General features: G+C 45.3%; 1 protein-coding gene and 1 pseudogene across 1 annotated transcript; both read left to right on the top strand.

The window, feature by feature from the left end:
- Window positions 1–48910: 48910 nt before the first annotated feature.
- LOC144823938 (coagulation factor XI-like) lies at window positions 48911–119599 on the top strand. Its single transcript, XM_078682881.1, has 10 exons — window positions 48911–48969; window positions 81205–81352; window positions 87651–87760; window positions 94419–94581; window positions 96745–96854; window positions 99243–99411; window positions 101641–101744; window positions 107089–107248; window positions 115768–115880; window positions 119038–119599. The coding sequence occupies exons 1-9, from the start codon at window positions 48915–48917 to the stop codon at window positions 115862–115864; spliced, it is 1116 nt and encodes a 371-aa protein (XP_078539007.1). The 5' UTR covers window positions 48911–48914; the 3' UTR covers window positions 115865–115880; window positions 119038–119599.
- LOC144798713 (large ribosomal subunit protein eL19 pseudogene) lies at window positions 100012–100726 on the top strand (annotated as a pseudogene).
- Window positions 119600–144179: the final 24580 nt, after the last annotated feature.

Here is a 144179-nt window from a genome sequence, read left to right as displayed (position 1 = left end):
TTCCCTTCTCTGCGCACTTCCACCCAAGCCCTCAAACTGGTCTAGAGTTCCCCCTTCTTGGCACCACGCTTAAAGAACACTCCCATTTGTTGACAGAAGTCTTTTAGCTGGGCCACAGAGTAAGTGTCCAGTTCTTCCAGTGCAAATTCCATTTTTGCTAAAGGTAATTCAAGGTCAAGCGCACAAAAAGAATAGAGTTACAAGGGCAACCTGAAGCTACCTCCACCCCACCACCAGGAATAAATTTGGAAAAAGCAAAAGTAAAAAATTAGGAAACTCCTGCTGTAGGTCAGTGGATTACACTTAGTTACTGCAGAGTAGTCGCAACCACAGTCAACATCCCACCGCTAGACACCAATATGTTGGACCTAGATTTGCTAAGCCACCTAGGGTAGCCTGGCCTAGGGTAAGACAGTCACTAAGTAGAGGCACATGTGTAAAGGTTGCACACCACCCAGCAGTAACTCGCTGCAACTCCACTCAAAAAGAAACACTACACCAAATTTTGTATGAAAATACGTGCTGCTTTATAAAAATAATACTTTCCTCTCTTTTACTAAATAGCCATTGACAGTTCAGAAATACACATTTAAATTTTGTTTCTGTAAATTACCAGGTGTTGAAGTTAATATCTCAAATCTCCATTTCACACAAAAGAATGCAATACAAAGACACGTAGTGAGTAACAATGGTACACTTCTGTGGGAGTTCAGGTAACCTCAGTTTAACATAAGCAAAGACTACTGTCTAGTCTCTGGCAACACCAAAGTACCATAACTGTTACCTCCGCTTTACTGTCCCACGAACGCTATTCTCTAAACCTGAACACTGAGAAGTATTCAATAATAGGTCAATTACCAGCCTCCCATCCCTGCATGGGGTTGAACAGGTCAATGGTGGAAGTCTTGAAGGCTTCTAGCCTTAATCACCCTCTTTTACTTAGGCCCCTGGAAGAAGGCTCCTCTTTAGCCCCCTGATCGGTAGTATACCGAGCTTTATCTCCCCCAACACTCTCCTTACTTCTCAGGGTTGGGCCCTCAGGCCATTGTCTCGGATCACCAGGGGTGAGTAGGTCCTCACCATTAATCCCTGTCAGCGTAGGCTGCCTCACTCGCCTCACTCGCCGATCCAGCTAGTTGGAGACCGAGCTGGCGCGAGGTGAAGAGAGCCACACAGGTAGAGGAGGGCCGAGACTCGCCACTCCCGTCTTTCCCGCCTAACCAGCTGCCTGGAGACAGAGCTGGCGCGGGTTAACTGAAGACACACGGGCTGAAGAGGGTTGAGGCTCGACTCGCACCCGCTTCCTTGTTGTCGAAGACTCCGCCTCTCTCGGGGACACGGCCTGACTGGGCAGGCGCAAAGGAATAGCGGCTCCCAGGCTGAGGCTGCTCCGTGGCGGCGATTCCTCTTCCTTCGCTCCGCCCCCCCCACTTTGAGGGAAATGATCCAAATGGGCAGGCGCAAGGGATAAGCGTCTCCACGACTGGAGCTCACACTACCAAACCTGCGCAGATGAGAGACAAGGCTTCCCCTCACAAGTCTCCGACCCCCCCGTTGAACCAGGGAAGATTGAGGTTTCCTGTCCCATACGCTCGCTCCACCAGTGAGCCCTGCCCCAGTCACTCGATCCCTTCCTTCCCTTCAGGTGTACCGCTACTTTCACGAAGGCAGTCCACGACCCCAGGTACCGGGGGGGGGGGGAAATCCGGTGGAAGGATTAGCAGGTTGGCCACCAGTCACCCAGCTCACATGGAGGGCTGAACAGGGGGTAGGTCAGAGGAATTTCCCCTCAGTCTCAAACTTCAAGTCTTCCTGGGAACACACCTCCAGAAGCTCAGCGAGGGCTTCCTTACTGGGCAAAGGACTGAACTCCTTGGTAGATCAGTCACCCTTAACCACTCATAACCCTTACTTCTAGGCTAGGGGTTGGTCAGGTGCCCAGGGTCTCCAGGAATCCCACGAAGCGGGGTCAAGTCAGTAACAACAAGGGAGGAAGGGTGGTGAATCAATAAGGAAGCGGCCCTAATCTGGGAGGTCAACCCTTTGGTTATCCTACCCCCACCTTATGCTACAGCCTGTCCTCCAGCTGACTCTCTCTGACAAGACAAAATGGCTGCCCTGCAGCTGACCTTATATAGTCTGGCCTCAGAAGGTCCAGAAGGGACCAGAAGGTTCTGGAAGGCCTCTATTCTAGTCTATGGGTCCTTCCCAGGAATGACCGTTATGGCAGTTAATGGCGACCATTTTGTGGGCCCCCTACTTTCCAGTCAGAAAAGGCACCTAGGCCTGAGGTGAAAAACTATGAGGGCAAAAGAGCATCTATCCCCCAGGCCAACTCCAAAAAAATAGTCCAGTGGACACAAAAGGATATAAAGGGTATGAGGGGCAAAAAGGGGACAAAATAAATAATGAATAGGAGGGACTACCCAAAGGCAGACAGGTCTAACAGTATCCCTATAGTAAATGATGTTGGAAAGCATAAGGAAGGGTGCTATTAGGTATAGAAATATTGTGCTCCTCCAGCCAACATAAGTCAATGGCAAATTGAATCATGGTAACTTCTAACCAGAGAAATGCTGGGGATACCAAATATTATAGGCCCCACAGGATATTATATTTGGTATCCCTTAAGGGTATCAGATGCAAAATATTGTGGAATGATGTACAAAATGTGAAAAGATACTATAGTCTGCTATCAAATAAAAGGCTAATTCAATTGTTCAATGGCTTAAGGGTAACCCATGGCACATAGGGGGTCCAAAATATTATGGCAATATGTGACCCATAATATTTGGTATCCCCTTAGTAAATGATGTTGGAAAGCAAAAGGAAGGGTGCTATTTGGTATAGGAATACTGTACTTTCCATCCGACATACGGCAAAGTCAAATTGAATCCTGGTAATTTCTAACCCGAGAAACACTGGGGATACCAAATATTATAGGCCGTATAGGCTATTATAGTTGGTTTTCCCCAAGGGTACGGATGCAAAATCTTGTGGAATGAGGTACAAATTGTGAAAACATACTGTAGTCTGCTATCAAACAAAAGGCACTTATAACTATTCAATGGCGCAAGGGTAACCCATGAAACAAATGGTATACTAGATATTACAGCAATGCGTGAGCCGTAATATTTGGTATCCCCATAGTAAATGGTGTTGGAAAGCAAAAGAAAGGGTGCTCCTTGGTATCAGTACACTGTGCTCCCCCATCCAACAAAAGGCGAGGTCAAATTAATCCTGGTAACTGCCAAGCCGAGAAACATTGGGGATACCAAATATTATAGGCTGTATATGCTAATAGATTTGGTATCACCTAAAGGTACGGATGTAAAATCTTGTGGAATGATGTACAAATACGAAAAGATACTATAGTCTGCTATCAAATAAAAGGCTAATTCAATTGGTCAATGGCTAAAGGGTAACCCATGAAACATTTGGAATACAATATATTACACAATGGGTGAGCCATAATATTTGGTATCCCCATAGAAAATGATTTTGGAAAGCAAAAGGAAGGGTGCTATTTGGTATGAAAACACTGTGCTCCTCCATCAAACAGAAGGCGAGATCAAATTGAATCCTGGTAACTTCTAACCCGAGAAACGCTGGGGTTACCAAATATTATAGGTCGTACAGGCTATTATAGTTGGTATCCCCTAAGGGTACGGTTGCAAAATCTTGTGGAATGATGTACAAAATTTGAAAAGATACTGTAGACTGCTATCAAATAAAAGGCAAATTCAATTGGTCAATGGCTTACGGGTAACCCATGACACATAGGGGATACAAGATATTATGGCAATGTGTGACCCATAATATTTGGTATCCCCATAGTAAATGAAGTTGGAAAGCAAAAGGATGGGTGCTATTTGGTATAGGAATACTGTGCTTCCCCATCCTACATACGGCGAAGTCAAATTGAATCCTGGTAAGTTCTAAACCGAGAAACACTGGGGATACCAAATAATCTATGCCGTATAAGCTATTATAGTTGGTTTCCCCTATGGGTACGGATGCAAAATCTTTTGGAATGATGTACAAAATGTGAAAACCTACTGTAGTCTGCTATCAAACAAAAGGCACTTTTAACTACTCAATGGCTCAAGGGTAACCCATGAAACAAATGGGATACTAGATATTACAGCAATGCGTGAGCCATAATATTTGGTATCCCTATAGTAAATGGTGTTGGAAAGCAAAAGGAAGGGTGCTCCTTGGTATCAGTACACTGTAATCCCCCATCCAACAAAAGGCGAAGACAAATTGAATCCTGGTAACTTCCAACCCGAGAAACACTGGGGATACCAAATATTATAGGCAGTATTGTCTATTACATTTGGTATCACCTAAAGGTACAGATGCAAAATCTTGTGGAATGATGTACAAATATAAAAAGATACTGTAGTCTGCTATCAAATAAAAGGCTAATTCAATTGGTCAATGGCTAAAGAGTAACCCATGAAACATATGGGATACAATATATTACACAATGGGTGAGCCATAATATTTGGTATCCCCATAGAAAATGATTTTGGAAAGCAAAAGGAAGGGTGCTATTTAGTGTGAAAACACTGTGCTCCTCCATCCAACATAAGGCGAGATCAAATTGAATCCTGGTAACTTCTAACCCGAGAAACGCTGGGGATACCAAATATTATAGGTCGTATAGGCTATTATAGTTGGTATCCCCTAAGGGTACGGTTGCAAAATCTTGTGGAATGATGTACAAAATTTGAAAAGACACTGTAGTCTGCAATCAAACAAAAGGCAAATTCAATTGGTCCATGGCTTAAGGGTAACCCATGACACACAGGGGATACAAGATATTATGGCAATATGTGACCCATAATATTTAGTATCCCCTTAGTAAATGATGTTGGAAAGCAAAAGGAAGGGTGCTATTTGGTATAGGAATACTGTGCTTCCCCATCCCACATACGGCGGAGTCAAATTGAATCCTGGTAAGTTCGAACCCGAGAAACACTGGGGATACCAATTATTATAGGCCGTATAGGCTATTATAGTTGGTTTCCCCTATGGGTACGGATGCAAAATCTTGTGGAATGATGTACAAAATGTGAAAACCTACTGTAGTCTGCTATCAAACAAAAGGCACTTTCAACTATTCAATGGCTCAAGGGTAGCCCGTGAAACAAATGGGATACTAGATATTACAGCAATGCGTGAACCATAATATTTGGTATCCCTATAGTAAATGGTGTTGGAAAGCAAAAGGAAGGGTGCTCCTTGGTATCAGTACACTGTGATCCCCCATCCAACAAAAGGCGAAGTCAAATTGAATCCTGGTAACTTCCAACCAGAGAAACACTGGGGATACCAAATATTATAGGCTGTATATGCTATTAAATTTGGTATCACCTAAAGGTACGGATGTAAAATCTTGTGGAATGATGTACAAATATGAAAAGATACTATAATCTGCTATCAAATAAAAGGCTAATTCAATTGGTCAATGGCTAAAGGGTAACCCATGAAACATTTGGAATACAATATATTACACAATGGGTGAGCCATAATATTTGGTATCCCCATAGAAAATGATTTTGGAAAGCAAAAGGAAGGGTGCTATTTGGTATGAAAACACTGTGCTCCTCCATCAAACAGAAGGCGAGATCAAATTGAATCCTGGTAACTTCTAACCCGAGAAACGCTGGGGTTACCAAATATTATAGGTCGTACAGGCTATTATAGTTGGTATCCCCTAAGGGTACAGTTGCAAAATCTTGTGGAATGATGTACAAAATTTGAAAAGATACTGTAGTCTGCTATCAAATAAAAGGCAAATTCAATTGGTCAATGGCTTAAGGGTAACCCATGACACATAGGGGATACAAGATATTATGGCAATGTGTGACCCATAATATTTGGTTTCCCCTAAGTAAATGAAGTTGGAAAGCAAAAGGATGGGTGCTATTTGGTATAGGAATACTGTGCTTCCCCATCCTACATACGGCGAAGTCAAATTGAATCCTGGTAAGTTCTAAACCAAGAAACACTGGGGATACCAAATAATCTATGCCGTATAAGCTATTATAGTTGGTTTCCCCTATGGGTACGGATGCAAAATCTTTTGGAATGATGTACAAAATGTGAAAACCTACTGTAGTCTGCTATCAAACAAAAGGCACTTTCAACTACTCAATGGCTCAAGGGTAACCCATGAAACAAATGGGATACTAGATATTACAGCAATGCGTGAGCCATAATATTTGGTATCCCTATAGTAAATGGTGTTGGAAAGCAAAAGGAAGGGTGCTCCTTGGTATCAGTACACTGTAATCCCCCATCCAACAAAAGGCGAAGACAAATTGAATCCTGGTAACTTCCAACCCGAGAAACACTGGGGATACCAAATATTATAGGCAGTATTGTCTATTACATTTGGTATCACCTAAAGGTACAGATGCAAAATCTTGTGGAATGATGTACAAATATAAAAAGATACTGTAGTCTGCTATCAAATAAAAGGCTAATTCGATTGGTCAATGGCTAAAGGGTAACCCATGAAACATATGGGATACAATATATTACACAGTGGGTGAGCCATAATATTTGGTATCCCGATAGAAAATGATTTTGGAAAGCAAAAGGAAGGGTGCTATTTGGTATGAAAACACTGTGCTCCTCCATCCAACATAAGGCAAGATCAAATTGAATCCTGGTAACTTCTAACCCGAGAAACGCTGGGGATACCAAATATTATAGGTAGTATAGGCTATTATAGTTGGTATCCCCTAAGGGTACGGATGCAAAATCTTGTAGAATGATGTACAAAATTTGAAAAGATACTGTAGTCTGCTATCAAATAGAAGGCAAATTCAATCGGTCAATGGCTTAAGGGTAACCCATGACACATAGGGGATACAAGATATTATGGCAATGTGTGACCCATAATATTTAGTATCTCCCTAGTAAATTATGTTGGAAAGCAAAAGGAAGAGTGCTATTTGGTATTGGAATACTGTGCTTCCCCATCCCACATACGTCGGAGTCAAATTGAATCCTGGTAAGTTCTAACCCGAGAAACACTGGGGATACCAAATATTATAGGCTGTATAGGCTATTATAGTTGGTTTCCCCTATGGGTACGGATGCAAAATCTTGTGGAATGATGTACAAAATGTGAAAACCTACTGTAGTCTGCTATCAAACAAAAGGCACTTTCAACTATTCAATGGCTCAAGGGTAGCCCATGAAACAAATGGGATACTAGATATTACAGCAATGCGTGAACCATAATATTTGGTATCCCTATAGTAAATGGTGTTGGAAAGCAAAAGGAAAGGTGCTCCTTGGTATCAGTACACTGTGATCCCCCATCCAACAAAAGGCGAAGTCAAATTGAATCCTGGTAACTTCCAACCAGAGAAACACTGGGGATACCAAATATTATAGGCTGTATATGCTATTAAATTTGGTATCACCTAAAGGTATGGATGCAAAATCTTGTGGAATGATGTACAAATATGAAAAGATACTGTAGTCTGCTATCAAATAAAAGGCTAATTAAATTGGTCAATGGCTAAAGGGTAACCCATGAAACATTTGGAATACAATATATTACACAATGGGTGAGCCATAATATTTGGTATCCCCATAGAAAATGATTTTGGAAAGCAAAAGGAAGGGTGCTATTTGGTATGAAAACACTGTGCTCCTCCATCAAACAGAAGGCGAGATCAAATTGAATCCTGGTAACTTCTAACCCGAGAAACGCTGGGGTTACCATATATTATAGGTCGTACAGGCTATTATAGTTGGTATCCCCTAAGGGTACGGTTGCAAAATCTTGTGGAATGATGTACAAAATTTGAAAAGATACTGTAGTCTGCTATCAAATAAAAGGCAAATTCAATTGGTCAATGGCTTAAGGGTAACCCATGACACATAGGGGATACAAGATATTATGGCAATGTGTGACCCATAATATTTGGTTTCCCCTAAGTAAATGAAGTTGGAAAGCAAAAGGATGGGTGCTATTTGGTATAGGAATACTGTGCTTCCCCATCCTACATACGGCGAAGTCAAATTGAATCCTGGTAAGTTCTAAACCGAGAAACACTGGGGATACCAAATAATCTATGCCGTATAAGCTATTATAGTTGGTTTCCCCTATGGGTACGGATGCAAAATCTTTTGGAATGATGTACAAAATGTGAAAACCTACTGTAGTCTGCTATCAAACAAAAGGCACTTTCAACTACTCAATGGCTCAAGGGTAACCCATGAAACAAATGGGATACTAGATATTACAGCAATGCGTGAGCCATAATATTTGGCATCCCTATAGTAAATGGTGTTGGAAAGCAAAAGGAAGGGTGCTCCTTGGTATCAGTACACTGTAATCCCCCATCCAACAAAAGGCGAAGACAAATTGAATCCTGGTAACTTCCAACCCGAGAAACACTGGGGATACCAAATATTATAGGCAGTATTGTCTATTACATTTGGTATCACCTAAAGGTACAGATGCAAAATCTTGTGGAATGATGTACAAATATAAAAAGATACTGTAGTCTGCTATAAAATAAAAGGCTAATTCAATTGGTCAATGGCTAAAGGGTAACCCATGAAACATATGGGATACAATATATTACACAATGGGTGAGCCATAATATTTGGTATCCCCATAGAAAATGATTTTGGAAAGCAAAAGGAAGGGTGCTATTTAGTGTGAAAACACTGTGCTCCTCCATCCAACATAAGGCGAGATCAAATTGAATCCTGGTAACTTCTAACCCGAGAAACGCTTGGGAAACCAAATATTATAGGTCGTATAGGCTATTATAGTTGGTATCCCCTAAGGGTACGGTTGCAAAATCTTGTGGAATGATGTACAAAATTTGAAAAGACACTGTAGTCTGCTATAAAACAAAAGGCAAATTCAATTGGTCCATGTCTTAAGGGTAACCCATGACACATAGGGGATACAAGATATTATGGCAATGTGTGACCCATTATATTTAGTATCCCCTTAGTAAATGATGTTGGAAAGCAAAAGGAAGGGTGCTATTTGGTATAGGAATACTGTGCTTCCCCATCCCACATACGGCGGAGTCAAATTGAATCCTGGTAAGTTCGAACCCGAGAAACACTGGGGATACCAATTATTATAGGCCGTATAGGCTATTATAGTTGGTTTCCCCTATGGGTACGGATGCAAAATCTTGTGGAATGATGTACAAAATGTGAAAACCTACTGTAGTCTGCTATCAAACAAAAGGCACTTTCAACTATTCAATGGCTCAAGGGTAGCCCATGAAACAAATGGGATACTAGATATTACAGCAATGCGTGAACCATAATATTTGGTATCCCTATAGTAAATGGTGTTGGAAAGCAAAAGGAAGGGTGCTCCTTGGTATCAGTACACTGTGATCCCCCATCCAACAAAAGGCGAAGTCAAATTGAATCCTGGTAACTTCCAACCAGAGAAACACTGGGGATACCAAATATTATAGGCTGTATATGCTATTAAATTTGGTATCACCTAAAGGTACGGATGCAAAATCTTGTGGAATGATGTACAAATATGAAAAGATACTGTAGTCTGCTATCAAATAAAAGGCTAATTAAATTGGTCAATGGCTAAAGGGTAACCCATGAAACATATGGGATACAATATATTACACAATGGGTGAGCCATAATATTTGGTATCTCCATAGAAAATGATTTTGGAAAGCAAAAGGAAGGGTGCTATTTAGTATGAAAACACTGTGCTCCTCCATCCAACATAAGGCGAGATCAAATTGAATCCTGGTAACTTCTAACCCGAGAAACGCTGGGGATACCAAATATTATAGGTCGTATAGGCTATTATAGTTGGTATCCCCTAAGGGTACGGTTGCAAAATCTTGTGGAATGATGTACAAAATTTGAAAAGATACTGTAGTCTGCTATCAAATAAAAGGCAAATTCAATTGGTCAATGGCTTAAGGGTAACCTATGACACATAGGGGATACAAGATATTATGGCAATGTGTGACCCATAATATTTAATATCCCCTTAGTAAATGATGTAGGAAAGCAAAAGGATGGGTGCTATTTGGTATAGGAATACTGTGCTTCCCCATCCCACATACGGCAGAATCAAATTGAATCCTGGTAAGTTCTAACCCGAGAAACACTGGGGATACCAAATATTATAGGACGTATAGGCTATTATAGTTGGTTTCCCCTATGGGTACGGATGCAAAATCTTGTGGAATGATGTAAAAAATGTGAAAACCTACTGTAGTCTGCTATCAAACAAAAGGCACTTTCAACTATTCAATGGCTCAAGGGTAGCCCATGAAACAAATGGGATACTAGATATTACAGCAATGTGTGAGCCATAATATTTGGTATCCCTATAGTAAATGGTGTTGGAAAGCAAAAGGAAGGGTGCTCCTTGGTATCAGTACACTGTGATCCCCCATGCAACAAAAGGCGAAGTCAAATTGAATCCTGGTAACTTCCAACTCGAGAAACACTGGGGATACCAAATATTATAGGCTGTATTTGCTATTACATTTGGTATCACCTAAAGATACGGATGCCAAATCTTGTGGAATGATGTACAAATATGAAAAGATACTGTAGTCTGCTATCAAATAAAAGGCTAATTCAATTGGTCAATGGCTAAAGGGTAACCCATGAAACATATGGGATACAATATATTACACAGTGGGTGAGCCATAATATTTGGTATCCCGATAGAAAATGATTTTGGAAAGCAAAAGGAAGGGTGCTATTTGGTATGAAAACACTGTGCTCCTCCATCCAACATAAGGCAAGATCAAATTGAATCCTGGTAACTTCTAACCCGAGAAACGCTGGGGATACCAAATATTATAGGTAGTATAGGCTATTATAGTTGGTATCCCCTAAGGGTACGGATGCAAAATCTTGTAGAATGATGTACAAAATTTGAAAAGATACTGTAGTCTGCTATCAAATAGAAGGCAAATTCAATCGGTCAATGGCTTAAGGGTAACCCATGACACATAGGGGATACAAGATATTATGACAATGTGTGACCCATAATATTTAGTATCTCCATAGTAAATGATGTTGGAAAGCAAAAGGAAGAGTGCTATTTGGTATTGGAATACTGTGCTTCCCCATCCCACATACGTCGGAGTCAAATTGAATCCTGGTAAGTTCTAACCCGAGAAACACTGGGGATACCAAATATTATAGGCCGTATAGGCTATTATAGTTGGTTTCCCCTATGGGTACGGATGCAAAATCTTGTGGAATGATGTACAAAATTTGAAAACCTACTGTAGTCTGCTATCAAACAAAAGGCACTTTCAACTATTCAATGGCTCAAGGGTAGCCCATGAAACAAATGGGATACTAGATATTACAGCAATGCGTGAACCATAATATTTGGTATCCCTATAGTAAATGGTGTTGGAAAGCAAAAGGAAGGGTGCTCCTTGGTATCAGTACACTGTGATCCCCCATCCAACAAAAGGCGAAGTCAAATTGAATCCTGGTAACTTCCAACCAGAGAAACACTGGGGATACCAAATATTATAGGCTGTATATGCTATTAAATTTGGTATCACCTAAAGGTACGGATGCAAAATCTTGTGGAATGATGTACAAATATGAAAAGATACTGTAGTCTGCTATCAAATAAAAGGCTAATTAAATTGGTCAATGGCTAAAGGGTAACCCATGAAACATATGGGATACAATATATTACACAATGGGTGAGCCATAATATTTGGTATCCCCATAGAAAATGATTTTGGAAAGCAAAAGGAAGGGTGCTATTTAGTATGAAAACACTGTGCTCCTCCATCCAACATAAGGCGAGATCAAATTGAATCCTGGTAACTTCTAACCCTAGAAACGCTGGGGATACCAAATATTATAGGTCGTATAGGCTATTATAGTTGGTATCCCCTAAGGGTACGGTTGCAAAATCTTGTGGAATGATGTACAAAATTTGAAAAGATACTGTAGTCTGCTATCAAATAAAAGGCAAATTCAATTGGTCAATGGCTTAAGGGTGACGTATGACACATAGGGGATACAAGATATTATGGCAATGTGTGACCCATAATATTTAATATCCCCTTAGTAAATGATGTAGGAAAGCAAAAGGATAGGTGCTATTTGGTATAGGAATACTGTGCTTCCCCATCCCACATACGGCAGAATCAAATTGAATCCTGGTAAGTTCTAACCCGAGAAACACTGGGGATACCAAATATTATAGGACGTATAGGCTATTATAGTTGGTTTCCCCTATGGGTACGGATGCAAAATCTTGTGGAATGATGTACAAAATGTGAAAACCTACTGTAGTCTGCTATCAAACAAAAGGCACTTTCAACTATTCAATGGCTCAAGGGTAGCCCATGAAACAAATGGGATACTAGATATTACAGCAATGTGTGAGCCATAATATTTGGTATCCCTATAGTAAATGGTGTTGGAAAGCAAAAGGAAGGGTGCTCCTTGGTATCAGTACTCTGTGATCCCCCATCCAACAAAAGGCGAAGTCAAATTGAATCCTGGTAACTTCCAACTCGAGAAACACTGGGGATACCAAATATTATAGGCTGTATTTGCTATTACATTTGGTATCACCTAAAGATACAGATGCCAAATCTTGTGGAATGATGTACAAATATGAAAAGATACTGTAGTCTGCTATCAAATAAAAGGCTAATTCAATTGGTCAATGGCTAAAGGGTAACCCATGACACATATGGGATACAATATATTACACAGTGGGTGAGCCATAATATTTGGTATCCCGATAGAAAATGATTTTGGAAAGCAAAAGGAAGGGTGCTATTTGGTATGAAAACACTGTGCTCCTCCATCCAACATAAGGCGAGATCAAATTGAATCCTGGTAACTTCTAACCCGAGAAACGCTGGGGATACCAAATATTATAGGTAGTATAGGCTATTATAGTTGGTATCCCCTAAGGGTACGGATGCAAAATCTTGTAGAATGATGTACAAAATTAGAAAAGATACTGTAGTCTGCTATCAAATAGAAGGCAAATTCAATCGGTCAATGGCTTAAGGGTAACCCATGACACATAGGGGATACAAGATATTATGGCAATGTGTGACCCATAATATTTAGTATCTCCCTAGTAAATGATGTTGGAAAGCAAAAGGAAGAGTGCTATTTGGTATTGGAATACTGTGCTTCCCCATCCCACATACGTCGGAGTCAAATTGAATCCTGGTAAGTTCTAACCCGAGAAACACTGGGGATACCAAATATTATAGGCCGTATAGGCTATTATAGTTGGTTTCCCCTATGGGTACGGATGCAAAATCTTGTGGAATGATGTAAAAAATGTGAAAACCTGCTGTAATCTGCTATCAAACAAAAGGCACTTTCAACTATTCAATGGCTCAAGGGTAACCCATTAAACAAATGGGATACTAGATTTTACAGCAATGCGTGAACCATAATATTTGGTATCCCTATAGTAAATGGTGTTGGAAAGCAAAAGGAAGGGTGCTCCTTGGTATCAGTACACTGTGATCCCCCATCCAACAAAAGGCGAAGTCAAATTGAATCCTGGTAACTACCAACCTGAGAAACACTGGATATACCAAATATTATAGACTGTATATGCTATTAAATTTGGTATCACCTAAAGGTACGGATGCAAAATCTTGTGGAATGATGTACAAATATGAAAAGATACTGTAGTCTGCCATCAAATAAAAGGCTAGTTCAATTGGTCAATGGCTAAAGGGTAACCCATGAAACATATGGGATACAATATATTACACAATGGGTGAGCCATAATATTTGGTATCCCCATAGAAAATGATTTTGGAAAGCAAAAGGAAGGGTGCTATTTGGTATGAAAACAGTGTGCTCCTCCATCCAACATAAGGCAAGATCAAATTGAATCCTGGTAACTTCTAACCCGAGAAACTCTGGGGATACCAAATATTATAGGTCCTATAGGCTAATATAGTTGGTATCCCCTAAGGGTATGGATGCAAAATCTTGTGGAATGATGTACAAATTTTTAAAAGATACTGTAGTCTGCTATCAAATAAAAGGCAAATTCAATTGGTCAATGGCTTAAGGGTAACCCATGACACATAGGGGATACAAGATATTATGGCAATGTGTGACCCATAATATTTGGTATCCCCTTAGTAAATGATGTTGGAAAGCAAAAGGAAGGGTGCTATTTGATATAGGAATACTGTGCTTCCCCATCCAACATACGGCAAAGTCAAATTGAATCCTGGTAAGTTCTAACCAGAGAAACGCTGGGGATACCAAATATTATAGGTCGTATAGGCTATTATAGTAGGTATCCCCTAAGGGTACGGATGCAAAACCTTGTGAATGATGTACAAAATATGAAAACATACTGTAGTCTGCTATCAAACAAAAGGTAATTTCAAATATTCAATGGCTCAAAAGGTAACACATGAAACAGGGGATACGAGATATTAAAGCAATGAGTAAGCCATAATATTTGGTATCCTCATAGTAAACGATGTTGGAAAGCAAAAGGAAGGGTGCCATTTGGTATAGAAATACTGTGCTCCTCCACCCAACATAAGGGGATGTGAAATTGAATCCTGGTAACTTCTAACCCAAGAAACGCTGGGGATACCTAATATTATAGGCTGTATAGGCCAGTCAGTCAAATTTGCTTTATTCGAGATAAAAACTCATAAAAGCACAACAGATTTGTTCTATGTACAATACATTTGCAAGCTACAATAGATATGGCTCAATTTAAAAGTTAAAAAAAAGTATTTTTTCTAAAAATAAATGTACAAAGCATTTTGATAGACTATTAAAAAACAGCACTAAAACAAGCAAGACACATAAAATCGCAAAATGACTCTCATAAGAACAGAAATAAAATTGGTCCCAGCTCAGGATACAAATTTCCTTCTAATTGCCCATGCCCACCCCAAGAATTTGGCGGCTGCCACTGAAATGACCGGCAAAGTGCTAGTGCAAAATAATCTTTGGGCCACCTTGCTGTCCCTAGTGCCTAGCAGTTTGCACATTGCTCTTAACCAAACTCTTCGTGGCATTGAGTAGGCCCTACAGACAAAAAGTAGATGGGCAATGGTCTCAGGACCATTTTTACACGTCGGACAAACATTGGAATTGGCTTCAGCCCATCTGCCTGTTAATGATCTAATTGGGAGTGACCCCACTCTGAGCTGGAAATAAAGTTTCCGATCCCCAGGCTTTGTAATGTCATCCCAGTAGGACTCCAAACTGGGAGAGACTTTCACTTCCAGGTAACGACCTTCCATAGAGGAAGGGTCAGCATCATTCCATTTCTGATAGGCTACCATTTCCCAGTACTTGGCTTTTAGAACCTCTTTGGATGGGAACTGGGATGTCTCGGGGTTCTCCCACAGCCCCTTCATGCCCATTATAACCAGTGTTTTGGACAATTCCTTCAACCAGCTGATCTTATGAAATGTGCCGGTTTTAATTACATCCACGAAACCTTGGGCATAGTGCGCAAGTTCGGGGGTGACCCAGATACGACGCCAGTATAATATAGGTCGTAATCTGGCCATGTCCGAAAGTGCTTTCCTACCTAATTCATAGCGCAAAGGCTTCATGGGTGTACTTTTGGGGAGACCGACAAGATTTCGCAGAAATTTATTTTCAACAAGTGTTAATGAGACTAAGTTGTCATAGCCCCAGATTTCAGCTCCGTAAAGAGCTGAGCTGAGGGCTTTTGCCTCGTACACTTGGAGTGCTGGCTGTATTGGCTTTGTCAAAGATTTCCTATGCCCAACAGTTATAGCACCTGCATTTTGGCGGAATTTAAGAGCTGCCATTTCTATGTGCTTCCCCCAATTAACCACCTTTGCTATATGCATGCCCAAGTAGACAAAGTCCGACACCATTTCCACCTTTTGGCCATCCATAAAAAAGTTCCCTTTAAAGCTGGGATGGGGATTAAAGACCATGAGCTTTGTCTTTGTTACATTAACTTCAAGCCCGCGGTCATTACAAAAACCCTCGAAGATCTTTAGAGCACTCTGTAGGCCACTAGGGGTTTTGGAAACTATAAGCGTATCGTCTGCAAATAATAGGATCGGGATCTTCACTCCAGCCAGAGTGGGGGTATCTACAGATCCTAACAGCATACGCTCCACAACCCCATTGATATACAGAGAGAAGAGCGTGGGGGCCATGGCGCATCCCTGTCGGACTCCACGCTCAACTGGGAATTCGGTAGTGACCTGCCCGTGCCCCCCCACTGGATTTTTGCGTGGTTTGACTCATGCAACCTCATCACTAATGATAAAATTTCCAGCTGCATCCCCATCTGGCTTAAGACTTCCCACAGCTGGGACCGAGGAACTAAGTCAAATGCTGCTCGTAAATCGATAAAAGCAGCATAGAGGCTACCTTTCCCTAGCAGGACCGTCTTCCAATGAAGTAAAGTGAAGCGAAATATCTGATCTGTGTTGCTAGTTAGCTTACGAAAGCCTGCTTGAAAAGGAGACAGGATTTTTTCTTCTTCTACCCAGATCATTATTTTGTCTAGGGTCATTTTCCCTATCATCTTTTGTACCGTGTCTATTAGGCTAATAGGCCTATAGTTCCCAGGCAATGTTTTATCGCCTTTCTCGTGCACAGGAATTATAACAGCCCCTTGCCACGACGTTGGTACAGGGGCCCCTCGTGCCACAGCATTAGGCTGTATAGGCTATTATAAGTGGTATCCCCTAAGGGCACGATTGCAAAATCTTATGGAATGATGTACAAAATTTGAAAAGATACTGTAGTCTGCTATCAAATAGAAGGCAAATTCAATTGGTCAATGGCTTAAGGGTAACCCTTGACACATAGGGGATACAAGATATTATGGCAATGTGTGACCCATAATATTTAGAATCCCCTTAGTAAATGATGTTGGAAAGCAAAAGGAAGGATGTTATTTGGTATAGAAATGCTGTGCTCTCCCAGCCAACATAAGGCAATGTCAAATGGAATCCTGGTAAATTCTAACACGAGAAACACTGGGGATACCATATATTATAGGCTGCATAGGCTATTATATTTGGTATCCCCTAAGCGTACTGGATGTCAATTCCTACGGAATGATGTACAAAATGGGAAAAGATACTGTAATCTGCTATCTAATAAAAGGCAACTTCAAGTGGTAAATGGCTAAAGGGTACCCCATGGAACGTAGGGGATGCGAGACATTAAAGCATGGCTTGAGCCCAAATATTTGGTACCCCCTTAGTAAATGATGTTTTGAAGAAAAAGGAAGGGTGCTTATTGGCAAACGAATACTGTGCTAAGCCATTCAACATTAGACCACATCAAATTGAATCTTTGTAAGTTCTTACCCGAGAAACACAAGGAATACCAAATGTTATAGGCGGTAGAGACCATTATATATGGTACCAGATATTACAGCAATGCCGAAGCTGTAATATGTGGCATCCCCATAGTACAATTATATGGAAAACTGAGGGAAGGATGATATTTGGCAGGAGAAAACTTTGTTCACCCAGACAACAGAATGTGATGTCCAATTGAATTCTGGTAAGGTCTATCCCGAGAAACATAGGGGATACCAAATATTATATAGCCCTTATGAGACATTATATTTGGTATCCTCCAAAGGAACCAGATGTGAAAGCTTGTACAATGAAATCAAAAATGTGAAAAGATGTAGCAGTCTGCTAGCAAATAAAGAGCAACTTAAGTTAATATGTGGCTAACAGGTAATGGTTGAAAAGTTGGGGATTCTAGATATTACAGCACTGCAGAAGATGTAATATGCGGTATCCCCACAGTAAAATATTATGGAAAACACAGGGAACGGTGCTATTTGGCAGGAAAATACTTTGTCCACAGAATGCCATGTCAAATGCAATCCTGGTAAGCTCTACCCCAAGAAATATAAGGGATACCAAATATTATAGCCCAAACAAGGCATTATATTTGGTATTCCCGAAAGGAACCAGATGTGAAAGCTTGTGGAATCAAATGAAAAATGCAAAGAATTAGCGTAATCTACTATCATATAAAAGGTAACTTGAATTGGTCAGTGGCTAAAAGCTAACCTGTTGAAAAGTAGGGAATATCAGAAATTACAGCAATGCAGGAGCAGTAATATGTGATATCCACAGAGTAAAAGATGTTGGAAAACACAGTAAAGGGTGCTATTTGGCAGGAATATACTGTGTTCTTCTAGCCCAAAGTATGCCATGTCAAATTGAGTCCTGGTAAGCTCTAACCCGAGAAACAGAGGGAACACCAAATATTACAGCCCGTGTAAAGCATTATATTTAATATCCCCAGAAGAACCCTGATGTGAAAGCTTACGGTATGAAAAGACAAATTATGAAAAGGTACTTCAGTCTGCTATCAAATAAAAGGCAACTTGAGTTGAAAAGTAGGGGAAATACATTTTACAGAAATGCATGAGCTGTATGTAATATGTGGTATCACTTCCGGAAAAGATATTGGAAAACTCAAGCAAAGATTCTATCTGGTAGAAAAAGTAATGTGTTCGTGGAACCTACATAAGGCTATGTCAAATTGTATCCTGGCAAGTTCAATCTACATAAAAATAGGGGCTACCAAATATTTTAGGCTGTACAGGCCATTATATTTGGTATACTCCAAATGAACCAGATGTGAAAGCTGTGAAATTATATCAAGACTGTAGGCATCTAACAAATACAAGGTCACTGGTCAGTGTCTAAAAAGAAACCTTTGAAAAGTGGGGACAAAGATATACTAATGCATGAGCACTTTTGTTTGCTACCACAATACAAAACGATATTGGAAAACAGAAAGATTGGTACGCATTGTTAGAAAAAAATATTGTGTTCACTTAACCAATATGGAACTGTCTAGTTACTTACCCATTTCAAATGTTTTCTAAATGTGAAATACAAAATGCTATAGAGCAAAGGGAGAGTGTGCTGTAACCAGTAGCACCCAAGATTGGCTGCTAGTCACTAACCAGACTAAGTATAGGGAGTATCCACCACCTAAAACCAAATAACATATTAAGGCCAAGGATATTTTATAGCTTTCAGTTTTTTTTTTATTTGCAATATTTCCCCTTGAAATTGGCCTGCCCTTCTCTTTGCACCTGAAGCAACACACCTATGAACTCTGACTGTAACTTTTATGTGTTCAACTGAAGCTTGCACTGCAGGTATTTGAACGTCTGGATTCTCTTTGGGTTGTTGACCATAACACTATTCATTGCCACACAGCACTTTTAGTGTTCCCAAGCCAGTCAGTCTTCTCTTTTAAACTACAAAAGCACTTTGTATGCTGCAATTTTTCAGCCATACTGTCAATCTTAAAAGAGAAACTAAAAGTCCCAGAATGTCTATGTAGATTAAAAAGAGAAAATTGACATCTCTCATAATAAAGAGAGACTTGACACTGGGGCTGCACCTGAAACAAATATCATTTGGTTATGTTTACTATTCCGAAACAGTGTTTACACATTAATAGGTATTTGTGTAAAATGCCCTATATTCATTTGTAACAATTACGCTTCCTTTTAATAATCATTGTAGAAAATGACCATATTTTGTGTGGCGTCCCTCCAGATTTTTCCTATATCTGCTTTGCTGGCTTTACAACTCTGTGGAATTTACCCCTTCTAGTAGAGTGCCTGTGTCCCCTCTCAGATATGGTTAATTTGGCTTATTCCTTATTGGCTGCCCCTACTATATGATGTAGAAAGTGAACACAGGATCCAGAAATGTGATGGCATTAGAGGACTGCAGTGCTTATGGTGCCATCAACTACAGCTGTAGGGCAAATATGGCTTCAGGCCTACCCTGTGTATTCCTGACTGCTTCACTGTAAAAATCTACTGTGCATTCATTCAACAAAACGTTTTTTGTTAGGTAAAATCATTTTGTTTAAATATCAAAAAGTCACTCCTGTGTAGGCCGTATAGCCCACAAGGCAGTGTGCATGGTCTATGAAAGTAGAACAGTAGAAATATACCTCCTAAATACAGTTTCTTTCTGCTTGCATTCTTCATCTGTTGTTGGGGAGAACTATTCTTTCTTATTCTTGCAGCGCGGCACGCCATGCTTTATCACTGTGCAACAAATGTAAAGCCCAGCTCATATGTACAGACGCCCACCCCTGCATTTCTCTCATTCCTAGCCCACAACCCCCCATTTCTCTCAACAGTCAGTGGTGAGAATAAAATAGTGGAGGCTCACCTGGATGCTTTGAACTTAAATGCATGAAGTCTGCCCTCTGTGTGAAAGTGCCTCTGCTAAGAGCTGTCTCGCTTCTTTCGCTAGTACTTGTTTTGTGTTGCTGCCGCTGCATTAGATTTGCAACCCCTCAACCATGATTACGCAGTTTGCGATCCCTTAATAAAGATACTGCATCCTAACCTGATTGTCTTCAGCTTTGATAGTATCTTAACTAATATGGCGCCCTTAGGGGGACAATGTTCGGGTGCTGCTCTGGTCAAAATAAGCCAGTTTTTACCTTCCTTCTGTCTCCGGTGCATGCTGAGCTGCTGAAGGCCCCTGAAGGCAGCAATGAGCCCATGGGGCAATGCGCATGGCCTTGGAGCTCCATTTGTTCAGTTAGGGCAGGGGTGGTGGGCTGTCCGGGCAGGTACAGTATCACAAGTTTGGCAGGAGTGTTTTTTAATACAATACATGCTGAACACCTGAAACTGTTATCTGCATCTTTGCAAGGCATACAAAATGTTTCTGGAGCGTGCTTTGGGTATAGTTATACTTCTGATTTAAGAGGCTAGACTATTGTTTTTTCAGAGCGCAGTGCAGCCTTATTTCTTCTTCGTAGTGCTTCAGTGAATGTATGGGTCAGGCTTTTGATGAGAGAATAAGGGCTTTCACCTAGCCCATCAACAATAGCAGTACATTAAACATTCTGGGACTGTACTACAGATGAGTGCGCCAGCGCTAATTGTCGTTGTGCGCCAGAGTATGTCTGTGTATTTGCGTCTGTGTGCTAATACAATATGCGCACAGACGCAAACACTTATAAACACAGAGTTCAAAGTCTTCAACAACATCACGGTGCATTATACACTGATCCTCTGTTTTTTTGTTTTTTTAAACACACTTCATTGCCATTTATTATCAGTCTGGTTATCCACATATCCTGATACAAAAATATTATGGCCATAGTTGTTGGCAATATATCCCCCAACCCATCCTGCATTCCACTGCAGTTTGTAATGGATGTGTCCTTGTCTACTCTCATTTTCTGTGGGAATAATGTTGCGGTGGCCCCGTGTTCCCCCCCACACCCAACCAATCAAAAACAGTGAACTAGATGCCCCGCACTGCTGTCTCCCCATTGTATCCCTAGAGCTCTGAAGGTTACCTCTCTCGTGTCTGACCGTCTGTGGAAGCCCTTCGCGGGTGCCCCCTGTTCTGTATGTACCCTCCCCTGTGATGGTAATTTATATATCCCTCAATGTCCGGGATCCCCCTGTGCCCTCTCATCCTGCCTTGGTCACTAGGGATGCTCCTATTGTGGTGGTCTCTCAGGGGTAGAAGCGTCGGACTCCCGTCTGTCTCACTGCATGTCGCCCATCATCGTCTCCCAAGCCCTGGCTCTCTCCTCCTTGCCTATCCCTTGCCTCGCATTTCTCAAGAGGACCCTGCTCTCGCATCATGCCCACGTTACTAGCTCCCATTTCCACCCTTGCACACTGGGGCCTCTTGGGTCTTTCCAGTTACAAGTGATTTCCCCCTGCACCAGGACAAAGGCGAGGTCTAGGAACCCGTCTTTGGTCCTACTTTTGGCTGTGTGTGAAAACAAACTCAACAGTACATGTGTAGGTGTGCATGGGATTACCCTCTCCGTGATCCTAGCCGTATCCTGTGTCACTTCCTGCCAGTAATGTGTTAAAGAAGTACAGCTCCACATCATGTGGATGTAGGTCGCTCCCACTGTAGTACATCTCGGGCATCGGGTGTCCTCCCTTGCAAAATATCTGTTAATACGTTCTGGGGTTAGATATTTATTTCGTTATTTATTCATGAGACTTATAAAGCGCGCAAATACCCGTGAGTGTCTTGGTGCTGAGGACAGCAGCATCTACCAGAGCGGAGGGGATTATTGATTAAACAGCCAGGTTTTTGTCATTTTCCTGAATGCTAGTAAAGACTGTCATGATCTGATATTTAATGGAAGGAAGTTCCAGAGTTTTGCAGTGGCGACGATGAAACGTTTGTCGCCCGATGAGGCAGTTTTGGTACGTGGCACCCTAAGCAGAAATGCATTAGAGGAGCGAAGGGCCCTATTAGGAATATAAGTAGCTAGCTTCTCAATTAAAAACTGAGGTCCAATGTTACGTATAGCCTTGTACGCAATGCACAAGGCCTTGAACTTTATGCGATTTTTCACAGGGAGCCAATGATACTTCTGAATGACTTGGGAGATGGGCTTATATTTGTGGGTTCCTGAGAGCATTCTGGCCACTGCGTTCTGGACTGATTGTAGTTTGTGAATGACCTTGTTTTGGGCATTCACAAGCAGCCCATTACAGTAATTGATGGTGGACATAACAAGTGTACTGACCAAAGTTTAACCCTCGGTAAAGGGTGAAAATTGAAGAATCTTTTTGATCATTCACAGTTTATGGAATGAGGCTTAGACCACCGAATTAGCATGGGGAGCAAATGTCAGCCTGTCATCAAATATGATGCCCAGATTCCTGACCTTGGTGACTGGAAGAGGAGGGGATCCTGTGAGGACGGCCACCAGGCAGAGGACCAGATGGGGAACAACTTGCCGAAAGTCATAACCTCTGTTTTATCAGAGTTCAACTTAAGGCAATTGCTGGACATCCAACTGCTAATGGCCAGCATGCCCTGTTGAAAGTTGGCTGCTACCTTACCTTACCACCATCATTGTATATAGACAGCACCAGTTGCGCATCATCAGCATACGATGTTAGGCCCATCCCGTGTGCCTTGATGACTCTGACTAAGTCAGACACATGTATGTTGAAAAATGTCAGGCTTAGGGATGATCCTTGCGGCACCCCACACAGGAGGGACAATTGGGCAGAGTAAAAAGTGCCAAGGTTTACCGACTGGGTGCGGTTGATGAGGAAAGAAGTCAGTCGGGCTCTTGCATTATGTTGGAGGCTCATTTTGGTGACACGGTCGATCAGGATGGTGTGATAGACCGTGTCAAATGCTGCTGAGAGGTCCAGTAGCATGAGAAGGGCCGCACCTCCCTCATCAAGAGTGATTCTGATATCTTCAGACGCTTTGATAAGTGCAGTCTCGGTTCCGTGGTCCCTACGGAAACCGAATTGAGTGTCGTCTAGCAGATGATGATCTTCAATGTACTTAGAGAGTTGAGTATTCATCACCTTTTCAAAGATTTTGGCTGGGAAAGGCAGGCTGGCTATTGGCCTGTAATTCTTAGTGTCAGATGGATCTAGGTTTGTTTTTTTTTAGCAACAGATTTATAATGATTTTCTTCCAGGTTGCGGGGTATATACCTGAAATAAACATAGCATTACAGATGCTAGATAGAACAGGTGCAACCTGTTCAATGTCTGGTAAAAGTACAGCTGGAGGACAAGGGTCGGTGATGGAGCCCAATTTAACGGAGATAAGCATGGTGGAATGTATAAAAGCTAATCAGGTCATAGCGGGCATTTCTGGAGACTTTGGCTGCATGTTCGAGTAATTTCTCCCAATCCTTATCCAGTGGACTGGCGATGCACGACTCCCAATTGTCTTCGCCCACCGATTCTCGCTGCTCCACCTCACGTACGTCTTTTGTTGACTCTCCCCATACCTGGAACAGTGTGGAGCAGGCCGATCAGTAAAGGCACCAGGCGGTACCCACTTCGGGTTTATATAGTCCTCTCCTGCGGCAAGGGCAGTCGAGTCCAAGCACGTGGGGTGTGGAGCCCAAATGCGATGCACGGGGGCAGCGCAGAAGCGATGCCGCAAGGAGTTCCCGAAAAGGGAACAATCTAACTCAGCACCTGTTCCCCACTCTCCACACAAGTGGCATTCGATCAATGTGGCCGGAGGTCATGTGGCTGCTCAGTATGTCGGTATGCGCAAAGCCCCCAACCCCGGTCCCTGTCTCTCTTGGGCCTACTCCCCTCACTCAGCCCGCATCGGTGTGGGTGTTAGCTCGTCACCTGCTGCAGTCGGAGAGCACCTCCACCAGAAGTTCAAAGTCACAGTGTCCCGGCCCTCCTCGCCACTCCAATATCCTCTAGACCTCCCGCTGCCACCTCTCCTCACAGCTCCATGCGCAGCAGCCCCCTGCTCTCCATCTGTCAAGTCGCCTGAATGGTGGGGGTTGTGATCTCAGCTGAGGCGGTCTGACCCGCCTCTCAGTCCCAGGCTTAGGAGGTGTGCTCCCTCCACTAGCGACACTGCCGGCTCCCAGATATGCAGCCAGTTCCACCGGCTCCACTGAGTATCCCGGGCACCTAGACCCTGGTAGGTGGGCCCCCGCTCTCAGTCGGCTGCCCCGCAGTACTCCACACACGGACCCTCAATGGCTCAGGGCACCTCTGCCTCCCCTCCTCGCTTCTTCACTGTCCGGAGCCCCCAGCATGTGCATTAGTCCCAGCGGCCCCCGCTCCAAACTGGCGCCGGTTATCCGTTCGGTACCTGGCTTCGCAACGGAGGTCACCCCCAGGTCCTCGGTGTCATTTTCTCTGGCCGCTTCTCCCTCTCCACCTAAGCCCAGCTCCCGCCTCTTCATTCTGGAGACCGCGAAGTCCTGCTCATCCAGCGCTCCACCAGCTCAGATCGCCCCTCGAATCTCCATTGTGCGGGAGACGGTCACCTGTTGCTCCCTCAGAGTTGTAGCTCAAAGAGCGAGCGCCAACTGGGCTATCCCGCGTCACCTCCTTTCAGCTCATTTCACAGTGAAGGTGAGCTGTTGCGCCCCGATTTTCGATTCCTGCCTGCTCCCCCGATCTTCACCTGTCCGGGGATGACTTTGTTAGGTGAAGGGCCCCTCTATATCGGGCAGGAAGAGCTGTGATGGGGGATCACCCGCAGGACCTCCGGTTCAGGCTCCCCGCTCCATCGGCGTCCAGCCACACCCCCCACAGGCTGATCCTCTTTAAGGCCGTTGGGAGCATAATCTGGCGCACAGTGACAATTAGTGCTGGCGCAGTCATCTGTAATGCGGCCCCGGAATATGATATCTTTTGTTTGGTCTTACAATCGAGTAAGCAACTGGGAAGCTGCTGCTGTGAAGGCTCACTCGGAAATGTTGCAGTCCTCAGAACAAAAAGACTGTAATGCTGCTACTGCTGTGCCAGTCATGCCATCCCTTTCTTTGTCCTCACACGGGTACAAGTTGCAAGGCTCCGGAAACATGTAGCATGCCTTTTGTGTGTATGACATGCACCTGAGAGTTTACATATAGGCCTATATTTAGCAGTCTCAATGCCACAGAGTGGCATAATTGTGTTCATCAACAGGGCATTGTCAACGTGTCCTTGCAACTTGCAGAACACCACATGCAAGTTCTATCAATGGGACCAGTCATCAGACTTTTCCTTCATCAGTCATAATTAGTAACTGTCTCTTGTAAGGTTTGATGGAACACAGCATTTAAGATTTGAATGGGTTAAACCAGCATCCAAATGTAATACTGTGTTGGAAGACTGCAGATTAAGCAGGCATCCAAGAAGCTGACAATGAAGCATAGTTTCGGCGTCACAGCACCAAACCACCACCAACTTCTGAATTGTAAATGGGATTTTATGTTTAATGAGATCTTGGCCACAATGTAGCCTGATATATCATACAGTCTTGACCAAAGGTCCAATAATGTACAAAACTTTCCTATTTATAAATATTTTCTATTTGTATCCATCTTTTTCTTTCCATACCAACCATCTGTAACTTTCCTACCCATGCATCACCTACCATCTTTTCATTCAACTGATCACCCAGACATCCATGCATGTACTCATACAGCTGTCCATCCATCCAAGCATTCATACAAATAGCCATCATTCCACCAACCCATCTATCCAAACTGCACCTCTGCTTCGTAAATGCTCACATTACCTGGATGGTAGCCACATAATTCCACTACAAACCACATACACCGACTTTACTCTATAACACATAAATATTTACATTTACAATGCCAATAGCTCTAACTCTCTTTTTCTAAGTGATCACTCCACTGCAAACAAAAACAAGCATTTGCAATGCCATAGGTCTCGCATTTGCGAGAGTTTAAGCTATTGGCATTGTAAATGAAAATGCCTTTTCTTTATCTGTTTTGTAATTAACACATAAATAAAAAATATTGTAATTTACAATGCTAATAGCTCAAACTCTTGTAAATACGAGACCTATTCCCTTGCAAAGAATCAGCCGCCATTGTCCTGGGCTGCTTGGAAAGTGAAAGCACCCATGGCGCGCTGAATGTTGCAGGAAAGCCTGTTCTGTCTGCGGTAGGGGAAACTCATTTGAAAACCAGCATTAGATTGTGCTGTGCAGCATGAGGCATAAGCGCGCACCAGGTTCCGTGCGTGAAAAAAAGCCATGTGGGAAACCAGCATTAAGGTGTGCACAAGGACCTGTGCCTTAAAAACAGCATTATGGAAAACCAACATTAGAGTGTGCTGTGCCGCATGAGACATGAGCGTGCACCAGGGTCCATGTATGAAAACTTTCATTAGTGTGTGCTTTGTAGCGTGAGGCATGAGAGTGCACAAGGATCCATGTGCGAAAACCAGCCATGTGGGAAACTAGCATTAGAGTGTGCTGTGCAGCGTGAGGCATGAGCGTGCACCAGGATCTGTGCACGAAAACCAGCTGTGTGGGAAACCAGCATTAGAGTGTGCTATGCAGCGTGGGGCATGAGCATGCGCCAGTCTTCGTATGCAAAACCCAGCCATGTGGGAAACTATTATTAGAGTTTGCTGTGCAGCACGAGACATGAGCGTCCACCAGGACCCTTGCATTAAAACTAGCCCTGTGAAAAACCAGCATTAGTGTGTGCTGTGCAACGTGAGATACGAGCGTGCACCAGGATCCGTGCGCGAAAGCCAGCCATGTGAGAAACCTGCATTAGAATGTGCTGTGATGCGTGAGACACAAGCGTGCACCAGGATCCGTGTATGAAAGCCAGCATCAAAATATGTGCAGTGCTACATGAGACACGAGCATGCATTATGATAAGTGCATGCAAAAATACCCCTGTGGAAAACCAGCATTAGTGTGCACCAGAATCTGTGCATAAAAACCAGACATGAGGAAAAGTAGCATTAGAGTGTGCTGTGCAGCATGCAACACAAGCGCGCACATGGATTTGTGTAGGAAAACCTGCCGTGCTATGCGGAAAACCAGCATTAGAATGTGCTGTGCAGTGAGTGACATGAGCGTGAACCAGAATTCCTGTACAAAAACCTGCCACGTAGGTAGCTGGCACCAGAATTGATGCTGTGAGCCCCCAGCATGCACCAGGATCCGTGTACAAACAAAGACAGTAGGGGAACTAGTCTCAGAATATGTGCTGTGTAGCCTGAGACACGAGCGTACGCCAGTATCTGGGTTAGAAAACCAGCAAGGTGAGAAACAAACATCAGAATGTGTGCCACCAGTGTGCACCAGGAACCATGTATGACAAGCATTTGCAATGCAGTAGGTGTCGCATTTGCCAGAGTTTAAGCTGATGGCATTGTAAATGAAAATAAGTTTTATCTGTCTGTTTTGCTAATTAACACATAAATAAAAGGCATCGTCATTTACAATGCCAATAGTTCAAACTCTTGTAAATGCGAGACCTATTCAAAGAAGCGGTCCCCATTATCCCTGGCTGCTCGGAAAGTGAAAACATGCATGGCGCACTGAATGTAGCAGGAAAGCGTGTTGTGCCTGACGTAGGGGAAACTCATTAAAGAAAATAGAGCTTCAAGACTAAAAAAGACGTAGCGTGTAACAACTGAAGTAAAAGGGCAAGTCCTCATGGGAGTTTACAAATGAAGACAAGGCGGTGCTAAGGAGGGACTTACAAGCCTAATAACGAATCAGAAGCCACCATTTACGAAGGACAATGACACAAGCCAATATGAAAGACAATGACAAAAGCTAATGGCAAATACGAGAGGAGAGTGGGCGGGGCTTCTATTCCATGCTCCAATACATCATGCCACAGAGTAGCGCATGCGCTGCTGCTCAGGCTCATCCTAAAAAATAAGTAAAACACATTGCCATTTACAATGCCATTAGCTCTAACTTTCACAAAAGTATGAGACCGATTGTGTTGCCAATGCTTGTTTAATTAGCATGGACACAAAAAGATAGAGCAGCTGGTAAAATGCCTACTATGTTGTATGAGTCAAACTAAACATGCACTGTTATTTAACTTATTGTGCACGTTATGTTTGTCATTAACACCTTCTGACATATTCATTATATGAAAATCAAAACACTTTTTTCAGAGCGCTTTACACAGCACAAGTTACGTTTTTTTTTTTCATGAGGACACACACTTTCATTTTTAGGCACGGGAAATTAAGGGATTTGCCCAGAATCACAGGAGGTTTTGGCGTCGTTTACCGAGACTCGAACCCAGATCCCTAGGTCCGAGGTCGAGCGCCTTAGCCGTTAGGCTAAACCGTTTTCTTTTCCGTATTTTAATACTTTGCTTTTTTCATTGCCTTTTTTTTACCTTTACCCTTAAATCTTTCGCTCGTTTTGATATTATTTTTCCCCTTATTTGAACCTCTGCCAGTTTTTATTCTCTTCCTCTAATGTTATTTCGTTACAATTCGATGTGCTTCAGCAATAGTTTCTTTGCTTTCACGTTTATTAACTAAATTGCCATTTCCATTACGGTTCATTCTATTTATTTCTGTCTGTCTCTCTTCATGTAAAAGTTTCTGATTATTTATTGCCAGAGCCGAGTTTGGCTTCCTGTTGAATTGCTTGTGGGCTGAAAGTTAAAACTGTGGGGGCGGTAAAATGCTGTACAATGGGCCTCCCGCGGTGTCTCTGAATGGTTTCCTTGCAAGGGGTCATTTAAGTAAATTAGAGGGGCCTGCGGCCCAGGGCCTCGCTAAACATAGAACCCGGTCGGGATTTACATTTTTGCCCTCAGCATCGGGATGCAAAAAAAAAATCTTAACTCTGCAGCAGTTCCACCCTTCGCTGCCTTTGATGTGACTCCAAAGAGACTCGGTATAGTCCTTTCACAGTCTCATCGTTGTAGAATTCAGCATTTTCAATTAGCTATACTACGAAGCCGTAGTTATGACTTTTTTTTTTATGCAACTAACAACCATTGACAAAGCCATTAGTACTGGTTGTTGTAAATGCAATGTTACTTGTTGCATCATATATCTGGATGGAATGACAGAAGTTGCAAAATACCAGTTAGCGGCACACTATGCTAAGAACAGATTTTCAGTTTCTGGGCTTTTAAGCCACATCCTTAATTACATCAATCGCGCCCCTTTGAGAGACACACAGTTTTTTCATCCCACTTAAAGCCCTGTTCCACCCTGATTTAACACAATCACCTGCTCCCATCACTACCCCCTCTGCATCTGATGTCATTCACCTCCTGTCAGTCACTCCTCCACCTCAGCTGGCCCCGCCCCTCTCCAGCACCTTAAATAACGCGCTCTTGGTCCACGAGAGCGACTCTTCAACCACCCGAACAGAGACAGCAGCGCCCGGCAGAGGCGGCACAAGGTGAGACGAAAAAACATCTTAGAGCGGCATCTCTATAGGAGGGGCGGGTTCAGGGGAGAGTTTCACGGTAACGTGAGGTCTAATTGAGCAAGAAATTGAAGGTTTCATTGTAACTTGTGTTAATTGGTGAAGCTGTTATAGCGTTACCTACGCACAGCGTTGGGCTGAGAAGGCGGGCAATGGGGCGATGCCCAAGGGTCACCTGCGGTCCGTGTCTTTTTAGGACATCGGTCAACCGGCCACAGAGCCTTACTGCCACCCGTGGCCCCCGCCAGGCCACTGTAACCCGCAGGCAGAGCGGCCTTTGCTAAGATAGCGACATGGGCGGAAAGAAATGTGGCCCCCTTGCTAATGGTGGTGAGTTAAACCAGGCACTGGGGGGTCCCGTTGGTGCTCACGGGTCAGAACCTGGCGGAGCAGGGACCGGGCCCATGAGCACATACCTTCATGCCCACAGCTCCGAGCGCCCATCCCATGGCGGCCCCGCTCGCCCGTGCTGAAGGCCGCCCGACAATTCCCCCTTTATTGTCCGCTGCTCCGTGGTCGGGTCCACTCCACACCCCCGCTTCACCCCTTCCTTTGGAGGACAGGCTGCTCCTGTCGTGAGAGCCTGCGGTGAATGATTACCGCGGATGAGGTGATGGGGCAGGGCCTCCCCTGAAAGGGATTAGGAGGATGGGGCCGAGGTGTGGGGTCTTGCCTGATTCTGTTTCTAGGAATGTTTGCACCAGATTCAGTTAAATGTATTTATTTGTTAGGAGTTTTGCAAACTTGCAATTTCAGAGCACGAACAATCTTATCTAGTGTCCCAACGTGTTAATTGAAAGCGCGGGATTGCAGGATGAGTTGTGGTGTCTTGACACTTTCCCCTCCCACGTGTCTCTCACTAAGGCTGTAAATAAAAAAAAGGCTGACCTATTTTAAAGCTCTGCATCTATGGAGAGGTTTAAAGTGTCATGGAGAGGGCCAGTGTTATTATGCAGCAAATCAACTTATTTCTGTATTGTTGACAGACCCAACGAACCAGCTATTTGTCTCTACTACTTAAATGTTTCGAACATGTGTTCAATCCTTTCACCAGGTAGTTTCTCCTTACCTAAAGGCATTCCCAGTAATGTGCTCTTCTCATCGGGTAAAAACAACACACATTTACCACGCCTTTCTTTTTATAGGCTAGTGTCTTGCAATAGGCAGAACGGTATCATTTCCTGGGGGCTTAATAAGCTTTACTCACTCAGTCTGCCAGGAGCATCATGGCTCATTGCCCTCTTCACCCGTTGCCACAGCGAGCCCTGGGGCCATGCCAGTTTACTTGCAGTATTCTCAGAAAGGGGCGAGAAAGACCCGGATTAAAACACCTCTTGACCTCATCAGTTCCATCTTACAATGAGTTTGGCTTGATGTCAGCTTGGCTTTTGATATGTATTGTGACCTCCTCTACCAGGAAACCCCTTTCATGCTTTACGTCACTAAGTTCAAGTTTAGCATTTGTATAGCGCACTACTCACCCAGAGGGTCTCAAGGCGCTTGATGTAGGGGGGTGCTTTACTTATCGAATATCCAAGTTTTTAGTTTTTTTCTGAAGAAGAGGTGGTTCTGTGTAAGGCGGAGATGGGTGGGGAGAGAATTCCAGGTTTTGGCCGCTAAGTAGAAGGATCTTCCCCCCCCCCATGGTGGATCTATGGATGCGTGGAATTGCGGCGAGGGCTTGATTGGACGATCGTAGTTGGCGGGTGGGGTGTAAAAGGACAGGCGCGTGTTGAGGCATTCGGGTCCTAGGTCGTAGAGGGCTTGTGTGCGTGGGTGAGGAGACGGAACGTTATTCTCTTGTTGACGGGGAGCCAGTGGAGGTCTTTCAGGTGACTGGAAATGTGGGCTTGGCGGGGGATGTCTAGTATGAGTCTGGCTGAGGCGTTTTGGTTGCGTTGAAGTTTTTTCTGTAGTTTGGCTGTGGTTCCGGCATAAAGGGTGTTTCCGTAGTCCAGTCGGCTTGTGACCAGTGCGTGGGTGACTGTCTTTCTTCTTTCGGTGGGGATCCAACGGAAGATTTTTTTGAGCATACGTAGGATGTTGAAGCATGATGATGAGACGGCGTTGACTTGTCTGGTCATCGAGAGGGAGGAGTCCAGGATAAAGCCCAGGTTACGTGCGTGGTCCGTAGGTATGGGTGCGTTTCCCAGGGCCGTTGGCCACCAAGAGTCGTCCCAGGTGGAGGGGGATGAACCTAAGATGAGGACTTCCGTTTTGTCCGATTTCAGTTTTAAGCGACTGTTCTTAATCCACTCGGCTACTTCTTTCATCCCTTCGTGTAGGTTGGTTTTGGCGGTGTTTGGGTCGTTGGTGAGGGAGAGGATCAGCTGGGTGTCGTCTGCGTAGGAGATGATGTTGAGGTTGTGTTGGCGTGCGATGGATGCGAGGTGACTCATGTATACGTTGAAGAGTGGGGCTGAGTGATGATCCTTGTGGAACGCCGCAGATGACTTGTTTTGTATTTAAAACCTAAATAAAAGGCTTTGTCATTTACAATGCCAATAGCTTAAACTCTCATAAGTGCGAGACCTATTGCATTGCAAATGCTTGTTAAATCTGAGCTGCAGAATCAAAGTACAATGGAAAGTATTTCATGACTGTATTAACTTCTGAAATGTAGAGCATGATACCATTTCTGAAGAAAACGGAAAAAGCCATAATAAAAGCGAAGCGTTCCACAAACACCGGTAAAACACTGTTTCAGTTGATTTTTTGGGCGCGAAAATGAGTAACCACTGAAAATCACTGTTTTTTTTTTTAAAGTATGGAAATCACTGGAAGACACTGAAAAAACACCACCAGAATTTACCAAAAATAGAAACTGAAAACAGGAAAGCCTAATCATACGACAAGCAGGGTGCATGAAAGGGGCTTCAGAGGCAGTAGAAGTAGAGGAATGCAGATTGCTAGGGGGTACTACGGGAGCATAAAGGCTATATTTTGTAAAGTAGTCAATATTTTAAACTTTTTTAAAACTGAGTGCGTTTGTCTGTGCTACTCCGCCCCAAACCTCCAGTGCTCTCATGTTGCTCCCTTATCCCCACCAAGCTCTCTTTTGCTTTCACCATCTTGCATTTGTTTTCTTTGTCTTCCAGAAGCCAAGCCAAAAGAGCATGTGTATCTTTTTTTAATTTGTGCTTTTTTTGTTAAAGTTTTATTTTTCGAGGGCCTGAGCGTTGCCTTTTGCTGTCAATCTGTCTCGTATTGTAAAAGGTGTTTGCACAACTAAAGTTCCAATTTTTTATCTTTAACTACTCTTAATGGCATCTGTCATCTTGAGGTAAGGTACGCAGCCCTCCCACCTGTGATGCAACACCAAATCGGCAGAAACCACTGGCAAAGCCAGTGTGCACAGAAGTCGAGACCTATTGTCTTTGACAATGCTTCTTTGAATAAAGCGACCTTAGCTGAGCCAACTAAAACATACCTGCTGTCATAGAGCATAGTGCTGTCTGCACATTCTCCTAGGCACTTGAAATAGAAATGTTGAATTTTCGTGTATCCCACTTAAATTGGAGCGGTTGTCTGTTTCCAATCAACCCCAGTATAGGCATTTTTGAAGACTGAGCCTGATTTTTCGTCAGAGACGGAGGTAGAAAAGGGTGAAGGAAAGAGGGAGAGCAACAATGTAGACAAAATGAAGCTTGCCAGAATGAAAAAAAACCCCGCAAGAGCAATAATGCTGGAGCAGTTTTCAGACTGGGTGTCCTGAACATTAACATCCCAAAACCCTCAAACGGTGATGGGAGGCTGCTTGCAGTTAGTCTAACCATTGCCAATCGCTTCAGTCTGATTCCAACCTATCATTCGTTTGCTCAGCATGCTACCTCAGTTTAGACCCAGTGATATGCATATCAGTCTTGACCCTGCTCCAATGGGTACAGTCCAGCCCCAACTGCCAGGTCCGTTCCAAACAGAAGTGTAGATATCACTATTGCAGCAGGTGCATTTGAGCATGGAGTGCACTGCAGCCCAGTGATGGCTGCTTTTACTACCAAACCAGGTGGTGGGGGCTCTATTTTGCTAGCGTACATTAGGGCCCATCGCCCATGGTATCCTTTCCACAGCACTGTTGTTTTAGAGTGCACTATACTACTCATGGAGTTCTGGCCACTACTACCCCCTCAAAGGCACAAGATTCCTCACTATGAGTGGGACAATTCCAACCCCCCATGGGTTCCCACCATGGCTGCACTGGCACAGACCATTGTAGATATGTGCATGGATGGAGCACGTGCAGCATGCAGATTTCCTTTCTTTTCAAAGCAACGACAAATTACTGCTGGGCTTAAATTTAAGGGGCCTAATACGATGTTGGGCTGACTTGCGGCTGCCAGACATCGTCTCAGAAACCGGACCGACCGGCCTCCGGTGGGCGGTAAAGACTGCCTCATTATTATGCGACCACATATGGTGCGGTCGCATTCCCACATTTCCCTAAGGGAGAATGTGTTTGGGCCATAGTACATGCTCCCATAGGGAAAGTGAGGTAGTGTTAATCCCTGCACCTGTAGGGATTAACAGAGGGCACCATAGGTGCGACCAACATCATAATTGGCCCTTAAATGCCTAGTTTCTTGTCATATGGTGTACCAATAGGGGTGTGCTTGGTACTTTTTCCCTCTAGAAGTTTTGCAAAGTTCCCAATTTTCGCCCCCTACATAGGGTGTGAGGTTTCCTAGTTTCTCTTTGCCATTGTCCAGCTAGTAAGTCACTTTCTATGTTGACATATCGGAGGCAAGCGACACATACCTCAAAGTACAGGTCATGAAGTGCTAATAAAAGGCACAACATGATTACTATACTTAATAACCTGCAAAGTATAGATAGCAGCTCCCCCTTCTTTCTTGGGAACAAATTCTCTAAAGGAGTTTATCTCCTGCCCTTTCTGGTAAGAATAGAAATTAGCATGCCAATGCCTAGAGTATGCTGTAAGTATGTAAGCTGGTGGTTTCTGTTAAGGACAAGCCTGGCGGGTATCGGGAAGGGTAGAGGATGAGATCCCAGAAGTAGGAATTGCTCACTTTGTTCTTCTGCATCAGCTGTACTAGACACGTGTCTTGGAGGGATGCAGCAGAGCGCGAGTTTGACTTCATTGGCGCAACTTGATGAGCCACCATTGAAAAGCGCCAATAACACGATTAGCTCTTTTTTTTTTTTTTTTTTGTTGCTCCGACCATGAGCCAGATCTGCTCAGATCTACGAGTTACTCAACAGACTACAGGTGGTGAGTGTGGCCACCTAGTCAGGATTTGTGTGAGAATCTTTATAGAGAAAAGAACATTGATATCAAGGGCTATTAAGTCCCACCATGAGTAAGACTTTCTAGGTAAGTGAGACCCACTAAGGTATACTTGGCAAAGATTTGGCCATCATTGGGACTGTGTGTGGGTGAGGGAAACCCATTAGTCTATGGGGTGACTGGGTCAGACCTTGAGGGAGAATTTCTAAATTGAATAACACTCATTAATGTCTAGTCCTTCCGCTCACGTGAATGTGATTGTTTCTACAGTAAGACTATTCAAGTACAGAGGGTCATAGGGCCAACCAGAAAATGTCCTCTGTTTCACTGCCTTTGATCCTTCATTAGCACCCTTCCCTTTAATATGTTAACCAAATGTAAAGCCTCTTCTGTTTTCTTCAAAAAGTCTGACAACTTGTGATGCCACTTCTCCAGGATGGACCTCTCAGCCAATGTATCACAGCTGAATGTATCCTCCTCTTTCTATGGGCTGTGTCCACTGCTTTATTTATTTATTATTTATTTTATTGAACTTGTATTGCGCACAGCTACCCGCAATGGGTTTCCCGGCGCCAGGGACAGACTAAAGAAGAAAAAACAAGCAGTGGCTGAGAGAGAGAACAAAACTGAAGAATTTAAAACAGTCTTTAATTTTTTTTTTTTCTTTCAAAACCTTTATTGCACTTAGCATACTACACAGCGGATCGCCTACAACCCCACGGCCGCTATATCGTGTAAGTTAGACATGATTTAAGTTTGCAATGTAATAAAGAAAGCAAGTGTTTTCAAGTGTCCAGTAGAGCATATTACACAGTAAAAGTGCATTCGAGACAGCATTATCAACGTTAGAAGTGGTTTTGATGGTATTTTGTCTTTTTTGAAAAACAACAAACTCTAAACCTAAAACAGTAGGAATGATAGTACGATCAGACATAGGTCAACGCATTTCCTCTCGGGAGAGGCTTATTCCCTCCCCTTGCTCCAGTGTGCTAGTGCCCCAGTCCACCCCCCCATTCCCATCCACCCTCCTCCCCATTCAGCATGTCGAAAGAGGGGACGCATGCAATAGCCCCGATCGCTCTCCTGCCCATCCACTTCAACCCGGGTCACCCCTCTCCCTCTTCGTCAGAGTCCTCTTGTTCGTCATCTTCTAAAGGATCACAAATGTCCCCCCTGTACCCATTCCATTGCAGCCACACTTTGTTCCATTTCCTCGGGCAGGCTCGACCGGAGTACACCGCCCTCTCGGTCACCATCACCGCATCCATGTGTAGACACCATTGGGATTTGGACGGGAGGTCTGCCACCCCCCATCGCTGTGCTATGTCTCGCTTTGCCATCATTAACCCCACCGTGACCCAGAGTTGTTCATACCTAGACAGGTCAGTGGGTTCCCAAATGTTAAGTAAGCACCTCCGCGGGTCGGGCAGCAGGGACCGATTCAGTGTTTGGGAAATCGTACGTAGTATTTGTTTCCAATATTCCTGTATCTTGGGACACTCCCATATAGTGTGGAAAAAAGTGCCCTCCTCCCCACACCCACGGAGGCAATATGGATGTGGCGCCCTATGTATGCGGTGTAGCATGTACCTTGTGTAATAAACCCTGTGTAGTACCTTGAACTGCACTAGGCGCATACGCGCTGAGATGCCCACCTCTTTGGGGGATCCAAGAGCTGCATTCCATTCATGTTCATCCATGTCCCCTACGTCCTCTCCCCATTTCCCTTTGAGTTGGAGTGTTGGATCCGGGGAGTTATTAAGCAATTTACGGTACGTGAGTGACGTCGCCCTTTCTAGCATGTAGTCAGTGAGAAGGCGATCCTCCAGAGGCGAGGATTCGGGCAAAGATGTGTCGGGGGGGGTAGGGCCGCGAGCAATGCATGTCGTATTTGAATGTATCTATAAAGCTCCCTGTCACCCAAACCATACAATTCTTTTAAGCGGTCGAAGGGTATCACAGCATTCCTCTCCCATAAGTCACCCACCGTGGAAATGCCTATCGTGTCCCAGTGCTCAAACCCCTTAGTGTTCCTCATATTACCTAGTGCCCGCGAGTCCCATAGCGGAGTCAACCTGGTGAGCCTCCCCTTCCACCCAAGTGCCGCTGTCGCCGTGTGCCATAATTGAACAGTTAATTTAGTGGGGCCCACTAAGGCCCGTACCTTACGGCGGTCGTACAACGGACCCAGCAAGTTATCCATGCCCAACTGAGCCCTATCCAACTGGAAGGCTGGTTCGGTATGTGGGGCGTGAATCCATTGGTTTATTGGCTTCAGGTGTGCAGCCCAGTAGTACAACTTAAGATTTGGCAGTGCAATACCTCCATCGTACCAATCCCTATGCAGCTTCGATTGCGCCACGCGCGCAGGGAGGTTACCCCATAGAAGGTTCGAGACTAGAGCAGCTACTTTCTGGAAGAATCGTGGTGTCACGGGATAGGGTGTATTTTCGAGGACATACAAGAAACGCGGCAATGCCATCATCTTGTAGAGCGCTGCCCTGCCCAAGAGTGTCAGCGGCAGGTCAGACCAGAATTTGACATCTCGTTTCAGCCTGTCCAGGTGGGGTGTCAAGTTTTTATCTACAAATTCAACCGGATCTCTGGTGACGTGGATCCCTAGGTATTTAAAGGAAGAACCCGCCTGCTTCAGCGGGCACGTGTCGGCCAGAATCGGGGCCGGGCCCCGCAAGACGTACAACTCAGATTTGGTCCAATTCAACGCATAGCCAGAAACGCTGCCATACGTATCACAGATATTTAGCAACGCCGGCACCCCATCCACAGGGTCTGTCAGGTAAAGCAGCATATCATCTGCGTATAATGACAGACGGTCTTCCCATCCCCCCCTCCACCTTATGCCCTTGAGAAGCGGTGAGGTTCTCAGAAGGGTCGCAAGAGGTTCCAAAGAGATTGCAAACAGCAGGGGCGATAGAGGGCACCCCTGTCGTGTGCCCCTCCCCAACGGAAATGTACGTGATATATGGCCGTTAGCCACCACCTGCGCCACCGGGTCGGTGTACAGTAGTTTGACCCATGCAATGAAGCGAGGGCCGAATCCCAAACGGCTCAATGTCTCAAACAGGTATTCCCACTCCACCAGATCAAAAGCCATTTTGGCGTCCAGGGCCAAAATCACTGCTGGCGTGTCGATAGTGTCCGCCCTAGCCAATATCCCGTGTAACCGCCGTAGATTTAGTGATGTGTTTCTATGTGGCATAAAACCGTACTGGTCCGGATGTATAATTGACGACAGATGGGGCAGGAGCCTTTGCCAGGAGTTTAGCCAATATCTTCGCTTCGGCGTTAAGTAAGGAGATAGGCCGATAGGAGGAGCACTCATCCGGCGGTTTGCCGGGCTTGGGGATGGTCACGATGGTCGCTGCCCGCTGGTCTGGCGGGAGGAGACCCCCCTCCAGACAATCCGCATACATCCCTAACAGATGTACACTGAGGGTCTCAGGCATTGCTTGGTACCATTCAATGGGTATGCCGTTTGGGCCCATTGCTTTTCCCGGATGTAGAGCCTTAATTGCCATCTGGATTTCATCGACAGTAATGTCTGCCTCCAGCTCATCTGAGGCCTCTTGCGACAACGTCTGGACCTCTATCGGAGCTAAGAGGGCCCTGGCCCTTTCAGCAGTGACCACACACTCCGGGGTGTATACTCGCTCAAAATGGGTCGCCAGCAACTCTGTGATTTGCCGCAGATCCGTATGTATCACCCCTCTCGTCTTTCAGACTTTGGATCCCCCTAAAGCTGCCCTCCCGCCTATCAAGCCACGCCAGCATTTTTCCAGCTTTTTCTCCCACCTCATAAATTCTATTACGAGTGTCGGCTAAGTGTCCCTTCACCAGCTGACGCAAGTGATCAGCATATAATTGTTGCTGGAGGGTGAGGGCGTGAAGGCCGGCGGGAGAGGGGTTATTCTCATGAGTTTCGGTTTGTTCCAGCAGTGCCACCTCCAGATCGTCCAGCTCCCGCGACAGCTGCCTTCTATGCCCCGTGATGGAGTTAATCGCTTGCCCTCTTAGAACCGTTTTGTAGGCTTCCCAGAGTACCGCCGGGGAGCGCACCGAATGTATGTTTTCAAGGAAGTACTGCTTTGTTGTGTTTTTAAGAGCCGTACGGACCTGTGGGACCTTGAGGTATGTAGCACTAATGGGGTAGATGCGTTTTCGTGCACTAGTCTGTGAGGAGAGTGACAATGTGAGTGGTGAGTGGTCGGAAATACCCCTCGGGTGAATCACCATTGCATCAACATAGCGGAGGCCCTTCCCCAGCGATAGGAAGTAGTCAATGCGCGACAGGCTGCCATGCACCGTAGAGTGGAAAGTGTATTGTTGCGCGCTGGGGTGTAAGTGTCTCCAGATGTCAGTCAAACCCATGGATGCCGCGAAGCGCTGGAAGTAGGAGTCCCCCCCCCTGTGGAGCAGGCGCGGGGTGTTTGTCCAATTGCGCGTCCATGACAGCATTAAAATCTCCCCCTAGAATGATCTCACCCTCGGGGAGAGTCAAAAGGAATTCTCCCAGGTTCGGGAGGTGGACCGACTGCAAAGCTGGTGGAATATATACAGACACCACATTGAAGAGCCTCCCCTCCCATTGCCCATGCAAGGCTGCGAAGCATCCTTGATCATCAGTCTTAGTCGACAAGGGAAGGAATCGGGAGTTTTTTTGTACCAGTATACCAGACCCCCTGGATCCTGACGTAAACTCAGAGTGGACCCACATTTTATAGCCGCGTCTGTCCAGGGCTTTCACTGCCCCCCCTACCAAATGGGTCTCTTGCAGCAGGGCCAAGGCAGGTCGCTGGCGCTTAATTGCAGTCAGTACCAACCCCCGTTTAACCTTGTCACCCAAGCCTCTCACATTCCAGGACATTAAACATAAGGGAGGGCAATGTGAGTCAGTGGACTCCACGTCTACTACCGGGCCATTGTTATCAGCCATCAGTGTTTAGAGTGTTCGGGGTGTATCGGTTGAAAGGCTGAATTGCATTCATGGCCGTGCCCTTGCACAGCAAAGAAGTAGGGAACATTACGGGGGCATAGTATCGCTGTCTTTCCCCAGCAACATGCACTGGCGCACACAAGGGTTAAAGCAGTGACCCCGACCGCTTGCACACATTCCTAACAGTAACAAAAACAGTTCAGAACAAACCCCCCTCCCTGCCCCCCTGCCAAACGGACTTCGAACTGCCCGCCACCCCAACCAAGCAGAGTGCTTTACCCTTCCCATAACCAGAGTACTTGCGTGTAGGGGGGAGAGTGTCTCCCCGGGCTGGCGGCCTCCCTGTAGGCTGTCGGGGCGGCCATGCCAGAGTCTACGTGCAGCAGTTCAAACAGCAATTCACATCGGGAGTCAGTAATCTTTAGTGATGCAGAGTTCGGGGTAGGAGTCATTCGGCCCCACCTCCTCCTTCAAATCCATGGGACGGAGACCGCTCCAGTCTTTCTCCTCGACCAGACGTCTGGGAGTCCGCTCTGCTGCCACCCCTACGATCGTGGTCCGGCCTATGCGTCTTGCGTTGTCTCCCAACAGTGTGCCAGCCCTCCAGCCAGTCCCGGGCCGTTTCAGGGTTATCGAAAAACCACACCTTTTTGTCCGCGACCACTCTAAGTTTAGCCGGGAATAACATGGAGTACGGCAGTTCCTTCTCTCTCAGGGTCTTTTTCACTTCTAGGAACGTTCTCCTCCTTTTGGCCACTTCCGCCGTGTAGTCCGGAAAGAAAGCAATCTTTGAGTTTTGGATTTGTATGGCCGGCGCCACCCTTGCGGCCTGCAGAATGGCGTCGCGGAAATTGAACAACCTGGCCAGTATCTGACACGGCGTGCCTCCCGTCTTGGGCTTTCCTCCCGGAACTCGATGGGCCCTTTCAACCGAAAAGAAGTTCGAGAGCCCCTTAGGTTGTAGCCGAGTCTTGACTAAGTCCTCCACATAGAGGTCTAGTGCCCCCGTGTCTTCCGATTCCGGCACACCTAAAATACGGACATTGTTACGTCTGGAACGGCCTTCCTGGTCATCCAACTTGTCTTTAAGCAGCTTGTTATCCGCCTGCAGTCGTTCCATCGCCGTCTGTAATTTGGACACATCCTCGACCAGCGACTTGGTGACCACTTCAACCTGTTTGACCCTTTCGTTCATCTTTTGGAGATCCGCCCGTATCAGGGTGACTTCAGTCACCGTGGCACCCACCGTCGCCTGCACCTGGGCCAGCGCCGCCAGGAAGTCATCAAGCGTGGCTTTCTTTGCCCCATCAGTCTCCGCCACCTTACCAGCCGATATTCGTTGCTCCTGGGGCGGTGACTGTCTGTTGTACGCAAACTTGTCCAGTTTGGCTTGGGCGGAGGCGTTTTTAGGGCCCCTGTGTGTCATGGCGCAGGCTGTTCCCGCCAAAAAAAAAAAAGGGGGGAGGGGGGGGGTGCCTTCGGTCGCGCCGGTCCGCGCAGGTGGACATACAATGAAGTCGAGGACGTCCCCTCGCAAGTGCACACCGGGGGGGGGGGGTTGTCGCCCCTGCCGACGCCACTCCTCGGCTATTTGCCGGTTTTGCTCCGAATCTGCACCCCAGCTGCGAGCCCGACGGGGAACTCCGGATTATGGCTTCATGGTGTGCCTCGTGGATCGCCCCGCCTCAGTGCCTCTGCTGTGCAATGGCGTCCGATCCCCCGCCCTGTCAATGGATCTGTTAGCAGGCGTCCTCCGGCGCCCTCGATGAAGTGCCTGCACCCGTTACACTTGGTCCCCTCTCTGCTGGCACCGCGATGATTAACCGGCCGGCACCCGGCCCTGTCTCATCTAGTTGGGGCAGCGGGAAAGTGATGTCTCCGAGGCGCTGTCTGCACCTCCGGGTGAATAGCGCGGGCCCGGAAAGGACAAAGGCTGCAGTCGAGCGTCCCTAGGGCCCGACGGCACTGGAAGGGGCTCCGTGGGCACTCGGATCGACTCACCCGGCGCACCGGCACTTCCGGCCTCCCCTCCTCCGGCTCCAGGCCACTTCCGGTCGGTCGCTGGCGTTCTGTGGCTCCGCGGCTGTAGTGCTGAAGGCAGGCCCAGCTCCTCCTCTACTTGCAATCGGCGATTCCGCTCCCAGCGAAGCCTCTGCCGCTTCCAAAATTTCGGCAATAGTAGCCGCACGGTCTCTGGGTCTGGTCCGCCCCACCCAGCTGGTGAGGGAAGGATATGTGATGCGGATCGATGCGGGAAGCCGCTTCTTCCCGGGAGCCTCCCTAAGCAGCGGCCGCCATCATCTGCTGCTAGCCACGCCCCCAGAGTCTTTAATTTTTTACGGAAAACAAGAAGACTAGTTTCTGTTTTTAGCGCCAACGGGAGAGCATTCCACATCTTGGGTCCCAGATATGCAAATGAACGGCCTCCCATTTTTGTCAAACGGATCCTAGGAATCACAAGATTATTGGATGACCTAAGAGCGGCCGGGCTGATATGGCTGGGCAAGATTAAACAGGTAACTGGGAGCAGAACCCTGACGAATCTTAAATAAGAAGCACAGAGTTTTAAAGACCACACGATCAGAAATCTTTAACCAATGAAGGTCACGCAAAGCTTGCATTGCGGATGTTCTCCGAGGAACATTGCGCAGCAAACGCGCAGCTGAGTTCTGTACAACCTGTAGTTTATTGATTGCTCGAACAGCCAGGTCTTGAGCTTCTTCCTGAAGGAGAGGTGGTCTTGGGTCAGGCGAAGGTCGGTCGGGAGGGTGTTCCAGGTCTTGGCGGCCAGGTAGGAGAAGGATCTTCCTCCTGTTGTCGCTCTTCGGATGCGGGGGACGGCGGCGAGGGTGTGGTTGGTCGATCGGAGGTGGCGTTTGGGAGCGTAGAAGTTGAGGCGGTTGTTGAGGTAGCTCGGGCCATGGTCGTGTAGGGCTTTGTGTGCGTGGGTGAGGAGACGGAAGGTGATTCTGTTGTTGACGGGGAGCCAGTGCAGGTCTCTCAGATGTCCGGAGATGTGGCTGCGTCGGGGGATGTCGAGGATGAGTCTGGCTGAGGCGTTCTGGATCCGCTGGAGTCTCTTCTGGAGCTTGGCGGTGGTTCCGGCGTAGAGGGCGTTGCCGTAGTCCAGTCGGCTGGTGACGAGGGCCTGGGTGACCGTCTCCCTGGTCTCGGTGGGGATCCACCGGAAGATCTTCCGTAGCATGCGCAGGATGTTGAAACAGGACGCGGAGACGGCGTTGACTTGTCTGGTCATGGAGAGGGAGGAGTCCAGGATGAAGCCCAGGTTGCGTGCGTGGTCTGTCGGTTTGGGTGCGGTGCCAAGGGCGGGGGGCCACCAGGAGTCGTCCCAGGTGGAGGGCGAGGAGCCTAGGATGAGGACTTCCGTCTTGTCTGAGTTCAGTTTCAGGCGGCTGGTCGTCATCCACTCGGCTACGTCTTTCATCCCTTCGTGGAGGCTGGTTCTGGCGGCGGCGGGGTCGTTGGTCAGGGAGAGGATCAGCTGGGTGTCGGCGTAGGAGATGATGTTGAGGTTGTGTTGGCGTGCGATGGCCGCAAGGGGGCTCATGTAGACGTTGAAGAGGGTGGGGCTGAGCGAGGAGCCCTGAGGAACGCCGCAGATGACTTCCGTGGCTGCAGATCTGAACAGTGGCAGGCGTACTCTTCGATTTTAGGAGTGTTGCTGATAGGCAATCAATGAGTGAGGTGATCCATGACGCAGCATTTCTGGGCGGCCGATAAATTAGCAGACCGGAAAGCGTCATTCGAGGATTGATCATAAGTTTGAACAATGCTGCCTCACTACCTGGAAGATGTAATGGTTCCAGTTTACATTGGTAGATAGATTTAAAGACGATTGCAATTCCACCCCCTTTAGCTGAGGGTCTATCCAGATGCAACACCACATAGTTGGGCGGAATGGCTGCGGCTATATCCGGACCAGAGCTGGCATGTATCCAAGTCTCGGTCAGGAACAGAGCATCAGGGGATTCCTCAGTAATAAAATCGAAGATGTTTGATTTATTCTTGGGAAGCGATCTACAATTTAAGCTCCCGAAATGGAGCGGGGGAGGAGAAGAAATATGACCCTTGGTAGGCTTCCTTTTTCCCCTATAATGTTTAACACTCTGTCTTAGAGAGCTGCATTTTGCCAGTAGAGAAGCCACAACCAGCACATAAAAAGTAATGACTGGGTAAGATACATAAGGTACAGGAAGTAAGGATAAAGGGTCGCAGTGAAAGTAATGCCGAACAAGAGTAGTATACATGACCAGCCAGAACTTGCTTACCAGAGGGCATGATGGAAAAAGGCAGCCCGTCCTGCAGCCCGTCCTCAGCGCGGACGGGCGCAGACGGGCAGAACTCTGGCGTAACTCCGGCGGAAGACCGGCGATCCCGCTGCGCGAATGCATGACTGAGATTTATACAGGTCGAGCCTCCTAATTGAGGACTAGACCGCCGAGTGGATCGCTCCTCACTCAAGATGGCCGCCACCGTGACAAGGGACCCGCAAAAAACGCGGTGAGAATTTCAAATTAATGTGCAGGTTGGAGGGACAGCAGTGCAAGTAAGCGAGGCCAAAGTTTAAAAGCAGGGAAGAATGTCAAACTAAAAATTTACAGTGGATTCCTTGGGACTGATGTGTTTTTCTACAATGGCTTCTCCTCTACCACTCGGGGTGGACTCCATATAGCATTCGCTTGTTGGTTACTCATTCCTCGATGTAATGGGCTTGTGTCCCACTTGCATAAACTACATACAACATTTTATGGAAATAAATGACAAATATACTGTGCCTTCTGCTTGACCTCAATTTATTACCACAGCTTTGGTGTTTTGACAATACCAATAGGCGGTATCTAAGCAAACAAACAGGGTAGCCGAGCACTGCATGTACCAGTGTTGTCTAAACAAACATTGCCGTGCAGAACACTTATTTCTCCTGTCCAGATTATCAGTAATTCTCAATCAAAGTTTATTTATACAATTACATAACAATTCTGGGTAAGAAGTGGGCATTGTTGGCACTTCAGTTCTCATCACATCAAAGCTTGGCGCTGCTCAGTTTCAACGCAGACTGAGAAGAAACATGTGAAAATTGTTCTCGCCTCCACCCTTTTAAACCAGTTTTTCAAGACTGTTGGGACAGAAATGCACCACTCATTTTGACAGACCTGCACCCTGCCCTGAGTGCTCCAGCTGCAATGATGTATGGATCCCTGGTGGTCATTTTAAATCATGGGTGAACTCGGATCACTCACGTACGGCATGACCTTGGCTTGTCTCATGGATTGTGGTCTTGCTTAGACTGGGAGGAGTGCCCAAAGCACTACTCTCATAAGTGGTAAAGAGCTACTGGTCTTACCAAAAAGGTAAGTAGTGCGGGCAAAATGGTGGCATCAATAATGATGATCCGTAGTGTAAGCAGACCTTTTTACCGGCCCACTCATGTAAAAATCTGCTGCTGTGTACTGAACTCACCCATGGCCTAGATGGTGCTGACATGTAGCGCTGTGCAGTGCAAGTATGTGCATGATGTATGTGTGCTTGGGAGTGCTACAATACATGGTGGCCTATGGGTTCCATATTGGAAGCCCAGGGTCTTGAGGAGGGCATGTACAGAAGGAGAACTCTCAGACAGATTTGTGGATTTCTAAGAGCTGGCTGGGACATACTAGAGGGAGAAAGGCTCTCCTGTGCACTTCACAAGGGACTCGTAGTTTCCAAAGTCCAGTGGGTCTGGGTAAAACTGAGGCAGGAGATGGGGCTGATAAGGGAATCATGCAGAGTGGAGCAGGGACCTTTGGTAAGCATATGTCTGTGAGGCTTACATTCGGGTGTCATCAACCAGGAACTCCTATGGCTTGTATTCTGGGGCTATCTGAGTTGGAGTAGCTTGTGCTGTGACAAGCTGCTTCCTGGTAAAAGGACAGAGGAGTGGGCACTTAAAAGAAGGCACCGGCCACATGAACTCCACAGCATGAAACACTAAATCGCATCTGTGACTGAAAATTAATTTTAAAAAGGGGAGCTGAAAGCCCCCAAATTGTCAACCACCGAGCAGCCAGTGGCTGTACCACAACGTGGAGAAGCTCAGTAAGAGTTCTGCCTTGTGTGACCAGAATTGGGATTTAAGGTCTGTCAGCCTCCCAGCTGGGTGAAGGGACAACTCCCTGGGAAATCAAGACCAACGGCCCTAGAACAAGGAGCATCAGTGCCTACCTGCAGAGACCAGAGGACCCTATGAGAAGGAGAGCCTGGTGGAGCAAGGTCCACTGGGGGATCCTGGTGAGTTGATCCCATTAGTGAGGTGTGAGATAGCATCTGTGGCACTGATCGGGCTATTGTCTGTGTGCAGACTGAAGGCAGCAACCCAATTCCAGAGCGGACCCCATAAACATTACCATTACCCCATATGCCAGAGGGGGCCACTGTAAAAGATGTTGCTTTGTTGACTGGGCCATTGCCCGTGTGCAGACTAATGTCAATGACCCCATATGCCAGAGCGGACCACATGAATAAAGCTGCAGTTGCTCATATGCAGACTAAAGTCTGTGACTCCGTACGCCAGAGCTGGCCGCCATGAAGAGCAAGGGCCTTTGCCCTGAGGGCTAAGATGGATGGCTCACCGGGTGCAACATGTAACCATGATGAAGCAGTGGCCTCTGGCCCATGTGCCCAGTGTCCCCACTGAGTCACTGAAAGGTGGGTAACTGTGCCAGACCTGCCAGAAGGATCAGAGGAACTTTATGCATCATCTGAAGCAACGCCCTGGATGACACCCGACAATCCACCTGAGTACTGAGCACTCCCCGGGTCTTCTGCATCACAATACCAGTGGCAGTGGGTAAGATTGAGCGCCACACTAGGGAGCCCATGGGGAACTTGCTCTGCCTCATAGTGCCATAGCCTGGAACACTTTGACTTCTAAGGCTCAGACGGCTAGCCCCAGCACTATCAACATCAGAGACCGGACGTATCTGCTTTGTTTTCCTTTAATAGTCATACATGTATGTGCCTGAGGACTGACTCAGTCCCATTCCAGGCTGATCCTTTGAGTAAATGTCGTCAAACCTTTATGGATGTGTTTTTGACTACTCGGGTGCTACAAAACGTTTGGAGTGTTCCTACCTGAGCGCCTGTAAGGGACGCAGCGATACATGTGTCCGGTCAGTGATGTGCTCATGTCAACAGGTGTGATATTCAGCAGTACAGAATCTTTGAGTTGGTCTACAATTCTGCCCTTGATGACACATGATGCATGGTAACGAGGGAGAAAACTTCTTGCTGTGACATAGCCAGCAGAGACTCACCAGATACTGGGTAGAAGCAGGACTGGCTTTAGTGCAGTGTGACTGGTGCAGCCACACTGGGCGCTGACCTGTGGAGGGGGGTGCTGACCTTAGGAAGTGTGCTGTGTTTAGCACTGATTTATGACTGGTGACATGAGGGGCACTTTTGCCCGGTGGTAGTGAAAGAATCTGAGGAGGAGGTTGTAGGGGCGCCAAAAATAAATGTTGGACCAGCGCTAAAGCTGGCCCTGGGCAGAAGCAATCCTTTTACATTTGGTGCTGCCATTACCCATCCCCTAAGAGCCCATAAACTAGTAAAACAAATGTATCTTCTGTCCACCGTCTCACATCGACCATTGGATCTTTGCCCTATTGTTACAGCAAACAAATGATGGACGGATTGCTGACAATGAAAACCTTCTCCCCCAGTCAAAAGATCTAGGTTAGATCCATCTTTATTTTGCCGACTAAAACACCCCAGTTTGGACCCAACCATATGCAAATCAGTCTTGACCCTGTGTCCCATGGGGAACAGTCCAGACCGAACTGCCAGTACAGGTCCTCCCTGGACCGGCAATAAGCATCCTGGAACCATTTTTATGGTATGTCACCTTTCTTCAGCCAGGCTAGCTTGAATCCAGTGGCACAGTGAGCAAGGGAACCACGTCTGGGCATATCCATCTAAATATTGATCATGTTTGTACGTTCCTCAGTATGACCGATCTCTTGTTCCCCCTTAGCATGAGTATCTTCAAATGGTGTTCACCTTTCTTAGATGAGTAGCTTAGTGGATATCTTCTCTGTTGTGCAGTCCTGCACCGGGAGTAAATCTGCATAATAGAAGAGACATGCGCTTTGGATACTGCTTGTCCTTTAACTGGCATGGCGCATTTATCCTGGGACTAATTAGAACTGACTTGACTACAGGATGATGGTATCACTCTAATCCATGACCTATGTAATATTTGTATCTTCTGAATAATACCACTTCTCAAATGGGGCTCGCTTGTTGTCGAGGATTGACCTGCTTGAGAGTGCATTTGCACTCCTGGTTCCAAGCAAACAACTGACAGAAATAGCTGATAGGTTTATTATTCCCTTCTGCCCAGAATAATGGAAAATACCAAAACCAGATCTTAAGCCTCAAAGACAGTCAGTGAAAAGTTGGATGGGTGGTGGAGCATCCATGTGTTGTCTGCCTCTTATCATTGAATCCAAGGGCCTGAGCGCTGGGCCTTCAGATGTCTATGCCAGGAGGTATCTTGGGGCCATTACTTGGTGGTTGCTCAACATGGAAACATTAATTAGAATTTCATTTATACACACACACACAGTGAGTGCAGCACATTCCAACATTTTTGTATTTTCAATGATCAGTGAGTTTTCTGTAGGGTTTTGGAAAACGCAAGTGTAAAACCATGATATGGTCATTTCAGGCCCAAAAGTGACACCAAAGACATTTTAGCTAATGTGTGGCTTCAGACTCTAATTTGAACTCACACCCCTTATTACTTCATTTCCTTTGCCTGATAGAAGTGTCAATTGGGTGATTGAAACAAATAATAAACTGTGTGGAGTGATGAACCAGTGGACAGATGTAAACATCATTAACATGATGTTTTTCCTTCCATCCTCTTCATTTTGTTACTAATCAAGTCTATAATTATTTTTTACAGATAAAATCATGAAATATTTCATCCTCCTTCAAGCCTTTCTTGTGTGTGCAACATCAGGTCAAGGTAAGACACTTAAAGACCGGGGAAAGTCCTAAAAATGAAGTGGCTGGACGAACCAGGTTAGGCAGATTGCAAGTGACATCACTGTGCATGACATCACAGCAAGTGGCATCTTGACCTCACAGGAAGTGTGTTTAGCAGATTCATCAGGATTACATGTGAGCACATTATGAGATTTAACAAATTAAATTTGATTAGAACTTTGACTTGAGTTCCCTGTCTAAAGTAATTAACAGCCCAAATGGGGATGAAGTTTAATGTCTGACTATCACCAGTAGACAAGCCACTAAGTGCTACAAGACAGGCATACTAAATGGTGCACCAGGAACGAAGCACAGTTCATGCATTCCATACAAATTGTAAAAAATGCAATTGTGAATATCAAAACTATAACATTTATTAACCTACCAAATGCACCACCATTAAATACAACAATACTTTTATCACACTTTGACCATTATCAAACCATTGCAAGTCTCACACTGTATTTGGTATTCTGAGCATGGCACTATGAAAGTTAGTTAGACTTGAATATTCTGTATGTTAGAAATTGGGTTTCTGTTTGGCATAGGTATGCACCCTGACCAAGCAGGAGCCATAAGTCCGATACACACTATAAATTAGCCTGCGCTCAGCCTCTGGTAGCTTGGCACAGAGCATTCATGCTTGCATTAAAAGTATTTGTAAAAAAGCTTAAGACAGTGTGTTATGAATTTTTAAAGAATAAACTGAAAAGTAGTGCCTAAAGGCATAACGTGAAGGCCGAAGCTGTCTGGTCGTACCACACCAGATCATTTACAAACATTCTAGCCGACCACGATGGAGCATGGGTCAGATACAGGGATCAGCTTTGGACCACTACAAAGAACCTTCGTTCCGTTGTTGAAGACGGCAAGAAGCAAAGAGGCAATATATTGGTGCTGTGCAGAGCAAAGTCCAAGATGCATCAGAACAGGAAGTGATGCCCGAGCAGTCAGCGATGCAATGTCCTCGAAGTGTCACTGAATCGATGGAGATGTACCGGGTCCAAGCAGCACATCAGTCTATGCTTGTTTTTTTGTTGCAGCACTTTACATCCACGTCCAAGGGTCAAGGACTAGATTAATACAGGACAAGACTCTCAGATGACAGAGTCAAAGTGCTGTAGCAGGTGAGTTGGAAGTCTTTCATGCCCATGAGACTGCAAAACAGGAGGCAAGCCCTTGGAGTTACTATGGGTCTGAGTTGGAGAGATGCAGGTCCAGTATTTCTCACTCCCAGGCAAGGTGGGCAGCATGCAGCCGGTCCGTACATCGGAGCAAGGGTCCAGCAGAGTGGCAGTCGGGTTCAGCAGAGTGGCAGTCCTTTGAACAGCACAGCAATCCTTCCTGGTAAAGTATCCAGAGGTCCTGAAGTGGTGGTGTCAGAGGTCAAGTACTTCTACTTAGTTGTGCCTTTTGAAGTGGGAGAGATGTCAAAAAGATGCCCTTAAAGAGCACAGAGTGCCTGCCCTGGCTCCAGAGCCACCACAAAGGGGTATTCAGCCCTTTGTGTTGGGACAGAACACAGCCTAGTCAGGTTAAAGTGTCCACTCCTACCCAGGATGGCCCATAGTCACACCTAAGCTCCCTTTGAGTGTGGCTGGCTTGAGGGAATGCACAATGCCCAGCGGTCACCGACCCCAGACATCTAGTCAGAGACAGACAGAAGGCGACTTGCTAGGTCAACATGGCAGTTTAAAGCTGCACACACAGGCTCTGCAAAGGCAGGCCTGAGACATGTTTAAGGGGCGACTTAAGTGGGTGGCACAATCAGGGCTGCAGGCCCAATGGCAGCATTTGAGTTACAGGCCCTGGGCACACTTATTATAGTTTACCAGGAACTTTTAAGTAAACGAAATATGCAAATTGTGGATAAGCCAATGACACCATGTTTGAAGCAGAAAGCACATTAGCTTTATCAATGGTTAGTAGTGGTATAGAGCTGAAAGTCGGCAAAAAACAGGAGGTCTGAAGACAAAGTCAGGGAAACCACTGCAATGATGCCAGGTTTAACAATGTACATATATTAACTGAGTCCCTGTTCCTGAGATGGGAATTAGAACGGCTCAGTCATTTTTGAAAGGTGGAGAAGAGTCTGCTAGACTCTTAATTGATGCCCTCACACACCCCAAAGGATGTTATGCTTCATCTGGCGTCACACCAAACAATTCCCAAGCTGGCGAGAGGTCGGGTAGGTGCAAGATTCTTTGTTCTCCGACAACTGTATGTATGTATAAAATATTTTATTACGCGCTCTGCTACTACAGAGTATCCTGGCGCGATATGTAAGCTTAAACAGAGCCAAACCAGAGGGAGAAAAAAGAGCAACTAGATACTGAGCTTAAAAAGATGGGTTTTTAACCCCTTCTTAAATTCTGCCAGTGTGGCTGAGGCTCGCAGAGAGAGTGGCAGGGCATTCCAAGACCGGGCTGCTTGGACAGAAATAGACTGACCACCCAATCGCACATATCTGACTTTAGGCGTGAACATCAGAAGGAGATTAGCTGATCGAAGTGCACGGCGAGGAGTATAAAAAGTGAACCTCTTGTGCAAATATTGTGGTCCTTGTTGGTGCAAGGCGCGAAAGGCCAGGACCAGTGATTTGAACACAATACGATGGGCCACTGGAAGCCAGTGGAGCTTTCGGAGATGGGCAGATGCGCTAGTTCTTCTCGGGAGATGAAATAGAAGTCGAACCGCCGCATTCTGAATGATCTGCATTCGGTTGATGAGGTATTTAGGGAGACCGCTAAAGAGGGCATTGGCATAATCCAGCCTTGATAGAATCAGAGCACGCAGAACCGTCTCTTTTGCTTCCCTAAAAAGCAGTGGAAGGAACCTTTTTAGTGACTTGAGGGTCGAAAAACAGGTCGCCGTATTTTTTTTTTTTTTTTTTTTTTTTTTTTTTTTTTTTTTTTTTACTTCAAACTTAAGATCCTGTCCAAACCAAACCCCCAAGTTTTTGGCCGGGCCTCCCAGAGAGCTGGGACAAGCAAAATCAGGCGGCCAAATAAGATCCTTAAAATTGGCCGAAAAGTTGCCATAAAACAGCAGCTCTGTCTTGTCCTCGTTGCATTTGAGTTGGGCTGAAAGGAGCCACCGAAAAACATTTGATAGACAAGAGCGGACGACACTGGCATCCAAGCAATTCTTAGGCCAGGTAAACAACAGCTGTGTGTCGTCAGCATACGCCATTATTTTGGCTCCCCACTGATCAGCCAGATGGATCAGCGGGGTCATATAAACGTTAAACAACAAAGGGCTTAACGTCGACCCCTGGGGGACCCCTGTGCTGAGCTTCTTGGGAGACGAGGAGTAAGGAGGCATCCATACTTGCTGCGTCCGCTCCGACAGACGAGGACAGCCAGGCCAGAACCGCGCCTGACAGTCCCACCTCTGCCAGCCGATTCAGCAGCAGAGCATGGGGTACCGTATCAAAGGCGGCAGATAAGTCCAGCAAAACCAGGACCGCTCTGCCGCCTCCATCCAGACACTCCCTAATGGCCTCTGAGACTTCCACCAGGGCCGTCTCAGTGCTAAAGGCCGCCCTGAAACCCGATTGAGCCGGGTGCAGGGCCTGAGAGGACTCAATAAAATTATTCAGTTGCCTAAAGACAACCTTTTCACAGACCTTCGCCAGTGCCGGGAGCAGCGATATCGGACGATAACTGGACGTGGCTAGAGGGTCCAAGCCAGGCTTCTTTAGCAGGGGAAGCAATTTCGCCTGTTTCCAACAAAGGGGAACAGAAGCAGAGGCCAGAGACAGATTAACGACCTGAGTGGCCTCCTGATATACCAAGCTCGCCGCTCCCCCCCAGAACCCTGGCGGGGCACAGGTCCGAGGGTGAACCCGACTTTAGTGACTCCAGGATAGCCAGCACGTCCGCTTGCAAAGCTGGCTCAAAGGTGGAAAATTGGCTAATGGATTGCTTCCCACCAGAACTGGCGAAGGGTGATAAAGGCTGAAGAAGACCACAGGAATTTTGGAGCTCTTCTTGGATGTTAGCGATTTTATTGTCAAAAAAACAGGACAGTTCCTCGCACCAGAGATCAGAAGCCGGAAGAACTGGGGAGGCAGCACTGGGAGAAAGGAAACTCTGAACAATGGCAAAGACTTATTTGCCATTGTTATCCGCCTTCTCTATCCTTTCTGAGAAGTACCTACTTTTAGCAGCCTTAATTTCGGCATAGTAAACCTTCTGCGCCCTCCGCAGATCGCTCTTCAGATCAGGGCGGAACTCGAGGCGCCAGGCTCGCTCCAGTTTTTTACAACCGGATTTGAGTTCCCTGAGAGCGTGGGAGAACCAGGGTTTAGAGGGCGATGACCTGACCCGTTTACTACCACCTTTATTGGTGGGCACGACAGCGCTTTGTTTAACCCAAGCAATGAATAAATCCACTGCAGACTCTAGGTTAGACGGCCAAGTTGGCCGGTTAGCCAAAAGAGAATCTGAAAAAGTGGTTAGATTTATTCGCTGGGCGTGAGTTTGAGGGGCAGGCAGATCCCACGGCCCTTTAGAACTTAAGGGCCATGTGAACAAAATTAAGGCATGGTGTGGTGTTGGGTTCAAATCAGGCCTACATACTCTGCTAAGCTCTCGAACACCTTAGTATAGAAGTTGGCACGGACACTGGAAAAGGTAAAAGACAAGTTTATTAAGACCCCATGGGGTGGTGATACATTCCTACAGCACCCTTCGGCAGTGTAAGAAGTAGCACACCGAACATTGGTGCGCAACCTCTTTCATACAGTTTAATAGCAATAAAAAGATAGGCGGTCACAAGTTACACATTTTAGGTACATATAAGGTCATTTTTGGAACACAGCCAGCATGTGGGAGGAGTTAAATAGCACTGGTCAGTTAGTACCAACATTCCTAAAGAGTGACCAGTAAATGCATGATGCGCATGTGCGCTTGACCAGTACTAAAAATAGCCTGTTGCTGAGCAGAATAAGGGACCATGGATATCGAGAAAGGACGAAAGGGCACACTGACCACGAGGCAGCGTGTTCATAAGAAACGGAAGTCAGAGGGATTCAAAATGGCCCCCGTTCGTTTTGGTCAAGTTAACAGAAAAGACAGTGTAGCTGTGCTAAACGCTAACTCAGGAGCTGCCAAAACACGACAGACGGCCCTTTTAGCGTTTAGCAAAAGCTACCTCATACTGAACATAATCAGAATGTTCATCAATGTTAATAGCCATTAGTTTCAATACTTCGTCGTTGATCAGTTTCTCTTGCATAACAATAGCTCGTTTGGACGGAATACAGGCTGTGATACATACAGAACATAACGTAGGGCCGCATTGAATACATAGACAAAGGGTAAATAGTACTCCAAGAAAGACACAGAGAATCGTTAATAATTTCCAACCCCAAGTAGTAAGCAGAGTCCAGAACCACCCAGAAAAAGTCCATGCTCCATTTTTTGGATGGATCTCAGCAGCTATCTTGTGTAATTTCGTAATTGAATCATACACAGAAGGTGAGTTATCTGGCACGTACACACAACTACTCCCGATGACGCGGCATGCTCCACCCCTATCAGCTAGTATCACATCTAAAACCATTCTATTCTGGAGCGCTACAATTCTGGTAATTTGCAATTCCTCAGTAATATTCCCTAAAGCAGAGGCAGTTTCATTGGCGACAGCTTCCACCACACGTGTAAGCCGCCTTATCTTCCTGCTATTCAGTGCAGCTCCTACAAATGAAAATAACCCCAAGTTGAAATCTACATATTGTTGTAAAGTGGCATCAGTCTGATCAATTTCATCAAGATCTAACGTTCGTTTAACTCTGTTCAGCACGAAAGCATGGTACAGAACATAATCATTGTGATACATGGGAGGAGCAATAAACACAGGTGGTAATACAAAAGCTATATAACATGTTCCTAACCATCCCAATGGTAGACGATGGTATCCCTTATTTCCACAAATGAAATATGTGTTACGTGAAGCTACAAATGCAATTCTAATCGGTGTATCGAAGGTAAGTGTAATATTACATTCACTGCGACCTACAGGGATTGTACCTTTATTTCTAATACACAAATCTGCTTTTGTATCAATGACTGTTATCATATGCAAATTCGTCACATTTATAAATCTTTGATTCGTATATACACGAGGTGTAGAAACATTGTCCGGACGATACTCTTCCCATTCAAATTTAGTTCCTTCAGCGTGTGGATAGCCATCTTTATCGTTATAGCATATTTTATTCAGCCGAAAAAGTAGTCCACCTTTCGTTGGCCATCTCAAGGTGAAGAGAAGAGTGTACCAAGCATGACAAGAACCATTATGAGAAAACGGCAGAGGAATAAGTGGTGTTCCTCCCTTCTGATGTCCGGGCAACATTCCACATACCCAACAATTGGACATGTTGGTCATGTTATGAGTATGATGCAAAATCTGAATAAAGCTGTTATTCAAATAAGTCTGCCTATGTCTTTCTTCGTGAAAAGGCAAAGTAAAATGAAAATGTTCAGATGGACTCGGAGTGGTGGGCAGCAAATGTTCTCGTACAGGAAACAATAGTTCTATAGTCCAAGCTAATACTGCGATCACCACTACGGTCAAGACAAAAAAAACAGCACCAAGAATTCTCCCTTTTCGTGTCGAAGGAGATGCCATAGTACACAAAACAATATTCTTCAAAAGCAACACTAAGCGGAAAAATAAAAACCGATGGTTCTGGACCGAGGCTGCCGTTGATTTGTTCTCCGGGATTCAAGACGGGTGTCGCTACACTGGGTAGAACTGATCCCCCCCCCCCCCCCCCTTGATATTCCTGGCTTCCGTTTCACAAACCTCAGAGCGGTTACCAACCAGTTTCAAAAACACAAAAGGGAATCTTATTTCCTGGGACGTAGATTGTACTTCACTTTATCAGAAACAACGTGGTCCGGGAAGGCTCCCTCCAATTCATCAGGCGTGACAGCTGGGCTCTTTTCTGTATCCAAAATCTTTCTGTAGTCGGATAGCACCACAGGGCTCACCAGATCCGGAGAGACACGTCGGCAGTGCGTTGAATGTATCCACCGCTTCTTGTTGGTGACTCTCACAGCAGTCCGCGTAGCCAGCAGCACTTGTTCAGGGCCATGCCATCTCGGTTCCAAACTGCTGGATCGCTCAAATACTTTGACCATCACGTGGTCCCCAGGGTGGAGATCGTGAGCCTCACCAGTGGAGTTATCAGGGAGCGCCTCTCGAACCTGTTGATGAATAGAAAGCAAATCATTTGTTAATCGTGCCAAATAATCGTTCATCATTATACAAGGCACATCATGTATTAAACGAGGTTTTGGAATTCCCCAAATATTCATCGGCCTTCCAAACACCACTTCATAGGGTGTGAGGCCAGATCGGGAATGTGGGACTGATCGAATGGACAGCAATGCCAAAGGCAAAGCATCCGGCCATTTCAGAGATGTGGATGCCACTATCTTTGCTAGCTTCAGTTTCAGAGTTGCATTATATCTCTCGACCAAACCTGCTGATTGTGGGTGAAAGACTGCGTGGAATCGTTGTTTGATTCCCAATCCTTTCAGGATGTACTCAATTACTTTCCCAATGAAATGAGGACCATTATCACTCCACATAAGTTTACAAACACCATAACGTGGGAAGTACTCTTTGAGTAACACCTTAGCTGTTGTCAATGCTGTATTGTCTTTCGTAGGGTAAGCCTCAATCCATTTGCTGAAGGCACACACCACCACTAGGACATACCTGAGATTATTACAGCGCTCCAGCTGGATGTAATCCATTTGCAGTACTTCGAATGGTGCAGTAGGTGGAACAAACCCTCCTTTGGGAGTATGAGTCCCTTGTCCAGGATTGTGCTGTAAACATATCAGACAAGTCTGTACTACTCTCTTAGCCGTGCTTGCAATATCAGCATTTTCCCACACTCGTGTAAGCAATTTAGTAATTGCGAGAGCTCCAATGTGTGCCAGCCCGTGTGTCATTTGCACCATTGTTTGTAAATAGGCCATGGGTAGTTTCCATCTCTCCATATCTTTACTACGCCAGCAACCCTCATCATCCAATACTCCTTCAGTGGCCCATTTCGTAAGTTCTGCCTCAGATGCAGACTTCTGTATATCTAATATTTCTTCTCTAGCATCATGCCACCGCTCAGCTTGTGACTTCACCACATACATGGGGAAACTATTTTGCAGCATAGCGGTCTCTCTCGCAATGCGATCTGCGAAAGCATTGCCTTGCCCTATTTTGTCCGTCACCTTTTTGTGTGCACTGCACTTGACTATTGCAACTTTCTTTGGGCATAACAGTGCATTCAGGAGATCGCGTACCAATTCTCCATGCATGATGTGTACTCCGTGTGAAGTCAAAAATCCTCGTTCCTTCCAGAGTAAGCCAAAATCATGCACTACTCCAAAAGCATAACGACTATCCGTGTAAATGTTCACACATAGTCCAGCACTTAACTCGCATGCTTTCGTTAAGGCTATCAGTTCAGCTGCTTGAGCCGATTTCTGGGGTATTCGTGCTGCCTCTACAACTGTCTTAAGTGTCGTGATCGCGTAGGCTGCAGAAGTCGTACCATCTGGTAACCTCACGCACGATCCATCAACCCACAGTTCCCCATCTACATCTATAAACGGTGTATCCTGTAAATCGATACGACCCTTTGTCTGTTCCTCAGTCAGAAAAACACAATCATGTTGTTCTTCCTTCTGAGTCTCAGCAACAGGATCCGGCAGTAAAGTAGCAGGATTCAGTGTCGTACATCGTTTTAGTGTGATGTGCGGCGCCAACAATGTTAGCTCATATCCTGTCAAACGGGCGCTGGTTAGATGCTGTGTTTTCGTTTGATTCAGTAACGCATCTACCGCATGGGGAACTAACACCAACAATTTGTGTGACAAAACTATTCCCTCACTTTGTCGTATCGCAACTGCTGTTGCTGCAACTGCTCAAACATCCAGGCAATCCTCGAGCCACAGGGTCGAGTACCGCCGAGAAGTATGCACAAGGCCTCTGTTTGTCTCCGTGTGTCTGCACTAGCACTGACAATGCGCACCCATCCTTCTCGTGTACATACAATGTGAAAATCTTCGTGTAATCAGGTGTACCTAACACTGGTGCAGAACAAAGAACTTGTCTTAATTGTTCAAAAGCATTCTGACATTCATCCGTCCATTCAATGGGGATCGGTGTATCTTTAGACAACAATGCCAACAATGGTTTAACGATGTGTGAAAAACCTAATATCCATTGCCTACAAAAAGACGTCAAACCTATAAAGGCACGAACATCCTTCTGGGTGCGAGGAACTGGAGTGTCTAGGATTGCCTGAATTCGATTTGGTGTCAATGCACGGCCCTCCTTAGACAAAAGATGACCGAGGTAGGTCACCTTTGGTCTACAATATTGCAGCTTTTTCTTCGAAACTTTATGATTATGTTTGGCCAGGAAGGAAAGCAAGGAAAAGGTACTCTTCTCACATTGTTCTGGCGTGTCTGCAGCAAGTAAGATATCATCTACATATTGAATAAGAGCCACTCCATCTTGTAATTCAAAGGAATCAAGCTGTCTTTTTAATGCCTGACTATAAATGCTAGGACTTTCAGTATAGCCTTGAGGAACTCGACAAAATCTGTACGATTTGTTAATTAATGTAAAGCCGAATAGATATCGACTGTCAGGATGTACAGGGATCGAAAAGAAGGCATTCTTCAAATCGATGACAAGGGCCAGCAAATTTATCAACATGAAATGCAACTGGTTGAGACAGTGGGCTAGAAGTAGGTGTTCCATCGAACCCTATAGCTGTAATTACCTCGCCAGACAGGGGAGCCCTTGGAACCAAGTATTTGGACAAGGCGCTACGAGTAGCTCCTGTATCGACCAGAAATTGATCAGTAGAACCCAGAACATGTGCTTCTATATATGGACCCCTTTGATCAACCGGTACCTCAACCGATTCCACACCCCATCCTACGCAATCCTATGCATAGTGCTCATCCCGTGGTTCAGCAGAACCACCCTCATTTATCTGATATTGATTACGATTATCAAACGTATTATAGTCTGTCTGACCACGACCCCTTGCTCCATATCCTCCGCGATCATTCGTGCCATAACTTCCTCGATCAGTCGTTCCATAGCCTCCTCTTGACCCCCCATAATTACTTCTAGACCTCCCACTTCCTCGTCCCCTCAAATTACGCTGCTCTCGAAACACCGGACAGTCTGCAATCCAATGCCCAAACTGTTTGCAGTATGCACATTGATTCACAGAAATGTCAGAACGAGGGGGAGGAGCATTACTGTACGATCCTCGCCCTCCTCTATTGTTTCCTCTCGTAGCCTGAACCTGAGCTAACATTACCTTCGTCTTCAAATCCTTCGCCGCCTTTTCACTACTTTCTTTTGCCTCCAATTCCTGTTGTTCATAATATTGAGCCATAGTCAATAAAGAAGCAGGGGTTGCTGTGGTCCATGAACTTTCACTCGCTTTTAATCGTTTCGCAATCTCCGGTAGGAGATTAGCCACATACTTATCAACGAATAAATGCCTGCCTGTATCTTCTGTCAATGATTGACCACTGTAATCATGGAACGCTTCCTCGAAGCGAGAGAAAAAATCAGAAACCGATTCATCCATTTTTTGTGTACAAGAAGCTAACATAGTCCAATCAATCTTTTTAGCGGGAGCAAGAGTCTTTAATTTTGTTAGTATGGCCTGTGGAAGGTCTAATATTAATTGACACGGCTTACATGCTGGTTCTCTATCTGAATCAGCCTGAACAAGATCTTTCCAAGTGGCCCCGAGAGTCGTGAGGTCATCAAACTTACGAATCGCTCTCCACATATCAGGAGGCAATATCAACCCGAAAAACAGGTAAATATCAACTAACGTCATAATACACGAAGAAATCGCGCTTTCAACATTTTCATAAAAAGCCGCAGGATTTTTTACGGGGATCAGGTAAAGCATTCTTAAGCGCCATAACATCTGCTCTATTCCAAGGCGTATAAACCCAGTTATATACAAAATACCCTTTCGCATCTTTGGATCTTTTATCATCATCTGTGCCATCCCCTTTATGAGGGACATATAAAGGCGCAGCTTCTCGCATAGGTCTAACATTAGTCGCAGCAATCTTATCTGTTTCAAAGATAGGGCATTCTTTGGATATCCCCGTCTCTCCGGACGCAGACGAATTCTTCGACTTTGCCAACTCCCGTAGTCGTGTCGCCTCATTTCGCAGTTGAATCAAACGCTTGAAGTCGTCCGCATCTGAAAGAACAAAAAGACCTTTACGAAAATTCTCACGACCCTCGGATATCTCCTTTGGCTCTAACTCGAGAGAATATTTTCTGTACCGCTCAACAACTTCATCTCCAAAATGATCTAAAAAATACAGTCGCTCCTGATCAGACCACTGTTCCATTTTCGCAGTAATGTCAGAAACAGTAACAGTATTAATATTTAGCTTTCGTGCAAACGAACGTAATTCCGCAGTTCGTTCCGCATGTAACCTGGTACGCTGTGTTCGATCACTATCCTCGTCTGATTCCTCGTTCGGAGCCGTAGGTGCGACGTACGGAGGCGGACAACGATCTAGTAATGAAAAATCATCTGTTTCATTAGTAAGGACTGGATAAAGAGGACGCCTGATAGGGAATTGACCATTAACCTGTAAATTGCGTTCTCGTCTCTCCCTCTCTTTCTTTTCCTGTAATTCCTTCTCCTGTAGCTGTAAAGCTTTGTCATGTGCAGCCTTCCGCTGCACTTTCTCCGCCAAGGCTTCCTCACGCTTCGCTCGCTCACGCACCTCTTTCTCCCACATACGCACACAATCAAACATATCTTGTCTAGACCTTCGCTGAAACAAACACTGCTCTACATATTGTACCTTTCGAATGTCAAACGATCCATATAGTGGCCACTGTAATTCGCGATCAGTCTTAGTATACTTATGCCATAATGTACTATACATTATTGGTGGAATACCGAATTTGACATACATTTCACGATTTGGAGTCACCTCTGGGGGAGCCGGCTGTTTTTTACTTAATCGATAATTGGTACCATTTTCCGGACAGCACATCCTGCGGAGTGTGCTAAAAACAGGCATGTTTCAAAAAGTACCACGAGAACGCGATACTACAAAAATGACACCTAACGCGGTGTACCATTCAAATCAAATAATATCAGAGAAATATCCCTACATGCCTGCCTATGTGAGGTGCACTTCACATATTCAAATTCAAACGTTAGCTAACTTCAAACAAATTCAAATTCAAAAAGCCACAGTAAGTGTCAGTAGACTACCTCACCAATCAAAAGCTTACCAAATATTTTCAAACGTCCAAAGTCCAACTGCCAAGTTCTGTGGTCAAATCAGCCAAAACGGCACATCACGACAATCCAAGATCAGAATCTCAGTCGGAGACCGGCGCCACCTGGAAGGTCAGATCGGAAGGAAGGAAAAACACACCGTGGGTGCCAAGACTCGGGTCACTCAGTGGCAGCGTATGCGTCCATGGCGAGTTTCCTAACCTTCGTCACGACCTCTCCTTCGGGCATCCGAGTCGCCGATGAGTCCCTTCGTGGTCGCCAATTGTGGTGTTGGGTTCAAATCAGGCCTACATACTCTGCTAAGCTCTCGAACACCTTAGTATAGAAGTTGGCACGGACACTGGGAAAGGTAAAAGACAAGTTTATTAAGACCCCATGGGGTGGTGATACATTCCTACAGCACCCTTCGGCAGTGTAAGAAGTAGCACACCGAACATTGGTGCGCGACCTCTTTTATACAGTTTAATAGCAATAAAAAGATAGGCGGTCACAAGTTACACATTTTAGGTACATATAAGGCCATTTTTGGAACACAGCCAGCATGTGGGAGGAGTTAAATAGCACTGGTCAGTTAGTACCAACATTCCTAAAGAGTGACCAGTAAATGCATGATGCGCATGTGCGCTTGACCAGTACTAAAAATAGCCTGTTGCTGAGCAGAATAAGGGACCATGGATATCGAGAGGACGAAAGGGCACACTGACCACGAGGCAGCGTGTTCATAAGAAACGGAAGTCAGAGGGATTCAAAATGGCCCCCGTTCGTTTTGGTCAAGTTAACAGAAAAGACAGTGTAGCTGTGCTAAACGCTAACTCAGGAGCTGCCAAAACACGACAATGGTCCGACCAGGTAACCCTCATAGGGGGTGACATAGTGATCTCGAAGTTAGAGCAAACCAAATCTAACCAGTGACCAGCCTTGTGGGTGGGGAAGGTCACCCATTGTGTCAGGTTCGCCAGCGCGAGGACATCAGCCAAACCCATTGATTCGGGCAGATCCCCCGTGTCCATATGGATGTTAAAATCACCCAGCAGGAGATAGCGAGAAAAATTAAGGGCACGGGGAACAATAACCTCCTCGATATTGCCCGCGAAACTACCGGCATAGCCGGGGGGGGGCGGTAGAGTAAGGTGCCTCCCAAAGTAAAGTGGGGGGAGAGGACCACAGCAAAGTGTAGCATTTCTGAGCCGCCAAGTAAATCTGGCGGTTTGCTCACCACTGCCCAGTAGTCACGATAGATTAGTTACACCGCCACCCCTGCCGGTCGATCCATCCTAGCGATCCTAAATCCGCGTGGAATAGCAAGTTCAATCACCGGCATACAAGACTCGGTGAGCCAGGTTTCGGTAATGAAAAGGAGATCGAACTCCTGCTCATCAAGCAGCTCAAAAATGTCGGCCGCATGACTGACCATAGATCTTGAATTAATCAGGCCAGCTTTAATAATATCTAAATTAGTCCTGGGTATAATAGCAGGGGAATGTTGGCGTGTAAAACAGAACCCACATGCCGGACAGCGATGCTGCATAGTCTCTAGCACCTCCCAGTGATTGGCGGCATCGCAGCTGAAGGTATTGAGGGCAACCAGCTCCTCAAACGTATACTTCAGAGAGCCAGCGCGTAAACAGCAGGGTGTATAAGGAGGTGGCAGGGCCCTGGGCCCGTCCGGGCACAGACGGGCCCTCCTTTGGCGCGCAGACGGCGCGCCCGCAGCGCGCGACCTCTGCGCGCTCGACGCGTTAAATATGGGCGGGCGAGTCAGGAAGCTAAAGCGCCAACCCCGGTGCAATGCGGTCCCGCCTCACTTCCGGGAACCGCTGGGGCCGAGCGCTAAGGGCGGCAGTGACCGAAAATGTCAGATACGCCGAATGGAAAGTGCAAAGACCTCGGTACCCCAAAGGTAGGCAAAATTAGTGAATATTCGCGCTAAGCGCTGTGGCGGCAATTACATACAAAATCAGAATAAATTAAAAGAAGCGCGAATAGAGGGACTTTAAAAATTATTATGCAGGTTAAAAACTCAGTAGAAGTCAGCACACTTCCTACTTGTGCATACATATGCTATGAGTCCACTGGTAAATGCGGCAATAATACCTTTCTGTTATGTAGATGGTGATACAAACTCCCTCTCGCAATGACTAATGGTGCATCCTGCCCCACTTTGAATATGTAAGCTGCCCTCAGCCATTTTCCCTCCACTTCCTATCCCTGCTACCTCTACTATCAGAGTGTGTATTAAAAGGCTTGCCATCAATGGAAACTGGCTGATCACTACTACCATGATGGTCTTGATGGTCACAACATGATCATCCTCTACCATACACTGCCTCTCCCCCTCTGATATCGTCTATCAACTTGTACGCCATGAGTATTGCCCGTGACTGGATGATTCATAGCTCATGTCTTGTTATAATTTATTTTTTTTGCTCGACGAAACTCATTAATATATTTTAACTATTCACCCAACCAATCCACATGTGACCAACTTAACTTGTAGCTCACTCTCCTATTATGAAACTTTGGTCCACCAATTAGGGACCTCTAGTTTGCACTGCAATGGCTCTACTTCGTTGAATTTTGAATTATCGTTTTTTCTTTCTTTCCCTTTTTCCCTTTTACATAAGGACCACTGTTTGGGTCAATTGCAGTGGATCTTTCCTTTCAATAAGGCCATCGCACAATGCCTCTTACTTGTCACTTCCCTACAGTCCTGAAGAAGCACGTAGGATCTCCTCCTGAGATCATTCTATAGCGGCGTAACATGTTGACCGTACACCCTTTTTAATAAAACACTGCACTTGTCTAGCTAATGAGGGTCAGAACTACTCTCACAACACAACTTTTTAACTATGACAGAGGGATAACCCTGATTAAATTAGTCTACCAAAGATACTCTAGTCATTTTTAAGTTTTACGCTTCACTGCACACAGACTTGCACACCTCACGGCTAGCGTGGGGCATTGCAGCGCAGGCCCAACGAGGAGCATCGCCTGATGATGAAGCATGAAATCCTTTGGGGTGTGAGGACATCAAGTAAGAGTCCCTCTGACTCTTCTCTACCTTTCAAAAACGACTGACCCATTCTTCTAATTCCTATCTCACGAACAGTGACTGTTTAGTAACGGATCTACGATTCTGGAGCATGAGCCACTGGACCTACATCCAGCTCTTCGTTCCCCCCCCCCCCCCCCCCTCCGCCTTCCCAAGCATATATTAACTGAGGCATTAAGGTCCATGCTATATTACCACAGGATGTTTACCCATAAGAACTGGGTAATTGGGGATTCCTTGATGTAAAATATCTCACTATCAAGTAGGTAACAAATCACTTAATCTCATGTTTCAGGTATCTTTTGTTGTGACAGGCAGTAGGATTTACCTTCCTAGACTATCATCCTCATGACAATGAGCAGTCAGCCACCTGTTAACATATGTCTATGGGTTCCAAAGAGGCCGAGAAGGGCCCATGAGATCTAACGATATTAGTGAAGAAAGACCTGCAATGCTGAGTTCATTGCGCTGAAACCCCTTTTGCAGTCGCTTAAAGTCACAGGTTTTGTGTTTATTGCCCTCAAAATAGATTGCAGTTGTTCTGCAGTCTTGTTCCCACCGTTGTCCGCTCTGATATGAGAAAATAATTGAGAGATAATCTCCCATGAGGGAGGCAAGATGGCCGCTGTAGAAGGAAGTCTCACAATACCCCCTCTCTGACCTAAAGTCTAAATGAGGAGACAGATGACCCAGGAATTGTAGGATGCAGTCTTTCCTTCAACCTGTAAAGTTATCAAGGCGAGAGTGGTAGAGCGATCTGGCAGAGGAAGAACGACGTACTTGTCAGAGCTGTATGCCTGTGGAAGAAGACCAAGGCTCTGTCTATTACCCTGGTCGAGGCGCTACACTTTTTTCTATTAGAGAAGGCGATGGCGCAGCGCGGCAAGGAGAAACAACAGCCGCTGCCTGGCAGCATATGTAAGGAGACAAACCAGAGGGACGTAACAAAACTGGGCGCTATCCCCAAAAATAAGACGCTGATGATGCCCCCCGCTAAGAAACTTACACGGCTGCTTCAGTACCCTCTGCAGCATTGAAAGCACAGCAACGCAAATTGGAGAAAGCACAAGAGAAGAAAATTAAGCTGACACGAAGCGCTGCTGCCCGTGGTAACGGGGGTCATGAAGGGCCGGCCCGGGGCTTGACAGAGAAGAAAAAAACTGACAGATTCTACCTTAAGACAGCCTTCGGTAACGGAGGCATTTAGATTAATGGCGACCGCGGGGGAAGCAGGAACAACCGCGGCAAGCAAACTGCCTGGAGTTGCAAGCAGGAACGTCCTCGAGGACGCCAGCGGCTGTGTTGCTAGGCAACAGGAACGCGAGGACCTCACGCTTCCCACGGAAGTCTCGGCAATTTCGGCCGTGATGGCAGACTGTTTGCAGAAGGAACCGGAGAGCAAGGAGAACTGGGAAATGCTGATTTGAGGGTAAGAGAGGACACCGATGGGGCAGAGAGCCATAACACATCCCAAATGTTAAATGCTTTAAAGGAGGTGGAAGCGGAGATGCTGGGGGAGCAGAATCGGCTGCGGGGGCCCAAGGAAGCAGAATGGGGGAGCCTGGTGAGCCTTGACTCACAGAACTGACGGAGCCAGAAATCGTTGAGGGGGCCGAGGGAGATCGGTTCTTTTCAGTCCCAGAGGAGTCTGAATCCACCATTGCCAGTAGTGATGAGCAGAAGGAAACTTCAGATCCAAGTCTGGGCACCGAGGATAGTGGAAGTTCTAGAGGTTCCAGGGGGAGACGCACCCAGAAAAAACGCAAGGTGGTAGCAAGACGGGCTGGGTCCCCTCTGAGTACTCACAAGAAATTACTATGGGGCTATTCGGCTACATCTAGCATGTATAGAGAGGACAGGCAAGATGGACAAGGTGAGGGGGAAAAATTGGACATTATGTTTGCCACGTTAAAACCAATTCAAGCAGAGGCCAGAGCGGAAAGCAGAAGAGCTAGGCATGACACCAAAAAAATTCAAGCCGCAATCAGGAAAGTAAATAAAAAATATGAAGAGGTCGAAGAGAGAGTCATAGGCGTTGAAGAGAGAACTGGCAGATTGGAGGATGAAGTTACGGAATGGAATGTACACAAAGTGGAACAGGCAAAGGCTGTGGAGGACTTGCAATGGAAAGTGGAGGAGTTGGAGAATCGCCAGAGGCGGAACAATGTTAGACTCCTTGGGATTGAGGAAGGGGTGGAAAGGCAAGACACAAGAGGGTTCGTCCTCAAGCTGTTAAAAGGGGCCTTTCCTGATGTGCCATGGCAGTGGGAGCTGGAAGTCCAGAGGGCCCATAGGTTTCCACTCACTAGGAAGAAAAGACAGGATGGGGGCACAGATACACTCCCAAAGGCTATGTTGGTGTTCTTTGGGAACTTTCTAGCAAGACAAGAACCGATGGAGAAAGCCAGGCCAGATTCCAAGAAATCTTTTGAAGGTGTAACATTTTTTGCCAGACCTGACTCTTGTCATGTGACAGTGGAGAGGAGATGGCGCCTCAGACAATTAATTGCAGCAGTTCAGAGACATGGGGCAGAGGCTTACTTAATGTTTCCGGCAAAGCTAAAAGTTATATCTGCAGGACGTACAAGAATGTTTTTTTTCTGAAATAAAGGCGGGAGAATTTTTGGCAGAATTAACAGAACAAGGTAGAGATAGGAGCAAGGAATTGACAAAAGCGAAGGAATAGGGGGAAAGAAGAAGATGGATAGGGAGGGCTGCGACGAGTTCTCTATAACCTGAGTCATTGTGGGTTTCAGTATTGAGGGAAGGAGAGGGGGGGCGACTCTGCAACGCACAGTGGTAACGCATAGGTCAGCTCTGACCTATTTGCTTGTGCTAGGGGGGGGAGGGCATCTGGAGGGTGGAGGGGCGGAGGGGGGTTAAGGGGGAGGGAGGTGATGGGTGTGGTGTTGGTGTAGGAGGAGGGAGACATACAGTACAGACTTACAATTTATACAAAGGAGACAACTAGTGATTAATTTCACAGGAGTAATGGGAGAACTGGTAAAGCTAAACCTGCTTAATGGCAGTTAGGATAATCACGCTCAATATCTGCGGGCTGAATAACGCAGAGAAGGCAAAAATTAGCCGCGGCATTACGAATCTGGAGATCTGATATAGTTTATTTACAGGAGACGCATGTGGCTAGGAAAGACAATTATATGTTGGAGCAAATGGGGTTTGAGGTGCTTGCCTATACAGGACAGGAAGATAGGAAAAAGGGGGTGGCGATATTAGCTAGGAAAGGTGCTGCAAAAGTTAAAAGGAAGAAAGAGGATCAAGACGGGAGATGGGTCTTGTTGGATGTGGAAACCTTGGCTGGGAGATTCACAATTATCTCATTATATGGGTCAACTGAAGATTAACCTGAACTGCTGGAATTTCTGGATGGGGAAATAGCACTGTGGCCGGAGCCCGTAGTATGCTGCGGGGACTTCAATATCAATGGCTTGGATGGCTTAATCGAGAGGGATGGGGGTAAATACCGGGGTAGGAAGGACATACAAAGCAGTACAGAATCTAATACGACACAATGCCTTGGTGGATATGTGGGCAGAGCATAACCCTGTAGGCACAGGCAGCACCTACTACTCAGCACCTCATAGAATGGTTACTAGACTGGACTATTTTTTTTCATTTCGAGCTCACTGGTGGGTAGAGCTGGTATAGAACGACTCCCTAGGTTAGTGTCGGATCATAACACGTTGGTTTTAAGTTTGGCATTTGATAGAGAAAGGGACAGGACGCATAATCAATGGACGTTTGAACGGGGGCTGCTGAAGGAGGAGGAGTACGTGAAAAGGATGCAGGAATGGATTACACAATATTGGGACACGAATAGATACTAGGCCTCAGCGGATATGGTGTGGGATGCTTTTAAAGCTGGAGTCAGGGGAGAGACACTAAGCTATACTATGTTAAGAAATAAGAAAGGGAGAGGATGGAGGAAAGGGTTAGAAGCCTGGCGAGCTTAGAGGAGGGTCTAGTGGGTGCAGTAAGTAGACAAGAACCTATTGAACAGATCTTACTGGATATAGAGGTACAGAAAGCGGAGATAGGAGTAACGTTGGCGCAAAAGGCAGCAGGGAATTTTCTAGCAAAAAAAGAAAAATGCTATGAATTCAATGAGAGAGTGGGCCATTTATTGGCAATTAGGACTAGGCAAACATTAGCTGCAGGGGAAATAAAAGAAATCAAGGATAATACAGGGGCCATAGTTAATAAGGTGGAGGAAGTGCAGGTAGTCTTCAGGAGGTTCTACGAAACATTATACGAGCAAGACGCAAGTAATGATGCGCTAAGGATTTCAGAATACCTGTTACAGATACCACATAGAGGGTTAAGTACGGAAGACAGGGGGAAGCTGGACCTTCAGTTAACGCTACAGGAGGTAAGAGGCGACATTTAGTCTCCCCTCCGGCAAAGCAACAGGCCAAGATCAAATACCTGTAGAATTTTATAGGACTTTTTGGGATGTGCTAGGAACAGACATCTGGGCAATATGCTGTATGGCGCAGGGGGGAAGGGTTGTTCCGCAGTCCTGGGCCGGGGCGGATATAATCAAGATATTAAAGGGACAAGCCTCCAACAGAGCCAGGCTCATATAGGCCAATTACGTTATTGAATGCAGACGCAAAAATATTTTCCAAAACATTAGCGAAAAGGCTTAGTAGGGTTATCGAGGGACTGGTGTCCCCGGTACAGCATGGCTTTATCCCAGGCAAAGTGACTACCCAACACACAAGACAGATCACCGTCTTGGATGCAGCCGAGGTGGCAGGAGACCCTGTCGCGGCTATTTTTTTGGATGCTGAAAAGGCTTTTGACAGGGTCTCCTGGGCCTATCTGTGGAAAGCCCTGGAATGGGCTGGGATAGGTGAAGGCTACATAAAGGCAGTTCAGGCACTTTATAAACAACCATCGGCTAGGATAAGAATCAACAAATCATATACAAAGGCAGTACAGATCCGGCGAGGGACTAGGCAGGGGTATCCAGCTTCACATTTACTGTTTGCTATATACCTAGATCCGTTGTTAAGAAGGCTTGCGCGTAACTACAGGATCCCTCCAGTCAGATTACACGAACAGGAATATAAGTTATTCGCCTATGCGGACGACGTAGCAATCATAACATCAGCACCGGGGGGGGCCCTGATCGAAATAGAGCAAGAGGCAAGGGACTTCGGGGCGTTCTCGGGGTATCTTATAAATAGAGGAAAGACTCAGTGCAGAACAGGTTTACTATATTCCAGGATACGAGAGTAGTTCCAGAAGCAACGTATTTGGGGATTAGGGTGTCGGCGGAATTGGATAGAGTAGTAGAGATTAATATAGAGCCACTCTTAGGGAAAGTTAAAAGAAACTTAGAGAGTCAACAATTTACATCTGACGTTAATGGGGCGAATTAATGATTAAAATGGTAACGTTTCCAAAACTTTTATACATTCTCAGAGAAATTCCCTTATACTTTGATTGCACATGGTTTAATAAAACAGAAGCAATTTTGAATAGGTTTATATGGGCACAGGGAAGACACGGAGGGCGTATCGTTTTTTGACACTACCGAGGGAGAAGGGGGGTTGGGGTGCACCTGATTTTAGGTTATACTATTGGGCTGTAGCTCTCCAATACTCGCAAGGGTTATTAGGTGGTAGTAGCCAGTGTGGAGAGAGTTGGGGTTGTGCGACTGTTTATGGGGCGGTCGTGGGTAAGGAGGCAGGGAACGCCTTGGTGAACACAGTGGATTATGCATATTTCAAACACACTAGGTTCAAGACACTGAGTGCAATTTATAAAATTTGGAAGGCTGCTGGGAAAAAGTTAGGAATTGGGAGGTATAACAGATATCTTAGGCTGTATACAAATAATGCCCTTCCCGCAGAAATCTTCAGGGACACAGTCATGAAGGAATGGGATGGCAAGGGGATAAAAAAATTAGGTGACTTGTTGGATGCAGAAGGGGTGTTCTTATTATTTCAAGATATTCAAACTAAGTTTAATATTCCAGGATGCAATTTCTTTAAATACTTACAAGTCAGGAGTTACTTTTATAAGAAACAGGGCGGACCAGTAGGGATGTCTCATTGCAGGATAATGGACTACTTGGAGCGTAGTACACGGGCAACGATTAGGCAACTTTATGCAGAATTTTATGCATTAAAAACAGATGGAGAGAAATACACCAAGAAATGGGTGGAACAAGTAGGGGCACACCCTGATGGATTACAAACCTCATTAGATTTAGGACGGTCGGTCTTGTGCTCGGCTATGCTACAAACCCAGCACTATAAGACACTCTACTCTCTCTACCATACCCCTGCTAGAATTGCCCAGTGGGGGGGTAGTACGGGAATAACTTGTCCACAATGTAATTCAAGTAGTACCAATATTATACATATGTTTGCACAATGCCCACAACTTTATACATTAAAACTGGCAATTGAAGAATTCCTGGAAGTCTCTCTAGGGATGAAGATCAAATTGTCGGATGAATTGATAATGTTGGGGGTGAACATAAGAGACAACAATGAACACCCAGAATTTTTGTTTTTGGCTACGGCAGTGTTGAGGATTATTATTGCAAGGGCCTGGCTTGACAAGACGGCACCTACATTTCAGACATGGATAGCAAGGCTTCTCTCCATATACAACCTAGAGAAGGCCATTTATGATAGGAAAGGTAGAAGGGCAAGGTCATGGGGGGGTAGGATATGGTTACCAATAGAGAAATGGAAGAATAGGAGTAAGTAGAGGTTATAAATATATGAATTTTGATTTTGATTGTATTTGAATTTTGTGAAATGTCTTTCTCTATTTTCTTCTATCTGTTTATATTTTTATCTGTACTATTTAAAATGTATTGGATTTACTGGAAAAATGTGGGGGGGGGGAACAATAAATATATAAAAAAAAAAGAGAGATAATCTCTCGCACAGGTCTATACACCAACACACACAAAAGGACTCCCTTGTACATTTGTTTGAGTAGTGTGTTTCTGCAGCCTGTAGTTTAGCTCGGTTCTGTAAATACCTGGTCAGCCATGCACGGGCAACTTATGTCCTTGGAAAGAGTAGCAAAAGAATACAGGAAGAACACTTCTGCACCTAAGATGTAAGTGGTCAACATCAGAAGAGAAAAATGTAAAGCATGTGGGGGATGTTTAAATTCCTAAAAGGCTGAAATATACAAGGTGAAATACTGAACAGAGTGGTGAACTGATCATTTAGCTCTTAATTCAATGCATGCATTTGTAGAGGGCACTTATCTCCGAGGTTTCCTTGCACTAATGGAGAGCTCTGAAGAGAAGCTGCCAGTCTAAACACCCATTAGGCAGGTGTACAAAGTAGGGTTTAGAGGCTATGTCTGAAAACAGATTCCGAGGGACTGCATTATTGGGCTGATTAGGAGTATGACGGTCCGCAGACCCGCCAAACTTGGGGCAGGGGGTTTGCCCGCTGGCAGTCTCCCCATCTCCCTTTTACGAGATGGGCAGTGGGACTGCCACAACTCCACTGCAGCAGCCAGAGAACCACCATTCCCTGGCTGTGTGGAGTTATCCATATGCTTGGCAAGACCACTGTGGTCCTGCCAAGCATATTAGGATTGTTCTCTCTGCCAGGTTTACATGGTGGTTCCTCTTCCATGTAAACCCTGGCAGACGAAACAAAGGGGGGCCTACAGGGCCCCCTGGTGCCTGTGCGCACTCTGGATGCACACATGGGGGTGCAACATGTGCCCCCCCCATCTGCCTGCACAACAGTTACCTGCATGGCATGGACTTTTCAGTCCATGCCGTGCTGGAACTCTTTTTGGCATTCCCATTGCCAGTCCTCTTTAGTTATGAGTACACCAGCTTACAAGACGAGTGGGCAGGTCTGATCAAGACAAAGTCTGACCGCAGTGGGTACGACACACCGAAAGACCCAGCCTGCTGCCACTGAATACGTTGCGAAAGAGCCAATTCTGGTGAGAAGCTTGCTCCCTAGGTGACATCCCCGGATAATGTATCCCTCCCCTCCCACCTTTCCCAGTCTCCCCTGGTATCCTCCCTTCCTCGCCTTCTACCTCCTTCTGTTCTCCTACTTTTCTACCTCATTGGCCTTTGCATTTCGGTAAGAGTATTTGTTCCTGGATATATAAAGATCTGAACCATAAAAGATCAATAGTTCTACAAAATAGTTACATTTTAACATTGAATTTTACTTGTGCTGATGGAATATTATATTAACAAGTGGTGTACTTCAATAAGCACTATTTACAAGGAGAATGATGCAAATTAATGTTTTTAAGGAAAAAGACAAGACCTCCTTATCAAGCTGAATAGAATTTGCCTCCAAATACTTGGATATTTTATAATCAAAGATAATCTAATTGCATCATGATCGGAGAACAGTACATTCACGTTGATTAGTGTGGTGGTAAATGTGAGCCTTTAATGTAAAATCGTCAATGTATTAAGAGTTATCAGCTTGGGAAATGTAATTCCTGACAGAGTTGGATTTTAATTATGGAAAATGCAGTAGTGGTCAATGAGCCTTAATGAAGCTCGATCCTGATGAGCAGTCCGAGAAGGTAGCACTGTTGGGGGATACGGCAGTGGCTGATCAGACCAGTGTGAGCTATTTACACTTATCTAGATCTTCAAATCTGTGCTCACAATCCAGCACATCACACATGCACTGAACACTGACCAACAACTCATGTAAAGGGAATACAGTTCTCCTCTGCCTCTGTTTCCTTTATCTAATTTTCTAGCTGTGTCTCCTTTACCCCATTTTAGTGGATTTCTCCTGCATTATTTCTCTTTTGCAAAGTCTTAATACTTTTCAGAAGCCTTCTACCTTTGTCTTTCACTTGCTCTCTTTTACTTTTTCAATCTTTGTGGATTCCCGGTCACTTCCACCTTATTTTCCTATTTTGGATCTTTTTACCCTACATTTATAGATCTTTCTTTCTCTTTCAACATTTTTGATCACCTCTCTGGGCTGGTTTCCTTCACCATTTCTGCCTTCCAGGGTCCTATACTATTGCTCCCAGCTTCGCCTCATCTCTCGATCAGGGGTTTTATAAAGCGCGCTACTCACCCATGAGCGTCTCAAGACGCGTGGGGGGGGGGGATAGAGGGGGGGAGATGGAGGGGGGGGGGGGGGGTCTGTGCAGCTCCGGTTCAGTCGAAGAGCCAGGTCTTGAGGTTTTTCCTGAAGATGGACAGTCCGTGAGCGTCTGATGTTCACTGGAAGCTCGTTCCAAGCCCGGTACATAGGGGAAGGCTCTTATGCCTGCTCTGTCAGGGTGAGGTCGGTGGAGCGGAGGTTCCTTTTGAGTACGTGGAAGGTGACTCTCTCATTGTAGTACTTGGGTCTGAAGTTGTGGAGGGATTTGTAGGCGTTGGTGCGCAGTTTGAAGTTTACTCTCTTCTTGACTGTGAGCCAGTGGAGGTCTCGTAGGTGTTGGATCATGTGTTCGTGCCGTGGGATCCCGAGGAAAAGTCTGGCTGTGGTTTTCTGGAAGGTTTGGAGCTTGTGTAGGAGGGCTCTGTTGAGTCCGGCATAGAGGGCGTTTCCATAGTCCAGTCTGCTGGTTACGAGTGCATGGGTGCTAGTCTTTCTGCATTCGGGGGGGGGATCCATTTGGAGTTCTTGCGGAGGCAATTGAAACAGGTGGAGGCTACAGAGTTGATCTGGTGGATCATGGTGAGGGAGTCAAGGATGATGCTGAGTTTCTGTGCATGGTCTGTTGGTGTGGGAGGACTCCAGAGGACGGAGGGCCACCAGATGTTGTCCCAGGCGGAGGTAGAGGGTCCAAGGACGAGGACCTCAATCATCTCCGAGTTAAGCTTCAGGCAGCTATTTTTTTTTATCCAGGCTGCGACGTCCTTCATTCCTTCCTGGAAGCAGTCTGGAGTCTTTGAGGATCTTCGTGAGGGAGAGGATGAGCTGGTTGTTGTCGTCCTATGAAACTATGCTGAGCCCATGCTGTCTGACGATGGTGGCCCCATGTAAATGTTGAAGAGCATGGGGCTGAGCGAATGATCCTTTGGGTACTCTGCAGTCGATATCTGTGGGTTTGGAAAGGAAGGGAGGGACTCTTTTTGCTCATCCTCTTTATTTATCCCCTGACACGGTCCACGCAACACGATCTACCATACCTGGCTTCTTTAATTTTCTCTGCACAACATATTTTGATCATCAGAAAGAATGTATTGTTTTTCAGTGATCCTTACGATACCCAATTCATATTCTCTCTCTCTCTCTCTCTCTGTTCTCTCTCTCTGTTCTCTCTCTCTCTCTGTTCTCTCTCTCTCTCTCTCTCTCTGTTCTCTCTCTCTCTCTCTGTTCTCTCTCTCTCTCTGTTCTCTCTCTGTTCTCTCTCTCTCTCTGTTCTCTCTCTGTTCTCTCTCTCTCTGTTCTCTCTCTCTCTGTTCTCTCTCTCTCTGTTCTCTCTCTCTGTTCTCTCTCTGTTCTCTCTCTCTCTCTCTCTCTCTGTTCTCTCTCTCTCTCTCTGTTCTCTCTCTCTCTCTGTTCTCTCTCTCTCTCTGTTCTCTCTCTCTCTCTGTTCTCTCTCTCTGTGTCTCTGTTCTCTCTCTCTCTGTCTCTGTTCTCTCTCTCTCTGTCTCTGTTCTCTCTCTCTCTCTCTCTCTGTTCTCTCTCTCTCTCTGTTCTCTCTCTGTTCTCTCTCTGTTCTCGTTCTCTGTGTTTGTATGACTCCTTTCATACTCTCTTTGGGGATTTATTTCACCTTTTGATCTTGGATTCTTTCATAAGCCAGAGTTTTTTCCTAAGTGCAAACTAATGCATTTCCCATAGCTCTAATCCTGTTTTCTTTCTCACATGTACACATTTGTGCTCTTTAAAGATTACTTTTTTCCTCTCTGTTTATATATTCACATCTCCGGTAGCTTTAAGGTTTCTCATATTTGTGGTCTTTATTTTGCTGTTACACTCAAACACTGTAAACTTATTTTACTCTCCATTGATCTGCGGAATTCTCTAATAACAGTCTTCACCTCAAGGCAACTCCTATAACAAAGTTTTTTTGATCTGTATATCTATAGTCTCAAAGGCATTACTGTACACATTTGCCAACCTCAAAATGATAGAACTGTGACTTGGCCTATTTCAGATTCAAATTCATGAACAACAGATCACAATAAATGTCTTCTCTTTTGATCTCACTGTATCTTCTCTCACTTTATACATCTCAAGTCTTTTTTCTTCTTAGTTCTCTCACCCTTTGTCTTTCTTTCTGCTTCACTTACACTCATTATTTCCATTTAGCTCCTTCTCATTATCTTGCTCCTTTGTTTTATGTTCTGTTTTTCCTCCCTCTCTCGTTCTTCACCCCTTATGCTCTACTTATTCTGTTATTTAATCTTTTTTTTTTCCTCTGGCTTTTCACATGTTTCCCTCATATTGTTACATTTCTCAATCATGTTTCCCTTCTGTCATTTTCTTGCTCGGACGGACGAGCTCTCAGCTCTAATTTCATCTTCCACTATGTCCCTTATATTTCTCTCTGAGAATTCAAACTTTATGTGTAGACATCTCGCTTTGCACTTGAGAATGAAACTATAAAATGGTTACAATCCCATACTGGAGTAATACATTAAATAACTCCAAGGACTGCATATAGGTTTTAACAAAATAATGCCATCTGAAAAATACAAATTGTAGCATTATTGCCCCTAGGTTGAAATATCCACGGGCCTTTGTGTTTTTGGGTCCACTGCAGTGTTTTCCATGGAGTTGAGGTCAAGGAACTTTTCTCCAGCACAAGTGCTGTCCCAAATGGACTGCTGTGAATCTAAGCACATTTATTACATTGTGTTAATGAGCTCTGGCATCCCCAAAAAATGGAAAAGACTTTCCACCCCAGGAGGGACTGTATGTACAGACAACAAACATCAGTTTAATGCCATTAAGTGTCTAAGTTTCGAGAACAAAAGCACTCCTTGTTCACCCTGGAAAATCACTTGTTATTTCAACTTTCCACCACTGGTTCCTTTTTGGGTTTCGCCTGCCGAAGGCTGCGCTCTGCGCAGCTCTTCAGCGCAGGTGAAATCCTATGTCGACACTAAGCACTTCGGGAACGTCCCCCGGCTCTCATTGGCTAGCTCCATAAATGGAGGCTAGCCATTGAGTGCCGGATCTGTCCGTCAAGGCCGGACCAGATTCGGGGGCGTTCCCGAGATTTTTTCCCAGGGTGGAGTTACGTTTTTTCCCGTTCCCTCCCCTTTCACTGAAAGTGAATTCAGATGCGCTGTCCATTCCCGCCCCCTCCGTGTGCCTCCCCGCCCCTCCCTCGCTGTCCTGTGCACGTTTCCCGCCGTTCGTGTCCTCTCCCGCCCCCCTCCCGCCGTTCGTGTCCTCTCCCGCCCCCCTCCCGCCATTCGTGTCCTCTCCCGCCCCCCTCCCGCCGTTCGTGTCCTCTCCTGCCCCACTCCCGCCGTTCGTGTCTTCTCCCGCCGTCCGTGTCCTCCCCCGCCCCCTGTGTCTTCGTAGGTGCTTGTTCAGAAAGCGAGTGAGGGCGTGATTACTCACAGCTGCTTCTGTTCCTGGCCAAGGTGCGCCCAGAGACCGATCCTCCTCCTCGAGGCATAGCCCGGGCTCCTCCAGCTAAACAAAACAGCAGCTGCTGGCTCTCAAGAGCCGGGAGAATCGCTGTTTTAGCAAACACGCGTGCGCACTGCCCGGCCCGGCCTGGGACTTGTTGACCAGCCCCGAGTTGTTGAATACCTCGAATAGCTATCATATTTGCAGTTGCTGCTGCTCCAATTCAGCGGGGCTCCGCTTTTTTCCCTGCTGTGCTGTAAACGAAGAGGCTAGCTTTTGTCACCCCTAGTTGTCTCTCAGAGCTACCCAAATTGCCAAGACCACGCTGCCCCCACCCCTCCCCGCCCTAGGAGCTCACGAATCTGGTACGGCCGGGCCGTGCTTGCTGCTGTCCTGCCTTCCTCCCGCCGTCCCCCCCTGTCCTCTCCCGCCCCCCTCCCGCCGTTCGTGTACTCTCCCACCCCCTCGTCTTCTCCCGCCCCCTTCCCGCCGTTCGTGTACTCTCCCGCCCCCCTCGTCTTCTCCCGCCCCCTTCCCGCCGTTCGTGTACTCTCCCGCCCCCCTCGTCCTCTCCCGTCCCCCTCCCGTCTTTGTTGTCAGGGGCGCTAGAGTCCAAAGAATGCTGTCAAGGTTCAAGCACATAAGGTGAGTGCCGTTTTATTTTTCTTGCGCCGTTCCCGCTCCCGCTGTCCGTTTGCGCCCCCCCGTCCGTGTACCGCCAGCGCTATGCTGCAACTTCCCACGCCACTGCCCTCTGGCCACCGCAAACATGTTTCCGACGGTATGTCTGAGAACCACGGAGTCATGGGGGGGCACTGAATGTGAATGAGTTAGCTGGCTCATAAATGGTGTCCGGGGTGTTGGTCATGAGGTGAATCGATATGTATGGGTCATTTGTATAGAATGAGGTTGTGGTTGCAACCAGTGGCATTCCTAACTTTATCAACGTTTTTCAGCTCCTTAGAGCTCACGTGCTGTGGAGTAGCAACTAATGAAGAGGTCCAATTGGACAATCCGAATTCTCCAGAACCGCTCCTACAGCGAGCAGTGCTCCAAGCCAACCTTCAGCACTACTTTGTATTATTAAGTCAAGTTCGGGTGTTCAATGTGTTGTGTGACTAGCTGTGTGTCGGTGTGCTGTTTCCCGCGGTGGAGCTGGTCACATCCGCTTACACCGCAGGACTGCACTTGGGGTGTTCGCCTCATGACTCATAGTAAACCTGTTGAACAAAGCCCGCACGAGCCAACACGAGGCTGGTCCGGTGCTTGGCCTTCCGCTGGTTGTCTCTCCTCCGTCTTTGGTGGGAGATCTCGCCTGCAAAGTGGGACTGGTTACTCAGTAGGAAGAAGGTATTTTGGTTTGTCGCTTTGAGAAACATCAGGCTTATTTTTACAAGCATCCAGGCAGAGGACTTTTTTTTTTTCCACAGATGAGGCCACCTGGGACTCTCCCAGGCAGGCAGCCCTCCCACCAGTTGCTATTATCTTTAGGTTTGTCATGACAGCAGCTATCTGAAGACCGATGTTTACCAATTCTTTAATACATACATACACACATAGTGCCGGTGTTTGCTCTGCCCTGAACAGTATTTCTCTCACCCCATGTTATTTTCTTATTTGTATAGTATTCAGCCTGCTATGGAATGATTGCATTGCAGCGCATGAAGGAATATTTTATATCTCAAAAGAACTCTGAAATCATGGGACATTAAAGTACATATTCCGTAGATGCATCGTATATAAAAATCAGTTAGTTCGTTTTTTCCTGTGCATCAGGCGCTCTTAATGTTTTAGCCGGCACTCAAAATGCAAACCAAACATTCTGGCTTTGCCAAGGCTTCTTTTGTCTTTGTCAACATGTGCGCCGCCCTCTTGCCCGATAGTTTGTGACCGCTCGGGGGTCCTCTCCCTGTGAATCCGTCACTGCTGTGTCAGCGCCCAGGCGTGGGGTGATGCTGTTGCCAGGATACCTTTAAATCCAGGGCTGGTAAATCTGTGCAGCCTTCTCGACAGTGGTATTGATTAGAGGGTTTGAACTGTGACCTTTCTCCTCATTGACTGCACCATGACCACCTCTGCACAAGTCATTCAGCAGGAACTTGAGGCGCAAGAATGAGCATGGTTAAACCTGAATATGGGATAAATGTCATTATGGGTGCATGGTGTACAATTAAAAATATGGAATATGGTCTCTTTTTTAAAACCGCTCATTTGTGGTATGATAACTGAGGTGAAATAGTCTTGCAAAACAGGGTTCCCTTGATGCTTTGTTGAGATGCTTGATAAACGTACGTTGTCGTCTTAGACACACCGGGGCTCCAGGGTGTGTGTGTATGTGACTGCTCCAGAGTGTGTGTATGACTGCTCCAGTGTGTGTGTGTGTGTGTGTGACTGCTCCAGTATGTGTATGTCACTGCTCCAGTGTGTGTGTGACTGCTCCAGGGTGTGTGCGTGCGTGTGTGACTGCTCCAGGGTGTGTGCGTGCGTGTGACTGCTCCAGGGTGTGTGCGTGCGCGTGTGTGACTGCTCCAGGGTGTGTGTGTGTGTGTGTGACTGCTCTATTAACAAATGTGAGACCTATTGCAATGTAAACAACAATGCCATTTATTTAGAAGTAAAAAAAAAAAAAGAAATGTCATGAGCAATGCCAATAGCTCTAACTTTTCCAAAGGCGAAACCATTGCATTGTAAATGCTTGTTATAACTTCTTCTAGCTTTTAGGGGAAAACATGCATCTGGCTTGGGAGTGGAGAGCCGGACTGGCTTTAGGGCCGTGCAAGTGGTGCAGCCGCGCTAGGTGCTGACCTGTAGAGGGCACTGTACTCAGGAGGGGGCTGCGCTTAACAGCTTCTTACGATTTTGAAATGCCTGCTGCAGAGTTCCTTGTGCATCTATCTTTCAGGTAGCATTAAAAATGTCAAAATAACTTGTAATGTTCCTGCTAGAGGAATAGATCAGGGTTGTGTGTAGTAGCAGTTTCGACTCGTCATAAAGTAGCACAGAGTGTTAATATGCCTGCTGCAAAGAACAGATCTGTATTTCATTAGGCTAGGTGAGTGGATTAGTAAAACTACCCTTTAACAGTGCTTTAAAATAAAGGAAATGTGATAGGGGCTATGGAGAGATGAGGGGCACTTTTGCCAGATGGTAGTGAGGTAATACCAGGAGGAGGTCATTGGATGAGGGGTGCCAAAAAAGACTGTAGCACCGGGCACCACCAGAGCTAAAGTTGGCCATGATGGTGAGTGACGTATTGAAAGCATTGCATGTGATGAAAGTGTTTACCCTGCCTTCTCAGCACCTCTAAAATGTCTTGAGCATGAACTGCTTTGTCATTGGATGGTTGATGCTGCGCCACTATCTTATAAAGAATCACAACTCCTGACAAGCAGCCAGAGCACGATCGCAATACAGCCTCTCAGAAATAATCTAGAAATGAAACCACTGACCATCTGATGCCAATCTGTGGCTGGTCTTTTTTTTTTTCTTCTTTTATTTTCTTTTTCTACCTGTCCTTCCAGTTTCTTTCCAGCAAGTGGAAACCGAGGTTGGTGCAGGGCCGATATGAGGAAAAACACACCTGAGGAGCCTACAAGTTAAAATAAATGCAGTCTACACAGACATGATGCCCCACGATGCTCCTAAACCCCAGTATCACTGCACTGGCAGCACCACTGATAGCTCTGCCCCTGAGTTTGTACCTTCCAAAGCGTCCCAGCAGAGTCCGGCTCCTGGAGCTGCAAATCTTCTCCTGCCTCTTCCCTTCTCAGAGGAGGGGTGCTGTGTAGAGAATGATCTCTCTGAGGCCCCCCACTCTTGTCAGGGCCCTAGAGGGCTCTGACTGAAGAGTTGTTACTTTGTTTCTCTTCAGCCCTGGGTCCCTGCGGGGAGCTCAGAGCAGGCTGCATACTGCAGCGCTAGACACACATCTGTCTGCAGATGAGCTGAGGGCCCCCCTTCACGTACTGAAGACTGTCCCCCCCCCCCCCCCCCACCACGGGGGCTGCAGGGGTGTTTGTTACCCCCCTTGTACCTAGATTGGACCCTTCTGCACTGCTTTGTCATACTTTCTTTCAGTATGTTCCATATTGTCTGCTTTTAAGCCTTCTGTGCTTTCAGAGGGTGAGTTAATATGTTGCCTGAGGTTTTTTTAAACTACAGGGGCATATGTGCTATTGTCTGTTTATCCTCTTATTTGTCCTAAACGTCTAAACACATTTTCATATAGGGTCCTGTGTTCTTTCATAACGTAAATTTCATTCTCTGTTTTAGTTCGCACACTCTTTGAGAATGTGGAGTTTCCTGGAAATGACATTGAGGAGATCTTGGCTCCAGACGCGGAATGCTGCCAGATTTACTGCACTGCCCATTTTCGATGCACATTTTTCTCCTTTATTTCAGAGCATGCCCACCTTCCAAGGTATCTGATGTTTTATAATGTGTATTTATGGGTATATTGGCTGTTGAGCAAGAGACATATTACTGGCCTCTAACATGAGGAACTGCAAACTTGTATAAGCAGGCCCCTAAGTTCAGGTGAGTATGGAAGTCCCAAAATCAAACTAACTCCAGGGTGCGGCTATTTGCACCCAATTTTCAGCAAGGTGGGGAATTACGGGTACAAAGTATATTTGCACCTCCTCTGTGTTCATCCCATTTATTCTGTACAGGGAGACGTTAGTTGATGTCATCAACAAGTTGGATGTCTGTGTGTACCAGTACACTGAATAGTACTCAATGATACCTGCAGTTGTACACCACAGACCGTTAGTAGTTAATGGGTGGTTTTAAGTGGGATTTGTAAGAGGCAGGTAGCTAACGAGGGAATGGAGAAGGTGTATTTCTGAGTTCCATTTCTTCCCAGGTGAAACTAAAGGCCACTGCAGCTCCCTCCTACCCCCCCCCCCCCCCCTTCCTCAGAGAAGAGTTGACCCCTATCGATCACTGATACCCTTGGCTAACTTTAGACACCGAAAGATAATATGGCAAAAGCAGGCTGGAGTAGTGAAGTGAATGCATGACTCCTCGCAGCTGCCATTTTGGTTTCAAGAAGCAGCAGGGAAATTTGGGATCCGAAGTGCTGAAGACCTAGGTAGAGACAGCATCACACACAGCCAGTCTGATCAGGATTCTGGTGCCCATGGCACTGCGGAAGGGGTGAGCGTTCTGGCAATGGGCAGTCTGACACACAGAGGAGGCACATGGCTACTTAGGGTGTGCCTCTTTCTCCATGCATAGCGGCCGGTTCTGACCAGAGGGACCTGTAAATAGTGTGGAATCAACAGCACAAAATTAAGGTAAAGGTGCGCAGAGACAAGCCACCGTGCTGTAACTTGCCTACGAGCCCAGTGGCCTTGTCGCTGTGACTTTGCCATCCGGGTCTGTGGCCTCACAGTGCATAGCTTGTAGGGGATGTGACCTTGCTTCCTGTGCATTAACTAGGTGAGCCCTGAAAGTTTTGCTCATGTAGGGGTTGTATGAGGACCATTCTCCAACCACCCATAGAGATTAGAGTAATAGACTGCAACGGTCTCGTTGATTTCTAACCTGATTATAAAGAAGTTTGCCCTCTGCTGCACATTTGCAGTACTTGAGAACCCTGTTATCTAAGTTAGTGAGCCACGTCATCATTCTACCAGTCTTGTCACGTTCCACATTCGCTCTTGTTGTGTATGCTCTGTACTCGTATGCCTGTTGTCAATCCTATAACATAAATTTCTCCCTTTCTGCTCAGTCCTTCTTCAGATGCCTGTGTTCCCTCATTTAGTGGCTCTAATTATGTTAAAAGGTGCTCCTGGTGTGCAATCTCACCATGAAGTTGGGTCCAAGTCCCCACCACTGCTGATGTGCAGTGATCGCATTATATTAATTTAAATGCCTCCAATTCGGTTAGTAAAGAAGCCGCCCCCATGTTCTCCCTTTACAGATCATGTCCCTCAGTGCAAACCTGAAAACTAGGTCTTCAAATGTTGTAGCGTTGAGTTTCGAGTTCGGAATGCTAGGTTGGACATCTTCCAGTCAAGAGTCCACAATAGCGGATTATGTTTGGAGTGAGCATTTGCCAGATATTCTGGTCTTTTGGTTCTCGTCTGTCAGTAAAACGTAAAATCATCTAAGCGTACCAATAGTTCATGCATATAAAAGTAAAAAGCATAAACTCCGCCCTCCGGCTAGAAGATTCACCAGGTTGTTGATCCAGTCTCAAAACAATTGGTAGTCTTGTGCATCGGGGAGGGAACGTAGGTAGTGTGGGATGTGGTTTAAAATTACATCAGCCACACAGTTGAGATCTCCTCTGAGTAATATATGGTAGTGGTGTATACGGGTGAGGAGGGGCATTGGAGAAAGATGGCTGGCCCACATTAGGAGCATAAATGTTCACTAGGGCTATATCTTTGCCATTTAACTTGACTGCAAATATCACACCTACCTTCTGGCAGTGCTTAATTTGTAAAAAAAAGTGCTGGTGCTGAAAATGTTGCCAAGGAGGCCACAGCCCACATCTACCTCCGGTGTACCCAACTTTCAACTCCTGCACTGCCTCAGTCTTTATTCTGTAACCATGCTCTGCTGTCTGTTCCCTAAGTCATGTGATTTACTTCTTTACCTACACCGACAGATGAGTGCAAGAACAAAACGCAAGTAATATTGAGCCCACCACCTGCAGGGTCAGGAATCGTAGGCCTGTGAAAAGTGGCGGTGCTGAAAGCACTGCCTCATTAAGCACTGCCTTCTGGGTCCATTATCTCGATCTGTGAGAAGAACAGGGTCCCGGAAAGCATCAAAGCCGGCACCCCTCTAGTGAGTAATGAATACATAGAAGCAAAGATTTCCCCCTCCAACACTTCTGCAGCACCAGGCTGTCCTCTTTTGTTAAGCAAGTTTCCTGGAGGAAGGCAATTTGAACCCTCCGTCCTTTAAGACATGTCTGGCCCATGTCTCTTGGAAGAGGAACTCCTGGGAAGCACCCCTACAGTGGTAGTACTAGCCATCGGGGCTAGAGTCAGAGTCTAAGCGAGTTGTATCCAAACATGCGGCCTACTCCATACCTCCCAGTAGGACATGCGTGTGTAGGAATAAAGCAAACACCAATTATATGTTGAATGGAAACTTCAACAGTCCCCCCCCCCCCCCCCCCCTTCCACTCCCTGCCCCCCCCCCCCCACTACACCTACCCGTGCAGTTGTGCCATGACACTCCATCCAAACAATAATAAACCATCGCATTAACGCTTCTCTAGTGAAATCTGATGGGACTGTCATTTGAGATTAGGGAGGGGGAGTAAGCCCTCTTAATCCTGGGATCTAGAGTTTGAGTCCCTCCCCACCTGTCCCCAGGGCCCACACCTAAACAAGCCATGCAGAATGCAATTCAGTTGGTGTGTCTGAGATATCAAGAGGGGTCTTTCCAGCAGATCTCCTGAGCACAGCTTACTCGTCCCCAGCAGACTGTACTGTCAAATGTCATCCACCGATTTAGGTGTGATCTCAGGCAGCTGGGCGCAGTAGCTAGTGATACTGTCCACATCCGACCCAGAGTCCTCGGCCGAAGGGACTGCACTTCCCTGGTCTCTCTCGCTGTGTCCCATCAGTGCAGACACGGCAAGAGCCAGGCCTCTTCCTGAAAAGTCTGTTACACTGGGCCCTCGGCTTTCTTTCTCCTGGAGAGACCATTTGAATCTCCACAGTATGGGGATACCTTTCCTATGGTCTGGACTGCATAGGGGCACCTGGATGTGAAGCCATTCCTGTGCTGCAGTCTGGGTTAAAAAAAGACCTTTCATTCTGTTGTACGCTGAGCTTTGCAAGAACAAATCATATGGAATATCTAGATCTCGCAGCCTCTTTGATTGGTATAAAGTAAATCATAGGAAGCCCTGACAGCTACTGTGATGTTCAAAAAAAAATTAGACTTTTGTATTTTCATCAATGCAAGCCTGTTGCATGAGATGGTCTGTCACAATGATGAAGCCAGGCCACCATGGACCACGGTAGCATGCCTGGCACTGGGGAAATCTGTACGCTACTCTGTATTTTCACTACATGGCATACGTTTTGAACAGGCCTTCTTGGGCTACCACCTCTTGTAGCGAATACTCATGGGAAATCATTGCTTCTTCCTCAATACGTTTAGGAAGACCTTGTGTTATATTACACTGGGCCCTGCCCTGTTGGTCTTCAATTCTGTCCTCCAGTGTTCAGATCTGATCAGACACATTGTGCAATGTAGAAGAATGATTTTTTTTGTAACGGCAACAGGAGTAAACCGAGATCTATCGCCACTGACTCTATATTGGCCTCCAGCGCCTCTCTGATAGTGGCTGTGAGTAGCATCCAGTTTTTCCCCCGTTGTCCAGGCAGCCCGTGATATGTTCAGGATTGGGAATGCGACATCCCACCACAGGATACAAGACACTCTGACACCAGCTGCCATCACCACACACTGGATGGCAATTGATCCTGTGGGTGGGCGGGGCACCCTCTGCTCCTTGGGACAATCGGCAAGTCATAGGAAGGGAAGAGAGCAAGCGGCCCCTGCAGCTCCATGCCAAGAGGTTCAGACCCCATTCAAGGCTGCAGTCTAGTGATTCCCATTGGGTAACAGCAGTGGGCCTGCTTTGCAGCACAGCGGTAGCTTCCTTATGGCGCTATCTTGAAAGGACAAGGTCAGTTGCATGCCATGGTCTCAGGTCGGCAATCTCAGGCAGTGCTTCCACTCCCGAGCGGTCTACCACCTCCCACTTGGTCTTGGAGACCCCGAGTCGACTCAGGAGGGGTTCGAAAGTGGTGGTTACAGGATGGTGGGTAGCTCTGCCTCCCCATCCCCAGGATCAGAACTTATCGCTGTAAACATGGCTGTAGATGGGGTCACTTTAACAAACTAAGACTCCTGACGGGCACCAGGGTTTAATAGATATTAGCATTACATAGTTTCACAGCTCTAATATGTAGCTAGATGAGCAGTAGGAGATAAATCACTGGTGACTGTGTACCTCGTCTGAATTGTGGTCCAAGTCTCTGTTGGAGCCTGCGGGGGCCTGAAGCTTCATTTCCGCAGGCTACAAAAAACGGCACATGAATGTTGTGCTAGGTATCTGAAAAGGATGGGCGTGTTCCTGATATCCTCTTCGGTGGTAGCCCAGATTTTTGGAGGCGTGAAAGATATCAATGTGGCTTGGAGCTGGGACCACCACTGTGGGTGTATGAATCATGCGGGCTCCACACATTTGATGATATTGCGTCCAAATGTATATCTATTGCACAGTTCGTGGCATAAATACTGCTCATCCAGGAGTCTCCTTTGAGGCGCTGCAGAACATGGGAAGCTGAAATACACAGGAACTTACACCTTACCTGACACAGGGATCAGAAGGAAGGCTCTTACTTTGCTACATAGGGAAAGCCTACACCCAGGCAAGGTGTCACTGGGAGGGATAAGAATCCGTGGTCCAGGGACATTGAGAGAGTTACGACTGGAGTAGGTTGGCGGGCTGTTGGAGGGATCTCCTAATGCCAGGGTCAAACTGCTGCAATTTTATTTTCTTCATCACACTTACATGGCAACTCCCATATTTTGTATGATTTATAGCTGTGTCTTTGGCCCAAATATCACACAGAAGAGGGAAACCTCATCCATATAGTGTGGGAATGCCCAGTGGTGTGGAGCTATTGAAAAATTAATCTCGTCTTGATTGGCTAGAACATTGTAGGTACGTCCAGAACTATGTATGTTAAGAGTGATTGCCCCCTGTAAAGCTGTGGCTCTTTTACTGGCTTACCAAGAGATTGCCATGGCCTGGAAGTCTGCTTTTGCTGCCATTATTACTGAATGAATTTCTAGATTGATACGAGAGATCATTTTCTTGAGGTTGTTAGATATTCTCTTTGCAGACCCCTGTGACTGGGAAGTCTGGGTGCTGTTTTCCTACATCAATTAAATGTTTGTGGATGTGAATACTCTTTGGAGCTCCCAGTGTGGCATTCATTTGTGTGATTTTTAATTGCTAAATAGTGTTTTTATCTTTTTTAATTGTCCTTTGGAATTTAATGCTTTATGCACGATCATATGTTTAATTAGATTTTAATAAAATGTTTGTAATTTTCCTACACTTGGCCTTTGGTGGTGTTATGTTCTGGTGATATGGTTTTGTGTATGAATGTATATGTTGAAGTGAATTAAGTTGCCTAAGGATGATTTCTTTCTGACTGAGGTGTTCTAAACATAAAACAATTACACAGAGACCCACTTTGTCACATGAAAACCCTAACACACCATTTAAACAACTGTCACATGTATGCCTTAACACCTCATCCAGACACATGAATGACCACTTGTGCACCGAGTACTCCGTGACGAAATACAAACACCCAAATTCACTTCCTGCACTCGTTCATGGAGATACTTACGCAGCTCACATAGGCAAACATGCGCAAACCTACCAATGTTCTTTGAAACAAGCAACCAAACAGACCATCCATAAACAGGCCAACACCGGTGGATAGAATGTATCTTCACACTATAGTTAGCCAGTTGAAAACTATATATGATGCCATTTTAATTGTTTTTTAATGTTTGTACTGCCAATATGATTGAGTTTAAGAATGTCAGGGGTTGTAGCATAGTAAACATAAATTGACTGTTGTGCACCTATTAACAAAGTGCTTGATTTTAGGGCTACAATTCCATCAATATTTCATTTTTCATTTCTTTCTTTGCAGCTTTTTCTGTTTACTGAAATACACGGACAATGGTTTTCCATCAAGGAGCGTCACTTGGCCAAATGTTGTGTCTGGGTTTCGTTTATCCACAGTTGACCCAAACAAACATAGTACGTATTGTATAAATGAACGCTTCCCCTTGGAGTCATCCGTCCAATCTGTTTTTATTTGAATATTAGATGAACAATGCACATTTGAGAAGCGTGTGCATAGTAACCAATTCAGTGCGATCACTGCTCATCCTTATGAGGTGTTAGTCTGAAAACTGTTTGTACAATTATTATGTATTTGATAACTTTGTTGTTTTTTGTGCATAGCAAACCTATTTTCTAAACACATGATCTTAAATAGATGTTTAACAATAGTTTATATTCATTTGTTGAATTCTTTTTCTTTTTTGTTCATGAATTTTGTTTCAGTATACATATTACTATTTGCATCAATATGTTAAACTGAAACTTCTAGACTGAGTTTATATTCCTTAATTATTGGTTCTTTATTTTATTCTTCATTCTTGATGATTTGAACATGCCTTTTTAAAACAAGTTTTTCGATCAGTCTTAAGCACAATAATTGGCCTTAATTTTCAGAGTACGTGGTGTCAGTAATTTTTTACATTTTGTTAACTTCCAAAATATAAGTTTCACCATACGTCACAGATCCCGCCCAACTTCCAACCCCAGCTGTTGTCCAACCTTCTCAACACAGAAGCTTGGATTTCACTCTTGTCTGCCTTAGACCACCCTTTGTGAAAAATGTGGTGGTTGATTGGCTAGGTTGGGAATCCTGGTCATGCAACAGCCACAATCCCTTGCATGGTGAAGCACAAATAGTCGCTAAATTGATGTGTTCCTATCCTGGCTAGCTTTGCACAAAAAGCAGTCAGGCTTATCTTAGAGGAAATGTGTAAAGTAATTTACGCAGCACAAACAGTAATAAAGTGAAAACCTAACACAAGAAAAATCCCAAAACAATTTTAATTAAGTATTTGACACCAAAATGACAAATCCTATCAGTAGGACCAATGTTATCAAGGTTTGATGTTTTAGGCGTTAGATTGCACTTAACACATAAAGAGCCAACCACAGATATCTAGTCATGCAAGACCTGGTCAAAATCTAAAGGTCAGGCCAACTACAATGGAGTGCGGTTTGAATACAAGAAGTAGGTTGTGCCCAGTCAGCTCTCACCTTCGGACCTTGGAAAGAAAAGTGTCTGAGAAGTACAGCAAGGCTGCAGAAGTGTCCAAAAAGGGAGGGTCTTTGTCAGATGGCCATAGTGAAGTTGCAGAGAATTTTACCTTCAGATTTAGCTGTTGGAATGGAAGTTGATAATCGCCAGCAGGAAGCTGTATCTGAAGACAGTTTGTTCCATGAGGTCGATACCCCTTTGGCGAAGGACACACTGGAAAGGATTTGCTGCTGCAGAGAAGAAAGTAGCTGGAGAAGCAGCAAAGTCTATCTGACCGGCAATGCATGTAGGGCAATAGGCAACTAGGTTGGTCCTGGTCTCCTCATGTTTCCATAGAACATTTTGTCTGTCCTCATTTTTGGAAAATGCCCTTTTGGCACATTAAGCACCACATCCAAGGGTTCAGTACTCATTCGGGCAGGTCCAGGTGCAGGTGCGGGCAAGATGGTGGGAGCCAGTTATGTCCCTGTGGCTCTGAACAGGAGGTCGGCAAACTAGACCTTGGAGGCACTTTTTGCAAACCTGGGTGAAGATGCAGGGCTGGCCTCTGAGGGTTCAACGCAGGCTCCAAGCAACGGCAGTCTGGCAGAGCACAGCAGGCCACAGAAGCAGGCAGTCCTCTGAGCCCCTTCGCAAGTCCGGTAGTTTATGCCATGCTTCTAGAAGGTGGGAGAATCTTCTAGAAAGGTTCTTTGAAGGGCATGGAATTTCCTGGTTCCACTACCCTGGCTCCAAGCTAGTTGCCGTGACAGTACAGGGCCATTCAGCTTATTATGAGGAGACAGGACACAGTTTATTCAAGTGCAAGTGGGCTGTGCTCTGCTCTGTACCCCCCTTCAATCCTGTCAGTGATGACCCATTGATTCACAGTTAATGCCACTATTGTGAGTGGATGGGAGGAATTCACAAAGTCTGTCATCTACACTCCATCATGTGACTCAATGTGACTCAAGACCGGCTGTAGGCACAAAGGTCTAAGTGCAGGAAAAGGTCAACTTTCTAAAAGTGGCATTTTTTATAAATTGTAATGAGATCCGACTTTATCATTTCAATTCCAAATGTACCAAACGTTACATACCTACCTCTCAATTAAGAATTACAGGTTACTAAATGTAATAAGTAATCCCCTATATTATCTTATGGGAGGGGCAAGACTCACATTAGAGAAACACTAATTTGGGATTTTTCACTAACTGGACATGTAAAATGTAAAGGAACATGTCTAACCTTTTAACTACACAGCACCCTACCATACGTGCTATGCAGGGCTTACCTTGGGGGTGACACATGTAATAAAAGGGGACTTTAAGACTTGGCAAGGGGATTAAAAATGTTAAGTCATCATGGCAGTGTGGCACTGTTCAGGCTGAAATGGCGGCAGCTGAGAACTGTTAAAAGGGCTATTTAAGTGGGTGGCACAACAAGTTCTGCATGCTCAATGGTAATTAATATAGCCTTATAGCCTGCCATAGTGGGCTATTCAGGCTATTAAAGGCCCGCTCAAGTGTTAAAGGCACAAGCCAAAGGCGAGGGACTTTAACAAGTGAGCAGGACTTTAATAGCCGGTATAGCCCAACTACGAAGGGCTATAAGGCTATTAGAACATTCTGCCACTAGAGGGCAGAATGTGCCAAAAAATAAAGCAAAGGCCTCTCGGAGTTCGAGGGGTTTAAATTCCTTCAAGCGATCGGGATACCGGATTAATCTCTCCAAGTCCCATGCCCTTAACCTTACCCTTTCGACTGAGGAGCTCCAGGGCCTGAGGGACCTGATTCCAATACAATGGACCGACGAATCCATTAGGTACCAGGGGCTAGATCTTATTCCTATGCTTTCGACATGGACTTTGACCAACTTGCCCAGATATAGACTTGCTACCTGGGAGGAATTACATGGATGGAAGGGTCTTCCACTTACATGGCTTGGTCGTATTAATACCAACAGAATGCTTTGCTTCCCAAAATCCTATATCTTCCTACTGCTATACCACAGTCTGATATCCTGGCTCTGCAACAAGATTTCACTAAATTCATATGGGGGAAATCCCTGCAACGTTGTCTAACAGGATTTCGATGCTGCCGCGGGACCTGGGAGGACTGGCGTGCCCTAATCTTTTAGAAAACTATTGGGCTTGCCATTTCCGGTATATATCGGAATGGGTGGTTTGCGAAAGCGAAAAACACTAGCTCCATTTAGACTGTGCAGTATCCTGTAGGCCACCCTATGACTTGGCCTGGTTTCCATGAGGGGCTACCCCTCGCAGTGTATACATAGCTACCCCACAAAGACAGTCCTAGAGATCTGGGACAAGCTATCAATACCCCAAGGTATGACTACCTTCCCCTCTCCCAACGCACCTATACACTAAACATGTGTTTCCTCCTGCCATGCAGCCACAGGCATTCCTTGCATTGACTGATGGTGAATGCCGAGATATTCAGGCATTTTTTTCAGGGAGGCAATTTCCTTAAATTTGATCAATGTAAACAGGCTTTTCATCTAACGGACAGGGCATGGCTTCAATACTATCAGCTGCATCATTGGCTTTTCTCTCAGACTCTCATCCAAGGGGCCACTAACTAGCTCACTGATTTTGGTCCCTGGTACGCAAATGTGAGGGCTCAAAGGGTTTGATCTCTCATACATATTCTGTCTTGTAGCGTTCACGGAACCCCATACTTCATGGCTATCATACACCGTGGGCTTTTGCTCTGGCAGCGGATATACGGCCTGAGGGTTGGGATCAACTATGGTGGGATAGCCCAAAGATATATCAGAGTACGCTGCAGCGGGAGTCAGCATATACGCTGATGACAAGATGGTATTACACCGACCCTCTTACATCAAATGTTTCAAAGTTTTCCCCGACCTGTTGTAGGTGTCAGGGTGACAGAGGAGACTTTATCCACATATGGTGGTCATGTCCGAACCTCACAATGTGCTGGAAGGAGGTCCTCCGTCACATCAAGGAGGTAGTGAAGGTTTTCTATCCCCTCTATGCCATTCGTTACCCTACTGGGCATTAAGCCTTTAACACTGATTGCTATAACCCACATGGACTGGTGCTTGATTTTACATTTGCTGGGGGAGACTAGGTAGTCCATCGCTTTATATTCGAAGAAGCCACACCCCCCCCCCCTCCCCCCCCCCCCATTGCCACGTGGTTCCTCCATTTGTGGAACTTTCAAGCCCTTGCATTACTTACTGCCCACATTAACCACACAAATTCAACATTTCCTCTGATTTGGCAGTATGGGTAGGATGTATATATGTGTTATATATATATAATCGATATATATATCATTGCTGATAGTTCCCTGCTGCCTTTATAGTTTAAAAGACCCCCTGTTTAGAGACCTATATGTTTATATTGAACTGTCCCACATGGCCAGATACTAACGTTTCACTGATCTCTCAAGTGGAATCTTGTAGATAGAGTACGATACCCTGGGCCTCTTTAAAATGTTTTTAAACCCTGTCCGACGTGCATTCTCCTAGAATAACTGGGGATAGGGAGGGAATCATACAATTTCTCCCTTTCTACACTACTGAAGCTCTATGGGACTTATTCAGTAAAATATGTGAAGGGATTGATCTCATTGTATAGGCTTCTTGTCACAATGTCCTATTATGTAAAGTGGATAATAGCCTTGCTTGGTGATTATCTTTCTAGGGGACATGGGTCCTCAGTTTATTTGATCTTTGCTGTCTGTTATATAATTAATAAACAGAATTTGAAAATGTATTCCTTCGGGCTCCGAGAGGCCTTCGAAACAACATTGGAATGTTGATTTGCGGGCCTTTATCGGCCCGTAAAAGCCTGGAGCTCTCCATTGTCTTCAATGGAGCACCCAACATTCCAATGTTCTAATTTGGAGGATATCACTCTAAAAGGCCTTACAAGTAAATTAAACATGCCAAACTGATATGTCAATCAAACCATGTTTAGGGGAGTGAGCACAAGCAATTATATAGTAGTGGCAAAGTGCACAGAGCCCTAAGGCCAACACATGCAAAATTGGAGGCAAGCAAGCAAAAAGTTTGGGAGAAGACCACATTAAATCTGACTGGTCTAACACCCTCACAGAGGGACTTTCGGGCAGTACCAATATGTGTGCTTTAGGAACCCATAAAAATAAATTTATATATAAATGTCTGCAGAAACTATATGTAAATGTAAACATTATTCATTGTTGGTTAGATCCCCATTTTTCTTCCGACAGACTTGCAACTGGAAAGGTCATTAATAGCAAACACATACTTTATGCAGTATATTGTAGCAATGAAACATGGTGAATGCTTATACGTACGTTTAATAACTACTTTATAGTGTACACGCTCATTCTTACTCGACATACACTTAGTTCTGAACTTCGATTACGTTTAGAGGAGTGAATGAAGAAAACAATTTAGACAGAATATCAAACACATATATCATGGACCAAAAGATCATGTCAAGAATATGGAGTACGCCAATATTGTGAAGGTAAGTCTCTACAGCTCAACAAAGTTTTACTATATACAACTACACATATATGTCCCTGGGCGATAAATTTATCTTCAAGGTACGTGGATTTGGGGTTAAGAACAGTAAATCTATACTTAACTATTTGCCCTTCCCTTCTCTATATGGTGGTACTCGATATTTTTGACACGTTAAGTCCACATGATATTTCTGTTTCTGATATTCTTTCAGTGATCCCAAAGAGATGCATTCAGAATGTAGTCACACATCCACAAAACCATACGTTTGTGGTTGTTTACAAACAAGTGTAATATATTTCCTTCGCGTATCTTGAAATCCAATATCGTATTCCATAGATATGGCAGAAAGGAGTTCCTAATAGCGTTTGAAAATTAATTTGTGTATAGATCTGAAACTCTTTATTGAATGAAGTGAAATTTCACAAATGTCCTAATCTATGGCATGCATGATATTCGCACTGCATACAATGTGCCTGCATAGAATAAATAAAGTCATTATTTTTCATGAATACCAAGCACTTACGCAGCTTTGTTTGCATTTTTGAGTTGTAAATGGGACATTTTGTTACCAGGTTGAATGACCTATTGACGATTACTGAGTTGTAAATGGTTCTGTAAATCTTAACTCTTTCTGTATTGTAGAGAAAGCATAATTTTTCTTAAATGGTAAAGTGGTCCTGTTTCCTCAAACCAATGATGAGCTGGGTGTGGAGTGTAATACTTCAGGATAGCCATATTGCATCACAAACCTGCAGAAGGATGCAGGACCAGGGCTGCTTCAGTTTTTTATGAAGTCTGCTTCATACAAGTCAAGTTTTATGTTCCAGAGATAGGAGTACCAGACATCATGGTACCATCAATTCCATCATTGTCTATGGGTCAAAGGATGCATTTGGTCACTTGCGTTACCCTAGCATGCTTTAAGAAAGTCAGGCTATTTTATTGGGCATACCTTGGTTAAGGAACTGACTAAGAATTCATAATAAATAGAAAATATTCTATGTGCCAGTTCCATTGTAATCTACTTTTTAAGTAATATTAAACATTAGGTGACTTCTTTTGTATAATCTACTTTGTTCTGCTTACTTTAAGGTTGTTTCACGAAAACCTACAAAGACATTGATTTCTTGGGCAGTGACATTATGTCTCTCCTCCGAGAAACCCTCACTGAGTGCCAGGATTCATGCACCGACTCCCCTGACTGTCAGTTCTTCACATATTATACAGAGCAGTATAATGTAGTTCCCAAAGCGCGGTAAGTACACAGTAGCATGGTATTTTTGTGGAACAATGTTTTGTAGAACAATTTGACAGGCTATAGTTCAGTCTCACACCTGTTCACATATGAACTTCAGAAGATTTGCCACAGGCACAGTGGCTCCAAATAGAGAAAGGGGCTCCACAATACCAAACCATATATGCAATCGCAAATGTATACTCATCAACATTTGGAGAGCTTAAGTTACCCATCACGAATCATCAACCTATATAGGGAAACCGCTCTTAATTGACAGGATATTCTAATGCATGTTGTCTGTAGATCACTGGTGTTGTAGATTGTGGTTTTCTTTTCAAACAAATATACCTGATTTTATTCTTTCCAGCAAATGGAAGTCTCTGGTTGTAGAATTCTGCACTCTAAATTCTAATATGCTGACAAGCCAGAGCTAGGGTCTCGTACATATCCAAGCCACCTAACATTACAGTGGACGTGTGCTGGGGAGAGCACCAACTTTTTGGGCTACAGGTTTTTCCTGGTTGTGACACAGAAAAAAGAGATTACATCACCCACCCGAAATAGGATTTGCGATGTAATGCCTTCCACTGACAGCCCCATGGATGCTTTGTTGACAGAAAACCACAGATCTGGCTGCTGCAAAGTGAGGCAGGTGAACCAAGGGTTTGAAGGACCAGGTATTTTGTTATGTTTACCATGGTGTGCCCTGTATAAAACTCTAAATTAGGCCCTTAATCAACAAAGATATATAATCAATTGGTTATGAGAATTTTATAATCTTACAGATGAAGGCTATTTCATAATGTTTTTCATCATAAACGTCTTGTATAATAAAATGAGCCAGAAAAACAAAGATAGGATTAAAACGTGGAATGATGCTTAACCCCTTGGCTGCTTGAGAGGATCCTCTTCTGTGCTGGGCCATAATAGAAATGAGTGTGGTCATGACGATCTGAGCTCGTCATGTGCACCAACGGGGTTAACCATCATTACGTAATACATAAATTTAGATAGCATGTGAGTATATGCTAAGAGACTGCATATGCAAGTCATACACTGAGCTCTTCCAGTCACTTAGTGTGAACTAACTCTTAATCTATGATGGGAAATCTTTGCATTTATTGTATCATAATACATTTACGTACCGATGTTTCTGTGTAGTAGGCGGCAATAGCATTTTGGCTCATGTACATAGATCAATAGAAAGCCTTCATCAGGATAAAAGGCAAAGTACTGGTATTTATAATTTTGTTCTTATTATTACAAGTTGCAACAAAACATATAAAATTGTATGATAATGGGCACACATTCTTGATAGAATTAAAATCAAATGATCCCTGAGCAAAATCAACATCTATTTGTTCAGTAATGACAATGGCCAGTGGGAGTCTTGTGCAGTTAGTTTGTTTGGTGAGTGTTTCTTCATGGGAGGCTGGATTGATAAAAAAATGTCTCACCAAGTGACATTTTATGCTCACACCAATGTCCTGAAATTGTCTTTCATGTCTTCTTTAATCAGGTTATGTACTCATTTGAAAATTTCATGCATGTAACCAGCCAAATGAAATGTTGCTCCATTTGTGTAATTTCCACAAAATGTAGCAATTTTATTAAGTTGTATGATTTTGCACACACCTCCGACCCTAAATCACATAAGCAGTGGATTTTGTTTGAGTCTTTTCTATGGATGTACCAAATCAGAATCGCAAAGCCAAGGCAGTTGCCCATGGTCATGCCACCTACTCCAGGATCCTACCACTCCTCTATGCCCTTATGAGCTGCTTCACTGTTGATGAAGGACCCTCAGTGAAACACTGCTACTCTGATACCTTCCCTGTGTCCCTCCCTCTGTATGAGTTTCAGTTGCAAAAGGATGAAGACTGGGCATGGATTGAATGACTGCGATGGAGGCTTGGGTTTGAGCTTAGCTAAGATAGCTTTACCTGGGGAAAACTCATTTGATTTTATTGAAGCGAGAGCAGTGTTTCATGCTTACGATATGCACTGCAGTATAGTACAGCTTACTAAGGACACATATTTAATTAAAAACCACTGTGGTATCAGCAAGGCTGTGTATTTAATGAGAGTTCTCGGATCAATATCATTATGTATATTTATGAAAAAGCTCTGATATCCATAAAGCAGTAACTTTAATGAGGATGCTCTGCCTTTCAATTCCAGTAAGATGTGCTTCCATAAATTCGCTACGAAGCTGCCATCTCCACCAGTCATTAATATCCTTGACAATGTTGTGTCTGGTTTCAGCCCAAGGAACTGCGATGACAGCACTTGTAAGTATTGGACAATAGTCTGGTTGCTTCTGTGAAATGAGTGTGTAGAAATCAATGCAAGAAATATTCCTGGGTTAGCCAGTGTGATGTTTATAGTCTCACAGTACTTTTGCTTCATGGTATGAACTGAATTTCTTTTCCTCATCCTCTGCCACATCATGTTTGAAACTACAACATACACTAAACAGTAAATTCAGACATTTAAAGCTCTATCTGATATCCCATCTCCTCCTAAAGACAAATCAGTCCTCTCTTGATGGCTCCATTGCATACTTCGCCCAACCCCCACAGTCGCAAGACACAATTTAAAGCGTTCTCTTTCCGGACCAGACTGTCCCCAATCACGCCTTGTGCTCTTGTTGTCTGGCCAACATATCCCAAAGACCCCCTGCCTGCCCATGCACAATGTTGACTTCATCTCCAGCTAAAGGGTCATTAAAAACTTGACAGCAATGCAAAATTCCACTGCCAGACCCATTCGGAAGTGAGGTGAGCACTGGCCACAGATGTAGTTCGATTTATGGCCATCCTACATGATCCCCCTAGCAAGGGCAGTTGCACAACCACAGCACTTGTGACTCATTTTATGTGCACACAACCACTTTTCTTCAATTACTTAATTGCCCTCACTTTGGAACCACATCCGTACTATTTTCCATCCTCTCTGGTTCCTGGCTGCAAAATCTACCTTTTTAGCATTAGCAGTGGATGTCTCGCAGTACAGGACAACAGGGTGTGGTGACCATAGAAGAAAAGAGGGGTTTCTTTAGCGGATGTTGCAGGAACAAGAGGTTGAGTGAGGAAGATGGATGGCCATTTGGTTGGTTTTTAAGGTTTGTCTGAGAAGGGCAAATAGAGTGACCAAAAAGCAGCTACAGCGAGGCAGAAGGAAAGAGTACTCTAAGAAATAAGGTAAGTGTATGTACAGTGGGTATCAGGTAACAGACATGATATGTGCCTCTAGGAGTAGGCCACCTACAGATTGATGGGGGTGGACAAAAACTCAAATAGGATGACCTGGATGAGATCTGTCTTTGAGGCATCTCCCGTAGAAGATTTAAGAATTACATAAATTACTTCAAACATAGACTAATAGTACCATATTCATCTACCTTCTCTCTCTGCTTTCAACCACCAGTTGCTTTTTAAACACCTTCCCCTGTTTGACCCCACTGTCTTACCCCTGTATCTACCATTACTGTTTCTACTCTAACCAGCTGATCCTTTTCTAAAACTCCTCTGTTTCTGTGCCTGCTTTCACAGTGTTTGTTTGCCATCAGTTGTGCTGTTGCCCCAAGTCTTTCCCTCTGCTTGCTCCTACGTCCACTCTCCTCACTCTACAGCTCCTGCTGTTTCTGCCATCACTCCGTTCCTCTGCTTGTTAGCACTACTCCTGCTGATTTGATCTCCTGGTCTTCCTCTACCATCTCTTCATCATGTCTTGCACTGCTTGCCCTCTTGTCTCCATCCTATGCCGCCATCCGCCGTCTCTCATTCCTGCCTCTGCTGTGCTTCTTGCCTCATTCTGCCTTCATTCATATATCCTTCCCTAATGTCTTCCTGTGCCTGCCCTCACCTCTCCTCATACCTTCAGTCACATCTCCCCCTGCCTACCCTCATGTTTCCTCTACCATAGTTGTGCTTTCCTCTGCCTCCTCATGTTTCATTCCTTTCTCTGACTTCCTCTGTCTTCTCTCATGTCTCATTCCACCTCCCCACATGTCGTTTTCCTCCCCCCCCCCCCCCCAAATCGTCTCAATCTACCTTCCCTCCTGTCACCCTCTGCTAGCTTTCATGTCTTCTACTTGCCTTAAGTCACCTGATGCTGAGGTGGGGGCAGACCATATAGTAGATGTTCTACTAAACCCACTTTAATTAGAAAAAGAAACCCACTTTAATTAGAAAAAGAAACCCACTGTAATTACAGGCCACAACTCACAAACCTTTCTACCACCCTGCCAATTCACCTCATGTTTCAGTTCAATCAAACTGCCAAACTAGTTAAAATAAATACTGTTTTAAATTAATTGTATTAGTGGGAGTGGATGTTCATCTCACGGCTTTAGTTGGTTTGTATAATGTCCAAGTATATCCGGATTTAAGGTTAGATATTTTTGGGGCTGGCTGCAGCATGGGCAGATATGTTTCTGATTGTGGTTTTCTGCCTCCTCAACCAGCGCTCACTGGGGTCAGTCAAGGGTCCTTTTTAGTGAGTCAAAACCTAAAGCCTGACACTACAGGCCTGTGGCTTAAGGGCATGTCATGCTCTCCACTTCCAACAAATTGTCCCTTACAGAAGCAGCAGAGTGGGGGATTGACAGTTTTATATTGGTGAAATGGAAGGTAGTGGTTGATTAAAATCCATTCTTCTCTTCTCTCCCTACTCAGGTGATTCCACATGTCCTGAATATCTCATTCCCTATTTTGATTTTAATGGCGAGGACTTTGACCAGGTTCTGGCTCCTGATGCTGAGAACTGCCAGCTCCTCTGCAGCAACCATCCCCACTGCCAGTACTTCACATTTTTCACAGAAGAATGGACTGCTGACGACAGAAAGTAAAACATTATTTCTGTCTGTCTGTCTATATATATAATATACAGTGGTAATCACCACTATGTAGTAATACTTTTAACTTTTGACCTTGTGGATAGATTTAGATGAAACCTGCAAATCTTCTAACCATGTAAGCTACGTTTCAGCACCGCACGTTTCTAAGATTTTCATCCTTCATTACCCCCATGCATTATTCTTGCTCATCTTTTCATAGTAATGGTGGTCCTGTCCCTTAGAAACCAATTATTTTGAGATTTCGCTGAGCTTGATGTTTCCCCCTTATTTGTGGGATATTTTTTGCGTGATAGAAAGCAATGCAAAGCAATGCAAACTATGTTACTCTTTTAAGAACATGTTCTAATTTGGTCATAGTCAATCAAAACTCCTCACTGGAGTCAAGGCTGATTCATTTCATCTCAGAGCTGGAGAAAGTCACTTAAGTGCATGCAATGGCTGTGGTCTTCAAAAGCCGGCCTCCGAAGCCTCCAGCTCCCAGTGGGATGTTCAATGGGATACATGGTCGATCTTCCTGTCTCTAATCCAAGCTGAGCTCTGTTGCAGGTAGCACAAGCTGCAGCTGTAAGTAGACTTCATAGAGTTGAATGTTGGTTTCTTTACACGTTAACCAGACATACAAGGCACTTTTACTGACACACCACCAGGAACATAGATGTTACTTCAGCCGATTCTCAATTTCTGTTCTTCGGCCGGGTGCTACCAAGAGTATTCTATGGCTTCAGAAGAAGCTTGCTTCCAGCATCTTTCACTGTGGCAAGAAAAAGTATGATTGCATTGACAATCTTATTTGTTTCATTAGGATCCAATCTAACCAGCAAATCGGAAAGCTGGTGACATATGGTCTGATTATTCACAAGCCTAGACTTATTCATTCCTGTGCCTGCTGCAGAAGCAACATGCTTGTTCGCAGTATGAGAAGGCCCATGGGCATTAGTAAGAGAGTACTGCCAATGTACGTATGCCAGAAGAAGCTCTCATGGATGAGGAGAGTAAGAATCCTGCGCTTCTCTGCAGATACCATGAGTCCCAGAAGATTGACCAACACTTGTACCACCGCCTTTATCTGACAGTCAAGGGTAATGTGTTAAAAAACAATTGCATCTAATGTAGCACCTTCACAAACTGAAGGCAGACCAAGCCCTCATGCAACTCTTGTCTGACCAGGCTAAAGTGTACAAGTCAAATCCTAAGGAGGCTCGCAAGAGATGCAAAGAACACCTGCAAGAAAAGAAGGAAGAGATCATAAAGACACTCAAAGGAGGGAGAGAACAAAAAGTAGTCAGTCCTTCCGGTGTGTAAATAGGGAGCGTCTATTCATGCCAATAAGACATCCAATACTAATGATTCTCAACTTTCACCAATAGAACTCCTCCCAGTGGAACAATCTGTTATCACACCCAGCCTGACATGGCTCACAGACAACACGCATGAACGTATAGAAACACTGAAGCTATACAAGGCAAAATACCACTCACTTTGCAGTTTCATTGTTGCAGCATCAACTTCAGATATGCATTAACAAACTTTATTGTTAAAATTCTTATTTCTCCTCCTACCTGAAGCTGTGAACTTTCCCTATAGACCATGTTCATAATTGGTTTGAAGGCAAGCCGCATAAGTGTCTAATATTTGCTTGTGCATTGTCCATGAGCTTGCAGTCCATTCTGGGTCTTCTATGGGGCCTTCAAAACATGAGTCATAAATGGCATATTAAAAACATGATTAGTTCTGGCAACCACAAAAGTACAGACCCGTAGGAGCTACTATTTTGTCCTCTGTCCAATAGGAGTAAAGTAAGACTTTGGGCCATAGGGCATCCTCTTTTAGGTCCCCAGACACCAAAAGGTGCTGAAAACCAGACCTCTCAACCTATTTGCTAATCTGAGAGTTGAGCGAGGAGTTGGGATTGGAGACAGAAACCTGAGAGTAGAGGAATCAACAAGAGGATCTAGTCAGAGCAGTCCCAATTTAATGTAGGAGCAGAGTGGACGTATTATACTCCAGAACTTCCTGTGAAGGCTTTGAGAATGTCCACTTCCCTTTTTAAATGCTCTGCAGGTTCCTCTGTGGGTGGTCTACATTCATCAAAGGAGCAGCAACTGAGTCATTTCAGATGGTTAAACTGTGAACAAATGCACATTATGCCTTTAGCCCATGATGGGGCAAATTTCAACATCTAATTTCTTATTGGTTGTTAATCTGTTTTTCATTAGGTTCTTTTGCTATCTGAAGCGATCTGACCCGAGGACTTCTTTTTTGGTTTTGGTTCCAAACGTCGTTTCAGGCTTCTCGTTAAGACGCTTTGGGATTAAAAAAAGTAAGTTAAAAATATTCTCTTGCTTGGCTTATGTTTAGGGTGGATTCTAAAAATGGCTTCACATTTGGGGTGTCTGTGAGTAAGTGCCATGGGGTTGAAACATCAAATTGTATGGCAAGACAATCGGCCAGGTTAATTGATGATAAATCCTGGTTTCTCAGTGCAATGTTTATTTATCTGCAGATGCACCTCCAGGGAAACACTAGAAATCAGGAGCTACAGTTTTAGGAGAACTGTTTTGAGGCAAATATGGTCATTATGTGCAATGTTGGTAATCTGCCTTTCTTTCACCACCTTTGTGTATTTCTGACTACTAATTTTAGTTGAGCCCATGCATTGCATGGTTTATGTACATGGATTCTAGCTAACTTTTGACTGTCTTGAATCCATGACACTCAAATGGATCCTCCTCATAATTTATGTATTGCCAAATAAAGGATAAAAATATTGGGGCATATTAGCAAGGGCAATATTGCCGCTTTAGCGGGACTTTTTCCAGCTAAAGCTGCAATCATTTTATCGCCCTATTAGCAAGCTGTCGCTAACAGCAGTTTGCGACAGCTTTTAGGTGATAGTGACCGGTTTGGGGCCCACTTTGCATGTCAGCAATATTTATCACTAATGACATGCGAACTGGGTGTACCCAACCTGTTAGCGACTGAAAGCAGTCACTAACACAGCTATCGCCTATTAGCCAGGCAGGTTGTGCGATGTGAAAAGTATCGCTAAGCGCGATTATCGCCAGAACCCAACCCCTGCTCAGACCATGACTTAACCTGTATATCCAATGGGAGGTGAATATTCAGGTTAAGACCCCATTAGCGTTACTGCCTGACTATCGCTGGATTTCCAGTGATATTCACGCATTGAACCGCTATTGCCAGATATTTTATCGCATTAGAGATAAACGTTGCTAATAGCATGTTATCTCTGTGATAATATCCGGTGATAGGCAGCGTATAAAAAAAAACTTGCGCTAAGCACATTTAGCGATACATATCGCTATTTGTTGCTAATATGCCCCATTGTGACCTGGTAGCCTAACAAAACACCAGACAAAACAGTTTACATTTTGATCCTTTGTTTGATACAGACGGTCTTTCTGGGCCTGATTCACAATGGTAAACCTACACTTTTGTGTAAGTTTACAATTATTTGCTAACCAAATGGGGATTTATGAGGCGTCCCTTTACAAGTGCAGTCTTTTAATGTGAAGAGACTCCGCACTTGTAGAGATTTCTAGTAAATCCCTTTGTGAATAGCAAACAATCGTAAACTTACACAAAAGTAAAAGTTTACCTGTATCAATTAGCCCATCAATTTCTGGTTACAATTATACCCTCCAGAATCCAAAAATTAAAGTTGACTTAAGGATCCTAAAGAGGGCAGTGACAGCTGCTACTTAATGGTGGGGGGGAGGGAGGGGTGGCTAGTCCTGGCCAGGTAGGGGGAGGGAATTATATATATCTTACCTGTAGGCCAGCCACCGCCTCTCGTCCTCTTTGGCTCTTCAGTCCACTGCAGGAGCAGTGTCAGAAAAGGATACACTCTGGTGCAACCCCCTCAGGAACAGATGATCTTACCTCCGATCACACCAGCCAAGACCAGTGACAACTAGTGTGCGCTGTCTCTGAACTTAGTTCTGGAGGAAAGGGGAAGTGGAAGACCAAACAAGAGACATGCTTCTGTACACTGGCTCCTACTTCGGAATTTTCAATAGGAGAATTCTGTAAGATAAGCACAAGATTATCAAAAACCTTGAATTACCTTCTAGCTCTCTCTGCTTTCACTCTACCTACATTACTCTTACCTGTGTATTAGAAGCTAGCTACTCTCAGTGCTGTCTTGTCTATGTATTCTTAACGTAATATCTGATTCATTGAAAGAACAGCTGGCACTTGAAACAATTGGTAGAAGTACAGGAATACTGCAATGCCAGATAGGAGTTCTCCTTTTATACAATTTTACAATATTAAAGGTTGCAGTCTCAATATCACTCTTCTTCAGAGGAATAAAATGTATCTCCAACTAGGTTCTCAACTTAACAGTTCTTTCAAGTCTTTTTGAACTCTGTACTGGAGTCTTTAGTTCAAATTTTTACAAAATGAATGTTCTCCTCAGACTCTGGTTATTCTCCTTAAGTCTCTTGCCTTCAGAAACTACTATAATTTCTTTTTTCGCTTGTGGATGTAGGACTCATTGGTTTACAGCTGGAAATACTATTTCACTCAGACACTTGAGGCCTCTTGGTCACAATTGGCGAATAACTAAAAAAAAAAACAATTGGACAGGCTTACTTGAAGGTTTTTTTAGCACTTCTCTTGACAGAAGTTACTCCTTGGTCCATCAATATTTCCAATGCGGAGGTGACCGGCTCTGCTCCAGCTCAAAACTTCATCTGTCAGCTGCTGAAAACAAAGACTATATTTAATAATGCCCAAAAAGATGCACCTTTACTCAAAACTCTAAACTTCCCATAGGAAGAGATCAGCGCCAGTCAAACTCTAAGGTTAATTCGAAGAGTAGGTCGTCGAATTGACAGCAAGTGCGCAAACCAGCTCTTGTCAGATGTTTTTTCTGCAGTTGAAGTGCGCAGCGTTCTGGTCGCGAATGCGCATTACTGAGACACTTCAGCTCGTGAAAGGGAACAACTAGACCGCGCACCACTACAGGAAGTGGGTGCGGTCTGATGTCCTTTCATAATGGCGGAACGCTGCAGCTCATGTAGCACCAGACGAAGGGAGGACTTCCAGCATGGATTTCGTCTTTTCCTACATGGACCTTTACATCCATGTAAATTGTTGGAGGCCAAAGCGCTTTCTCTAGAATTCCCTGCTGAAGTTTGATAGAGGTTCCTGACAAGCAGGAAGACACATGCTCCCAGGCTCCCCAAGCTAATCACATGCTGTTACAGCAGCATTGTGATTGCTCTGAGTGCTGTGGCTCGGCACTCAGAGGGACTGGGAGCCTGTGCTTGTTCTCGGTGGAGACCATGCAAAGTGTGCATGTCTGTTTGGCCGGCCCAAGACATCCAGCCAAAACCTTCATGCGCACTTAGACTGCTCACCGCTCCTACCCCCTGCTCCTCTAACAGCCCAGTCCAGCCCGCTCCACCCCAACCAGCTTAGCCACGGAAAAATAAAGTGATAACACAATGTTATTATCATTTTATTTTTCCTTTTTGACCAGCTCAGAGCAGTGGGGTAAATCTGTCACTTTAGCAACGGAGCTGCCGCTGAGAGAGAGGCATTTGATGAAAATCGGCTGAAAGCAAATGTTTCTGTAAAAGTGAAACACTAATCACAAATAACAGGGACCTTTTGCTCTCCGTTCCAGAGACTAAAAATCCAAATTGGATCCTTTGCAGAAGCTCTAGATTCTGTCTCCCTAAATTAATCGAGAACACACATTAGTTTCTAACTTCCAGACAATTGTGTTGATTAGTTTGTAGTTAAAATTGCTTGAAAAATGTCAAGTTTTGTTTTTTGTCTGGTTACTTTGGAAAAACATTTCTTGGCTTCACTAATCATTCACATACTGTATTTTAGCTAGGAGTAGTATGGAAGATCATGCCTCTGTAAATATAATGAACACATTTGATTGTGCTGTGTAGAATAGAATATCTAAAACTTTGAACATGGTATTGTCAAAATTGTGTATTGCTCACCCTGAACATTCAAGTGTGACTAACATGCACATTTCACCTCCCTCTCAAAAAACAAAAGAACACACATCATCAATTATACAATTGATTGTGAGTATGACGACCTACCTAGAAAACATTTTGAGCCAGTAGGACCGTAAGGGAGAAGAGATTAGGAGCAAAATTGGTCAGGTGTGGAATTGAAAGGAAATTGAGGTAAATAGCAAAGGTAGTCAATTGTGTGTGACCTATCCAGGAGATTTAACCCTCTTCCTGCCTGATACTAATACTTGGCTTTCAGGTGTGTACCATAAATATGGTAATACCAAGGGTCTAACCTGATCATTTGTAAGACTAAAAACAAAACAAACAAGTGTCACTTTGAAATTAAGACAATACTTTGGGGTCATAGCCTACTGTGTTTTTGGTGCTGCAGACAATTGTTTTGTTGTTGAAGTGGATACCTCCACTTCCATCCTCACTCCGGGGGTAGTGGATACATTTAGTATGGGTTAATATATTATGTTTCTGCTTGGATAAAGGGAGTAGTTTCAGAGGGTTTATCATTACAATTTCATAGGTACCAAACATGACCTATCTACCTCTCCTCAGGTAGGAATTACAGCTTATTAAATGTAATTCGGAATCCCCAATATTATCCTATGGGAGGGGGTAGCTCTCCCAGTAGTGAAACATGAATTTTATGTGTACAATTTGATTTTTTTTTTTCTCAACATTTTCTTGGGGGGGATACCATCTGCCACCTCCAGATCTCTTCTAGGAGAACTGACCCACTTGCTTGGCTCATATGCTACAATTTAGTTCCAGTATTGTACTACGCCATACCTTCAAAGAGCAGCACACTAATATAGGTATATCTAAAATAGATATGTGTGCTGTGTTATATTAGTCTTAAGTTTTTCTATGAAAAATTATCTCATCCTAGTTAGTCAAGTGACTGCACATCCTCGGTAGATTACGGGTCATGGGGTCATATGAGATTGCTTACTTTGATGTTGTATTTATGTCAACGGTGTGGGATTTCATTTCCGCTAACCCTTCTATTTAGTGAATTGACGCCATAAGCAGTAGGTTGGACAATCATTTATTATAATAATGTGTGTGAGTTCAGAGCTTGAGCAGCCCACAATATCCCCCTGAGAAGCCTGTGACCTCACGAAGTCCACTGCTGAAGTGGTTTCACTTGGTCCTGCTTGCAGAGCCATAGTTTGAAGGACTGCTGGACCACAGAGGCAAACCCACAAGGTTGAGACCCAGTAGCCCATGCTTGGCCCACAAATAGTCTTAGTTGCACTACTAGAACATGTCTCTAATAGCAAACACATGTACAGGTTGCCTTCATGCCACGTGTTCAATCCAATGGAAACTTAAATGCTGATGTAATTCGTAAAGCTGACCCGTGGATACTAATATCGAAGAGACAATGATTTTTACCTTCCTATTCAGAACTGAAATGTCCAGTGTTGAACCTTTCTTTGAAGTAGATGTACATTGGTAGAATTCCCTGATCTTGTTAAGGGTCCCACAAGCATCACCGAGGGAAACCGGGGGTCATCTTAATTCAGCTTGTCAAGGAAACTGACCTCCCAGTAAACAATAATCCATCAGACTCCATTTGAATGCTTCTCTAGGAGTGTAAGTGTGTGGTCCTTCCATCAGCTGTCTTCTCTTCTCTTGCAGGATGCAGTGACCACATTTTTAAAGGATTGAACTTTTTAGGAAACGACCGTGGGGTGGTCAAGGCCGACTCGGACCAACAATGTCAACAGTTGTGCAAAGAAGATCCTTTATGCCAGTTTTTCACTTTTGTGGATGGAGACTTCTCTAACGTAGCCCAACGGTAAATTATTTCTTTAAGTCAAGTTTGAATAAACGTCTTTTCACACTTGTATGCAACATCAAGAACTAGAATGAAATAATACATGAATATTTGTATTGCTTCTTGAGCTGAGCATCAAGGAGCTCTAGGTGGCTAATGTATTTTTTAATTTCAATGTATTGCTACTCAGATTATCAGCATTACATGGCTTCGATGTATTGTGCTATTGGTAGTGTTTCAAATAGTGCTCAGATCATCAGTTAGCTGGTTCTGTGCACTTACAAACAGTAATGTGTTAAAGGGGCCATGACATGTGTACATGTGGTGAGTCAGTGTTGTATCCCTTTAACTATCGCTTGGAATTGGAATGCCTAGCAATGTTATGTTCTGTCTCCATGGTGCAGCTGTTGTCCCATCGGGATTTCTGCTTGCTTGATGACTCGACCGGACAACCGCTTCACTAGAGTGCTTCTGACTTTGTGGGTTTACCCTTGCACTCAAAATTCAATAAACTTCTTTTCAACCAACTCCTTGCTTCATATTAATGTTAGAGATTCAACAGTCAGATACCTATAAGCCACTGTGACAGGAAGGTTCAGCTGAACTTCAAAGGCCTTGCGCCATGCAGAAGTCCGGGGGCTCACCTGGAAGTTGTTAGCAGGTACAAAGGTTCTGTTTTCCACAGTAGCCTCAGTCTCTGTAACATAATGTCATTGCTGGGCCATGGATTCATCACTGATGTTGTTCATGGCAGCCAATGACTTGATTACATTCATTTACAAGTGAGTTGGCCTACCTACTTAAACCCTGTGGAGATATTGAACATCCTGGTGTACTGGGAGCAAAGTGCAGGACACTAAACGCCACTTCCTCCAATAGCCCTCAGGACAGGAAGTGCTTGGGATAGAAATCTGTTCCCGCAATTGAGAAAATGACCATCCATCCACCTTAAACTGATTTCTAATTAGAGCAAGGTCTCCATTTTAAGTGTCTCGGTTTTGTCAATTGAAGTGTGAATATGGCGTTCTTCTTTCCCTCTTTGGAGAAGATGGGGTCACACTAGTTGATTTTGCTCTGTTCGGCCACTGTGCTCCCAGAGGAGTTGGAAGAGCACCTGTTCATGGAAGATCTCACTGCTGAGCCCCTGTGTTCAGGTGGTCTTTGTCACTGCTGAGCCCCTGTGTTCAGGTGGTCTTTGTCACTGCTGAGCCCCTGTGTTCAGGTGGTCTTTGTCACTGCTGAGCACCTGTGCATGTAATATCTCGCTGCTGAGCACCTGTGCATGTAATATCTCGCTGCTGAGCACCTGCGCTTGAGTAATGTAAGACCCGGTTGGCTGAGGTAGGTACCTTAGGCCAAATAGGGACCCCCGTTTCCACATCAGGGAAAGGAAGGACACCACCTGAGAGAACCCCTGCTCACCCCCCTTGGTAGCCTGGCATGAGCAGCCAGTCTTATCTTAAAGGTCAATGTGTAAAGTATTTGCAACCGCGCTCACAGCAACCCAATGATGACACCACAAATGGACTCCACACGAGTTTTATAAAAATGAGTATACATTTTATATAAAAAGATATACGATAAGACCACACAATATAAATCCAACATGTGCGTATTTGTAATATTCCTCCTGGTGAGTTGTTAGGCTAGCCAGCCCTTGTAAGGTCTTGCGATATTAATGAGCACTCACTGTAGTCCTAATACAATGTTATGTTATGTTAATTTTGTCTTTTATAGCGCGCGGCTACTCCGATAGTGTCCCGGCGCTTTTATTTGACAGCCTGAGAGAAACACAAGAATAAAAAAGACAAAGCCAGCAAATAAAAGAGATGAGGAAACTAAAGGGCAAAGAGCCAGGTTTTAAGGCCCTTCCTGAAGGTCAGCAAATTAGCGGTGCTACGTAATGCCAAAGGCAAAGTATTCCAAAGCTGTGGAGCCCGCAGCCTAAAAGAACGGCCTCCAGTGCATTCCTTCTTCCCTCGAGGAACCACAGCAAGGAACAGCGCTTCAGATCTCAGAGAACGAGCCGGATGATAAAAGGCAAGCCTACTTTGAAGGTATTTAGCCCCCGAGGTGTGAAGAGCCTTATGTGCCAGGGTCAGGGCCTTAAACTATCCGCTTCCGGATAGGCAGCCAATCCAGAGACTGCAAAAGGCCGGAGACCCTGGCTCGCCTATGGAGGCCGAAAATGGCCCGCGCGGCCGTGTTCTGGACCACCTGCAGCCGTTGTAAGAGATACTCCGGCAGGCCAAGGTATAGGACATTGGAATAGTCCAATCTTGAACCAATTCAGGCCTGTACCGTAGTCTTCCTGTGGTCTTCAGAAAGCAAAGGAAGAAACTTCCGGAGCATCCTGAGGAGGCCAAAACAGGTGCCCGTAAGAGCAAGGATCTGAGATCTTAAAGTCAGACCGTTATCAATCTTGATCCCCAAGTTCTTTGCCAGCTGGGACGATCGTACTGGAGGAGACATATCAGCAGGCCACCATTCCTGCCAATCCGGGTAGGATTGGCAGCCGAAGAAGAGTACCTCAGATTTATCTGAGTTGCACCTGAGGCTGTACAGCTGGAATCATTTAAAAACAGCCCCAAGGCACTCACGGATACTCTCTCCATCAAAATCCTCTCCTTTCCCGCAAGTAAAGAGGAGCTGGGTATCGTCGGCATAGGATATGATCTGGGCCCCAAAAGACTCAGCCAATGCCGCCAGAGGGGTCATAAAGATGTTAAAAAGAGTCGGACTCAACAGAGCCCTGCGGGACTCCGACTCCCAAAGGCGGCATCGTGGCACAACTAGGTGAGGCCCAGACCGTTTGTCGACGGCCGGCCAGAAACTATCTTATGCAGTTTGTAATGCTAGAATCGGGCATTTTGCAATGGAAAAGTAATGCAATGCATAATGTAACAAATCAGGCACTTTACAGTGTAGAAATAATGCAATGTGTAACGCAACAGCCAGGTACTTAGTTATGCAGAAATAATTTAATGCGTAATACACTAATGGGGTAGTTCGCTATGCAGGAATAATGCAATGCGTAATACGCTAATCAGGTAGTTCGTTATGCAGAGAATGCCATGCCTATTGAATCAGGTAGTTTGTTATACAGCAACGATGCAATGTGTATACGACAATCGGGTACTCCGTTATGCAGAAATAAGGTAATACACTCCAGCACTGATCACAGTGCCTTAGGCGGTCTCTCTGCCACTTGTGCTGACTCAGTCAGCCTCTGTCCACAGTTGCCCCCAACACTGGTACGTTGTAACAAAGTGCAGCTCCAGTCCCAGTACTGCCACTCCCTTGGCAAGTACAGGCTGCGATACGAGCCGAAGCAGTCGCACGCTGCCGGAATGAGATAAAGGCCTCGAGCGTTTGCCTCAAAGACCGCACGCCACCCCAGGCATCCACACGTTACCTGGGGGGTGCGACCTCTCTCTCTCCTACCAACTTGGGCCTCAGATGAAATCTTTGTGAATTCCGGACAGTGGGACTCTGGCCCTCCCTCGACTAGGTTGGCTTGCGGTACCACTCTGGAAATGGCAGGCTCGGGCCTGCGGCTCAGCTCCTCCAGGGCTGCCAGTTCGGGCTGTTGACAATACCAAGATATCAGGCTGCCACAGGGCACAGGCACACAGTGTCGCTGAGACTCACTTGGACTCTGGGTGTGCATGATAACCAGGCAATCCTGACGAAGGTCTAAGGCTGCACAAAGCACACACACGCAGCGTTGCTGAGACTCTCCTGGACACCTGTGTGTTCCTGAGTTTCCGAACAGGGAGCCAGCTCAAGTCGGGACCTTGGGGATATGTTACTTCAGGGCACAGCAGAGTCCTTTCAAGCAGGGGAACACCGCACACCGCAAAGTCCCCTTGACCTTTCCTTGGTTAAAGCCGCAAACTGCAGGCCGGCCCCAGAACACACCGCAACGGTCAATCCTTTCCTTCAGTCTCTTCAGTTGTTTCTTGGCAAAGGTTCCTCTTGACCACGAAGTAGCTCTAGTCTTGTTCAATCTTGATCAAGCCATTCTCCAAAGTTCAGGGGCATTTATACCCCTAAATGGCTTTGAAGCCAGTTCCGGGGGGCCTCCCCTTCCTTTGATTAGTGGGGGTCTTGATTCTCATTCACTCAGCAGGAGATGGGACAATTGTTTTATGGCAGCAACCCAGGCCTCTTTACCTCTAGGGGCTACTCCTCCCCAACCCCCCCTACACTCCAGAAGCAGGTCAGCCTGTTGCTGTCTCACCTCCTCCCCTGGGTCAAGACATTCCCCAGATCCTATCGCTTTCAAATCCAGACAGTCCATCCACAACCAGACAGAAGCACAAACAAATGTTAAAGCACAACAACCCAGCCAGAGTGGCTTCTAAACAAATAATGCAAAAACGACCTTCATAAAAAGATGTGTTATTACATTGTGAGTTCAGGCACACTAAACTTCACCTCTCCATCTTAAGCCTTTGAGAAGATAGGCTGGAAAACATATTACACAGCCTCCCAATTCTCTCCTATGGGCAAGATGGCCTTTCCACCGTGAGAAAAGAAATGGAGATTATTTCACTGTCAGGACATGGTACCCTCCGAAGTATGTCCTACCTTTCACATGCACAGCACCCTGCCCAGGGGATACCCTGGACCTACTATAGTGGTGTCTCATGGGCATGGAAAGGGTAAGTTTGGCAAGTGGGTGCACTTGTCAGAACAACATGGCAGTTTAACAAACTGCGCGCAGGTCCTGCAGTGGCAGGCCTGAGTTCCCTCTTTAAGGCTACTTGTGTGGGTGGCACACTCAGTGCTGCCGGCCCACTAGTAGCATTTGCATTACCAGCCCTGGCACACATAGTGCACTTTAATAGGGACTTTACTAGCAAGGCAAACATACCAATCATGGACAACCAATTCCCATTACACTTTACACAGGGAGCACTTGCACTTTGACACTGATTAGCAGTGGCAAAGTGCCCAAAGCATCTAAGTTGGCCCTAGGCTATGCTGCCTAGGGCCCTAATCTACGCATTCCTACACCTGGCGTTCCTAAATGCAGAGGTGTGCATTTCATTTTGCGGCGCTTAAACGACTAGTCAGAGGTAGTAAGCGCTACATAAAGACAATTACAATTCTGCTATTTGCAGACCTACACGATGTTAATTTTTATTTACTACCAGGTTGAGACATGGCGGACAGGCTTTTTAGAACTGCTGGTGCTCAGCACCGGTGGGATCCGGCCCACTTAGAGCCCTGCCTACCACTAGTTTCTCTGAAATTGGGTACTCTCTGTACCTGAGGCCTTTTTAGATCAGGTTATCCATGTCACTGGGGGACATCGTACCGAAGCACAGGTTTCGATTTCATAAACATATGAAATATGTTTTAGTCCCAGGGTTCTAGTAAGGGGAACCAGCGCTAGCCTTCCCTGAATGCTTTGAATAGTTCTTAACTGAAGTCCCCGGTCTCAAAATTGTCGACCACGATTGCATGGAGTCATCTGTCTGACACTTACGTTTACTCAGAGCGGAAGTGCAAAACATCACACCCACAAAACGAGAGTGCAAAACAGAAGTAGAAATTTGTGATAACACACAATTTTCCGACACGCAGAAAAGATTTTACAATGGTAAATTTAATGGGAGTGTTTAGTGCCAGGATTATTGGATGCCCAGTTTCATAATGTTTTTTACTCTCTTGAAATGAAGTTTTTAGTCCTGGCTTCCTTTGCTACCAATCCATTCTATTCAGGTGTGTTCATTCACAGAAGCAGCCTTCGACTACAACTCCACAATACATTGTGTTTGAAGATGAAACCCCAGGTCTGAGTGTTTCTTAACTTGAACTGCGCCCTCAGGACAACAGGTGTTTTTTTTGCGTAAGCCGGAAAAACAAATTCACTATTCTATCCCAGTCCTTATTTATTGGGGGAAGTGCAACTTTCCCTGAAACAGTCCAGGAGCCTTATTATAGCATCGCTCTTGGAATATCTGGGATAGAGCTAAAACTTCTCCATGTATTTTAAGACCTGATTTTAAAGTATTACATTACAATGGGAATGTGAACTCATGTGGGCACAGTTTGAGCCAAAAAAAAAGAAATAACATGGTGCGAACTGGAATATAGTATATCTAAAATAAGCAGTTGATTCAGTGAGAGATGGTCCCATAACTGTTAAGCGCCCCCCCATCACTTGTGACTCTTACAGGGTAACATTTTTTTAAGCCAACAAAAAGTTGCATTCTGGGACTAGTAGTTTGTGTCTCTTGCTTCCGGCTAAGAACTGGACTTGCTGACGGTGTCGTACATGAAGTGGACCCCTTGACAGCTGATTGGTGAGCCTATTTTGGGAATATCGCAGAAGGAGCAAGCACTTACTGTTCGGACAAGCCCTCACGGTGATTGAAGGACACGTAGGTGGTGGCCACCAGCCCCGTGGTCGGGGGCCCCATCAACCTTGCTGACCAGCACGTAGTCTCCCTCGTGGGCAACTAGGTACACCTGCTCGTTGGCGGTCACCGTCTGCTCCTTGTCGGTCCTGACCTGGAAGTCGTAAAGGACGGTGAAGACCCGTCTCTTGGGGCTGTTGCCTGGCTCCGGAGGCGCAGGTGGCAGTGGCCGTGAGTGCAGCCATATCTGGTCCCACAGGCAGTCCATAAAGTACATATGCTTTCTGACAAAACTCTCCATTGCCGGGGGGTGGGCTAGGCGCACCCGAGGGCGCCTTCTAGGGTTCTAGGTTGGCAGATCTCCGAGTGAGTGGCACCAGGGTGGGCATGGGGGTAATAGAGGCATCGTGGCCAGAGCTTTCGGAGAGTGTGCTTGGAATGCAAAGGGTGTGTCCTTTTCACTCAGTCAAGGTAAGCTTTGATTTTATTTTCCAACTCCCGGGTTGAGAAACGAAACTAGCAGATCTAGTCAAACGTGTGACACCTTGCGGTGCCTGTAACCACAGCATGCATTCTAATGACTTTATACAGCGGGAGCTGCTGGTGTGCGTGCGCAGTTGAGAGCAGTGGCATATGTTTCCAATTATCGCGCCCGTGTCTGGGCATGATAAATGGAAACATTTGCTGCTGCTGCACGTAACCGCAAGCATTAAGCTGTGAGCATTAACATGGGTGGGACAAAAAGAGCCTTTGGCCAATTGCGTGCTGTCTTTGTTAAAAAGACGCACACCTAGGGCAGTAGCAAAACTAAAAGCACATGTGTGATTTCTGAAAGCCCTTACTTAGTCGAGGAGAGCAGCGCATGAGCGCTGCTCTAGGCTAGACCTAAAAACTACCGAACAGTTTGAAATGGACACAATCTGGTATGCTGTGAAACAGCAGTAGTCAAAAACACACCACTCCCAAAGGAATTTACAACCGCATTGGCAAGAGATGGGATCTGATAAAACTGAATAGTGCACCAGAAACATCCTGCTATCCCATCTGGTTCTAAATACAAAGGCAATGCTAAAGAAATTATAAGGTAAAAACAATCACTGGCCCTGAAGGGGACTGGCTTGTGTTCGGATGTGCTCCTTGTAAGAGCAAAATGCAGTCACTCAAAGTAAAGTGAACCTGTGGTTTAAGTAGGCTGACCCGCTGACCCATGCTAAATACTGTATTGGGCAGAAGCAAAAATTTAAATGACACAAGGACTGACCAATGGTGGAAGATTGGTGGCTTAAAGCCCCAATATTGTATACATATTTAGGAAAAATCAAAAGGTCTTGGTTAACGCCAGACCTAAAAATAGGATCAAGTTTAAATCAGTTCCGGTCATGAAACAAAGCCTGCACATTGAACTTCAACAGCCTTTCAAAGGAAAAATACAACATAATTGTTCCCTTTCAAAAGATTTCACCTTGAAAATTTGCCAGAATTTCTAATTGTCTTCTCCTTGTGATCCATGATGCCAGCAACACATTAAAACTTCCAAAGAAAGAAATCTCACTTCCCGCTGGATAAGAGAAACAAAGCTTCACAGAGAAACATCTGACCAAAGTAGCTATATTCAACTGCCATATCTCTTTAAAATAATTTACTGGAGGTCTGATTAAAAATTTGAGAATTATACTTATTTTCGATCAGTTCGCAAAAAGATGGTTTGCAACATTCCATTTTTCAATATCCGTTTTTCAACATTTATTTTGGGGATTTGTGTGTTTTGCATATTAGTTTTGTCTTTTATGACTTTAAGTCGAAGCTCAAACGTCTAAGTCCTAAATCTGTGTAAGTCCTAAAACGAACTCAAATACTCAGCGCCTGTTCAATAACACCAGTAAATAACCCCATCAAGGCCTCATTTCACTCAATGAATTGAGTAAGACATTTTCGCTCTTGTTTTAGCAGTTGTAATTATTTTGCGTTGTGTGCGAATAGAGTAACATAGTAGTCAAATAATGACGTTCTACATGTACAAATATGGCAAATTATCTGCTAAAACCTAGTGACAATCCAGTGTAAAACATAATTATGTCATGGAATTTTAGAGCTCGTTTTACCCTTGCTCCAAAATGGACATTATTGATTAAGTTGTAAATCTGATCAACGTATTTTTTTTCACTGCAGGAAGGACTGTCACATGAAGAGCGTGATTGCGCTCCCGAAACCTCCTCTGATAAGATACGTAAAAGACGCGGTGTCTGGATTTTCGAGAATACCATAGAAGGATTCCATTACAGGTAAACCAGACATGACATGACCAGACAAACCTGGGCCATCAGGATGTAAACCCACTTTCTAAGGTTCTAGCCCAAAGGGCCAAGACCACTTCCAGGTAGCCAGGGTTAGCTGTCATGAGATTTATTTGATTTATTAGATTTCTTGATTTTGTTATTGTTAATAATGCCGTTCTACTTGTAGATTGGGTAGTAGAGGGTGACACAAATACCTGCAGAGCCTGCAATCCATTTACACATATCCCAAAAGTTAACATATTGTAGGGAAGAAAGTAATTTTATGTCAGTATATCGTGTGGAATTAATTTTGAGTATAGTAGGAAGGGAGAGACAGATTAGGAAAAGCAACAGGCACAGTGAGGGGTAGGAGGAAATGTTAAGTAATGAGGGAGTGGAGACAGGGTGGAAGACAACCGGTGAGGACAGTGGGAGCAAAACAGTTAGACAATTGGGTAACTGGTGATCAGGTGGGTTTGCGGTTTCCCCCTGAAATGATGATCTTGAGTTAATGTGCGGAGACCCAAAGGCACATCCGGTTGATGGATTCTCTTTCCCTGAAAGGATTCCTGGGCCCCAGGCAACCAGATGTGGACCTTGGCTGTGAACAAAGAACACCTAGTTTAAATGAGAGACGAAGAAGGAAAAACTGAACATCAAAACAGGGTAATGCAGAGGGAGGAATGAAGGTCTGGAGATTATTTCGAAATCAACTTCAGATAAATAAGCGCATATAAACTGTAGATTTCAGTCAACGGTTCAAGAGGAATACTTTTAATTTAGTCTACTAATAAAAGAAAAGCATAAAATAAAAAAACACTTTATAAACGGGCAATAATGGCAATGGAGGCAGAATTCAATGTATAACATTTGAATGACATTTCACTCCGCAGAAGACTGAGATAGATTTTACATATTTGAATACACTTTGGACCAATGAGAAGGACATGACCTGGTTCATTAAGGGTCATTCAAGTGCAATAGCAAACCTCTTCTATTGGACGCCTAGTACTTCTCTTTATATAAATATTTCTAGGAATAAACCCGAAAGCACCAAGAGATGGGTCTGGGACATACATTAATCAGTAAAACACCACATTACTGAATTCTCTCAGGCTAACGTGATACTACAACGTTTTCACTTTCATGTAAGTTGAATCATTTGCAGCGAAGGTCCTTCCTACAGCCTCTCCTCCGGGCGAACAACTGGCACCTTAGAAGCTGCTATTGCACGTATTACCAAAGGAATTTCCACTTCTTGGTTAGTTAAAAAAATAACTCTGGAGAATGAACTGCATCTTCCTGCTCAGTCACTAACATAAAGTAGTCATTGGATGTGACCAGAACATGCCACTCTGTGGACAGAGTGAAGAAAAGCAACAAGAATACACAGTAAAAACACCACAATGGGAAGTTGCAGGGTGAAGAATGGAGGTCTAGACGCTCCCATAAAAGCCCCTCCCCCATTGGTAGACCAACGAGGAGCTGATTAATACAAGAATACGAAGAGAAATATGGCTCCAGAGAATATGTCACAAATGTTTTCTGATGTAGTTGTGTAGGATAGTGGGCATCAATTATCTAGCCGTTTACTTCTTAGTGAGTGCAATATTGAAGCAGTCTACCAGTCATGGAAACCTAACAGTGAGTCGCTTGTCTCCTCCCCAAGTCACCAAGACTCAACAGTCAGTGAGACTGCACGAGGCTAAAGATTCAGCCCGTGACGACAGGCACTCCAGGAGGCCTAGCAGACTTGTAGCATGTATACCACCCATAGCAATCCATCCAGCCATCCCACAGCATTTGAAAGAGCAGGTTGGGGATGGGAAAAGGTCAACCTTAAGTGACCAGATAAGACAACCCATTACGGGATGTGTACCCGTTGCAGGATGTATTGCATAGATGGATGCACGGTCAGAACAGATGACTTGGGGGTAACATGCAAACACACCTGCGGGCCGCTTGCCCCTCTCACCAAAGCCCAAAGCAGTCCAAGTGAGACTTCTTGAGGCTAAATAGCAAGTGTATGAAGACAGGGTCAGAGGAGGACTGGAACACTTCCAGCAGCAAGGCAAGCCACAGGGGCCCAACGATCCATTCCTCAAATTGTGGATGAGTGGGTTGAAAAGAGAACAGGTCACCATTGAGTGACAGGAGGAGATTACCCAGAGCAGGATGATTTAGGACGGTAGGCTCTGGTTTGAAAATTGAGTTTTTATTTAAAATGTGAGCTATAATTTCTCTTTATGAATGAAAAAAGTCTGAAAGTGTGTTTTGAACAAATGTCGAATAGTTTACTCGTGTGAACAATCAATTTTTTTTCTATATTATGTCTATCGCATGCATGCAATTTAATATAATTAAAAAAAAAGGATTTATTGTACGCAACGCCCCAGTCAATCTAGATTGTTTTCATGCTAAATTTTATACTAGACCAGATATTTACTTTGGAGTGCATAGAGCCTTAAATCAAGATAAATAGTCTTCAATTTGAAACATTACAATTATAACATTTGAAATAAACATTTTTAACCACAGACCTCCCTGCATGACTTCTTCAATGATCTAAATTTCCAAGAGGGTCCGGCATACTGAGTCAAATGTAATTAATTTCCATATTTAAAGTGAAAGGACAGTGCAAGCTTTCCCACTTTATCTGCTCCCCATTCATATCCAAGCAACCAATCGGTGCTAGTTGGTAAATAATGGTGGCCAATTGTCCAGTGTGATTTTCGCTCAAAGCCAGTATTGAGTTTGTTGGACCAGTAGCCCAAGCTCTAGTCTAGTAGTTGTCTGCATCAGCCTGGTCAGCGCTTTCCACCAGAGTCTTGGATAATATTAACCACCATAGACCTAACGAGTGGCAGGCTTTCAGAGCTCCACTGGCTGTGTATCTGAACTCAGTTAAAAATGTTTATATGTAGATGCGTGTTATGCAGATATCCTGAACACTGGGCTTGGATCTGGCTTTCGTTGAGCAACTGTGGTTTAAGACGTTGTGCATATTTGGCGGGCACAGAGCTTTAGAATCCACATTCCCCTGTTAATGACACCTTATCTGACTTACTAAAATGGTGACAAGGTTTCTGAGCTGATGTTCTTTTGAGAATTCTATTTTTTCTTCCACTCACAAAGCTGACTTGTTCTAATTTTCATTTGACAGGTTGATGAACCCCATCCCTGAGAGCTCCTGCTGGGGTCAGAAGGAAAGGCTGATGATGATTGTTCCAGCCAATAACGTGATCACAATCCACATCTGATATTCAGAGGTGTTCTGGGTGCCGATTGGTGGATCCTTTCTTTCTGTAAAAATAAATACTTTTTACTTAAAAAATAAACCCAGTAAAAAGCAAATCTTTGAATTTAAAAAGTAGAATTTTACCCAGGTCCGCCCAGCTCCTTTTTTATCTACAAATGTTTGAAACCAGAATGTATCCCATTTGTAGCAGGTTTTCTGAAATCCTCATTGAAATCTACAAATTGTATGGAGAATTAACAAACCCCTAATACCAGTTGGCACCCCATTAATTACCCTCTATGAAGTCGCATGCCCGGTAACCGGTCATCAACTTTCCCGCTCTCTTTTTTTATCATTGATTTTGATGTGTATATATATATTTCTCTGTGTTTATTGGATTGATTATTACTGTTTTACTGTCATGAAATGTATGTTTTAAAAAAAAATGTACATGGATTTGGGCAAATTTTATGGTTTTATTCTAAAACCGAATAAAGTATTTTTTGATTGAATTGGCTGGTCTTTTTTTTTTTTTTTGTATTCGTTGCTTCTTGTGTATGTTTAGTTTGTCTGTGAAGCATGAGTTGCAGAACCTGATTGCTTCTAGGTACTATTGGATGAGTGCACTGGTTACAAATATTTTGCAGCATGGACGGTGTTTAGATTCACATACTGTGCATATTCCGCCATCTAGTGGCTGCAGTCGGAAAGTGCTTTACTTTTTTTTTCTTTCTCTTGGATGGTTGTGAAACCTGATGCCTGTGGTCCGGCTTGAACCCCCCTCTTGTGTGTGTGTGTGTGCAAGCTCTCAGATAATTTTTTCAACCATAGAGATCGAGGTGCACTGAATACGTCTGGGGAAAACAGTAGCAGACGCAGGCAAGAAGGAAAACCCACCAGAAACTCCAGATAGAGAGGTGGTACCAAGGAAGGTTGCATGAGGGGAGAAATCTTCGAGCAAAAAAGCCCTTTTTTGGCATTGCTCACTTGGGGACAGACTTGCAATCCCCTGCGCCACTGTTGTGTCACTTTTAACGTGGAAAAAGTGACGCAAAAGTGACGCAAGGGGCTTGTAAATCTGCTCCTTGGTTCCTCATGCACCATAGCAAGTAATTTTTCCCCAGGCAGAATACAGTCTCCAGGTACTTAGGGGGCGGTTTCTGTGAGGAGCTGATGCTTCATTCGAAAACATGGTAAGATTTTGCTCCTTTATATTTTATATATTCGCAAAGCACAGATGAATTGCCCCAGGTGCTAGCAAGAAAACTTGAAATAAAGCATCACTGTTGCTTTTTTCATTACAAGGTTGGAAGAATCCAACACATCTACCATGCGGCGCCAAAGGCAATTTATCAATGTGCTGTTCATATACTACTTGTGCGTTCTTTAAGTTATTTAAAACATATTTTCAAAGTTTTGGACTACGTTAAAAACACACAAAACCTCTACCATGCTGCACCACTGGCAATATATCCATGTACTGTTTATACACTGTTTTTTCAGTTATTCCAAACCTACTTTAATAGTTGTTGTACTACGTTTGAAACGCACAACAGTGCCTCTTCCAAAAAGCAGAGCGCACAACCATTCTAGGTACAACTTATTCCCAAATCTTTCCTGTGCATAACCTGGCTAGGGCTACAAAAGTTTCTAGCTATCGCGACAAGAATTTTAGATTCTATTAAGGACACGGAGGCGAGGATTATGCTTTCTCATTTCTTTACTGCAAAACACAGCAGCCAATGAAAATAAAACTACAGTATTGAAAAACCACAATACCCATGAGGCTTTGAACCACACCTCTATCATTACAGCCAATCACAGCATACATTAGCATACAAAGTAGAGAGACACTAATCTGGCCTCCTCTTTCTTTGCACAAATCAGTCCAATAAGAACAAACAACGTCTTAGACTCTCAACGGAGAGATGAACAGTTCCTGTAGGAATTCTCAACTGAGAATAAGCCATAACCAACGAAGGAATCCTCTTCTGTCAAGAAGGTACAGTAGTTCCATCCGGAGTGGACACTCGGCTCTTGTTAGAATCATTTCCTGAAACGGAAAAACAAGTTTGAGAAAGGGAGCCCACAACTTCATTTCTCATTGGGTGGGCATAAAAGTTGTTAAACAACATAACACCAAAACAACTTTAGAGTTGCATAACTGTCCCAACGGGTGGGATAATCCTCGCCTCCGTGTCCTTAATAGAATCTAAAATTCTTGTCGCGATACCGAGAAGATTTTGTATTCTATGGCAGGACCGGAGGCTTCTGATTATGCTGGTTCAAAGCTCATCAATCACAGCATCAGAAACATGAGGAATAGGTTTGTAATAAACTTTAAACATTGAGTCTGACGACCAATCAGCTGCCTTAAGGATGTCCTCCAATCGATACCCTAACAAATAGGCTTTAGAAGCCATAGCTCCTCTAGCGGAGTGAGCACCATAAACAAACGTCAATGCCAGCTTCTGACATAATCCATCTGACCCACCTAGCTAAGGTAGCAGCAGCGACTGGTTTGAAAGGCTTTTGCACAGAGATTAACAACTGACCTAAAGGATCAACCCTGTGAGAAACAGTGTGTTCTTCATAACTTTTCAAACACTGCAAAACACAACTTGCTATTATGTGGGAAAGCAGGATACTCCACTGACCTAGACATGGTCTTAGTCCGTCTCGTGATAATGATGGAGACACCCTGTGGAGCAAACATCCTACCAGCCAAATCTAAGGCTCTAACATCAGAAACTCTACAACATGATATGAGACCGAGCAACATAGTAAGCTTGGCAGAAAGCTGCTTCAAGGAAAGATCACCATTGTCTGGCCAGGATTCCAAATTGTAAGAACTTTTCGTAACATCCCATACAGTGGAATACCTGGGCCGGGGGGGTTAGCCACACTGACCCCCTTAAGCAATTTACACACCAGGGGATGCATCCCCACAGGCTTACCATCAACATGATCGTGACCAGCAGAAACAGCAGATCTGAAATTAACTGACCTGTAAGCAAGTCCTGACTCAGCACACTCAGACAAGAAATTCAATACCTCAGTTATAGATGATCCAATGGGAGCCACCTGTTTTGAAAGGCACTAACCCACCCATCGCTTCCATGAAGCAGAATATCGTTTCTGGGTGGAAGGAGCCCACGTTTGTTGCATAAAACTGGCAGCCGCCTGTGCAAGTCCTGCAATGCTCTCATGTCTCCGGAGAGCGCGTCCACACCATCAATGTTAGTTGGACCAATGGATGGCATGACCCCACTGGGTCCTGGAGAAGCGTCGAGAGTTGGGAGCTGGAAGGGGAGGTCCACAGACCACTCAGTCATGGTTTCCCACACTGTTGGAGTCGACCAAAACGGAGTCACCAACACTAGAGAAGCCCTCTGTTGCTGGACAAAGGCCGCCACCCTCGGTATCAATGCAAACGGAGGAAAAGCATAATTCCTCTGTTGTCCCCAATGTTGCAGGAATGCATCAGTTCACATCGCCATCGGGTCTGGTCTCCAGCTGAAGAACCGGGGAAGCTGGGTATTTAGGCGAGAGGCAAACGGATCTATCTGACAGGGACCTCGCATACCCATGATCTGCGCAAACAGCGAGGGAAGAAGTCTCCAATCGCTGAAGTCTGTGCCGAAGATTGCTCGCCAGTTCCAAGCTGTCATGTGCTCCAGCCACCATAGAAGCTCCTCTCGAGCTTCCAGAGATGGGGGAATGAGATGGTCGTAATAGTTCTTCCTTAGATAAAAGATTTTTAGCCTCTGAAGGGCCCTGTAATGTAATGGACCTGGGAAGATAGCCTGGATTCAGGAGGCCCACAATTCTCGCCAGCACCCGCAAAGAAATCATCTCCTTGGCTAAGGTGGATCTGATTTCCCTCTTTATGGACCTGATTTTGCTCATTGGAAGGAGTTGCGTAGATACTGAATCTATCATGAAACCCAGAAATTCCATCTGTTGGCTTGGTAACATCACAGATTTCTTGGCATTGATAATGAAACCCCAGATTCTGTAACAGGGACGTCGTCTACTCCAGATGAGTGAGGAGGAGATCCCGATCCTGTGCCAGAATCAACATGTCGTCGAGGTATACAAAAAGACACCCCCCCCCCATCTCTCAAAGGCGAGAGACCACTGGTTTGAGGAGTTTGGTGAAAACCCACGGTGCTGAGGAGAGGCCGAAGGGGAGTGAACGGTACCGGTACTATTGCCCTTTCCATGGAAACTGCAGGAACTTTTGATGGGAGGGGCAAATAGGGACTGTGAGGTAAGCATCTTTTAAGTCTAGGCGGACCATCCAGTCCTTCAGCAGGAGTTGAATACTCTCCATCTTGAAGTGACGATACACAACAAAGGGATTGTAAACTTAGATTTAAGACAAGGTGCTGGCCGCCACCTTTTTTCTGTACCAAAAAGACGTTGCTGCAAAAACCTTCTGGAATGAAGGGTCGTACAGCAATAGCCTGTTTGGCCAACAACTCTTCCAGTTCTGAGTCTATAAAACTCTGTTCTAGATGGGAAAAATGGAGAGGCTGAGGAGGAAACAGCTGTTGGGGACACTCCAGCATCTCTATCTGGTAACCCTGCACAGTCTGAAGGACCCCAACATCCGAAGTGAGTTTCTCCCAATTTACCACAAAGTGTTGCAACCTGCCCCCAAGAGGAATGACAGGACTGACAGGACTTACCAGAGGACTGATTGTCAAAATTCTTGTAGCCTCGGTTGACACCCCGATTAAAGCGGCCTCTGTAACCACGGGATCTGGACGGATAGAAACCCGCCTGGTCGGGTTCCTGGGTGTATCCTCTGCCATGTCGGGGGGGGGGGGGGCGTATCCTCTGTGAGGACTGGTATTGAAGAAGCAGCCAGTCGAGCGTCCTCTGTCACGCCCGGCCCTTCCAGAGACCTGATGTAAGACCCTCTTCAGTGAGGCTTGAGATTTATCAAGGGGCGCAAAGGTACTAACAAATTTTGCAATGTCCTTAGCAAATTTGTCTCTTAACAACTGCCCTTCAGCCAAGGGCCCGGCTCCGATGAGGCCAGCTCCATCAACTGTGGATCGATCTGAAGTAGAACAGATTTCCTTCTCTCAGAAGCAAGGGCGCAGTTAGCGCTCCCCAGCATGCAGATAGCGCGTTGCGCCCAGCCAGCCAGAACCTCAGGGTGGATGACAGCGCCGGTCTCCTGAGCCTGGAGAGCCAATTCAAGGATTTTTGCCAAAGGGCCTGAAATGTCCAGGACCTTGTCTTGGCACGCTCTGAGCGCGCGATCAATCCCTTTCTTGGGGTCCTTCTTGTATTTCTTAAGGAAGGTGGTCATAGATGTATCAATATCAGGGGTAAGGGCTACCTTGTGGGCAAGGTCGGGACGGTGACATTCAGACTTCAGGCATGCCCTGACTTCTTTGTCAAACCCCTTGCGCAGGTGGGTTTGTAGATATTCCGCCACTGCAGGGGGAGGGACCCAGTCGGAAGATCTAGGGTGGACAATGTCCGCAGGGTCAAACGAGAACGGGGAGGGAGGAAGAATGGTTGCGCTTCTTGGCGCACATACGTGGCTTGAATGCAGGGGAGGAACTCGTGTCCGTATTTGTGCCAGTGGAGGTGTCAGTAACCGGAATAGGGGAGGACTGTGGAGGAGGAAGGGAAGGGGCGAAATCCTTGGCGCTTTCTTTGGATTTGCAAAGTTTAGAATAGGAATGCGTGTGAGGCCACGAGGACTCAGGGGGCGCACGGGGAGTAGGAGAAGGGGTCTGACCTGGGTTAGAAGGCGGGGGCACCTTGGGATCACCAGGAACGAGCAACTCCAATTTCTTAGTTAAAGGCAGCAGGGCTGTTGACAAGGCCTTGTCTAATTTGGCATCAAGCTTCTTGTTAATGAGGGCCTCCATGGACTGTTCATCATACTATTCCTCTTCACCCTGTTCTGTACACGCAGGTACCTCCTCCTGGTAGAAGTCAAACTCTGCCATGATCTCAATGGAATTGAAAATTCCAATCAAATCCCCAGCGGGAAGCTCAATTCACAGCCCAGGTATAGGGCGTCTGTTGGGAGTAGTGCCAGGCACAGGAGCCAGAAATACCAATACAAAATCACTGAAATAATATATACAAGTCCCACTCTATGACTAATGGAGGCAGTAAAGCCCTATCTTAACACAGAAGGGTTTCCAATAATAACCCAAACTTCCCCAATCTCAGGGAAGGTAGGGGTTAATGTCTGCAAGACTCGTTGGCAAAATGGGAAAAAACGCTGCCTTTTCAATGCAAAAACGGCCTAACCGGCTCCTGGTCCACTGCGTGTAACGCCCCCACTTCAGCCGGGGGCAGAGCGTCTGATCACGGGGCTGCGCGTGTACTGAGACGCGTGAGAGCCCCTGAGACGCACGCTGGGAGCCCGCTAAGGCCTCGGCGTGCGTCTCACTCCCAGAGGGAGGGGTCAAGTCCCTCACCAGCGCGAAGCGTGCTAGGAAGCCGCCGCGGCTGCCGGCAGCGAAATCTGGGCAGAAGGGGGACCTAGAAGTGCAACACGCGCTGAATCTAAAAAGGGGGGATATGGAGCGGGCCGGGGAAGCCGCACTCCGACTGAGTAATGAGATAGGTGCGTCGCAGGCAGCACGCGAAATACAAGCAAAGGGAACACCCTAGCGAACCACTGAACATAAAACCATCAACAGTACAGTGTATAAGCATTAATACCTCGGTATTTAATACCACAAAGCAATATTAACACTGAGTAAGGTCAAATACACTGTATAATAGTACAGAGTAGAGAGGCACTTATCTGGGCTGCGGAGCAGCAAAGAAAGAGGAGGACCGATTAGTGTCTCTACTTTGTATACTAATGTATGATGTGATCGGCTGTAATGATAGAGGCGTGGTTCAAAGCCTCATGGGTATTGTGGTTTTTCAATACTGTAGTTTTATTTCCATTGGCTGCTGTGTTTTGCAGTAAAGAAATGAGAAAGCATAATCAGAAGCCTCCGGTCCTGCCATAGAATCAAATATGTGCGCTAGGTTTACAGGGGGTAAACGAAACAAAGGAAAACTGTCTTTTCCTTTACTTGAGACGGGATTTAACAGATACGTTGAACAATATTCAGGCCTACACTGGAGGGTTAACTCCCCAAAAAGTTTTCGCATATCATTATAGAAAACCTGCAATAAGCCATCAGGTATTCTTAGGATTCACGACACCTTGTGTTCATCGCAAACAGTAAACATCTGGGCACACCACTTCTAACAAGGCACCAGATTCAGCTCAGGTCTGCAAAGGGTTTCTAGCCTTTTCCCGGCCGTCCGACGTCACGGTGGACGTGTACCGAGGATGGCCACCAGCCGTCCCCCCCCCCCCCCCCCCCGTCCACTTCAAAGTGGACACAAGGAATTCTTCGGGTCGAACAAAAGGAACCCATAAAACTTGTGCTTATGTCCAGGAAGTGCATTCCTCAAAGGCTCTCTGAAAACAGGCAGAAACGCAGGAATGAGGCCCCAGCAACAACGCAGGTTGTTTGTGGGCTGTTTCCAGAGCTCTCATAGATATTAAAGCATGCACTAACCATGGGGGAAATGCAACAGTTGGCAATTTTACTGAAAGGCATTTAACGTTATAGAACAGATCACAACTAGTCTCTGCTGCTGACTCGAACACTCACTAACACATGTGCTACATTTACCGCAGCTTAAAAGTAAAGCACCTTACTTACAACCATTTCACATATGTAATAAACAAACAAAGGTACAAAACAAGTACAATATTTAGGCAAGCGACTTATTGTTCAATAAATCGCAAAATATTTACAGCTGATGCTGTTTTACACATGGCACATACAAGGTAAGCAATTTATGGCCCAAAATAACACACTATTACATGTACTATGTCAATTTTTACCAGTAACTGCAGAAACTTTAACAAATTTAATAAACTTGCTGCATAGCATTGCAACATGCAATGTAACAGGAACATCATACTTCAAGGTACAAATACATGCAGTATTACCTACTGAGCCTCTACAAACTCCAAGGTTGCGATTGTAGGTTAATATTATATGCTAACCTGCTTATACCAACAAAACCAGGTACACTGGCTCAAGGACATTGCGAGTTTAGCACATACCCAAAGAACATGGACTAGGCCTCCATATAGACAAGTACGTAGGGCCATACACATTTCCCTTCAAAATTACCCACATTGAGGGTGGGGTAATAAAACATAAGGGTTTATATTTATTCTGCACCCAAAAATAAGGAAATTTGGTCGTGATTCCAGCTCAAATATTTGAATACATCCCCAAATAACAGTGCACAATACATTAACCCATTATGGTATAGTTATATATATATATATGCATGTGTGTATAGCCTATAAAGTTAGATATTTCATTGTAAGTATGCATATAATTAGAAGGGAGACCCACAATCAAGTACATAAGTGCATGTGAATATATATATAAAGACTGTTCATATATATACATATATGCTCCCTTTAACACTAACACACCGCATTACACCGGTGTTAACCCCTTCGCTGCTAGGCCTCCCCAACCCCCCCCCCCCCCAAGCCCCCCCAACCCCCCCCAACCCCCCCCCCCCCCCGAAGCCTTTTTTTTGGCGATTTGGGGGTAGTTCCTGCTTAGGCTCCTGTAACTTTTTGATCACATAAGGTATCCATGTCAAATTTGCGTCCTCTTCTTCCAACATCATGAGGATTTTAGAGGTACCCAGTGGAGGGGACTCAGGAATTAGCCAAAATACAGCTAAATGTAGTTTTTGGGGGAAAAATGGGAAAAATGTGCTGCAAATGAAAGCGTCTGTTTTTTCCCTGCAAATGGTATCAACAAAGGATTTGTGGGCTGAAATCATCATTTTCCCCAGCTTTTAGGGACAGACCGACTTTTTTCAGAAAACCAACACTTTTTACACAGTTTTGGCATTTTACAGGGATATTGCTTATTTTTGCTATTTTTTGTGCTTTCAACCTTCCAGTTAATGCTAGAAATGGGTATGAAAGCAATAATGGATCCTGGAAAGCTATACATTTTAGAAAAGTAGACAGAAATCTGATTTCAGCAAGGGGTCATTTGTGTAGATCTATAAAGGTTTCTATATTGAAACTAATTGAATGTGTTAGGGCCGTAGTACATGCTCCCATAGGGAAATGTGAGGTAGTGTTAATCATTGCACCTGTAGGGATTAACAGAGGGCACCATAGGTGCGACCAACATCATAATTGGCCCCTAAATGTTTCGTTTCTTGTCATATGGTGTACCAATAGGGGTGTGCATGGTACTTTTTCACTCTAGAAGTTTGGCAAAGTTCCCAATTTTCGCCATCCACATAGGGTGTGAGGTTTCCTAGTTTCTCTTTGCCATTGTGAAGCTAGTAAGTCACTTTCTATGTTAACATATCCGAGGCAAGCGACACATGCCTCAAAGTGCAGTTCATGAAGTGCTAATAAAAGGCATAACAGGATTACAATACTCAATAACCTGCAAAGTATAGATAGCAGCTCCCCCTTCTTTCTTAGGAACACATTTTCTAAAGGAGTGTATTTCCTGCCCTTCCTGGTAAGAATAGAAATTGGCAAGCCAATGCCTAGAGTATGCTGCCGTATGTAAGCCGGTGGTTTCTGTATAGGACAAGCCTGGCGGGAATCAGGAACGGTAGAGGATGAGATCCCAGAAGTAGCCATTGGTCACTTTGTTCATCTGGATCAGCTGTACTTAACACGTGTCTTGGAGGGATGCAGCAGAGTGTGAGATTGACTTCATTGGTGCAACTTGATGAGCCACCATCGAAAAGCGGAAATAATATGCTTAGCTCAGTTTTTTTTTTTTTCTGCGACCATGAGCGAGATCTGCTCAAATCTACGAGTTACTTAACAGACTACAGGTGGTGAGTATGGCCACTCAGTCAGGCTTTGTGTGAGAATCTTTCTAGAGTAAATTATATTGATACCAAGGGCTATTGAGTCCCACCATGAGTAAGACTTTCTAGGTGAGTGAGACCCACTATGGCAAGGGTACTCAAACTTTCTCTCATGGGCCACATTTATAGTGTGGTTTGTGTCCGAGGGCCGCACCAGTGGGGGCAGGGTCAGTGGGGGAGGGGGCGGTGTTAGAGCAACAAAAAAAACTGACCATGAGGTTAATCACTCGTCCCTGCAGCGGACTCCTTCGTCCACTGAGCCACCAGACCTGGCACACACACATCTCTCTCTGTCTCTCTCCCTCTCTCTACCTCTCTCTCCCTCTCTCTCCCTCTGTTTCTCTCTCCCCCTGTCTCTCTCTGTCTGCCTCTTCCCCCCTCTACCTCTTTCCCTCCTTCCCTCACCCTGCCTTTCCCTCACCCTGCCTTTCCCTCACCCTGCCTTTGCCTTTCCCTCTCCCTCTGCCTTTCCCTCTCCCTCCTTTCCTCTCCCTGTCGCCCTCACTCACTACTCAACCACATAAACACCAAGGTTAGTAGAATTGTCTTGTAGCAGTTTCTCTGCTTGGGTTTTTAAGCTCAAAGAGCAGAGGGCCAGAAAATGTCCTCTGTTTCACTGCCTTCAATCCTTCTTTAGCACCCTTCTCTTTAATATGTTTACTGAATGTAAAGCCTCTTCTGTTTTCTTCAAAAAGTCTGACCACTTGTGATGCCACTCCTCCAGGGTGGACCTCTCAGCCAATGTAGCACAGCTGAATGTATCCTCCTCTTCCTATGGGCTATGTCCACTGCTCTAGAGTGGATTCCTTGGGACTGTTGTGTTTTTCTACAATTGCTGCTCCTCTACCACTCGGGGTGAACTCCATATAGCATTCACTTGTTGGTTATTCATTCCTTGATGTAATGGAATTGTATCCAGCTTATGTAAACTACATACAACATTTTATGGAAGTCAATGACAAATGTTCATTGCCTTCTGCTTGACCTCAATTTATTACCACAGCTTTGTTGTTTTGCCAAAACCAATAGGCTGAATCAAAGCGAACAAACAGGGTAGCTGAGCAGTGCATGTACCAGTGTTGTCTAAACAAACTCTGCCGTGCAGAACACATTTTTCTCCTTCCCAGATTATCAGTAATTCTCAATCAAAGTTATTTTATACAATTGCATAACAATTCCGGGTAAGAAGTGGGCCTTGTTGGAACTTCAGTTCTCATCACATCAAAGCTTGGCGCTGCTCAGTTTCAACGCAGTCTGTGAAGGAGCATGTGAAAATTGTTCTCACCTCCACCCTTCTAAACCAGTTTTTCAAGACTGTTGGGACCGAAATGCCCCTCTAATTTTGACAGGCCTGCACCCTACCCTGAGTGCTCCAGCTGCAATGATGCATGGATCCCTGGTGGTCCTTTTAAATCATGGGTGAACTCAGATCACTCATGTACGGCATGACCTAGGCCTGTCTCATGGATTGTGGCCTTGCTTAGACTGGGAGGAGTACCCAATGCACTACCCTTATAAGTGGTAAAGAGCTACTAGTCTTACCAAAAAGGTAAGTAGTACGGGCACAATGGTGGCATCAATAATGATGATCAGTAGTGTGGGCAGACCTTTTTACCGACCTACTGGCCCACTCATGTAAAAATCTGCTGCTGTGTACTGAACTCACCCTTGGCCTAGACGATGCTGGCATGTATCGCTGCGCAGTGCAAGTGTGTGCATGATGTGTGTTTGCTTCGGAGTGCTACAATACATGGTGGCCTATGGGTTCCATATTACCTTGTGATCCAACTGAGGATCTACGTAGTGAGATACAATCTTTGGTGGAACATGGGGAGGCAATGGGGTACATCTCTAAACTAGAGGCTGACTTTTTGTGCAAAAGTGAGGGGAGAATACCTTACTTTTACACCCTCCCAAAGATGCAAAAAAATAAATTCCCCCCCTCCTGGAAGACCCAAAGTCTCGGGTTTGGGGTCTCTCCTAGAATCCCTCTCACGCTTTTGTGATGGTTTTCTCAAGACTCTGGTCCAGAAAACCAGTACCTACTTGCAGGATACTAAAAGCCTGCTACAACTCCTGATTGGTCTTACAGTCAACAATGAGACAATTTTGGTAAGCTTCGACATCGAGAGCCCTTACACCAGAATTCCCCCGGATGACACCCTTAAAATCCTAGAGAAAGCACTGGAGAGACAGGAATGGACATCTAGGATACCCAGATGTTTCATTCTGGAATGCGCTAGACTGGCTCTCAAAATAAACTTTTTTGAGTTTGAGGGGACCCTGTACCTCCAAACAGGAGGTACTTCTATGGGTAGTACCTTAGCCCCTAGTGTGGCAGGCCTCTACGTCTTCGACTTTGAAGAAAAATACATACTCAGTGATCTGAATCCCTACAGTACTTGTATCCTATTTTGGAAACGGTATATTGACGACGTCCTTGCCATTTGGCAAGGACCTGAAGAGACACTGCTCCCATTCTACGAATGGATCAATTCCCGCGATAAGAACCTTAAGTTCACCTATATGAAGGACCTCACAACCATGGTGTTCCTTAACCTTGAAATCAGCAAGGAAAACGGCCGTCTGGAAACCCTAACATACTACTAACCAACCGCCAAGAACAACCTCCTGCGGTTCGAGAGTTTCCACCCGAGACCCCTACGAGAAAATCTCCCTTACGGCCAGTTTTTGAGAATCCCTAGAAACTGTAGCAAGGTTAGTGACTACAAAGAACAGGCTAAGGATTTAACCCACAAATTGAAAGACCGAGGTTATCCTGACAGGATTCTTAACAACCAACCACGAGACGCACTACTGGAAAACGTGGAGAAAACTACCGGTGAGGCACCTTTAACGTGCGTTACCACATATAGTACTGTGTCTAATCAGGTGACCAAGGCCATAAGTAAACACTGGTCTATTCTAAATACAGGCATAATGAAGTGGGAAAAAACATTATTCTCATTTAAAAGTCCAACAGACAGTCTAACAGTACTCAACGCCTGGGGCCTCCCTAAGGTCACTGGACATTACAAATGTGGGAACTGCAGCGTTTGTCCACTAACTACGAATACCAAAACACTAGCATTGGAACCCGGGAAGGTTTGGACCATTCGATGCCATACGAACTGTAGCAGTGACAACGTCATGTACAGATTAACTTGCCCGTGTAACCTCGAGTACATAGGGATGACCAGTAGGAAAATAAAAATAAGAATCTGCGAGCACAGGAGCATCTTCAGGTGCAAGAAATCCATGACCTAATTAACTGAGCACTTTCTCATATCTGGTCATACTCCTGACGACCTGAGATGGACCATTATAGAGCAAATCACCCCCGGCAATAATCAGAACCAGCGCTTGTTTGAAAAGGAACAGAGATGGATCTACAGGCTTTCCACGCACAAAAATGGTCTTAACGACAATATACCCTGGAACTCCATCATGGGATAGGTGTCCATCTGCATATAAACTCTAGCCAATAGGCCTCCTAACTTGTCTGGTCTGACTCATTCTCTGTATCATTACCCAGATCCCAAATACTAGGTTTTCAAGTGAGCCATAGTAGATTGGCAGCATTTATGACCATGGTGCCGAAATATACCGAGTTTTACTCGTAACCCCCCCCTTTTTTCCTGTGCCAAAATCTCCATGTTGGTTCCCCTCCCGAATATTGAATAGTGTTTGTGGATTCAATCTAAATCCACGATAGTAAGCGTTACATACACTGTCCGGCTCATATTGTAAATTCACACTCCCAACTCGCTGTCCTAACTTTATTCAAGACCGACAGCAGTATGAGCAATGTTACCATGACTACCCACGGCCCCTGTCCCGTGTCAGCTAACACCAACCCCCAATGGCTGTCGGGTCCCACCTGTTCCGTCTACGGCCGAAACCCGGAAGTAGAGTGATCACGTTATTAACAGTGCACCCGCTGAGCGCTGGTCACTACCAACGGAGCTCCATGAAGGTTACCAAGTAGGTTAATAGACCTCCAGGATCCTGGCACAAGTAAGTCCGCTTAGTCAGTTTAGCGATCACTTCCAAGCGGCTACAGCGCCCCGGTTCTGATTCTCCCCTTTGTTTTCCGACAAAGCAGATTACATGAGCGATCCGCCATTGGAACCGGGACGCCCATGAAGCTAATAGTTTCTTTACTCTGAGTAAGCCTGCTCCTAGTGATATGAGAATATGTGTGATTGTGGTCGACTTACTACAATCTGACCAGCACGTAGTTCTATTTTTCGTTCTTAGTTTTCGTTTATCGCAAGATTGATTGAGGTGGTTTTAAGGTGTCTATTTACAGTTGTGTGGGCCACTCATTTGCCCCGACACGTGATCATTTGTTTCACCCACTTCCCTCATTACTATGTAATAGTTTGTGTTACTTATACTAATGGGATGTATCGATTGTTTTAACAGACACCTATGCACACTATGGGAAATGCGCAACTAGTGCAAGTCACTTGATCATGCACGGCCTGTCGTGCATATTGCAACAGGGACTTCCATGACTTTGACATCCCAGTCTGGTTGTCACCTTCAAGAGCACGTTCTTGCATATTTGTGTTTGTGTTTATTTGTGTGACAAGCTGTTTGTCTTCAGTTATTGTGGTCCCAACCCCCCTTTCCTACAACTTTTATTTTGCAGGTTTTTTCCCAGACTCGGGAAGAAGACCGCATTATATCTTTTTTGTGTGAACTACAATTTTGTGGTTCCTATTTACGCATTGATCAAGGGCAGGGTACACCTTAGCATGTGTGCATCACCTAGATCATTTACTTTGGTCCTGACGAAAACCAATAATACTAACATGGTTGAAACATGTAGAACTTTATTTTAATCACATAACACATGTGCCTTTTTTAATACACCACACGTCTCAAACACCGAAGCCTACCTAACTAGACAGAGGTGTTACAAATTTTATACTCGGTGTCCAATCACTCCGGAATAAAGTCCAGGAGCGAGTAGCATTGGACACTTTTTAAGTCACTCACTTTTAAATATCTCACTGCACATATAAAAAGAAAAATACCCGCTCCACTGTAGTCAGGTGTCGAAGCACACTCTGTTGGCACTCGGCCTTCGGGGTGGGACCCCGATGATGAAGCATGTCACCAACCAGGTTGGTGAGTGAGGGGTCTTCTTAAAGGACTACTTTTGTCCTTGGTTGGTTGGGCACTACGTGCACCACTATACATTTGATTTCAGAGGCTCTTTCTACTATAGCCTCACGGGGGTACTCCTCCATTTGTTTTTGAAAATTCCATATTTGAAGCCCAGGGTCTTGAGGAGGGCATGTGGAGAAGGAGACCTCTCAGACAGATTTGTGGATTTCTAAGAGCTGGCTGGGACCAGTGGTCGAAGTGGGGAAAAAAAAGTAGGGGAACTGTGGGCGGAGAATCAGGGGGTGGGAATAATCTGAGGATGGATCAGTGGGCGGAGTCAGAGGTGTGGCTAGAAAGAGCAAAACATACTAATTTTTACTACGTTTGGCATCTCACTGACCAGTTTCAGCTTATAACGTTATTTAATTCAAACAATGGATGGACATGTTTATTTGAGGTTTAATATATATTATTTAAATTAAAATGCATTCACAATGTGGGACATGTTTCCAATCACAGAATGTTCGAAATACACTTAGAAGTGGAATCGTTCGCCATTTGTCTCTGAGCCATGCATTTTTCTTTCATCAGCTCTTCTACGCCCTTTTTCTAACCATTTCTGAACATAACATTTGGGTTTAAATTCTATTAAAGAGGTTTTAGAGTTCAGATGTCGGTTAATAAAGAAGATCATAAGACCAGTAAAGGTGTTTTAGGAATTCTGACGTGGGTAAGGGTACCGGGTACTAAGGGGTTTTAGGGTTTAGTGTTGGGTAGTGATAATTGGTGGTAAGGGTATTTTAGGTTTCAATTGGCAGGCAGAGGTGAAAGGAGGTAGGAGGTGTTGGAAATTTGCCCTTTCTGCAGGCCACCCCAATTTTCTTTTTGGCCTTTGTTCAGAGCTCTATTTGTACTGTCAATTGAACTCTGTGCACTTTACCCCTGATATCTATTGATTACATGCTTCTGCTCATTCTTTCAACATGGTGAAATTGGTACACTCCTGATTGGAATATTTACCTTATCTAGAAGTCCCTAATATATGGTACCCACAGTCTATCTAGGGCCTGTAAGTTAAACGTCACCAGTTGGCTGGAGCACTTTTTGTCATAACTACTTTAGTGACAGAGTAAAGCATGCTTTCAGGTTTGCCCCTGAAACCTGGTTTTGCTGTTTAAAACTGCAAATTTGGCCTGTCAAACTAAACCCCGTTTAGCAGGCCTAACCCATCCTTTTAAATATTGATAAGTCACCCCTAAGGTAGGCCTTACTGCCCAAAGAGTATGGTACATAGTATTTAAAAGTAAGACATGTAGAAGTGTAAGTATTCCACATTCCCTTACAGCGAAAAATCATAAAAGCTATGTTCTCTGTAGCAAGGTCGGTTGCTTCCATAAAGAAACAAGGTATTACATTATAACACCTTATAATGCTACTTTCAGATTGGTAATAGTTACAGAAATATTTCAAGGACTCTTTTTAATAGTTAAACAAAATCCAAATAAATGGTCAAATTGAATATTTTCAAACAAGTATGGAAAAGGTACTTTTTAAAAATTACATTTTGCCTGCCTAAAACCTCTGGTTGCCTTGCTGGCCCTCCTGTGGTGAACAGTGTACTGCTCCCAGGACAGGAACAATGAACATTGGGTATGGGGGAAGTACTTTCCTCCACCTTGACCCTTGGATTGTCTGGCGGTTGTGTTCAGTCCCAGGGTGCACTTCAAAGAGTTGCCAAAGCAAGGACCGTAATAAATATGTTATCAGTGTCCTCCACTGTCACAGGCCGATGTAGCTCACAAACGGGACTGCCTTCCTTTTTTGTCGTGCTATTCAGCCAAACACCATAGAGCTGCCCCAGAAGTGGCTTGGAGAGACCACTGGGTTGGAGCTTTGAGAATTCTCTTTGATATTGGAGTGTCAAATCTTGCTTGAATACCACTTCCGGCTTGACAAGTCTGCTGGGGTTTAACATATAACATTTGGGTGTGTACTACAAAGAAGGGAAACAGAATGCCAAAACATATTGTGGGTATCTACGGTCTGGCTGTTGATTTTACCAGATTTTGGTCTCTGTTGGATGGGGTACAGAAACTGCCTAAAACTGTATTTTTAATGTTAGATGTAGGAAGACACTGGATTTACCATTGTATATTCACTACGCATTCCCCCAGACCTCAGAGCCCAAGTTTAGTGTGGCCGAAGACTTGAGCCATCTTGAAAATGTCCAGAGTGGGTTGGGTTAGCTCTGGGAACCTTACATCATTGGTTAGAGCATCCCCTGGTATCATTTTCACCCACAAGCTTGAGCCTGACGTTAACGTAAATTCTTCAGCAACCCACTTCAGAGCACTCCTTGACCAGTGGAAAATCAGAAGAGGGCTGAACCTGCTGTCTGAGACCTGAGAAGAGCCCTAAAGGACCAGACTTGCTCACTCTTGTACCAAGACAAAGGAGTGGACTCAAGGGGTCATACGGCTGACCTCCTGTTCATGCTACAGACATTCAGCAAGCTACAAGAGGTCTTTCCTGTAACTGCCCAGCTGATCCGTGGCACCTCAACCTGGAATGGTCTCTGCCTGCCATCGTGTGCATCTTTAGGTGCCTTCCCTGGTGTCCTGGGAAGATTTAGAAGTGTACTCATGTGGTGGATTTCACCTGAAAGACTAAAATCAGAAGATTAAAACCTTGACAGGACACACCTCATTGGTGCATCTGACCTGTGCTCCATTGCAGTCCGCGTCAAATTGCGCCTATGTCCCAGTCTGTCACGACCATTGACATTCATTAGCACTTTAAGGTTCTTGGTGCTACTTTACTTAAAACTTTAAAAATCATATCTCCAGTTCTCCTTATTGTGTTTTTGTTTATTACATTTTACTGTATATTTTTCTAGTTTTGGAATTTTTATTGCTTTGCATTTCAACTTTATTACTGTTTTAGTACTGCCTAAATACTTTACACATTGCCTCTAACTTAAGCCAACCTGCTCTGTGCAATAGCTCCCAGTGGGTTACCTCAGGTTTAATTAGTAACATGAACTGTGATTATCACATGAGGTGGGTACCTACCCCCCTCAGTTACTTTTTGACAAGGGGGTTTAGGGATTAGAAGCATTTAGTGGTAAAGGCAGATAAAGCTTTTGTAGCATACAGGGGCCAGAAGTGGTAAAGGGTTTTTAGGGGTCAGGGGTGGGTAAAGGAAGGTAAGGTGTTTTTACGGTTCAAGACTTGTAGAAATAAACTGAGGTAAGAGGGTTTTTTTTAATTTTTTCAAACTTTTTTTATTGATTCAAAACAGTAAACAGTGGGCATAGAAAAGTCATTACATGATTACAGAAAAAAATGGGTCTTCATGGAAGCAAAGTCACTGGCACTTTGGATATACTTTTTCATTTTCAATCTTTATTTCGATCTTTTGATCATAAAAGATATATAAACAATTTAAAATCAAACTAACAAGTAGTACAAAACAATAAAAAAAGGATAAAAAACTTTACAGTTGACATTATAAAGGGATTGCAAAACATTCAAGTTAAAAAAAATCAGAAGACTTGAATTATTACAATTCTATATCTGCCTTCATAATACGGGTGCGAGTGTGCCACATCGCTGTTAAACATTTTGCCACCGCAAACACAATTGGAGGTGATACATCCATCTTTAATATTCTGTAAGCTGGATGGTAGTGCCTGCAACCCAGATTTTTAAGAAGTGGGACAAGCCAATGCTTTCTAGCTCTTTGATATGCATTACAGAAAAATATCACGTGCAAATCATTTTCCTGGTGGTGTGAGCATGCCGGGCATTGCTCTGTGGACGGGGGCTGAGACCAACAGCTAGTAAAAGACCTAAGAGGGAGTGTGTTGTATCTCCACTGCAGGAATAATTTTCTGGTCAAAACAGGACTAATGCCATCAAAGACATGTTCCAAGTTATAAGAGTCTTTGAATTGGGTGAATAAATTTGTCAGGGACCGCTCCCGTGTACTCCTTAGAGAGGTGATTAAATTTAGCTCATAATAATCCTTTGAAAGGAGTTTACGTGGGATCCTGCTGCATGCGTTCGCCGGATCTAGCCATAGTTCTGACCTTCCTAGGCTCTCGCATGTCCTTTATACATAACTTAACCATGGGATATGTGTTGCATTAGGTAGGCGTAAAATCTCTTGGAGCCCAGTCCTGTAGCTCGTAAGTTCTGGGGCACTCCAGATTCGACGCCAGAATGTTAATGGTTTTAGTCCCAGCTCTTCTGCTATTGGTCTAATACCCAGGTCTAATCTCAACAGGAGGAGCGGAGTACCTGGAGCTAGAGCTGCCAGCTGCCTGATGAATTTGTTTTCAGTGATCAACAGGTTTTGGGCAGATATGTGTCCCCACATTTCCCCCCGTATGTGACAGCACCCCGTGCCTGAATTTGATACATTTGTAGCACTGGACCAAGGGGTTTGTAGGACGATCTATTTGACATCCTACAAATACCGCCTGTTAGCTGCACCAGTTTAATATTGGCCTTAGTCCGGTGTGTGTCCCAGGTCATGTTTTGGTTGATGGTTACCCCCAAGTACTCGAATGTAAAAACCCTCTCTAATCTCAATGAGCCTATGGATGGGTTGGGACGTGTTGAAGGTGGAGGATTAAAAGAATCATATATTTAGTTTTAAGGGGATTGATTTCGAGCCCCCTCTCCACACAGAAAGTCGAAAACCCATCCAGGACCCGTTGTATTCCCATTGGGGACTTCGACAGCAGCAGGGTGTCATCCGCAAACATTATAGCGGGCACCCTGCTGCCGTTGAGCTTTGGAGCATCTATATCAGCAATCCTGGTCAAGTGGGCGATTACCCTGTTGACAAAGAGGCAGAACAGGGTCGGTGCAAGCACGCAACCCTGTCTCACCCCCCTGTCAACTGGGAATTTACCTGAAAGTGCCCCATTCCTGCCGCACCTGACTCGTGCAAAGTTTTTCTGATGTAATTTTATCAAGATGGTCAGGATATCTGCAGGAATACCCAAGTCCGCCAGCACAGTCCAAAGTCTGAATCTTGGCACCAAATCGAAGGCGGCACGCAAGTCCACAAATACTGTGTACAAGCTGCCACTCTCGATTACGGCGGTCTTCCAGAACAAAAGATTCAGACGAAAAATCTGGTCCGTTGTCGAAACCCCCCTTCTGAATCCTGCCTGGTAGGGACTTAGAATAGAAAATTCTTCCATCCAATTTTGGAGGCGATCTAATATCAACCTACCAAATAACTTTTGTGAAACGTCAATGAGGCTGATGGGCCTATAGTTGGCTGGAAGCAGAGGTGATCCCTTCTTGAATATGGGAACGATCTCTGCGCCCAGCCAAGTACAGGACACCTCCATACCCCCAGAACAGCATTAAATATCGTCAACAAGTAGGGGGCCCATACGTCTGGTTCCTGCTTGAATAGATCGCCAGGGAGGCCATCCAGTCCAGGGGCTTTACCTGATGACAACCCTGAAATAGCAGCTCGTACCTCCACATCTGTGAAGGGGTCCCCCTCTGACTGCAAACTAGTAATAGAAAATGAATCGGTCGAGGCCCCGTCATCATCCCTATATAGGGACTGAAAATGATCTTGCCATGCCTTGGCTGAGATGTTAGGTTCGATGGCCGAGGCTAGCTCCTCAGATCCCGTGTTGACTATACGCCAAAATTTGCGGGGATCCCTATCGGCTAGTGAGGTTCTCCCATTTCTCTTGATCCCACTCGATTTTGGCATGGGTAAGCAAGCTCTTGTAGTCCGTTCTCCTGGCCTGGATCACAGATCTGTTTTTACCCTCCTTGATGGAGTACAACAGATCTGATTTAGCCTTTCGTATTGTGGCATTGTACCAGGTGGGGCGGTTAAAACAACCGCCTGCTCTCTTTCCTCTTTTAGAAAAGAGGACCTCAGCCGCGGACTTGATAAAATCCTCATGCACCAACCATAATTGCGTGTGGGTGTCCTGGTTACTGGGATACTCCAATAATACACGCACCTTTTCCAGTGTGGGGATAACCCGGGCATAAAGCCCGGAAAGCTTCTCTGAGTCGCTAACTAGCTTTTCCCACCTCACTCGCCATCTATTGTTCGCCAGGACCAGCCCAGGGGCGGGCGCTTCTACAGCGGCCCCCAATTCATCCATGCCAGGGAGGGCATATTCCAATTGAAGGGCATTGTGGTCACTGTCCTCCCTAGCTATCACCCTAAAGTCGTTAATGTGCGGCCACGAGGACAGTTGGACTAAGATATAATCCAATCTTGACTCCCTGCCCGCTTTATTGAAAGTACATTTGGGAGGAATATCAGATTTTGTACGTCCATTGCAAGCCCGCACACCATGTTTAAGGGTTAGGGCAGTGATCTGTACCGCAAGGGGCGTCCAGGCCCTGGGTGGAGGGGCCGCCGTAGGGGGTACTGACAACACTGCGTCCTCCTCTAGGGATGACCCGTCCAGTAGACCTGAGAGGGGCTCGAAGTGACAATTTAAGTCCCCTCCCACCAGGAAGGGTATACCCTGGGGGATGTCACTAAGAAAAACGGAAAGTTCCTCAATGGTACGCGAATCTTGAGATGCATTTACCGGTCTGGAGTAGACATTTACAACGGCCAGTCTGCTAGAGTTTGACCACTCCAACAGGATACCTAAAATATCCCCAGAAGCTATAGGGAGTGGTTTGGCCTTACAACCCGGATGAGTTGCCACCCAGATCGCGAGTCCTCCAGAGGGACGCCCCCGACCCCCCCACCTAGCAGGAATGGAGCATACTGCAAAACCTGGACGAGAGTATTCCGCTCTCGCCCAGGTTTCTTGGAACAGGCAGATGTCTTTGCACTCAATAAATGAACTCCAGTCCTGACAATTCAGTTTATTTCCCAGGCCTGCCACGTTCCAGGATATTATCTTTAAAAAAGGCGGTCTGGGATTCAAAGTGGGAGTTGGAGAAGTACCCGTTTCATTTGGACTAGCCAGTGTTATAACATTTAGATCCTCTTCCACTTGTTCGTCTATGGTTTCCCTGGTACTAAGTAAGGGCCCTAGTGTAGACAATTGCACCTCCTTCGTGTGAAATAGCTCCCCACAATGGACAGTCCTGACTATTTTGGTAAGGCATTGGGAAGGGGGGATGGTCTTACCCTTCCCAGCATCCCTGAGTCGAAAGTGGTACTCCCCCCCTCCTGCACGAACAATGTCAATCCACCATGTCGAGACAGCTGTACCTATTAAATGTTGGAAAGTAGGCAGGCTGCTGGACTCTTGGACGGTAAAGATCTCTTCTAACATTTCCCCCTCACCCGCCCCCCCTCCTGTGCACTGTTTCCCATCCCTCCTCCTCGCGGACATAGGTCAGCGGTGGATAGAAAAAGGAAAGGGGTAGGGACTGGATAGATGTCCCTTGTTCGGGGTGCAACCAGCCGCATATGTGGGAGACAGTCCTGGGATCCCTAAAATTTATCAGGACACAATCTCCGTTAATTGATTTGCTTGTGTTTCCTACCCATGGGACTCTTCTTACCATTAATACCTCGCTCAATATTCCTTGGGGCAGAGGTCTATTTGTAGAAAGCCAGTTGACCACCTTATTCATTAGAGGGGCAGCGTATTCTATGTGATCAGGTTTTAACTCCGGTACCCCAGCTAAAATAACTATGTATGGGCTCGCTTCGGGCGGCAAATTCACTGGTCTGGACTTTTTGATGGCAAGATGCCCTACCTCTGTGCCTCCTGCTATATTCTCAATGTGGGTAGAAGATGCAGCCACAACAGCAGACTGTGTAATGACAGGGTGTGTGGGGGGCAGGTGCGTATGTAACACATTAGGGACTGAGCTAGCAACCTTCACTGGGGAAGCTGGTGTGCCTCTCTTGTTCTTAAGCTCGGGACCACCCCTGCCTGCCTTATTATCTACTTTAAAACTATCAGCACATTGCACCGTTGATTTTTCGATGATCGCTAGCCTGGCTTCGATCTTTAATAGGTGAGCTTCTAGAGGGCTTAGTAATGACCTCATAAGGGCACCGATATTGGCAATATTAATATCGTCACCTGTGGTTGCTCTGGGACAAACATTAATATGTTCTGGTGTCAGTACAGGTAAGTTCACTGTAGGTGTCCCCGGGATTTTATCCGGTGGGGAAAGTCCCTTTTTAGTTTTTCCACGACTTTTTACCTCCGCTATGGGGTTATGCTTTGCAACTTTTGCCTTCCGCCCCCCTGGGTTTTGTGGCCCTTTTTTTCCTTTTGGGTATGGCACCTTCCCTGTCACCCAGCAATAAGCAACTATCTCTGTCAATAACCCTATCATTGTTAGAAACAGTGACACAAAGGGGGGGGGGAGTGGGATGTATTAGTGTCCGGGGTAGGGTTAATAGACTTAACTCCTCGGGGCCATCGGGGTCCTTGTCCTCGTTACCAGAGGTAGGAATTGTTAAATCAGCCATAGATAGCATCTCATAGACCCCGTTTGCCCCATTGTCTGGATCTATACGTTCAAGTCTGTTCTCAGGAGTCCTCGCCTGCGCAATGGTACCCATAGAAGATCTTCTTACCCATTCTATTTCCTGCGATATACGCCTTTCAAGCACAGAGATTTCATCGAGCAGTAGAGACCCTGATTTCACAAAATAAGTGTCCAAAGTAACTTTGGCTGCTCCGGCTGCCAGCGTGCTTTTACTCCTTGTCTCTCTGGTGGCATGATCCTGCGAATTTGGCGCACAAAAGACTATCTTTGGGATATGAGCAAGGAGCCGAAGGTGGGTAGGCCCAGTCCCGGGCCCGACCGTTCTCGAACGGCCTCAAATGGCCCGCCCTTTGCCCGGGCTTCGCCCCGTGCTCTGACCCGCGTGCGTCCCGCATGCACGTGGGCAAGCCCGATTAAGTAAGAGGAAGTGGGGGTGGGAAGAGGACCAGCTGCGGCAGATTGAACGCCGCACAGCCTGCTGGTCCTCGCAGTCCCGCTGGGATCTGGGGTCAGTCTCCTCCTCTGCCCGCAGAGTCAAACAATCAGCTTTCCCCTCATGAGCGGCACACGCGGAGCGGGGGCTGCGAGAAGTCAATGTAATCCGGGGATGAAAGGTCCGTAGGAACAGCAGTCCCTCAGGTCAGCAGCAGAACTCCCTGGACACTTCTTGCCACAACAACACCAAGTAGGTGGAATCCTCACACCAGTTTATTGAGCCTGGAGGTGGGGGGGGAAGAGGACCAGCAGTGGCAGATTGAACGCCGCACTGCCTGCTGGTCCTCGCAGTCCCGCTGGGATCCGGGGTCAGTCTCCTCCTCTGCCCGCAGAGTCAAACAATCCTCTTCCCTCCCATGAGCGGCCCACGCGGAGCGGGGGTGCGAGAGGTCGATGTAATCCGGGGATGAAAGGTCCGTAGGAACAGCAGTCCCGCAGGTCAGCAGCAGAACTCCCTGGACACTTCTTGCCACGACAACACCAAGTAGGTGGAATCCTCACACCAGTTTATTGAGCCTGGAGGTGGGGGCGGGAAGAGGACCAGCTGCAGCAGATTGAACGCCGCACTGCCTGCTGGTCCTTGCAGTCCCGCTGGGATCCGGGGTCAGTCTCCTCCTCTGCCCGCAGAGTCAAACAATCCTCTTCCCTCCCATGAGCGGCCCACGCGGAGCGGGGGCGCGAGAGGTCGATGTAATCCGGGGATGAAAGGTCCGTAGGAACAGCAGTCCCGCAGGTCAGCAGCAGAACTCCCTGGACACTTCTTGCCACAACAACACCAAGTAGGTGGAATCCTCACACCAGTTTATTGAGCCTGGAGGTGGGGGCGGGAAGAGGACCAGCTGCAGCAGATTGAACGCCGCACTGCCTGCTGGTCCTTGCAGTCCCGCTGGGATCCGGGGTCAGTCTCCTCCTCTGCCCGCAGAGTCAAACAATCAGCTTTCCCCTCACGAGCGGCACACGTGGAGCGGGGGCCGCGAGAAGTCGATGTAATCCGGGGATGAAAGGTCCGTAGGAACAGCAGTCCCACAGGTCAGCAGCAGAACTCCCTGG

The sequence above is a fragment of the Lissotriton helveticus genome, chromosome 1_1 (assembly GCF_964261635.1).
Source record: "Lissotriton helveticus chromosome 1_1, aLisHel1.1, whole genome shotgun sequence".
NCBI classification, from domain to species: Eukaryota; Metazoa; Chordata; class Amphibia; order Caudata; family Salamandridae; genus Lissotriton; species Lissotriton helveticus.
Note: the sequence above shows the minus strand (reverse complement) of the source record. Positions and strands in the feature narration are given on the sequence as shown.

Bases quoted from the DNA above. Each gene is read 5' to 3' on its own strand.
- LOC144823938 (XM_078682881.1), top strand. From the start codon at position 48,915: ATGAAATATTTCATCCTCCTTCAAGCCTTTCTTGTGTGTGCAACATCA. The intron at 81,353-87,650 runs GTATCTGATGTT...CTTTCTTTGCAG, and splicing joins GAGCATGCCCACCTTCCAAG to CTTTTTCTGTTTACTGAAAT. The intron at 101,745-107,088 runs GTAAGTTAAAAA...CTTCTCTTGCAG, and splicing joins ACGCTTTGGGATTAAAAAAA to GATGCAGTGACCACATTTTT.